Consider the following 144,179-nt stretch of genomic DNA (forward strand, 5'->3'; position numbering starts at 1 on the left):
ATGCAGCATTTATTATTTTTTTCATTACCCTTATTTATTGAATTTCATTCATCTAAACTACTCCACTAGCTACAATTAACAAGAGTATTTAAGTAATTGAAATTAATTTTACAATTAAAATCAACACAATTAATCACTTCCTTAACAATCGTGCACAAACCTTAAACGACTATTATTTCATGACGGAGGGAGTACAAAATTAGGAAGTTGTGTTAGATGTATGATAAGATTGGATAAGATATTATTCAAAATGATAATATTAGAGAGAGGGAGGGGGAGGGAGAGAGAGAGAGAGAGAGAGGGAGGGAGAGAGAGAGAGAGAGAGAGAGAGAGTTAGGGTAACACCTATTGTAGAAAAAATGGTGGAAAATAGACTTAGGGGGTTTAAGTATCTGGAGAGAAGACCTATAGATTGTGTGATAAGGAGAGTAGATCAAATAGAAGATAATCAGATCAATAGAGGCATATGATGACCTAGAAAAACTATAAAAGAAATTATTAAAAATTATTTCAAGATTTATGAGTTTGAGCAAAATATGTTTTATGTTACAACATTTGGTGTAATTTGATATGTGTCCTTTAAAACCTTTCTCGTTTCCACCGTCCATCTCCATCCTTTCATCTCCCATCACGATGTAGCGCATGACTGGAATGGCGTGCTTGCATCCCCGTTCGCAGTGTCACCATCTTCAACCTCTTTTGGGGTTGTTTTGGTGGACTCTGGTGTGCTGGTTTGATCCGCCGCGCGAACTACCTTGGTTTTCTTATAGCCTAGCAGTATAGATTCGTTTCGGTCATGCAAGTTGGTACTGGTTCTTTCGTTGCTGGATTCTCAACGACGGTGGCTGGTTGGCCGACGTCGTGTTTCTACACCCTCATTTAGTCATCGGATATGTTGGTGGTTGTTTTGGGTGTTGAACCCCTTCTGGGTACGGGTCATGATTTTTTCTCGAATTTGACAAGTGTGGTGTTTATCTTGCTTTGATTCTTGATTTTAACTTAGGTCTGTTGAGATCTACAGGATTTAAAGTCTACGGATTTGCATCCACTGCGTCGGGAGATGCGAAGATCTTTTTTGTGGTTGTTCAGAAGGTCCAAGTTCCGGCGTTTGTTGATTCATTTTGGGTTGCGACACCGTGTTATAATGGAACTAGTTTGACTCGAAAGGGTTGTTACGACTTGCTGTTTTTTTAGGGAGTTGATGTAACTTGAATCATTCTATGTTGACAGACGATTCATACGCCAGATTAGAAGCTCTGCACACTCACCTAATCTGTTTTGCAACTCTGATTTCACGCTACCCTGTGGGTTCATTGGATTGTATTGGATAGGTGTTTGTTTTGGGATTGTCGTATCCCAATTATCCTTTTGTTTGACATGGGACTGTGTAGATTCGAAAGAGTCGTTAATGCTTGTTGCGGTTTTTGCAGGGGGTTGATGGTACGTGATCCGATTTCGTGTTGACGATGACATCATTCGCCAAAGTATAGACCTGCTTGGTACTCACAAGTGTCTATCGTTATGGTGTTCGTTTGTTATAATTGATTAGGGTTGGATCCACTGTATTGTTCTTCTTTGATGTATTCCCCGTTAGAGTTGATTTGCATGGATCGACTGGGTTCTGGTTTATGTCCCCCCTGTTTTTATGTAATTTTTTTCCTTTTTTTTTTTAATAATATATGTGAGCAATTGGCAATTGATTAGAGTTGGGTACCAACTTAGTTGGAAGCCACTCTTTTTGATATCATTTTGCTCTTGACTTATAGAAAGAAAAAAAAAATGATCCGTGTAGCCAATCTCGTTTAATGAAATAACACCCGGTTGTTTTTGTAATTATAAAATTTGTTAAAAAAACAAAGATAATTATAACAAAATTGAGTTGCATATCATCAGAATAATTGATGTTAAGGAACCAGAGCAAGAACCACCTAAGCTTTGGTTGATAAAGTATAAGTCACTAAAGTTGACTCGTGATATTATCAAGAGCAACCTATCATTTGAGGAATCATCACCATCGTTTGAAATATGCGTAATTGGGGGAAATTGAGACACTCCTTCCTTGTCATCAATTAGTCTTTGTCCGACACCACTCAAGAGGAGTTGGTGCTCTATAGTCGATATATTTTGAAGAAGCACAAAAGAGTGGTGAGTTGCAAATGTCAGATATTAAGAAAATTAGCTCTGCATTATGCATGCATATATAGGCAGGGCCAGATCTTAGAAGGGTGCAAACTATTCAATGGAATTGGGTCTCCTCAAGGTACGTGCCTCAAAAAAAATTATAGCTCACTATTGCATAAGGAAATTTTATTTTAGTGGGGTAGTACTAATTTAGTGGGGTAGTACTTAGTACTACCCCACTAAAATAAAATTTCCTTATGCAATAGTGATTTTCACTTTTGGGTGTACCGCATATATGCGACACCTTGTATTTATCTTTTAAAAAATTTAAATAGAACATTGTTCTTTAAAAAAAATACATTTTTATTTTATTACGGGGCTCTTTTCACTTACAGAGTCGAGCCTCCGAATTCGTAAGAACGACCCTGTATATAGAATTTTGCTTGTGGAAAATTCTAAAACAACATTGAAGGCCAAACGAGTATGAATTCAATCATGAACGAAGTTATAAAGAAGGAAATTATTAAATGGTTAAATATTGTGATTATTTATCCTATTTCATGCAATATGTGAGTTAGTTATGTTCAAAGCCATCGAAAAGGGGAGCGGTTATAGTGCACCGTGCATAAGTTCCAGCACATTAACCATTTTGCAGTGGAAATGATTTCTGTGAGTTGGACTCCAAAACCATTTTGCAATGGAAATGGTTTCTGTGAGTTGGACTCCAAAATCATTTTGCTGTGGAAATGGTTTCTGTGAGTTGTACTCCGAAACCATTAGATGTACTTAATGGTTTCCTTGATCCTAATTCAAACGCCACAAACTCTTTCACTTTCTTCGCTCCCACTGATTCTTCACTCTTCGCTCTCGACATGACGCAAATTGTGTCGTCTTACACCGATACTCTCCGTTATCACATCATCCTTCGCCGTTTGATTTGGCTCCGTTATATCCGATTCGTTCACCAGATCACCGTCATTTCACTCCAAGAAGGATTCCACATTCGCCGGAAAAGCAAAATCAAACGGTTCTTGATCCGGTTCCAAGATCGGTTTCTTTCAATGTTACAGGAAGGCAAGGCGGCGGATCTAGTCATTCGGTTGAAGCTCCGGTAACACCAACAACACTGGCACCAGCTCAATCGTCGGAAATAGAAAGGATTCACGTTCATTCTCCGGTGAATTTCGGTACCGCTCCTTTTGCTGCACCGGTTTTGTCTCCACAAGATTCTGATTCAGGTATATCTTTTCCACCGGAGGGATATTCCGATGCGAAGACTCCTGTGCCGGTGGATTTGGAAGTGGTGGTGCAGAAGAAGAAGAGTAGTAGAGTTTCGTTGATGGAAATGTCGGAGAAATCTGAAGCGTTGGATGGAGTGAGAAAGTGTGAAACTGTAGCCGTTGGATTGAAAGAGCACATAAGTGAAATCTGATGGTTGTGAAGTCCTTATGCATGGTGCATAAGGAAATGGCTTATGCACCATAACTTTTGCCATCGAAAAGGATCATTTTGTATCACCCTTCCTTGACCAAATCCTATATATTATAGACTAGTTGGACAAGAGTGGTATTGCGTTTTAGATGACTATTCTGGATATACTTCAATTGCTATAATCCCTGAAGATCAAGAGATAACTATTTTTACATGTCTTTATGGTACCTTTATCTTTATGAGGAACAAAACATATAAGAGATGTTAATTTAAGGTCTAATTTGAATATCATTATGAGAGAGCAAAAGTGAGATTTTAGTCTTTTTATATATTTCTATTACATGACTAAGTCTTTTTTTTTTTTTTTTGTTGCACAAATTATATGACTAAACTATATATACTAAAGATCGCTACATTCTAACATGCAACTTAAACAAGATCAAACAACAATTTGATTGGATGATTAGATTGGAACTGTTTGAAAATAGAGATGAATTTTATTACAGAATAATATAATATAATAACAGAGCTTTTAACATGAGCATTTTCATCCATTAAAAAAATGAGCATTTCATGAAAAGCCAAGGAAATCGGATGAGAAGTAGCATCAAATTAAAATTTGCGTCACCCTTATAACTAATCCCACCCAGAAGCATCGCACCACCTGGTTTAGCTACAATATTTTTATTATCCTTCATCATTAGAGTTGATTATTCCCACATCTATCCTCCACTTATGCAATTTTCAAATTAACCTAATCATAGCCGGTCACTTTCTCCATAGCTATCAGCTAAACAATATTAACCCAATCATAGCCGGTCACTTTCTTTTGCTCCGCCACCCACGTACATACTTAGATGAGAATAAAACTTAACTTATTTGGATACAACATTAAATCAAATTTATTCAGATACATACTCGCATTTGAAATATTAAATTTTAAAAAATGATGTGACTAGATTTTTTTAATGTTTTTATTTATTTATGTGTCTATTGAAATATATTTTGTTTGGAGTTGTACCTAAATAAGACTTGCTCTTTAAATTGATTTTGAGGTAATTATTTGTTGTTGTATCAACCCTTTGATTTTTAGGAAAATGGGCAACAAATATTCGACGGAGTTTATTAACCACTTAAGTTTAATCTCTTGGTCGAGATGAGAAATGTTTATCCAAAAAGAAAAATCATGTTTGAACGACCATTTTAAAATTAACCAAAGATTGTACCAATTTGATCCTTTTTTTTTTGAAAATGGATTCGATCCAATTTAATACTCCATCCGTTCCAAATTATAAGTGAAAAAAAAATTCATTTCACACTTATTAAGAAAACTAAAACACAATAGTTTGTAGTATAGTTTCTTGTCTTATCCTTGAAATAGATTTCCTAGAAAGATGTAAAACAATTTCCATTGGTTATTAGTTATAGAGAAAATGAAAGGGAGAGCAAAAGGAATGCAATTTACATTTAATTTCTCTTTGAAAAAAATGAATTTTTGAAATAACATAATTAAATATAATAAAAGTTAATCTTTTTTTTCTTCTTATAATTTGGTACAAAGAAAATGAGTTTTTTTTCTTCTTATAATTTTGGACGGATGGAGTATAGTTTAATTTCGATGGATTTTGCATATTTAAATTACAATTCTAACAAAATTCGAATGATATTAGTATTATAAAGACACGGTAAGGTAATTTTTTTAAACTCTAGCTATGAAGGATAATCAAATTACCTTAAATAAAAAGTAGCATTAAATTACAAGTTGTATATCTTTTGAAACATATGAAATAGTAAAAAAAAATAGACTAAACTAATTTATTTGGTTGAGTATTATATTAAAAAAATTAAAAACAATGAATAATATATTAATGTAATATATATATATATATATATATATATATATATATTAATGCAATATATTTTACTAATAAAAAATTAGTATTAAAGTATATGTATACATTTTAATTTGGCTTGGTTCGATTTTGAAGATATTTTTTTTTCAAAATGTAATTGGATTCAATCAATATTCACAAAAGGACATTCAAACACATCTAATAATAATATTCAATTTTGTATTTTTTTTTATGGGAAATGTTAACTAGTGTCCCCGTGGCACTAGTTAAGGGCTTTAAATGATAATTTATCATGAAAATATGTGTAATCAATGCATCAGAAATCGAAATATTTGACTTTTTTATAAAATAATTTCTTCTTTTGAAATCCTTAAAGAGTGCTCGAGAGCACTCGTTAACAAGACCCTTTTTTTATTTTTTAATCTATTTGAGGTTTTAACTCGGTAACTACTGCTAAAAATTCTTTGAATGTGTCTTAGTTTATCAACCTAGCTATTTTTTTTTTTTGAGGGATCAACCTAGCTATTTATAATTTACATGGCCCTTAATGACATTCTTCAGAATTTTTGTTAATGTTTAATTGATATTGTAAAACGGCTTATATTGTGTGGCTATTTTTTTTCTTCAAAACAACTTATAATTTAGAATGGAGGGGGGTGTTGTCTTATTACTTTCCTTGTTTTCTGTTTATGGCTTTTAAATCTCATTCACAAAAAAAAAAAAATAATAATAATGAGAGAGCACCGTTGTACCGGTAAAAAACTATGAATACTTTGATTTAGACCGTAATCATCACATTTATTGACAATGCAAATGAAGTTTTAAGACATACTTGGATGAGGTATGTTATTTGAACAACATTTTTTGGATAATCAAAGATACACAATGGAATGTAGGTATTGATACGAAAACCAAACCAATAGAAAGAGAGTAGGAACACTAGAGATGCACTAGTATAATTTCTCTACTAGGATTGACAGAAAGATTCTTTAAATGTCTAGTTAGAAAAAGCTAGTTCACTGTATCATATCATATATTACCATTAAAATTGATTGTTAGAACTTAATTTTGAAGAGCTGCTAGAAGATTAATTTTAAAGACCCGCCTAGAAGAGTAAGATAATTTACAATACGAGAAAATTTAGGAACATCTATAGATTAACAGAACAAGATATATTTTACATAATATATCATGAACAAAAACATATATACTTTTCTTAAATGATTATCTACTCGTAGGAGAGCGGATATGTCAAAACTAGGAAGGCTTGTTCCTTGCTATACATCTTGATCTCACCCATAAGAATCACAATCTTTAGGAAAAAATCTAATCCGCTTCATGTCACGTTCATCGCAGAGTAAGCATAATGTTGACCATATCAATCAGATTAAGTTGTGTTCCATTACTTGATCTTTAGCGGTTAGATCTTTCAATATTTTTTTCAAGGCATTATGACATCTGAAAGTATTCAACTGACTTCTGTAAGAATATATCAATCATTTAGGTTTAAGAATGAAGAAACAACCTGGTTATAATTTTGCGTACCTCCAAGGGAGATGATCAAGGAACATGGATGGCGAGACAATAATATCTTTGAAGCTTTCTCTATTTGCTACGTAAGCTCTATAACATTTCCCCCTCTCCTGTGTTCTCCAAGATATCTTAAAATCAGTTTGAGGTCTTTTCTGGTCTGGGACGATATGAATTACAAATCCTGGCAGATACATCTCAGGGGGATCATCAGCAGACTGATTTTCAGACGTTGGAACAGAATCTATAAACTGAGACACCGGATCATCTATTGAATGTACATCTGTAGCAAAAGGATTTGTAAATTCGGCATTATTAATTTCAACAATATGGTCCCTTGCCCTGGTATCAGCCCAGAGTGAAAAGTCATCATGGTCATTGTTGCCTGCAATATAACCAAAAAACCAATATAAACTATCACCATGCGAACAATCAGATTAATAAAATGATTTGAAATCTTCATTCCCAAAAGGATGCAATATTCACCATGGTCAGCTGTAACAAGAAGATCCTTTTTAATAGCCTCAGTCAAGAGTGAAGCTTCTTGAACCACTTGTTTGTTGCTGCCTGCAGCATAGAGCGAAAATCTTTTCAGAAAGGAACCTCTCGCCAATCTAGTTTGATAAATGATGAAGTAAGATACCTCTCATCACTAATAATTGCAACAGTATCAATATGCACTGTTTAACATGCCTATTAACTTGTTAAAATGAACAACCTTTATTATCAATGTCACACTGTGCTTCATGCTCTGCCTCATGATTATTTCTTTCATATTGGCTTATATATAGAAACCGACGAGCAAGTCTGAAAATCATCGCACTGTCAGCTTTAGGATCTTGTGCCAGTAATGTGATTGCAGCTGCCCTTAGCCTCATAATGGATCCAAATGAAAGGCGGGATGAAAACTCATTTCCATATATAATGCTGTAATATAAACAATGAAAGGAAGCTGAAAGTGTTGCCAAAAGATAATCAACCACAATCAACTTTTCTGCTAGTAGAATTACCTTGTTATAAATGATGAGCATGCATTAGCCACAACTAAATCCACACATGGGAGTGGCCCATATGAGTAAACATGCAGATTAGGGTATCGGTTATAAAGCTGTAGAAAAACTCAGCAATTTATTTAAGAATAAAATCAAACATTTACAAAGATAATATGGCAAGTAAAAAAGATGACACATAAAATGCCAGCCTAAGGAAAAAAGTAGGAACAAAAAGAAATAAATTAACAAGAAACAAACATTAAAAAAATGTGGAAAATTACTTCACTAATCAAGTGTGCATGGTAAAACTGAAAAAGTATTACTTTTCAGTGATATATAAGAGTTATTGTTTTAAAATTTTAAGTGCTAAATGTATAATTTGAGTATTAAAGGAATGAGTTATGATTTAATGGGTATAAAAAATAATTGCAGCCAAGTTTATAAAATGACCTCCCATGTAGGGACGTTTTCAGCATTTCTTCACTTTCAGTATTGGCCAGTACTAAATTAAGAATACGGTTAACATTTCCCAATTAAGAATAATAAATCATTTAAAGTGATTATTTGAGTTTTCAATCTGGTCTAACTTGATTAATTCTTGCATATAGTAATACGAAAAAATATAGCACTTATTTAAGACAGTCTTGAGAAGTCAAGGGTACTACTTACCGATCCTTCCATCCAAGAGAAGAGCTAATTAAAATACATATCTAGATTCTAGACCAAGAACTTAATTAGGAAAAATCGTATACCTAATTTCCTTCAATATTTGTTACATGTCATTGGCATTAATTTACTTAGATTGTCTTTTTGGATTTTGGAATTGTTTCATATTTCCTAATAGATCATGACTGGTTATTTTGTCTCATTAGGATTAGGAGTTTAGTATTACAATACATAAGGATTAGTGTTTTGTCTTTTGTGGCAAGATCCAATGGCATCTTTCAAAAGCAATCAATATAATTTCCATATACAATTTTTTTTTCATATAACTAAGGAAAGTAGGAAACATGGAATATTTGTTTTACATATGCAGTTTTTTTCAGAATAGACTTTCAACGAATACCTGGTTCTGAATCCAATCAAAATGGAAGATTATGCTTACTGAAGAAACAAATAGAAGGTAAATTCAGCCTTTAAAAGTGAGAAAAGACATACTTGCAGTCCAAGCAATGCAGCTATAGCCCCCCCAAGTGAATGTCCAACGATGCGGACATTATATCCAAAGCATTCACATCCAAATCCCAGTAATTTAGAAAGAAGCCCATAGGATTCAGTGTCTGTATTTCCATTTTGAAAAGAAAATAATGTTAAAAAAGGAGTATGTGTTATGTAAGAAAGGCAAATGTTTTTAAATTATATAAATTTCAATTTTAGTTTGGAAATTCATAAATAAAAAGTATAATATTTTACTCGATCAGGTAACCATACAATGGTGACAATTTAACTCCCACAATAACTAAATTGTTTAGAAAGCAGGAAAGAATAAGAAAAATTCATTTGACAAGAACACCTCTTTATATACAAGTACGGAGTTCAAAGACCTGCAAGCATTTCGTACCATGCTCTCCAGGGTTTCCTTCAATCTGCATATAAAGCTCTCGTGCAGCCTCAACTATACCCGAATGTCCATAGTGGGGGAATGATGAAGCCACATTTTTGTGTATATCAGAATGAATGTGGTTGCAGCTGCAAGGAGAAACTTAAAATATTGACACAAGAGACCAAAGTATTGCATTGGAATATGTAAAATATCTTTAAAAGTTTTGGGCAAATAATTAATTACACATTGGAATCAAAATTGTAAGACACAGAAGAGAAGATATGACGGTTCCAAGATTCTCTCTCCATATGTAAGGAACTCAATAGGGATGTCCTTTGCGGTTGTCGAAGGCTGACAGACATAATTGATACTTGATTATCATAGCATAATACATGTTTTTTTTTTCTGGTATCTAATAGGACATGATTTGAGTTCCTAGTTATGAGACCAACTGCAGAGTCATTTGAAAACCATATTTGTGATTTGACTACAATGCCAGAGAATATGCAGGTGTCCTAAAATTTGCGATCCACTAATTTCAATGAAGATAGGATGACAATAACAGCAATGTTGAAAGCAATAGCTCCCTCTCGAGGAAAACTTTACGTGTGTCTCTGATATAATGTATTTCCGAATCCATATGGTGTAACCATATGGGCTCTTAAAATGTTTAAAACGTGTGTGAATTTATAAACGAATTAATTGTGGAATAAAAGAGGGAGAATGCAAAATACTTTATCAAACCAGCCAAGTCTTCTGCAGAAAGGGTGCATTCCTTGCATAATCCATCGGTTATTAGGTCCTCAGGGGTTTCAGTTCCACGTATAGCAATTACTACAGTTTGTAGATGATGTAGAACCACAATAAAATATGCAGCTTCACACTTGACCTGGCATGGGAATGAGCATAAAAAAATAAAAAAACCTTTATACTTTTTTTTTTTTGAAGTAAAAAAACCTTTATACTTGTAGACTCTTCCAGTAAAAAAAAATATAATATAATATTCACAATATCATACACAAATTGAGTATATAATATTCACAAATTGGATAGTTCTGAGTTTCCTCGCATTTACAACAACAACCAAAGCCTTTTCCCATTAGATCCACTTTTATAAAGTGAACAACTCACTTTAGAAAGTAAAGTGAGTAATATCAATTGTCGATGCATAAATTGATGGTTGATAATATATACACATATATAACAATTCTCAGGTGTTGCAATACCAACCCTTGATTTTCTCACTCTACAAACAACCCACTTTAGAGGAGCCAAAATCATTTCCCATTATATGTGGTCAGTTGCATGGATCGCCGTAATTTTTCCTTCGATGACTTCATTTAATTGTGCCTTGTTTCAAGTGACCATGATCACTCGTCCATCATGTCATTTTCACTGATGGTTGATAATATATACACATATATAACAATTCTCAGGTGTTGCAATGCCAAAACCCTTGATTTTCTCACTCTACAAACAACCCACTTTAGAGGAGCCAAAATTATTTCCCATTATATGTGGTCAGTTGCATGGATCGCCCTAACTTTTCCTTTGATGACTTCATTTAATTGTGCCTTGTTTCAAGTGACCATGATCACTCGTCCATCATGTCATTTTCACCTCTGCAACATTGATCATAATTCATTGTTGGCTCTTGATCGACTAAAATTAAGTCTTGCACAGCATCGTAGGTTTTATAACTGCGCGGTAAAATTTTCCTATAAGCTTGAGTTGTACTTTTTTATCAAGTATTACACCTAAGGAGTTCCTCCATTTCATGTTTCCTACTCAGATGGTTCACGTCTTTCTCTATTTCCTCATTATTCTATATATGATGGACCTGAGATACTTAATTGTAAGATCCATCGTAAAGTATGCTTTCTTCATTTCATCACCTTTAAGCTATAGTTTTGTTCCTCTTGCTAAAATGCATTCTATATATTCTGTTTTACTTGTACTTGCACAAAAGTGATATGCTTCGACGTTCGTCTCCATATCTCTATCTTTCCATTTGTCTCCTCACTTGATTACTGATCTAAGAGTATAGTCTGCAAAATGCATGCAGAATGGTGCTGTCTGTTGGATCTATTTAAGACATATATATTGATACTGTTGGCTAGTAAAATTTTCCTTGTTTCTTTCTTGTAGGTGTGTTTTATTATTGAAGAGGAGATTCATTCAACAAAATTCAAAAATAATAATGTGATTGGTGTCAATTGGTTTTCAGCATTACGTTATCTATTAACTAGAATTCATGTCCCTTTTAATCTTCATAAAATTTTGAGGCCTTTTCTACGGAATTTCACTCTTCTCATTTTGTACGATAAGCCTTTGTCTCCTATGACCCAAAGCACATCATGCACAGCACATTTGGACATTTAAATTCTCTAACCTGGTTTACTCTCCCATGTCTGAGCGCTTCCGGAGGCAAATTGGCATACTTTAGAAAGGCTGCAGCATGACCTCGCCACCAGTTATCACCATCCAAAACAGGTCGTCTAAGAAAATGAAATAGGTACATAAACATGAAGAAAGAAAGCGGGTAAGATGTAATGTAAAAAGTAAAAACAGAGATACAGAGGCAGAGAAACACGAAGATGTATGTGTGTGTGTGTGTGTGTCAGTATGCCTAAGTGTGAAGCTACATATGGCCTAAATATAGGCACAACTATTCAGTCGTCAAGCTACATAAACTTACAAGTTCGCTGACATTAATTTGATCATGTATACAAAAAGTAACCTTGTGTATTGATCTACCAACCTACTTTCATATGGTAGGGGATATAAGGTTGGCTTGGTGGTTGGGGTGGGGTAGTTAAGGAGTGGAGTGATATGGAGGTTTACGGCTCTATCCCCACCAACAACATAACACTAATATACTAACATTTGTCATTCCAAAACACAAAACTACTTAGATATGGTATTTCCTCTGATGAAAGACATATCAACAAAGAGAAGAAAAAAACTGCAGAGATAAGGAAAAGTATATTTCTACAGAAATTGAATAGAAAAGAATGAGCGGAGGAACAATCAAACTAGAGAAACACTTGCACACCAATACAGAAGATCCCTCCAACCTTGCCACAAATTCTGATAGTAATATATTTTTTGGATTTCAGAGACCATTTCTAGGTTACGAAGATTAAGTATGGATCCCCCAAAAACTTGAAATTTGAAAAGAATATTTCAAGCTACTACGGATTCAGTTATATACATCATAATTCATAATGTTGAATATCCAACAAATCAGCACCTATTGCGTGCCCAAGGAGACAGAACCCCTTGTCTATAGAGCCATGAACAAGGAAACATGAGAGGGTTTCGTCCAACATCAAGCAACGGACCCTGAATCATTGAATGCAAATAAATGTGAAAAGCAAATTGGTAAACATAAAAGATGAATTTGAAGTAAAGTTTTTGATAGAAATACAGTATATGCAGCTTCAGCAAATTTATGAAGAGCTGCAGCCTCCCTGATTCGCATCTCTGGTGCTTCGGTGGATACTTGACAAGATTCTGAAGATTTTTCATTGCTTTGGAGTAAAGCTAAAGCTGGAAGACAAAAAGTTCAATCAGCATTGTGATGGTATCCATATGTGGGATTGAGAGAGTGAAATTTGAAGAAACCTGCCAAGAGTTCCATATGACCAGTTCCAGAAGCACGATAAGCAACAAGATCGCCTAATAAGCGTGCAACGGAATAGACTTCATCTTCTTCTTGTTGGATTGCAGTCAAGTATTTGACGCGGCCGAGACAGCACAAGGTCTCGCGTAAGCCGTTATCAAAAACTTCCCTGTAATGGGATTTCCAAGCATTGTCATGGGATTCATAGAAAGATCTCCACCGAAGAACATCGGATCCAGTAAAGCATTGAGCTAGAGCAACAAAAGAGAGAAGGATGATGAAGAGAGAGAGTAGCTTGTGGTTCCACCAGTGAGGAGGGTTCCATCCTAATTCTGCAACATATATAGCATTGGTGAGTTGAGGTGATGATACAAATAGTAGAGAAAGAGAGAGGTGATGAAGTGGACTCACCAACCTAAAATACAAGCAGTTGGTTTGGTGTTATCTTTGGATAAATAGTAAACAGAGTTGAGGATAAGGTAAGCAGCACACACAAATTGAATAACAGTGAGGGCGACGGTGCATCGACTCCACCAAAGCCATATCTTATACCTCGCCTGAGTTGTTAATTAATTAATTAATTAATATATAGAATAAAATAGAATAGAATAATATTCATATGGTTCCTTACATACGTACATACCCGTCTTTGGAAGCGTAGAAGAAGGTGATCTTCGTGGTTGTGATCATCTAGAAGAATGAGAGTTGCAGCAGATTGTTGAGCAAAAGCGGTTTGAAGCATAACAAGAATCCTTACAACAGCAGAAAATGAAACGGCAACGAAAGGGAGGAGAGAACGGAGATCGCAGAGACGATAAGTGTGGGAAATGATAAGGGAGCCAAGGAGGAAAACCAATGCGTTACAAATCCCCAAAACAATCCCCATACGTCTAACGTTTCCAACGCCCATTTTCCTCTGCGGGACCGGGACCCTACCTTCCCCCTCCTCCCATTTCATTTCCGATTATTTGCTTCACAACCTTCCTTCCCAACAACACAACACAACACAACGGGGAAATTAATTAATAATTAAATATCAAACACTATTTTTTTTTTTAGGGAAAAATAATATCTTTTTTTTAAAGAGTTAGGGAAAAATAATATCAAAAACTATTGTTGTAAAGATCAAATAAATAATGTATACAATCAGACCAACAAATTAAAGTGACTGCAATAAATATCTTGTCAGATATGGAAGGTAAACGCTCAAATTATTGATTGAATAATCCATCTGTCAACCAGGAAACAGATGAGCAATGTAACAGGACGAGAAATCAAACGTCGCACACAAGAGGATGAACAACACCGCGCAACACTCGAATGACAAATTCATGGAAAAAAAAAACTTTAAAATTGACTTTTTTTACCTTATATTTATCATTTATTTCCATCTTTAACTTCTTAACCCTTAATTAAAATTCACCTTCTTCCCTCGTTTAAACCAAACATAATAAGTCAGTTGTGAGCTTAGTTCAGTTGGTATAGACAATGCATAAAATATGCAAGGTCTGGGATTCGAACCTCGACCACCACAAAAAAAAAAAAAAAAATTCTCTTTCTTTTCCCTCCACTTTGTTAGAATCCCTCATCCCGCATCCTCTCCCTTCCGTTGAACCAATTGGATCCTAAATAAATATGTACTTCATTGTACGCTTCTATGCTTTAAAAAATAAAAAATAAACGCATATGATCTGTCAAGAAAATTTTTGGCGAACAATAGCTTCTGTGATCTGTGGTATTATAGGTGTGTGAAGTTCCTATAAAATGGTAAACTTAAGTGTTCCCACAAAAAAAAAATGGTAAACTGCAGGATTGCTTGTTTTATTCCAGATTTCTAACTAGTCCCGTTCTCGCTTCTATTTTTCTGATTCCATAAGAATAAGTTATTCATTGCATCACACGTACCCAAACAAGAAACAATCCAAAAATTCAACAGAACTCAACCTCTACTTTCAAATACAACTATCAAATTTTGAAAAGGAATAGATATTTCTAGACTACGTCTACCACAGGTAGATTACAACATACATTGTATGTACAATTTCCTTCGTTATTCTTTTAAAGTTGGAAGGTACAAAAATCAGTTTCCATCAAAACCTTGACTTCTATGCACAGTGCCATAGAATCTCATAAAACATAATAAGTTTATGTACTTTGTTTGCATCCGCAGGTGCAATTCTCAAGGTCTTCGTGAAGCTTCTGCAAAGTAGTGAAAAGATATAGTCAAGATCAACAGAGTATTAAGAATTACAGAATGCAAACACTTTATTTTTAACAGTAGTATGTACTAGCCTATCAATGAAATATTAATTTTTAAGAATGCTGTATTCATGTGAAGCTCTTTTTAATTTGGGAATATACATATATATATATAAAGAATATTCTACTCAGTAGAAGCTATGGTAGCTTTACACACCTGAACTTGAGTTTGAAGACCTTTGATATGTTGAACCGCCAAGTCCAGCATGTCTGAATAACTTGTTTGCTACAGTCACATTTTGAAACAACATTAAGCAACCTATAATACACAGTTAAACACTAGTTTGACATGCATATTATGTGATGTTATCGAGTAATCCTATAAATTCAATTGAAGATGCTCCAATACTTATTGTAGAAAATATTTGAATTACTGGTAATACTCTCATGGCATAAAAGCCATCTACCTACTCTGTAGTTATGAACTAATTTAACTTGGAACTTGATCCTGACTCTTTGTATAGTCGAATTTTTCAATTCTTGCACATAAATCTTACTTTGAAAAATAAAAAAGAAAGCATAAGCAAAATTCTAGTTCCATATAATGTTTCAAGCTACTTTAAGTTTAAATGGTAGTTAAATACTATGAATGAATAACCATTCCACTGAAACTATTTCTACAACTTTTGTTAGTGTTATTGGCAATTGATTTTGAATAATTTTATCATTGACTTTGTATTTTAGAAAGAAAAGAAATGAAGCTGAAACACCCATTCTCTGTATTATCTGCTACTGCTACCATCCAAAGTTGACGGTAGAAGCTTAAATAAAATAGAAAGAAAAATGTCGTTTAGAAGCTCATTTACACTAACTGTAGTATCACTTACATTCATCTATGTTCAAAGCAAGCAGGCAAGTACAAAGTAACTCAAGTCACTCTCTTTGGCATCAAGATTCAAGATTAAAGACTCTAATTCACAGTAAAACATACTCTCCGGCTCCTCTAAAGGGAAACAATTCACCATTGATTAACAAATCAAAGTAGATATTGCAAGTACTCATGAAAATTCAAGAGTTTGTTACAATAATACTCTCAAGTCCAGGCCTAACCAATGTAGTCATGATCGCGAACCGCCGAGTAGTATCAGACGATTCTACGATCCACGGCCATGGTTCCTTGCCGTCATACAGCCAGGATTGCTGGAGGTGTGTCCACGGCGGGTTTGAACTCGCGAGTTTGAAGCAGGACTATAGGATCACAAATTTGAGCCATCTGTTTCGCAACAGACCTTTCTGAAACTGGTCTGGTACTGTGAAAACACTTGTGCTTCTTGAACACTTCCTTTGCTGAAACACGGACACTAAAAGTAAGAAAAGTTTGCCCCTTACTCTCTCACGGTCTAGTCTCCTCTCTTCTCTGTGATGTCGTTCCTCCTTGCGCCACCGCCAACTGAACTACGGTTCTCAAATGTGTGCCGCCGCGTGCGACACGTTCTCAACTTTTGCTGCCTACCCAGGTTTTCTTTCAGTTACACATGGACCTTACTTCCGCTGTTTCTGGTTTTTTAAAGGACTGTTTTTTTTTCCTTCATTTCTACCTTCCTCTGTCTGAACTGTGGGTGAATTTATTTATGAACTTAGATTTGAATTATTTATGTATTTAAGGACTGACGGTTATGAATGTCTAATTAACTTAGTTTGATGTTGTGATTTAGATGTTTTATTTATGTATGATAGTTTTTAGGGGAAATTGCACTAACCTCCCCTGAGGTTTCACTAAATAACATAGAGAGCCCCTCTAGTTTTAAACAAAGCAATCACCTCCCTTGGGTTAACACCGTTAGTTATCATTAACAAAGAAGCACAAATGACATTTCCAGCTTGTTATGGTATTCTCCTTATGCCAATTCCATCCATGTCTAGCATTCTTCTTTCTCATGAAATCAACATCGATTCCTTGTTCTTTTAGATATATACTTTTATGGCTTTTCTACTATAGCCTGCAACTTTCCTGGCTCATTTACTATTATCATGACCTTTATATTATACGTAATAGCTTTACTTCATGTTGTTGGCTATAGTTTCATAAACTAGATTATCGCTGATAAGTATCTTGAACTTGACTGATTGCCGAGACAAACTACAGTGGTCAAATAATTTAAATTTTAGTAGCAATCTACAACAGTGAGACAATGATTTTGGGTATGAATCTCCACTTGAAACAACCATAGTTTTATAAAAAAACGAAACCATATCTTCCCAAACACAATACTGACAATAAATTCCCAACTCAATAAGGGATTTGAAATATAGAACCCCAAAATAAGATAAAGGAAAAGGGGATGAAATTAAATACCGGTTATAGACGAAAAAAAGGAGAAATTACTGCGAGATTCATAAATGAATATTATTTCTGCCTTCTTGTCCTTCTTCTCTATGGAGAACAACCTTTACTGAGTGGTTCAACAACCTTCATTGAGGGGTTCATTTGTGAGTAGAGTAGCTTTTTTTTCTTTCATTGGTATGAGTAGCCTCTTAACTTAACGTGGGCAAACAGTGTTAAACAAAAAGGGGGGGTTTGTGTCTATTAGAAACTTAATTAAGGGAGATGAGTGTCAAGTTTAAAACTAGAGAGGGTGTTTGTGACATTCAATGAAAACTTAAGGGAGCTCAATGTAATTTTCCCTAGTTTTTATCCTTAGTAGTATTTTTGACTACATTGCACCTAACTACTTCATTACTACAAGTACAACTACATTGAAACATTCCAATTAATGTGTGCATTACCTTAAACAGTGCCTATATAATGATGATAAATTAGGAAACATAAATACTAGCAAATGAATTAATAATAGGTAAGGAAAGTTAGGAAGCAAAAGTTGGTAGCATGGGTAATTATACCTTATCCATGTTAGGTACAAGGTCCTGCAACTTCTTCAACTTGCCACTTATTCTAGTTCTTCTCTCCTGCATACATGTATTGCAATAGAGTTGTTATATACAGTAGAGAGTAGTATTTTGAAACAGAAGCAGAAAGAAAAAAGGAAAGAGTAGCGTAATGAATGAATTAATTACCCGTTCAGCAATGCTACGAGGATGAGTGGCGCATCCACGCTTGGCACGGATTTTACAAGGGACGGAATCTTGGGGAATATTATGCATAAGCTGGTCCATCTCCAGAGAAGTTTGTGGGAGACTATACTGAATTAGGAGTAGAAATATTGAATTAGTAACTAAAAATGAAATAATGTGGTTGTGGATGAAAGAATTAATATTGTGAAAAGAGATAGTACCTGAGTTTCGAGGGCATTGAGGCAATGTAGAAGAAGGTCGGGATCATCATTGGTGTCAGTTCTACTAGAACGCTTCTTACTATTATTATTATTATTAGTTTGGGTCTGAGAAGAAGAAAATACTATGGAATTTGAGTTGTTGTTGTTATTATTATCGGGGCCTCCACCCCAGGTATTGGTACTAGTATGCAATGATCCATTTCCAGCTGCTGCTGATGCATAATCAACAACATTTTCGGATATTCGAGAAAGACATTCTTGTCCTCCCCCAGTGAAGCTCAATTCAGACTTCAATCTTGAATTGCCCCTCGTGATTGTGAACCCCCCAGCTGCAATTCAATAAAAAATACTAGTACTATTACTTACTCTTTATGAGATCTAATATAATCCATTGACTTTGACTTTGTCTTAATAAAAACAAACATATACCGTTATTGTTATTGTTATTATGATTGAGAGTGGCTAGATGGTTGAGAAAGCCGGCTGGAGAGCTTTTCTGACGGAGCAAAGCGGATCCATCAAAGCCACCAGCTTGACCTTCGTAAGAAGATCTCTGCTGTTGTTGGTGGTGGTGGTGGTGCTGCTGCTGCTGCTGCTGCTGCTGCTGCTGGGTAGAGTCATCAGAGAAATAATGTTGTCCCGTTCCAGGAAGAAGGCGTGATCCTCCTACTCCTATGATGGCATCCACAGTGGTGTTGAGGAGAGAGCTAGGTGCAGAACCATACCTTGTGAGACCCGTTTGACTGATGGAGCTCTGTTGTTGCTGAGACGAAGAGGAAGAAGAAGAACCCGATGAGGAAGGTGGACGATACATGATGATGATGATTTTAATTCTCAATCGATCAATCTGTGTGCGAGCGGAGACTAAGACAATTGAAGAAGGTATTTGATGATTTTAATTAATTAAATAAATTAAATAGAAGAATAAGAATCAAGTTGATGGTTTGGGTGGGGTTGAGGGACTGTTATTCATAAAACAAACAAGATATAATGGATATTTAGATTAGATGCGCTGCCTCCCACCCCACTTGTACAATACTTTTAACTCAACTTGTTCTTACAATCACGTGCCTCTTTTTATTCAAAACATGCCCACCTTCAACGTATCTCCATTTTCGTATGCTAAGTGCTGTCAAAACGGGCCGGGCCTATCGGGCCGGCCCGCAAAAGCCCGAAAAAATGTAGGGTTTGGACATAAAAATTTGGGCCCGTTTAAAACTGGACCTTTTTAGCCCGAGCCCGTTGAGGCCCGAGCCCATTGCAGGCTAGCCCGACTGGGCCGAGTGTAGCCCGTTTATTTTATAACTATTTTTTAACATGATAATTTACTACGGCCCAGCCCACCTGTATCATGTAAATTTTTTGTTCATATTTATTTTGTGCTTTTCTTTGTAAATTTTAAATGAACTATATGTCATTTTCTTTGAATGTATAGAAATCTCAGAAAAATCAGTAAATTCACAACCCAGGCAATTAACTACTAGTTTACACCATAAGCTATTAACCAATCTAAAACTATAAAACCAATCATTTAACTCCTAATAAGCCTTTTCATTTAATTTTTATTTTTATTTGATTAACAAACTGAGGTGTTAATATCCTCTTATATAAGTTATAGGTCCTGGGTCATTTTAAATCTATGCGATTAAGTTCCGAAACTATTACAGGAATACTTTTATTCCCTCATAAGGCAATTGATGGGGAGAACCACACATAACAACACACCCATTTATTGTGGATTTGTATGTAATTGGCTAGCAATGTCCATTTTAATATGTAATATTAGACACATGACAAATTATCATTGGTAATTTGGGAAGTTTAGCATTGATTGGTATTTTTTATTGTAATTTTTTAATAAAAACTTTAAATAACCGGGCTGGCCCGAAAGCCTGTAGCCGGCAAAGGGCCGGGCTTGGACAAATATTTTTGAGCCCGTTTACCATCCGGGCCTTTTAGGCCCGGCCCGCCAAAGTCCGAGCCCGTCATGGGCCGGCCCGGCGCGGGCCGGGTAGCCCGTTTTGACAGCTCTTGCTAACCACTACACTCTTTTTTTTAATTACTCCCATACCATTGCCACCTTCTTTCCATTCGTTAAATTAAATCCTTACACGCTAAACTTATTTCGCACTAGTTTCTTTTTGGGTTAATTAAGTAACTAGTTTCTTTTTGGGTTAATTAAGTAATTGGTCCCTATAAATATTTAGAATTTTGTTTTTAGTCCCTACAAAATAAAATCACACTTTTTAGTCCCTATAAAATTTTCCATCAACATTTTTAGTCCCTATAAAATTTTCCAACAGCTTTTTTAGTCCCTATAATATTTTTCCATCAGCATTTTTAGTCCCTAAAATGCTTAAGGAAAATGTCACATGGACTAAAAAGTGTGATTTTATTTTGTAGGGACTAAAAACAAAATTCTGAATATTTATAGGGACTAAAAACTTAATTAACCCTTTCTTTTTAAGTGTTTAACGCAATCTAATAATCTAAATAGATTTTACTCCGTTAATTACATTCAATACGTGAAGTGAGTATGATACAAAGTCATTAGGAGAACAAAGTCTTAGAATATCTATTTTTTTAACATGTGATATGAACTCTTACCATTTCAAATGAAAATTTACGATTAAACTTAAATTTTGAGCTTTTTTTTCCTTTTCTAAAAGAGCATTTTATAATGTTCTAAACAAGTTTGCAAAAATACATATTGACTTAATAATAAGGACTAAAATTATGTATAGTCAAATTTTGTAGAGACGGAAGCATATCCATTTTTTCAACGGGGTGAAAAACAAAATTTGATATTTTGTTAAGACAAAACTTTTTAACTCTTTCCTTTCCTTTTCTATGTATAAGCAAATGTGAGTAAAATATATATGTATATTTAGTCCAAAATTTGAATCAAATATATCAACTTTTTTTTGATTAACTTTTACTTATAAATAGGAATGGAGAAAGTACCTTAGATTATAAATAGGAATGGAGAAAGTACCTTAGAATGAGTCAAATACACTCAATTCATTCATTATTGGATAAGTAGAAAAAAGACATTCTTTTAGGTAATGATTTTTATGTGCAGGAACCAAAAAAAATAAAAATGAATTGTGTTGTTAAAGCAAATTTTATCCCATCGTTGTCCCGTTTGTGTTTTCAAACTAATTAAATAGTTTCAATTTTTCTATTTTCAGTTCAAAACCAAACCAATGAAACTTGATCTCTCACATCATTTGAAAGTGACCACCCTATACCGAAACCAAACCATTCTATTTTATTATTATTAACAAATATTTTACTAATGTATTGTTTAGTCATTATATATTATTGTTTTCATCATAGATAATTGGGAAAAAAAATTATTTATTTGGTAGAAAGTATCAAAATAAGTTATATTTGGCCCATAAAAAAATAAGTGAATTGTGGGGGTGGGAAAAAGAAGGTAGTATTGATTAGGAGGATTGAGGGCACATTGTAACGGGTTGATTGAAGGCCCAACCCAACTCAAATCAACTTGTGTTATTAGGGCAACGCAACGCAACGCAACGCAACTGGAACGGTACGGTGAGAGAGTGTGAGTGAAGAAGGAAGAATGGCAAAGCGAAAAGGAAGTGAAAATAATGATGATAGAAGAAAGAAGAAGAAGAAGACGGAAACAACAGGCTCCGAGCAATTGCGTTTCTTTGTGAATGAATTTCAATCCGCGAAAGATGTTCAACTCTCTTCTATCGAGCTGGAATCCCTGAAAGCAGATAGTTCGATTTTGGAGCTATCAAATTCTCAAAATTCAAAAGATACAGATTTGGATGTGAAATTGTTAGGTGGAGATATTAAAGGTGCATTTGGGAATTGTTGGAGACAGGTGCTCTGTGAAAGTGAAGTGGTTGAAGGCAAAATCCCTCCCGGCAGCCCTTCCGTTCTGATTGTGTCTACCTCTGCTTTAAGATCCATACACCTCTTAAAGGGTTTTCGCTTTATGACTAAACAATGCAGCGCTGTCAAGTTATTCTCTAAGCACATCAAACTTCAAGAACAGGTAGGCCTTTTCATAACTAATTAATCCATTCATAACAATAACATGATGGACTCTCAAGTTATAATAATCCTATCTCTGTGCATGACCTGGCATTTACATTTCTATCCATAGGTTTAGGTTTCTCCTTTTATTATCTAATTCATCTCATTTGCATCATGTTCATGTATTCATTCATCATGCAGATTTCTTTGTTGAAAAACCGTGTTAACATTGCCAGCGGCACACCAAGCAGGTTGGGTCATCTTACATCCTTTCATTGCTTAGTTAGTACGTTTGTTTGTTTGTTTATTTATACTCAATCAATCAATCAATCAAATGCAATGCAGGATAAAGAAGCTCATTGACATTGAGGCTTTAGGCCTTTCAAGGTTACAACTACTTGTGCTTGACATGCATCCTGATGTAAAGGGCTATTCCTTGTTTACCCTCCCACAAGTCAGGTGTGTGCTTCTCTTTCTTCCCCTTATCTATCTATCTATCTATTATATATAGGGCCTGTTTGGATTGTCTTACTTGACCATATCTACTGGTTATGCATAAGCGCTTATCATGATAAAAGCTCTTGTGCTATAAGCTGCAAATAAGCTGTTTATCCAAACAGGGCAATATCCTGGTTTCAATTTTTTAAAACTTAGAAGTTGATGAATTACATTCAAATTACCACCGTTTTTGTGAAGCTAAACTTATTCATGTTACACAAAATAACTGGCTGGCAGGGATGAATTCTGGGACCTGTTCAAGAATTATTTTTATCAACCCATGATCAAGGGTGATCTGCGCATCTGTCTCTACGGTCCATATCACCTGGCTGCTCGTTCAAAAGGCAAAAAAGGACTACCTGCCTCTAACAAATAATATATGATGCTAATCATACTTGCCTTGTTTTAGGGTTGTATATTGGAAATATCTTATATTAAACTTTTCATTATCTTTAAATGACATCCATTTTCTATGAAAAGGAATGTTTTTACTATTAGTGCTGTATTGCCGTTAAAAAGTTGAAGTGTATCAGGATTATTTTTACCATTCTAACAGACCTTGTTTGCTTCAAGAGACAATATTACTTCAATAAAACATTTACCGTGCATTATACCTCTTTTCCCTCTTAACCCATTGATTTTTAGGGGAAAAAGACCGATGATTGTTTCAACCATGATTCAAACTCGGGTTCTCTCAAACGATTTTTGTTTGGTTCTTTTTTTTTTTTTTTTTTTCCTTTTGGAATTGTGCTTACCTGAGTGTTTGTGCTTCATTAGTATCAAAGCACAAACTCCATGGATTGTTGTATGCTTGAGCAATGGAGCTTTCATATTGTGAGTTCACAAAGAAGGACATGGTAAAATGGGACTGCCTCCAATTTAGTATTCTATTATAAGGATGTGTCAGTTGACAAGTGAGTTAGGTTGTATCATGCACCACTATTATCTATCGTTAGATTGAACTTCTTCTATTGTATATTTCTTCTTCCATCCTAATTTCCAATTGCTCGATAACTTTACAATTCTATAGCATACTAGTTGCCACACATGAATATTTTTCTCGAACGGTTTTTGTATTGGACGTGGAACTTGAATTTGATGGGACTAGGATTGCCTGTTGCAATAAGGCACGTATCGAACGGTTCATATTAATGCATTTATAAAATATTTTAAACAATTTTGACACATTAGATCACACGGTTTTGATATGTTATACATTATTATTCTGTTGTAAGTTGTAACGGTAGAAAATCCAAATCCAATTTGATGCGTGTTTTTGTTCCATTTAGATTAAAAAAAAAAAAAATCAAATGGCTTTGCAATTGGGTCTAGAATTTGATGGGATTTTTCATATAGATTTTGAACCACAGAAACCCTCAAACACGTTTTATTATAAAATATCAAATAGGGAAGATTCAATTTAAATATTTTCAGGATTTCTGAACTAAAAAAATAGCACATTTTATTTTGGATAAATAAAATCCTTAAGAAGCTAGAAAGAGAGAAATCGACTTTAGTGGTGATTTTTCGGAGATGATGAAATGGGGTAGGAAATGTAGATGTTGGGTTGTTGACTCATACATTGATGGTGGAAGGGATGGCTGAGGTGTTTGTCAATTGATATGTAGGAGTAGGAGGAGGTGGGACACACTCGTCCTAGAATAGGACATGTAATACAGCTCAATCTAAAAAGAGTAATGTTATTTGAACATCAATTTGATTGACAACCACATATACAACCATATTTTTACAAAGAAATGTATGTATTGTCACGAAAACCAAAGCAATAGAGAGAAAAGGTAAAAATATAATGTGAGTAAGAGAGAGAAATTTGTTGTTAAAAAATGGTTGTACAAATATCATTTCTCAAAATAAAGTTGTGTTATTTTGACACAAGTTTGACATTGAATTTTGACATGAAATTTTAATTAAATATACGGCTAATCACATTAAGTGGATGCTTAATAAATATACAAAAGTGTCACAACTTTAAATATTAACCAAAATTTTGAATATCATTAACCACAATTTTTATATTTAAACATGTAAACATTTATATTATTTATATTTCTAAACATTTAAAAATCATGTATATTTTTGACTAAAAAAAATTCATGAATATTTGAACACATTTTAAATGACTAATTAATTGATATATGTATATTTAAACATCTAAACATTGTGGTTAATTGTGTCACTTTTGTATATCTATTGATCATTGAAAGAACGTAATTAACCTCATATTCCTCTCAAAAACATATTTAACCTCATATTTGAACTATGTTAATCATCCAAATTGATGTCAAATTTTTTAGTCAAAATATCATTTCTCAAAAAAACATAACATGGAAGATTTCATTCATTTACAAATATTTCAACTTATGACCTTTTTTGGATAGAATCTAATGCCATAAATATTTGTGAGACACTTAAGAAGAGCTTATGAAAATAGCTTACGACGTTTACATAATTTGTTTTCAACTTATTTCCACAACTTCTCTAGGATAGCTTGCGGAAAAAGTTTGACTTTATTTCCTCGTTTTAAATAGAAATAACATATACATACACTTGTATGATACGCTCTTATGCTGCAAGCCTTAATTTAGCTGCTTATCCAAACAAAGCCTTGATCAGAAATGGAGCTGAAATCTCAACGGTGGCTTCTTCCAATTAAGTACTAAGACCAACTATGACAAGGTCACATGATTGAAAAAAAATACTGAGACCAATCGCAAGGATATATATTTAACATAGACACCCAATGATATAGATCAAACCATCCATTGTGTATTAATATCATACATTATCCTGTATTTTATTGATCGAAACTCGCCGCTATTTAATATTTATACTATCAACAATAACTAAGCATAATCACTACTTTGAAGTGAAAATATGAAGGGGAAAACCCCTTGGTGATTTTTTTTACCCTACCCACCGAAAGCTAGCTAAATCATACGTGAACTGATTGCCTCATCCACTTTGTAGCCGACCACTTCTCCCCAGCAAGTACCGGGCATCCTCCATGCACACTATCCGGATCTGACTGTCCATCCAGTCCCTGATAATACCAAGCAGATAAGAATTACTATCTTAAAACCATATAACAAGGTTTCTAGAATATTAAAGAAAACTGCTATTTTGTAATCCCGATGAATGATTTCCTTCAAAGGCAAAGTTATACTAACCATACTCCAGAAAAGCACAGCATTTCCTTTAACTGGTTTCACACATAACCCTTTGGTTAATTTCCCACCACAGCTACATTCATCTGAACCAGCCTGAAACGCATTGCATACTATCAATAGCAGCCTTCAGTAGAGTCAAAATGTCCAACTAGAGTGTTTGATAATAGTATCACATCACATAGTAGATAGCTAACACTTGCATTTTACACATTGGGCATGTTTCTCAGGTTATAGGCAAATCCAAGAAGGAATCTTGCGATTAGGAATGTCTTACCCCCGGAGATTGATTTAAATTGCATTTGGTGTACGATGGGGGTTGAAACATCAACACACTTATTCCTGCATTGCGAGTTGGCGTGGAATGTTTGGTTGTTATTAATGAAGTGGTTTGGTATGAATTTCATCATTCCACCAAACTTGTTTATCAGTTGGAAGTGTTGGAGTGGGGGGGTAACTAATAAGAAAATCCGGAAAGGGAGGTGGATAGAGTGGCATGCGGCTATTTGGATTATTTGGAAAGCGAGAAATGACCGGATTTTTAACAACATAACAAAAAGGGTGGAAGATTTGGTGGAGGAGATTAAGGTTTTATTGCGAAGAATAAAAATTCCGGCTTGTATGTTTTATGAATGGTAGTGGAACCCGAGCGATTGTCTTTTGAGGTAATGAGGTATTTTTTCTGGGATGCTGGCAGGTGCTGTGGGTTGGATTTGTGAAGCTGCTGTTATGATGAGTTTTCCTTGTCATTTTGAGGTTGTTCTGTGCTGCTGTTATATTGCTTTTGAGCTGTTGCGCTTGGGTTGCTGGGTGTTTTTGTGTTTCTGTCAGGTTTTGACAGGTGCAGATAGCAGTAGGCTGTGTGTTGTAGTATCTGTTTTGAGTTGTGTACTTTAGTGTGTTGTTGTTGAGTTCTTGATTAGGGGGCTGTTTTGAGGTTCTATGGGGTGTTTGAGGTTCTATGGGGTGTTTTTTTACGAATATATACGGAAACCTCTCTTTTTCGTCGCGTATGTATTTCGTTGTTTCATGCGGGTTATGCTCGAATAATATTTGCTCTGATTAAAAATAAAAAAAAAATAAAAAAAAAAAGGAAGACACAAGGTCTAAGAATAGCATATGTGCATAAGTAGAGTGAGCATTAAAACATAATTAGCATCATAATCATTCAGCATTCCACTTGTTATCTACTTTGAAAACCCACAATAATCCAAATTGAACTCATTATGAATGAAAGGAATGTGGAATAAGGTTTGGATTCCGGGACAAAACACAAAAGATACATGCATCTAGGCATTTAATATCTTCTGCTATAGATTAAGGGTACTCAAATGATAGTTTTCGAAAAGGAGAAGCTTACCGATGGGAAATGCGTTTCCCCTCCCTCAACATTGTCACCTAAATACATAAGCATTGTAGCTATTCGCTGGCCACCACGCTTCAAATTGAACTGTTAAGCAAGCAGAAAGGGTTGCATTGCAATTGAGGTGATTGTAGAATCTTGTATAATAATGAATGAAAATAGAGAGAGAGAGAGAGAGAGAGAGAGAGAGAGAGAGAGAGAAGTGAAGTGACTCACAGTATCAGAAAAATAGTCATGATGGGGTCTGTAATACTGATTCTTCTCATACCTAAGGACTTGCATAAGCTCTCCATTTTCAATTGGAATTTGAAAGTAGACAGAAATTCTTTTTTCAATTGCATGTATCATAGGATATTTTCTCTCTTCATGATTCAGAAACATACCAGAACTTGTTCTGACATCACTCTTGATTCCCTTTCCTGTGTTTGCATCGACGACAGTTGAAATTTTGAGACGAGGGAGGGCAACTCCCCTAAGATAATCACATTCCTCGTAGCTGAGGAAGTTATGAAGTAAAATAATTCGTGGAGACCAACTAAGGACTTCAGGTTTAACATATCCAAGGCGTAAGATTTGTGCTTCTTTGTCGTCGTTATTATAACCTCTGGGGAGTAGTGATCTTGAAGTTGTTGTTGTAAATGGTTCTTCTAGTTCTAATCTGCGTATGAATGCCAATTGAGAGAGAGCACCTGCAATTGTAATCCCAAATTGAATCGATTCGATCCGATCATCATGCGAAGAAGAAGAAGAAGAAGAAGGATAAATAAAGATTACATACCAATAATCATTCCGATTGTGACGAAAGTGAGAAGTCCGAACACAATCTTCATCGCCGGAGGACTCATCGATTCGATTCATTCACTCAAATCCAGTCAGTCAATCTCTTTCTTTTTGACTAGTACTTCATTTCTTATTTCTTTCCTTTCATTCATTTTCCCAAGGATCCATGTTAATAAATGTCTTCTCTCTCTCTCTCTCTCTCTGCTCCTTTTTCTCTTCCTCTTTCTTTTCTTTTCTTTTCTTTTTCTATTTTCTACAAATAAATAGATAAATAATAATAACAGCAATGCTATTTGGTACGGATTTATGATGTACGGAGTTTGACGAAACGTGTAAAATTTAAATTCTAGGGGCATAGCCACAATACAAAGGTGGTTGGAGTTAAAATTGTTTTTCAATAAAATATAATAAAAATATAATTCTCCCATTCCACAATTCACGGGTAGTTGTGTATAACTTTTTTTCGTCAAAATTCGTTTGCAATCATCCGCACTATTAAGCATTATTCTAATAATAAATATAACAAGTGGATGTCCATAAACTTTTGTACTTATCTTCTTAAGTGACATTATATTACTTTAAGTCACACACATATATGTACTTAAGTAGTATGGTTGTTCTAAGTAGTCAGGGCCGGCCCATAGTCCGTCGAGGCTGGGCTATGACACCTTTTTTATTTATAATAAATTTAGTCTTTTTTTTTATATATTTATATATTTTTCCCATATAGGTTTGTCGTTTGTGCTAAAAAAATTATTTATTTTCAACATTAAACCCATTCCAAACCCTCTGTTTTTGTACCCCAATTTTTTTTAGACCATAATTTTTTTGTGCTTTCTTTTTTTGGGGCCAATATCTTAAATTAAAACGGGGTCTCTAAATCTGTAAGTAGTAATAAAAGTTGTTACAAGAAAAGTTGTTAATAGTATGGAATAAAAGTTGTTACAAGAAAAAGTTGTTAATAATATGGAATAAAAGTTGTTACAAACAAGAAGCCAAATTATCATTATACAATAGAGGTTATGTCATAGAACTTGCAATGTGGGAAGGTTGAGCTCAAATGCAAAGATTTATAATGACATCATAACATAATCACCGAGCACATTTTATCACTGAACAATATCATTATCTACTCCATGAAGACTTAAAAGGGGAAACCACCAACTGGGAATAACTTTCCAACCAAATATTTTACCAACCTCTCGAATAAGCAATTTCAGTGGATATTACAACCCTAATAAACTCAACATGAGAAGCAACATAGGAACCAACATGACTTAAAAAATAATTTCCAGACAAAAATATATTTAGACAAAGGATCGTACGTAGCATGCCAAATCAAGTTAGACAAAGCAAGATTATTTCCACGAGGCATGGATGATAAGCAATCTTTGCTAAAAGTAATGATACCTTATTTTGAACAACCACGTATATTAAGAACTAAGATTCATGTATTGAGGAGGAGAATATGAACATGATGTAGTTCATAAAAAATTGTAGGAATTACTTGAATTAAATCAGAAAGGATGTGATAAAAAATTGTAGGAATTACTTGAATTAAATCAGAAAGGATGTGCCAACAACTAAAAGTGCAATTGATTTCCATAGCCAACCTGCCATTTAGAATTATATACAATAACTAGTATGCAACCTTTTATTCCATGTCAAATTCTATATTTGATATGATAAGTCACATAAGTTAACTGAACATCGGAGTGACTACAGTCGCTCAGATGTTTCAAAGATGTTGTTTGAGGCGATGGGGGTAAAGAACTAAAGATTCTCATAAAACTTGCTCAGTTGCCACTTCATGTGGTTTGAATTTATTGCGAAGAAACCTGGAAAAGGATAGATGATTAACAATTGAAAGGGACATACAGGACAACTCATACTCTGGACGATCTTTCTACTATATATTCAATCCAAAATGGTTGAAAGGGGGTGGTAAAGCAAAAAAAAGAAAGAGAGAACTTGAAGACATTATGTTACTCTATGTTGCACCTCATGGACCATAACTACAAACCCAGGACAAACAAAGATCTTGTTGAACCAATATAGCAAGAAGGAATTGTACCATGCATCTGAAACTATGTCAATGGTTTTGGCATTGTTGGTCTTGAATTTGGAATAAGCAGAATCGTTTTTTCAGACGAAGAAACCCAATTCCTCATGCTTGAAAGCACGAGTTGTTGGAATTTCAAGACCTAAAATTGGCAAGCCAGGAATGGTTGCGACGTTAAGAAGAGTGGGAGTCATTATTACCTAAGGGGAAACAAGTGCATTGGTACCCAACACTGATAGTCGAGGAAATATTCCATGTCAAGCTTCATTTGGTAGGAAACAATGCTCAAGATTCCATTTGTCATATTGAACACCAACCGAGTACATATTTTGTTCGTCGAAGAACAACCCTGACGAATTCAATCCATAACACCTTTTTTAAGGATCGATGCATAAAATTTATATGTTATACTAAGAGCGTCATATCAATTTCATTTCTTTGCAATTATTGTTATCTTCAATCGATTTTAATTTTGGTTGTATGATACAAGTTTGGTTTTTTTACCTAGGTTTCCTTATTGTGCTTTTTATACTGTGCTTCTTTGTGTTAGGAATGGTCTGTCTAATTCATACATGGTTGAAGTCTTATTACTATTAATTATTACTATAGTTTTTGTGTTCGTATGTCCGAACTTTTTATTGTGTTAATGGGTATAAATTACAAACAATAGTTTTTATAAAGTTTTGATTAAAATTGTTTTGATTTGGAATGAAACTATAGGTATAAATATTTTAAACTTGGCTTAATAGCAGTTTTAGCCTCCTAACTTTCCTAAAGTTGCGATTTTGGCTCCCTAAGAAAAAAAACTGAAAAACCGCCCCCTAAGTTTTGCACCTGTGGTAGTTTTGGCCCCCAAGACCAATTTTGACTCGGTCTACACTGACGTGGCACCCTAAGTGAGGTGCCACGTGTTATTATTTTATTTTTTTTGGCATTGGGGGGCCAAAACTGCTATAGTTGCAAAACTTAGGGGGCGGTTTTGTAGTTTTTTTCCTTAGGGGGTCAAAATCGCAACTTCGTAAAAGTTGGGGGGCAAAAACTGCTATTAAGCCTTTAAACTTTCATATCGTACCAAATCACATTTATCTTTTTTAATAATCCCAACAATATAGAAAATATCCCCAGAAAAATATAGAAAATATATACTATATATATATATATATATATATATATATATATATATAAATTTTTATATTTTTTAACGTCGCCAACAACATAGCTTTTTTACGGATAAATTTTGCTTAATGGTATAATCGAAAGTGATAAAGTCAGCTCAAAACACGTGTTCCTTTTATATGTAGTATATACTATTATTGTTGTTAATTTTGGTTAAAGGTTGTTATTATGTTTATTATTACTTTAATTATTTTATTCCTGGAAGATGATACTTTTAGATTATTATTTTGTCTCAAAAAAATTGTAACATGAAAAAAGTTATTGTACTGTATTCTTTCAATAACATTTTAATTACCTATAAAATAGCACAAATTATTGGAAATTTATGTTACTCTATTTTTTTAATTAGTAAAATTTAAATGACCCGTGCATCGCAGTAGGGTCCATGGTCTAGTAGAAATAGAATAGAATCCAATAATGAATGTGAGGTTGTATGTTGGAGCCACAAATTTGGCGTTGATACGATGAGAGGGAGCAAAGCAAACAAATGGCATGGTTGGTTGTATCTCCAAACCCATTGGAGAGTCAGAGGAGGGAGAGAGGGAAAAGGAATCCAAACGCAACACAGTTTAATTTAATATATCATTTTCTCTCTCTCTCTAGCAAATTGAATTGAATTAATAATTAATAATAATAATAATGCGGTGGTTTTCGCACTTGGTGGCAAACATTCTTATTCTCTCCTTCATGTTCGCAACAACAAATGCCGATGACAACAACGCCGCATGCAATCACGAAACGCAATTGGTAATTATTATTATTATTTGTATTTTAGTATTTTATTTCTAAGGAAGGATATGTATGTAACCATTTGTTACAGGTTAAAGTGAAGAATTGGGTTGATGGCAAAGAAGGTGACATGCTTAATGCTATGACCGCTAAATTTGGCTCTATTTTGCCTAAACTTGCCGATCAATCTCTCAAATATCCTCTCATTTCTTCCATTCCCGCTGACTGTTGTTCTCCTTCAACTTCCAAGGTGCCTTTCTCATCCTCTTTTTCGAAATCTATTGTGTATTATTGCATCTTTTATCATCATTATTTTATTTAAATTTAAATAATTCCTATAAATATTCAAACCTTTTTTTCACCTTTAGTCCCTCAAAAAATTTATCACCACTTTTGATCCTTGATTTTAAGTTATCCTTGTAAATTTTGATTTTCTTTTCTTCACATTATGTTTATAAGTACATTATAAAATTATCTCTTGCAAACATTTATTTATTTTTTAACTAGGGATGAATTAAATATGAATTTTTGGGTGAGATTCTTATATATTCTAACCTTTCCTCCAAAATCTCATTTGAAATTTCAAATGTTACACGTGAGTTGACTTAAAAGTAGATACCAAAATTGGTGCTGGAAAACTTATGAGGGACTAAAAGCCAAAGAAATTTTTTAGTGGGACTGAAACAAAATGTTAAAATAGTTTTAGGGTTTTTATTTTTATTTTTCGAATCAACGTGGTTGTTGTGTTTTGCATTGCAGTTATCTGGATCAGTTGCTGTTTGTGTTCGTGGTAACTGTGACTACACAACTAAAGCTACATTATCACAGTCAGTGGGTGCTACTGCTGTGTTGATGATAAATGAGAGTAACTTCCCCACCCATACATCCCATTCATTTCACTCAAATGTGTTTCATCTCGCATATTATATTGTCCATCCCATTCCCAGCACCAAATCATATTTATCCTCATTTTCATGCCCACGTTTTCTTCCAAACTACTAATTCTCATGGTAGCCATGTTAAGTTCTAGTTAAAAAATACATTAATCAATGAAAAACTGAATCTGTTAGCATTTCTATTTGCTATTTGACTTGTTATGTTCTTTTTAAATGTTTACTTCATTTTTGTTAACTAGGTTTTCCATGATTGTACTTTGTCCATAAATCTATCTATATTTTATTTTCTCTCAGAGCTTGTTGAGATGGACTGCCCCAAGGATACCACAGAAAAAATAAACATTTCAATTCCAGTTGTCGAAGTAACAGAGGAAGTGATAGATAATCTCAACAAAATTTTGAAGTCTGGAAAAAGAGGTTGGGATTTCAATTTCTAAAACTTCTATTCGAATTTATATACCATTTGAAAAATACATATGCACTTATTTATCAATTATGTTGTCTCAATGTATAATTCTTTTAACCATGATAAGAAATATATGAGAGAGAGAGAGCCCGTGGTTAATTGAACTAGTTGTGTCGAGACATGTATCTTGTAGCGAGTATATTATGTTCTTGTCTCTGATTCGTATGTGCTGAAGAATGAGGAGGAATCACACACACACATTATATTGCATGTGTCCTTTGTATGGTTGATGAATAAATAATAATAACTATAGTACGTGATAGGTAAAAACTTAGTATACATCTTCAATCTCCATTTTCTATGTTTGTGTTGATTTAAGTAACTTTAGTTGTAGTGATTAGCCTCCCCATTGAATACATTGTACCTAAGTGTTAATTTATTATACTTGATCATAGACTTCTGAGATTATCTTGTTTCATAGTACTTCTTGTAAATTAGACATAAAGTAAATACCAAAAGCAATAAACAAGTGCCACTACATGGTGTTATTTTGATGGGAACACGTTTTTCACTGGGTTTTCTCTTCCACATAAACACATGCATGCATTTTTTCATAGCTTATTTAAACAATAAGTTAATTAAAAGGAAAACATTACAGGTTTTACAAAAAAAAAAAAAAACATATATTTCTATTAGATTCCTTTTTGCACGAGATTTACAATTGGTTGATTTTGAATTGCCCATTTCAGTGGAAGTTCTACTATATGCTCCAACTCGTCCAACCATAGATTTCTCAGTTGGATGTTTGTGGTTGATGTCTGTCGGAACAGTTATATGTGCTTCGTTATGGTCAGACTTAACTGCTCGTGATCAGCTTGATGAACGCTATAATGAATTATCTCCCAAGGTTTTTTCATGTAACCTTATATTTGTATTAGTTATGATAGTTTCTTAAATATGTTATGGATTGACTTTTAAATCATTTGATATATCATGATGTAAAGTTACACTTTCATTTAACTAATGTTTTAACGATGCTTAAATGGGGAATTTACAATCAATGAATTGCCTTATCATGAATGCTATTATGCCTTTCCTTTCATCTTTGACTACCTTATACTATATGATTAGACATCAATCATTGCAATCAGTTAACTATTAGGTCTAGACTAGAGTTATTATTCACTAAGCAAGTCTTATTATCATCCTGTGTTCATCTAGTTTAATGATTGCAAGTTTATTTAGTTATTTTACTACTGAATCTTAAAGGATATTAGTTTATACATGTGTGTTTCTTTTTTATTTTAGGGATCTTCCACGGCTGAAAGAGTGACAAATGATTCTGAAAACGAAATTGTTAACATAGATACAAAGGGGGCTATCATCTTTGTCATTACGGCTTCTACATTTCTCGTGCTATTATTTTTCTTCATGTCATCTTGGTTTATCTGGATATTGATTGTACTTTTCTGCATTGGTGGTGTTGAGGTATGGTAGCTTTATTTCATTGATTTTATTACCCCCCCCCCCCCCCCCCCCCCCACACACACACACACATATATTTATTTGTGTGAGTGTGTGCATGTTTATATGTATACGTGTATATATGTATGTATTTCATGATTTGCTCAAGGTATTGATTCCTTATCATCGTCTATGATCTGTAACAATAAAAACTATAAGTGTATAATTCTAATTCAATAAACAGAGACATACACCATTCAAATTATATTACATTGATTTTGTTGGATTTCAAAACTATTGGTGTATGTTTGAGAATGTGTTCTTTTAAGAGCACAAATAAATATTTATACCGTCACCTTGCGGATGAAAATAGGATATCATAAACTAACTACTCTCTCACCAATTAAACTACAAACATGAGGAAAGTTATTCATATAATTGTTCAATCATGCAAATTAAATAGCTAAGCTCTCCTAAACGATACAACTAGACAATGTCTCCAAATACAACAACAAATCATTGTACACAAATATTTGTCAAATCATTGTACACAAATATTTGTCATCTCTGATTGATGAGAAGAACAATGGCGAGAGACATTCAAGATTAATAGAAAGCGAAAAAAGTTTTGGATTATTCTCTTCTTCAAGTTTGAACATGGCCCTTAGTCCTTAGAGATCAACCAAACTTTCAGGCAGACAATCAACCCTTCCGAGTTTACTTATATTATACAAATCTGATTATTTTTTTCATTCTAGTTGCATGGGAATTATTGTTTTCCATACATAGGGAATGAGAAACTTCACTATGTTCTTGAGTCTGTTTATGCTTGTATACATTTTTTTCTTTTGAGAATATTTTGTTTGCCTCTGACTCTATTTCTCCTTTTTTTTTGTTGGATAGATTTTTCTTTACTATAAAAAAATGTATCATATGAAATTAGTCACTTCAATTAATTTGAGTTTTAGTTTTTTCACAATTGCTTAACTCCTTTTTCATTAACTAAAGCATTTTTTTTTTCATTTTAAGGGGATGCATAATTGTATTGTAACCCTCACTTTAAGGTATAACATGTCTTATTTCTTCTCATAAAAAGTAAAATTGTTGTTCTTTTTTCATATTATGTGCTTGTTAACTTTACATTTGTTTTTCAAATTTATGAGTAGCAAACGCCCCAATTTTGGTCAGAAGATTGTGAATTTACCTATGGTTGGAGAGATTTCTATTTTCTCACTGGTGGTGTTGCTATTCTCTGTGGCATTTGCGATAATATGGGCTGCTACTCGACGAGCATCATTTTCATGGTTTGGCCAAGATGTTCTTGTAAGTGGAAGTTTCTAGTACCCATACAATTTCTATTATCATTGCAATTTATGTACTAAAACTTAAAACAAACTTTGGAATATATTATTCATATTGATAATTGTATGAGATTTAATTTGTTTTCTTTAAACATGTCATTAAATGACTCTAATTGATGAAACAAGACAAATCCATGATTTTTTTTTTTCAAAAACAAAGGCAAAAGTTGCACTGATTTTTATTCGTAGGTTTAACTTTGTTGATGACTTCATACTTTCATCGATTTTCTTTTTTATACATTTCACCCTCTTGGCTACATACTTAAAAATGAACATGTTGATGTATGCACAAACACATACAATGCATTTTTTCCAGCAAAGTTTTTTGTGACTGTGTATTGTCATTAACAAATTTTATACGTTCCTTGATTCCATAACAAACTTTCTACAACAACGCATTGAAAAATGGTTTGTTGTCGTCTCAATAATGATTTTTACAACTCACTCATGATGAGATATTTATAGAATCTATTTGATTTTAGTGTTAATAGTGTTTTTCACCCCTGTAATATAGGTTATTTCCGGTTTTCGCTCCAATAAAATTTTCGTTTTGATTTGCATCCTTGCAAAACTTTTTTTTTCCGGAAAACACCCCTCCCCCATATGACTGTGCATATTTGTTGACGTGCTACACTATGTGGCATGTTGACTGTGCATATATGGTTATGTGGCGTGTTGACTGTATAATTAATTTTATTTTTTATTTTTTTAAGGGTACACGTGGCATTTGTGCCTATTTTTAAAAAAAATTATCATATAAATTCATTTATTTTAATTTAAAAATAATTTAAAAAATTTGAAAATAAAAAATTCAGGAAATTTTTTATTTACTGAATTTTTTTATTACGAAAAATATTTTCCAAATTTTATATTTTTTCTAAAATTTTAATTTCAAAATTGATTTTTTAAAAATCTGGAATAAAATTTTCGAAAAAAAAAATATGACATCCAGATTTTTAAAAATAAAATGTTTTCCAGATTTTTTTTGTAGAAAAAAATTTGACTTTTTTTTAATTTGGAATTTGTTTTTTCTAATTTTAACTTTTTTTTTATTTTGAAAATTAAACTCCATAATCTTTAAAAAAGAATTAATTTAAAAAAAAACCGAATATTTTTTCTAATTTTTTTAATATTTGAATTTAAATAAAAAACCTAAAATTTCAAATAAATGTTATCGTTTTTTATGATTTTTTAATATTTGAAAAAAAAATATTATTTTTTTGAATATGTTTTGGATTTTTTATAAAATTAATTTTCAGATATTTTAAAAAATAAAATCTGATGAGGACAATTAAAAATAAATAGAAATTAAAAAAAAAACAAGTCAGCGCCACATATGCGCATTTGATGAGTTGGATGGAGGAGGGGTGTTTTTCGGAAAAAAAAAGTTTTACAAGGACGCAAATCAAACCGAAAATTTTATCGGGGCGAAAAACGGAAATGGCCTATGTTACAAGGGTGAAAAACACTATTAACCCTTGATTTTATTTGACATAACTCACTTGAAATACGACTTTATTCTTTACAGGGTATATGTTTAATGATAACAGTGTTGCAATTAGCTCGCTTGCCTAATATTAAGGTAGATTATTGACATTTTTTTTGTTAATAATTTTGATTTCGTATTTGTTTTTTTCTAACATTTAATTAATAGGCACTAAGAGTCGTCCGCAAAAACGGCTATTTTCCCCTAAAGGGCGAAAGGAAGAATAGGCACTAAGGGTGTGTTTGTTTCAAGTTATATTTATTGATTCCCGGGAATAAAATGATAGGAATATATATGCCTATGTTTGTTACAAGTTTACTAAATTTTATTCCCGGGTATAAAATGTTCCTGGGAATAGAAAAATTTTCCCAAGGAAAAGGGTGGGAATAAAGTTCCCATGGAGATGGGAATAAATTCATAAATAGTTACCTATTATAATCCCTATTTTTATGGTTCCTAGGAATATTATAAAGTTAACCAAACATATTTTTCCTAAATACCTTGGAATAAAATTCCCATCTTTATATTCCAAGGAATGTTATTCCTAGGAATAAATTTGATAAACTTGAAACAAACACATTTTCCCCAAACATTAATAGGCTATTTTTTCTAACATTTAATTATGATCCTAAGTTATAATTTTTTTTTTTCATCATTTTCATATGCATTTGATGTCTTAGGTTGCAACTGTACTCCTTTGTTGCGCATTTGTATATGACATCTTTTGGGTATTCATATCCCCGGTGATATTCCAGAAGAGTGTTATGATTACGGTAAGTCATATTTTTTTATTTGTATAGTTCTTTTACCAGGATTGTTTATTTACATTTTGGACCTCTGATACAAGTTCTCAAACTATATACCCAAACCAATTTTTTATTTTTTTTTTGCTTTCTTTTATTACATTTTTTTTAATTTGATATTTGTTTTTCATCTTGCTATAAATATCTACATTTTGTTTTTAAGCTTTTATTTTTCATTCTCATCCGAGAATTGAACTTTTCATGTTTCTTTCTAGATTTTCTTTGTGTCTCCTCTCTATAATATAAGTTATTTGTTACACCAAAGAAAAATGGTATATGTAGTTTAACGTTTTGCTATCTAGGTTGCTCGTGGTGACAAAGCAGGTGGTGAAGCAATTCCCATGCTTTTGAGATTTCCACGTCCTTCTGATCCTTGGGGTGGCTATGACATGATTGGATTTGGAGATATTCTATTTCCTGGTTTGCTTGTTTCCTTTACTCGTAGGTATTGCATTCCTTATTTAGTCAACATCTTATGCAGAAAATATGTAAACTTGAAAAGTTTTTTTTTGTTGACATTAAATGAAATTTCATTAGCAAAAGTCTGGCAATAAATCAAAAGCCAAGACTACGGAAATACAAGGTGGGGTCTCTTCAATCCATATACAATCGGGATTATGAAGAGAGTATTGAGCTAGATAATGAGCAGCTTAACATGCAAGAATCTTAAACTACGAAAAAAGACATTAAAATTAATGCAATCTCCAATAATAGATTCAACATAGTTGGGATGTTGTTGATGAGTGTTCAGCGCCTGAACCACATTAGAAGCATCTGATTCCGCTATAAGATTCAGAAAAAACATGTCTTTTGCAAATTCCAACCCCTTCCGCATAGCTAAAGCTTATGCTACCTCTGAATCTGGTAATGAAAAGACTTGACAACAACTAGCAGCAACCATAATACCTTCATAATCTCTCACAACAACACCAATACCCCACTTACCCCCTCTATTGGACCTGCTGCATCAACATTTAGCTTATAACAACCATTATCAAGGGGTGTCCAGTGAACATCAGATATAGGTAAGTTTGGACCTCCACTTAACGTCTCCAACAACACCGTATTAGCACTATTAAAATTAGCAATAGATCTTTGTGCCTTTTGTACAGTGGTAGCCACATCAATTTCAATCCCCTCAAAACATTTTTTATTTCTAGTGCACCAAATTTCATAACACAAGGCCAAAACATTAACTATAATATCCTCATTTTCATCAATAATAATTCTTTTCAACCACTCTTGAAAGGGCACGTACCTAGAATCATGTGAATTGAACACCACACCCAAGAAGGAAGCAAACCATATATGTTTTGACCAATGACAATCCATAAAGAGATGTGAAATTGTTTCATTATGCTGCCCACAAAAAACACACAATGGATCACAACTGATTTCTTTTTTAAAAAGATCATTTTTGAGTGGTAGTTTTTCATGTAAAATCCTCCAAGTAAAATGGATGTGTCTTGGAGTACTTTTTATTTTCCACAATTTTTTCCACACTTGTTGGTCAATGTCCTGCATTGAGCTATGGGAGACAAGTGCCTCACGCCTTGCCTTTAAGAAACGATTTGAACTCTTCACAGAAAAAATAGCAGATCGTGAAGCACCTCACACAAACTCATCTTGTGATTGAGAGAAAGAAATTGGCAACTGAAGAATTTCATTAATTAAAGAAGCATTCCAACATCGAATATCGTCATGAATGAGATCTGAAACAAACATAATATCATAATTAGAAGGTTTTGGTGACCAAATCTTGTGACCATTTTGATAAGGAAGCCAATTGTCCTCCCATATATGAATTAGGTGACCATTCCCTACTCTCCAAAGTCCTGCTTTCTCAATAACATCCACACGAGCTTGCAAAATACTTCTCCAAGTATAGCTTGGACAATAACCGACTGAAGCTCTCAAGAAAGTGCTTCTAGGAAAATATCTTGCTTTCAAACATTGAGAGATCAGTAAGTCGTCATTATGCATAATTCGTCAACCTTGTTTAGACAACATTGCAAGGTTAAAATCATGGAATGTTCTAAACCCCATTCCACCTTTCTTTTTTTCTTTACATAATGTCTCCCATTTAATCCAATGAATTTTACGCTCACCTTGTTTGCTTCCCCACCAAAATTTGCTAATCATGCTTTCAATATGCTCGCATAAACCTATTGGAAGTAGAAAACAACTCATCACATACGTAGGAATTGCTTGAACCACTGATTTGATTAAAATTTCTCTCCCGGCAGTTGATAGAAATTTTTCTTTCCAACCTTTCAGCTTCTTCCACACCCTATCTTGGACAAAATTGAAAACTTGTTTCTTAGACCTACCAACAAAAGCTGGTAGCCCCAAATACTTCGAGTGACACTCAACAGCCTTAATTTACATCCAACCTTGGAACAAAATTTTACGCTCATCAGGTACATTTCAGCTGAAAGAGATTTTTGATTTATCCAAATTAATAAGTTGACCAAAAGCAGATTGATAAGAATTAAGCACTTCCTGAATGGTTTGAGCATCTTGAAAAGAATCCCTACAAAAAATGAGGCTATCATCTGCAAAAAATAAATGATTAATTTTTGGAGCCCCTCTAGCAATTTTAATTCCATGAAGACTTTTTTCTTCTTGTGCCTTATTAAGAAGCCCAGAAAATACTTCGGCACATGAGATAAATAGGTAAGGAGACAAAGGATCCCCTTGACGGAGACCACGTTGAGGACAAAACTTATGACAAGGACTTCCATTAAGCAACACAGAGAAAGATACCATGGAAATGCAATTAAAAATTAAGCTCTGCCATTTTTGTGAAAACCATAGACTGAAGCACCTTTATCAAAAAATTCCACTCAATACGATCATATGCCTTTGACATATTCAACTTTAGTGCCACATACCCCTTCTTACCTTTGGTTTTTTTCCTCATGTAATGAAAAGATTCAAAAGCTAGTAAAGCATTATCAGTGATTAATCGTCCCGTTACAAAAGCACTTTGAAATTTTCCAATGATATCAGGAAGAATCAATTTCAAACTATTTGCAATTGTTTTTGTTATTATTTTAAAAACTACATTGCAGAGAGAAATAGGTCGAAAATCACCTGGCACCTTGGGCTTTTTCTTTTTCGGAAGGAGGCAAATATAAGTATAATTAATGTCACCAGGATTTCCACCACGGTTGAGAATCTCCAAAGCAAAAGAAGTCACGTCCTTACCAACTATACTCCAAACTGTTGATAAAATAAAGCAGGCATTCCGTCAGGACCTGGAGCAGCATGAGGCTTTAAGTTTTTAGTGGCTAAGAAAACCTCATTTTCTGTGAACTCTGCTTCCAATATGCTACGCATAGAATCTGACATTCTATCTTTGACCACTTCCACAGTTTCAGAAATTCTTTCAGGATGACTGGTGGAGAAAAGATCCTGAAAAAAAATATTAAAAACTCTAGCAATGTCTTCCTCATCATCAAATTTTTTCCCATGGTCATCCCAAATAGTATCCACCCAATTTCGAGATTTTCTCTGAGAAGCTTTTTGATGAAATTTTTTTGTAATTTTATCTCCATGTTTTAACCACAAAGCACGAGACCTCTGTGCCCACCAAATTTCCTCACTTTCCAGCAAATCATTCAATCTAGCCTTCACTCTTCTAATTTCAGAGATTACTCCCTCTTCGTGAGAATGTTTATTAAGATTATCCAACTTCTCTTGAGTAATTTTTATCTGATTGGGAACATCACCAAAACGATCTTTACTCCATTTAGAAAGGTCATTCTCACAATGATTGATTTTATCAGACATAGAATCCCCTGCCATCTCCCACGCACCCTTAACTGCTTCCAAAATTCCACTACCACTCAACCAGCATTCTTCAAATCGTTGTAGTTTAAGAAAATTTTGTTTTTTCTTTGGCTTCCTAGAAACAAGTCGCAACCACAAAGGCAAATGATATGAAGCATACCTGGTTAAATGCACCACTGAAGCCGAAGGATAAAACGAGGACCAGGCTGGTGTAGCTACCATCCTATCAAGGCGAGCCTTAATATTAGAAGCACCATCTTGTCTATTATGCCAAGTAAATTTGTCACCCTCAAAACCCAAGTCAGATAGATTATGATTTTGAAGGGTGTCTCGAAACATTGAAATCACTTGGGAGCTACCAAAATTTCCACGTTCCTTCTCGTCATGTGAAAGAATCATATTGAAATCACCCATTACAAGCCACTTATCGGTGCTTTCCACCAATGCTAAACTATTAATTAACTCACATGTTTTATACTTCAATTGAGATTCCGGAAAACCATATACCCCTGTAAGCCTCCATTTCTCATCTCCATCCTCAATAGCAATTAGGACATCAATATGATTAGAGGAAAGGGATAATACCTCCATTTCAACCTCTTCCTTCCAAAACATTGCAAGACCACCGACACGCCTTTTACCTTCTCCAACACAATTAACAGCAACAACCCCAGATAAACCTTGTAAACTTGAAAACTTACACTAATAGATTTGAATAAAATAAAATTCAATTCAAATTCTTAATGATATGCATCCATCATTTTCATTTTTGCTAAATATGTTTCCTTTTGATATTAAAGTTATTGTATTAGTGACTTATCTTTGTCTTGTCTCTAACGGGTTGGGAAATCAACATGGTTGTGTTAGGTGTGATTATATTAAATAGATACACTGGGTTTAACTTTGGAAAATAAATTTTATGAAATTAATACTTAGTAATGTTCTGAATCATTTTATCACGAGTCCATGATAATGATAACAAAAATGGCAATGAGAATTTTTCTTTCATGTTGTTGTACATGAAAACTTAAGTGCAATATAATTGGTGATGATGGTTGGGAAATGAGCTACTGTTTAGAAGGGATGATGAAATATGAAAACCACTTAATATCTTTGCATGTCTAAATACATCTTGCGGGTCTCTTGGATCACCTATAAGAGGCCAAAAAGACTAAGACCGCCCCTAGAATTCATCACAACACTCACCGTGAACAACATGAATTTATCCTTTAAATACCGTAAATTCCATCGCACCAGATAGTAAAACATACGATGTTGCCTAAGAAGTCTTGCTCTCTTTACTTCATACAAGATTTTTAGTAACAAACAAGAAACGTTTTGGACTTATCAACCTTAGACCAAAAAATAAGTATCTTGCTGCTACATTTTTACCTTATCTTTTCATTCATGGTTGATATGAGTATCACTCTTATATTAAGTTTTTTATGCTAAGGATCGTCCTTTCACTATACTTTCAAATTTATTCTATTACCACATTTTGCATAACAATTCCATTTACAACTTTTATTTTCTCCAGATTTTTTTCTTTACATATATTACTTGAGAAAATTGTAAGGTTGGATAACCTGCACCAAGTAACGTAAAAGTCCAAGTTAATACATATGTTAAAAAAAGACTTGCATATTTAGGAGGTTTTGGACTTCCAAATAGAGTTACCTATAGAAGTTATATCTTACAACAACAACCAAACCTTATCTTACTAGGTGGGGTCGGCTACATGAATCAAATTACACTATAATGTTCTATCATAAACCGTAGTTGGATTCAACTCATTAACCTCTAAATCTTTTTTGATAGTTTCTCTTATAATTTTCCTAGGTCTTCATATGTCTCTTATGACCTGACTCTCATCCATCAGATTTCATCTACCTCTTCCTATAGTTACCTATAGAAGTATCTTACGAGGTTTAATTAAAATGGAACAAGACTACTATTTTATTTGACTTCTAATGTATCTAGTAGGAATAATATTAACCATTAAAATGGAGAACTATGGAATAAGAACGATTGTGAAAGTAAAAAGGGAGTTCATAAATGATGGAGAAGAAATACACAATAATTTTTCCACACACATGCCAACAATATGTTCTCACATATATATCACATCCATTGCTTCCATTTTTTAGTTATTTGGTCTCCTTCTATTTGCTTGTATTCTCGGATCTCTAACACAGTTTTCTTCCTCGTTACAAACTAACTCACCACCTACCCGAGAAAGTGTCCCAATTAGTGGTGCCTTAAATTATCCTTATTAGGAGAATTATTGAGTATTTTGAATAAGAATTTTAGAAATACACTGCATATTAAATCTTATGTTTGTGTTCTACTGTTCCATTGTCACTGACTACCATAATTCTGTTTTTTATCAACATTGATAAATTAAATTCATGTATTGAACAAATCTGATCACTTTTAGAATTACATGAATTTGATACATGAATTTGTTCAATACATGAATTACATGAATCTGATCACTTCAATTTAACACTTCATATTAAATTCATGTAATTATTGTGTTCTACTGATCCATGTTCCATACATGAATTTGTTTCCCATACTTCAATTGTTTTTTATCAACATGGATCACATATATTTATCAACAAGTTGGAAAGATATTTAATTATTTTTGAACTTGCTAGCTTTTTGTCGTTTGGATTGATATTCTTGCATAAGCATGATGATTACATGTGATAAAATAACTTTTTAATATTTTTTTGATCATTACACGTGTCTAATTTGAATGTGGTTTGGTTGTGTATTGATTTGTGTTCTTAAGTGTGGAGGTCCATGGTCCAAAGCATCAGACCAATGGACTTAAAACTCCACCTTTAATAATCACCTTAGTTTATATTGATCCAGCATATGTAGGATTTCTTAATTTTCAAGACTCCCGCTCAAGTCAAAACAAGAATCTTCTTAATTTTACTTGTTTGTAGCTTGGTGGTGTGGTAGCCTTTTTTTTTTCTTCCTTTTTAGGGGTTCTTTTTAACGGGGTCAGTCTGCTTGGCTGTATATACCATCCCTTCCTTTTTCTAATTGTTGTTGAGTCTCAAGTCTTAGTTGAAATTATAGTTTGTTTTAGATCGTGGACCTGTCTAAGATACCAACTGAGTTATTGCATATGTTCAAATACAATGTGATGTGACAATGTATTAGTTTCCATTCTTAAGTATGGAGGACCATGATAAAAAAAAAAAAAAAAAAAAAAAAAAAAACTATAACCAATGGATTCAAACTCTACACCACTTATAAACGCCTTAGTTATTCTTAATCCCTTTTATGTAGACTTTTTAATGCCCAACAATATCTATGTTTTTTTTCTCTCTCAATGTGCCTTATAGAAGATGTTCTGGTTTTAATGTATTTGTTATGGCTTTTGATGATCTCAGATTCGACAAAGATAACAAGAAGGGGGTATTTGAAGGATATTTTCTTTGGCTGGTAATTGGCTATGGATTTGGTAAGTGCTTCTGTAGTTGTAACACACTATTTTTTTCTTCTTTTTTGTGTATTTGTATTAAAGGAAAACAATAAAAACTCATGGAATAAGCAAGGGAGTAATATAGTTAGATGGACACGACTACTCTTTCTCAGTGTAATTAATATGTCTGTTTTGTGTATTAATATTACCAAATTAACCTTTGTTTGTATGTGTATTAAATTTGACTATTCATCTTTCAAGACAAATTAGTAGTATTAATTAGGGGTATCTTTAGGTAAAAAGTAATAAATGCATCTAGTAATTTTGAAAAGGAGTTTACATTTAGGGACAAAGATAAAATCAAATGGGTGCTTAGATATAGGGACGGAGGGAGTAGTTAATAAGGTAATATTAATATTAATAATGTTTTCAACTAATTAAAAAGGTAAATTTCAAATGATTATGTGCTTCATATATCATATAGTCCCTCCGGTCCTATTTACAAGAGAAAATTGACTTTTTAAATACATTGAATAATGTATGTATCTAGTCAAGAACCTAAACCAAATACATAAATTATTTAATGTATCTAAAAAGTAAATTGTTTCTTGTAAATAGGACCGGAGAGATTACAAACTTTTATTCTCACTAAATACGTGTATGCATTTGTTTTAAAGATATTAAATAGTAATGATTATCTTAAGGACACTAATTAAGAAATAACTATTAATATTGATAATGTTGTCAACTAATTAGAAATATCATATACAAACTTTTATTCTCACTAAATACGTGTATGCATGTATTTTAAAGATATTAAACAGTAACGATTATCTTAAGGATATTAGTTAAGAAATAATTATTAATATTGATAATGTTGTCAACTAATTAGAAAAATAAATATCAAATGATTTTGTAGGTTCTATGTCAAATGCGCACTTTTATCTTTACCTCTTGTACATTCGATGATGGGATTTAATGACATTTATTAAACATTTGTTGGTTAGAGTTGCTAACAACTTTATGCTAATGAAATAACCCCATGCTTAAGTATGAAACAAATTTGCTTGATGTTTATCATGTATTCATTATTCATGTCTTGCTTAAGCATTAAAACTAATGATTATATTCAGGACATTCTAGATCGTGAATTTAATTGGTCAAAAATTTATACTTGTACTCTAGTAGTATTTACAAAAGTTGCTGCATTTTAAGGTTATGAAAGAATGTATGTTTTTTGTATCAGGCCTCTTTTTAACATATTTGGGGCTATATATGATGAATGGTCATGGACAACCTGCCCTACTCTACCTTGTTCCATGTACGCTAGGTAACTAATTTTGCATTTTAGATTAGATAGATACGGTGTGGTTCTCATTAGTTTGCTTGTCTAATATTGAATGAATTACTATCAAATTAAATTGACAGGAGTCACTGTGATATTGGGATGCATTAGAGGTGAGATGAAGTCTCTTTGGAATTGTAATGCAGACTCAAGTTCATCTAGCGAGCCTACAAAAGTTTGAATCATCATGCTAGCTGTTCAATGAAATTGACATGTGAATTATTCAATGGGTATAGGAAAATTACCAGGTGTACATACATGTTACTCATTCTTGGGCTTCCATGAATATCTCTTGTAATTAATAATTAATTAATCAATGAAAATTAACGTTCTTTCTTTGTCTCTTCGTACTCTCCTCCATTCATACCATTGTTTCTCTCGGAGTATTATAACCATTGTACTGATTGTTTTTGGCTAAAGTTTTCTTCTTACATATCCATAACGAGATTTATATAATTGGCATTGTAGTTTACATGTAATTACGATTGTTTTTAGGAAAATGTTGTGTACATATTTTGGGGTATATACACCATGAGAGATAAGGAGATACGAGGGAGTGATACGATATGATATGTGATGAGTTGATGAAAGGATATGAAGAGAGAAATAGAAGAAAAACAAGATGTCGAATGAATGTACGAGATTAATGGATGCATACAGTATACATATCATTGTTGTTTTTTTTCTTCATAACACGCATTATTAATAGGTGTATTAGGATTAATTGTTTAAATATTTTTCTTTTGAAGAAGCTAAATTAACCCGCCCAAATTGACAGCAGGAAAATCGAACATGAGATCGTGATGTAAAACACACTCCCATATCCCAAACCAATACCACCAGGTCAAAACCTTGAAAGTATAAAAGCCTCGGATCTGTTATACACACAAACATCAACCAACAAAAATAGAAATTCAAACCTTAAACCATTTCACTCACATTGTGTGTGTAAGACAACACTCGAGTTCTCTCTCTTCTCCTTCCACATCTCACACCCTCTCTATCACCGTCATCTTTAGGTTTTTGTTTTGTTTTACCGATTTATGCTTGATTTTGTTTTCGGTTATGTTTGATTACTTTTGTATGTATAAATCATTTTTTAAGTTCACGGGACGTATAAATCAAATATAATGCTAGGCTATGTGTGATGTTTCTAAGCAAAAATTCAATACTTTTAGTCGGTAATGGAATTCTATGTGGAAATACTTTTAATCGATAATTCTTGCTTCCATTGTTGAAAATACTTTTTGTTGGGGCGAGGATGGATATGGTGCCTAAATACTACACATTCTCATCCATTGAATTGTCTATCGTTGTGAGCACTAGTATTTCACTTCACACATTTTTTCATAGGTAAAGCGCTATTGACACGCTCTCGCACACAATTTTAAATTACAACGGCACAATCATAGACTGTTATTATCCTCTACATATTCTTGATACTCGTGGTGGGGGGGGGGGGGGGGGGGTGGGTTGTTTCAAGTATCGCTGGGTTGAAAATAGCCACCGGTTTACCCATTTAAACCCTTATTAACCGGTGTTTTTGGCTCGTATGACCCGCACATTTGTTTAAAGCCGCCCACATAACAAAAAACCTACGCGGGTGGACTGGTTTATTTCGGTCAAGCGGGTCTTGTCCACTTGCAGTCAAAATTATGGGTATTAGGGACTAAAAATGAAGCTACAAATTTTGGAAGGACGAAAACATCATATTTTATTTTTAGAGACTAAAACCAAAGTTTTATTTAATGGTTTATGACAGTTATTTTGAACAGAATAAATAACTTTATTTGACGATTTCGTTTCCCATTTTATATTATTTAGTAACAACTTTACAAGTTCGATTGAGCACACATCACGACAATTTTTTTATGAAAAAATAATAATATATAATTAAATTTAAACTATTTTTAAAGATTAACCAATCACAGGCTTATCATTTATTAGCTTTTTTTTTGTTTTGTTCTAGAGAGCCTAAGAGACAAGTCACACACATAAAATAATGAGAAATTATGAGTTCAAACTAGCGTTTTAAATTATCAAATGTCACCGTAAACTTATCATTTGAGTTGTATTTATGGAGCTCTGCCATTTAATAATTTGTTAAGATAATCAATAAACTAGCGAAATGCTATACATCTCGAAAAAATTGACCGCCATCGTATAATTTAGGTAACAATAAGTGTAACACTTTCAATTTAGTCATGCATGCATTGTATTAAACAAGAGATGTAACTATAAACACAATTTGTGATACATGTGCGATAATAGTTTCGCCGCAACACACCCACTAATTTTTATGACTTTTTATCTGGACCAAAAGATCCAAGTTTTTGCTTTTTGAAGAAGTTAAAACAAAAGGATAAAGTTGAAATTTTTGAGCATCATTAATTTTTTTTTGTTGGCAAAAAAATCATTAATGTTATTGTTTATCAATTCTCTCTCATTTATAATAGTCTTCGTCTCTCTCTCTCTCTCTCATGCTGCAATTTTCCCTCACTACTCCTCTCTCCCTTCTATCTCACGGTATTTTTCTCACTTACCCTAACCTCTGATGATGTACCTATGAATATGAAGATGTTTATACTTTTAGATATCTTTTTCAAGAGCATCTAAGGGTAAAATTCCCCATAAGTTTCTTCACCAAACAATCAAAGTGCAAGGATAACAGATTACAATTGCTCATCATTGATTTAGCAGAGGGTGGAAATGAAATTCAATTATACTTTGAGAATTATTTCCATCAAAACAATTTTAATACAATATAAAACATCGAATTCAACATGTTTTAATTTGAATAAGAATAAGAATGAAAGTTTAAATAATGTTACTAGCAACCGTGTAGATTTTTTGATGTACTGGGTGGGAACGAAACATGAAGTTCTAAGGCAAGAGAGTGAAAGAGTTGTCCAAAAAATTAATAAGGAGTGAGAATTACCTTCCTATCAATAGATTTAACCGGCTTTTAATGTTAAATAATGGTTTTTTTTATAAAGCTAGAAATGAATAAAAAAGAAATTAGAAGCAGCCTGAACCACATACAAAAATTTAGGTCATAGAGACCCTGGAGTTTGGTAATCCTAAAGCATCTCTATACAGTAAATGTAAAGTAAAAGCAGGTGGCGTCGCCCACCACTGAGAAGAATGAGGGGCAAGACTTTGACCATTTTTGGCCAATGCATCAACCACCAAATTTCCCTCTTTATGTACATGAGTGCAACGACAACGAATCTGTGAACAAAAATGAAGGCAGTTATGCAATCTAGTTTGCATCCTCCAAGGCACACTCCCTTGTTTATGGAAAGCATTGACCACACTAATAGAATCAGTTTCTATCCAAATATCACAAAGATGAAGATCCGCAGCCTTTTCAATAGCAAAAAGACAAGCTCCAAATTCAGCTTCAATGGGGGATGCAATACCAAGATTTTGCGAGAAGGCACCAAGAAAAATGCAGGGGTAATCATGAAAAATCACACCAATGGCACCAGATGAGGGACTCCCGAAAGCTGAGCCATCACAGTTGATTTTAGGGCAGCTGGGTGAAGGAGCAACCCAAACAACATTTTGAATATGAGAAACTCTTTTAGCTTGTAAAGGAATACCAAAGAGACGGGCCACTTTGAAATTAACCATACCAGAAGAGCCCTTAATTATATTAAGCACAAAACTAAGTCTAACTTCCGCAATCACATTATTAAAAAGAGTACTCATTGGGGTGACTTTGTTGGAGAAACGCCTGCCATTTCTCTCGAGCCAGATGCACCAAATGATGTGCACAGCCGCAGAGCTCATAACAGATCGCACCAACTTACTAGGCAAAGCAAGGATGCTCAAGAATAGAGAGGTAATGGTAGACAGATCCAAAAACAATTCAGTCCCTTTCAGAAGCCAGTCCCACAACTGAAAAGACACATGACACCGGAGAAAAAGGTGCAGAGAGGACTCATTAGACCTGTTACAAAGGCAACAAATGGAGACCATGGTGCAACCCCTTTTCCTGAGGTTCTCATCCGTGGGTAATTTAGCATGCAGGAAACGCCAAGAGATGAAGGTCCTAGAGGAGGGATGAAAGAATTCCAAATAAGCTTATGCCAGAAAACCTGTGGACCATGAGAAGTCAAGAAGTCAAATGCTATCTTGCTAGTTAGCTCACCATCAACATAATCATCCTAGTTGAGCTTATCTGATACATTTCCAACCGACAGAGTTATACTAAGAATCTTCTCAGCAAGTAATATGTCCTTATTAATAAAATAGCCAGGGAGGCTCCAAAGACCCTCCACTATATAATCAGAAACCTGCATGTTTAGGCCTGTATGCATACTGCAAGGTATAAGCCATTGATCCTCTATGGGACCATCAATCCACCTATCAAGCCAAAAGAACATAGTGTTTCCATTCCCCACTATCCAAGCAGCATGTTCCTGAATCAAAGAAACAAATCGTTTCATGCCAGGCCAGATGGAAGAAGTGAAATGATATTCTCTAGGCCTTCCGAAACAAAGAAATTTGGCTCTACAGAGTTGCGCCCATTGTTCATCCGATGTTAAAAATTTCCAACATAGATGCAATAAAGCTGCTTTGTTAACGGTGGAGGGGTCCTTAACAGCTAGGCCTCCCTCAGCATGAGGTTTGCAAACATCCTTCCAAGCCACATTACATATTTTCACTTAATTGGTATCGCCACTCCAAATGAAATTCCTAATAGCTTTAGCGAGCAAAGTTAACAAGCTATTGGGCCATTTATATATGTGAAAGGAGTATACAAGCATACTGTTAATAATAGAATTGACCAGTTGAACCCTTCCCATTATAGTTAAAAGTCTACCTTTCCAAGTTCCCATTTTAGTTAAAAGTCTACCTTTCCAAGTTCCTCAAAAAAAAAAGTTCCCATTTTAGAAATAATAGCATCAAAAATAGGACGGAGATGAGACATTGTAACACCCCGTTTTCCCAACGTAAAAATTTCATAACAATTATCAGAGTTTTTCATCACAAAACGGAATGTCACATTTCTTAAAAATCATAAATGGAATAAATTAATATTTATCCTTCAAAATTATTCAACTTAATCTTTAAAACTTCGCAGCGGAATCAATTCAACAACATAAAAGTCTTTGGCACGCAGGCCTCACCATAAAAGTCTCATAAATCTTAGTTCAAAAATAATTCTTAAACTTCAAAAGCAATACGTAAAGGAACAGAAAATAGTATTAAAATCCTCATCCCGTTACGTATCAGAGCACCTAAGGACACAGTGAGAGATAGTCACCCACGACCGCAACTAATCTTGATTACCTGCAAGTTACCCATACGAAGAGCAACATTTTCAAGCAGAAGGGGTGAGATTTCTCAAACAATAATATTAAGCTTATAAATCATAAATTACATTTAACAATATAAACATCTTATAATTTAACAATTACAATCAAATACATAGACATCATCATTTCATCTTAGCAATATATCATCATATAGCAGTCACAATCATCGTCACATATCATCTTACTAAAAGGCATCACAAAGTAATTCGTTAAAACATCACAACTTAACAACTTGACTTGACAATGCATCTAGACTCGACTATGCAACTCTTAACGTCTTAAACCATCTTGAATCATCATGAAAATGCAAATGCATGTGGTACCAATCTAGGGCATAAGCCCTCGTCGCTATTGAGCAAAAGCTCATAGGGCATGAGCCCTCGTCTCTGGTTGAGCAAAAGCTCCATCGTCGTGGTTGAGCAAAAGCTCCATCGTCGTGGTTGAGCAAAAGCTCCAGGGCATCAAGCCCCCATCTTTAATGAGTATGCAAATGGACTCAACATCTTACGTCTTAGAAAACTTCATGAACATCTTACAACTCTTTGACTTAGACCAACATTATTATCTTAAATAAGATCAACGGCAACATATGCAGTACTTATAAGGTCACATCATAACAGCATCGTAACATAAAAGCATCAATGATAATCATAACATCTCAAACATCGCATCAATCATAAGCATCATAAATAACACATATAGTGCATAAATAACAAATCTCACATCATTAATAATCTTAGTCATCTTAACTTAGGCTTCCTGGACAGCTTCTAATTATCTAGACATCCTTCCTTTCCTACTCCAAGTTCATCTTAAAACTACACGATCTTTAACTAGTAACACATCTTTATATAACACATCTTTAAATCACACATTATCAAATAGCACATCTTTATGACACATTTAAATCACACATCATCAAATAGCACATCTTTATAAGAAACATATTTAAATAACACATCAATTTCACATCATCAAATAATTCATCATTACACATCATTAATTACTAAAATTTCGTTTTTGAATAATTCAAATAATTCTTACTAGTTATGGCCACTACAATAATAATTAAAAAGAAGATAAATTAACTGTATTTTATTTTCCATAAAGAAATTAGTTCTACATTATTTGGAGAGCTTTGCAGAAAAGAGGTTATGTCTAACTTCCTAATTAAATCACTACTAGAAAAGAGGTTATGCAGAAAAGAGCCTTGACTCTCTCAATTATCGTTGGCAATTCTTAGTAGAAGTTCTCAAACACTGCCCTAAGCTTCAAGAGCTATACCTTGATCAGGTTTGTTAAGGATCATATTTAATTCATCTTTTCATAGCACACCTTTATGTATTTTATTTTCCATGCATTATTAACAGGCCGGCTTGAACTCGGATGATCAAACATGGACTATAAAAGATGATAAAGAAAATTGGGTGGACCCAGATTTTGTACTGCAATGCCTTTCATTACACCTTAGAATTTTCCATCTTTCCAGCTTCTTAGGCCTACAAGGTGAGCTTCAGCTAGCAAGGTATATTTTGAAGAATGCAAGAGTTTTTTACAAACCATGAGAATCTATTACATTGGGCAACCCGATTTTGAAAGACTATTATCCTCATGTCCAAGGGCCTCCTCAACATGTAAACTTACATTTGAATATGTTCCATGTAAGTAGTTACTCTATCCTTCGTGTCATTTTATTAGCTTCTACCTTGCAGTTACTAGATTTGGTGGTTTGAATTAGAACTTTGATTGTCATGTAATTACCTTTACTTCATATCCACATTGATCCATTTTATGAGTAGTTGTCTGTTAAATTTTGATTTGATGCATAGCCATAGCTAGGAAGGTGCAAATGTAAATTAGTCTCTCATTTTAACCATGTACCTTCTTTATCCTTTTATATACAGATTCATTGACAAAGATTAAACCAGTTAGTTAGTAAGATGATAGTTTAGGTTGTTAGACGGAGTATCATGCATGAATACCTTTGTGCAGTGTAAACCTTTGGGAAATTCTGTTGTCCGTATTCTGTTAAAGTTGTCAATAATACATTTCAATTTTTTTTTCTTCATCTATCATTCTTTCGGACATAAATTTAGGTATCTAGAGATCTCATGCATTGTGTTATTAACAATGCAATGCTTTTAATTTTCAACCATTAATATTCAGTTTTACAATATTAGAGCTATGAGATTGACTTCCTATAATAGTAATTGTTTGTAATTGTTAATCTTTGTTTGACTGCAACATAGTTTTGATTTAGAATTTGATTCTAGTGATATATATACATAGATCAAAATCTAATCAATGAATTTCATTTAAATTAGTGGCTAGAGCAAACTGCAGAAATTGACAAACTCTGATTAAGCAATTTAAATTGCGAAATGATTGATAGGATTTTTGACCAATTACAATTTTTTCCTTCATTAAACTATGTACTTTCCTTTAAATTTTTTCAATAAACTATGTACTTTCAATCTGTGTTTTTCTGTCTTAATGCGTGGTGGTTTTGGTGTGTCAAGTGAATGGGAGTGGAATCCCCGGGATTGTTTATTGAGATAACAACTGTGTTGTGCCCATAGTCACACAATTCGCGGTTCTTTTGGTACGTGGTACGAATTCGGGTACGCGGTACGCCAACTATCAAAGAATTCGGTGCGCGGGGGGTATACAGAGCCGGTTCGCTATTTGGTACGTTAGCATACAACATTGAATATGGTAAATTAATAAAACTAATTAGTTTTAAAAATATATTAGAAAATATTAATTTCATTAATAAAAATTAAAGAACCATACAAAATGTTTTTTTTTTTTTTACCAATCCACATGTAGTTAAATTAATTTTTTTTTTAAGAAATGTAGTTAAATTAAATAATAAATAGTTCTTGACTTCTTGTGAATAGTGAAAGGCTTCCTTGTAAACTGAAAAGGTGTAAACGTGGTCTTTGTTAGGTGAATAGTAATGATACTTAATTGAACCCAATTTTTTATTTATTTTTAAATAAAAAAGAAGATAAATCTTTCTCTTTCTTAACCCGTTTATCTTCTTCTCTGTAAAAAAAGAATTGCCCTGTTCATCTTCTTGTTTCATCTCTTTTCAGTTTTTCTTTCTCCACTAATTTTCACTACCAACTTGCAATTAATCACATAATGGTAGAAACTGAGCATCAAATTCACCCTTTCCTTCACCCTAATTTGGGGTTCAAATCTGCAAAATGAAAAAACTGAGATTTTTTACGGGATCTCTCTTCAATCTTGCTGGTACGCTGTTTTCCGCGAATTCCACACGAATTTGGACGAACCAGTTCGCAAAAGTACCGCGAACCGGTACGTACGAACCAATTCGCGGTTCCTTGTTAGGGTAACGAATTCTGTGACTATGGTTGTGCCTTTGGCAGCTGTGTTGCTGCGTGCTTTGGTCTGGTGTGCTGCTGTCTGTGGGCAGTTGCTACTGGTTTTTTGTTCAGATTGGAGCGTTTTTGGTTGCTGATTGCACAGCTGCTGCATTTGGGTTTTAATAGCAGTGTTGTGTTGTTTTAGTGCAGCTGCTGCAGGTAGCCTTTTTAGGACCAGTCATGTGTTCTTTAGTTTTGGGGTGGTTTTTAAGGGGTTTTTGTTCGAGCCGGTAATGATGGCAACCGATTTCCCCTTGTATTTATGTTTTTTTTTTTCCCACCCGAGCTTATTAGTGCTTCTCGCACGGGCTTGTTGGTAATAATATTTTGCTGATTCAAAAAAAAAAAGTGTGTTTCTGCTGTTGAGATAACTTTTTCAATTGATTTTGTTTTTTGTAGCTGAAAATTGATTATGATGTGGCTGAGATGAGACATTGCCGATGCTTACGACTGAGATGAGATGAGATGCTTTTTGCAGCTGAAGTTTAGCGTAGTTACAATGATGATTCTGCTGTGGATTTTTTTTTTGTTTGAAATTTCTGCCTAAAGTTGTTTTATTGGATTATTTCTAGCTATATTGTATTCATATGCCTCTTATATTAATTGGAATATTGATGTGGAAAATTGAGGATTGTTATGTAATATCCAATTAGATAATATAACTTTTTTTTTTGCATTAAAATTATCCATAATTTGTTTTCATTTTATTACTATAAAAAAAAAAAAACAGGGGTCAAGCTTATTTGATAAGCCATTTAAAAAAAAATTTAGAAAAAAAATAAAAAAATTATTTCACTTCAGTGATTTTGAAAACTGATGTGAAATATACATATTTAACTTCAGTCCCCATCGTATAACTGATGTGAAAACTGTAGGGTTAAATTTCAAAGTGCGTCTTTAACAACAGTGCAAGCGGACCTGATGTAGAAATTCAAGATTTCACATCAGTCGCAACCTGATGTGAAAGGATGTAGACTTACCACATCATATCACTTTACATCGGTTACAAACTGATGTAAAAAGTCATTTTCAACTGATGTAAAAAATCATTTCTGTAGTAGTGAATTAGACCTTCTTATTAATAGTAGTAAAGTTACCTTTAAAATGGTCTCTCTAGAAAGCTATTACGTAGAAAAACTTACCCCATGCCTCTCTTACCAGTATCAGCTATACGAAATTCAAAAGAATAAATCCAATGATAATTTTCAATGTTATATAATTTCTTCAAAATACCTTTTGAATTATCCTTAGTCCTGTGACGACACTGAGTACAGTTTTCAACTATCCATTATCTTTCCAAATTTATTTATAGCTACCATCTAATAAGTCTAATTATATTGATTAACATGTATAATTAATAAGTGTATACAATTAGGAACGACACTGGAAGAGACATACAATGTAAATTCAATTTAAGCAGTATCAATAGTAAAGCATAAACAACACGTCGAATCAGTATAAGAATCAACAACACATAGATAAAAGAAATGTAGCAAAGAATCATCAAAATCATGAATTCAAAGATAATAACATACCCAAAATCACGGCAACAGATTAGAGCACGAATTTAACATAAAATCATGAAAACAAAGCAAAAATAAAAATATCCTTCACTACTCATATGTTTATACAACCCTTGTGGTGAATAGAGACTCCCCTTACAAACTCATCCTAAAGCATGTTAGATGCAATCTAATGATCTACAAACTTAATATTAGTGAAAGATAGTCTCACCCTTACCTTAGATTGTTTTTCTGAAATCAAAAGCAGCGTTCTTCGTTCCTAGGGTTCTCTCTCTCTGAGTTCTCCTCTTTCTCCTCTTTCTATTCTAACCTCCAATTCTACTTACACTAATAATTCTCATATCCTAATAAATAATAGAATAATGCCACATAATAAAATACTAACACCTCATATATATAAAATCACATAAATAGATTCTAACTTAATAAAAATAATTAAATAAAAGGAGGGCGTTACAGACATCCTGGGCTTACCCTTGAAGAGGGGGAGACCAAGGTAGGTGAAAGGAAAGTTACCCTGAGTGAATCGAGTCAGAGAAGCGATGGCTCTTCTTCTGGTGAGAGGCATATACACAGTGTAGAACTTACTTTTACTAGAGTTAATAATTTGGCCAGAAAAACACCCATAATCCGAAAAAAGGTGCATGATTTCCTGAATGTTGGACAAGGTCCCCTGGCAAAAAATTAAAACATCATCTGCATATAGACAGTGACTGGGAACAAGTAAATTCCTGCAAGCTTTCATCTGAGTAATTTTACCATTAGACACCAAAGCTGCCAAACCTCTACTTAACATTTCTTCAGCAAGGCAGAACAACAGAGGGGATAAGGAATCACCCTGCCTCACTCCTTTTGTGCAACCAAAAAATCCCACTGTTTTTCCATTGACACTGACCGATAACCTAACAGAAAGGAGGATAGTGTGAATCCATTGACAGAAGCAGGGGCTAAAGTCGAAGCATTGCAAGACCTTCAACAGGAACTCCCAATTAACAGTGTCAAAAGCCTTGCGAATGTCTATTTTGAGAGCAATGCCAGGGATATCAGATTTCTTGTGCAGAATATTGACTGCCTCAAAAGCAGTCATGTTGCAGTCTTGAATGTGTCTTCTAGGAATAAAGCCTCTATGATGCTCGGAAACAATAGTAGCAACAATATGGCCAAGTCTATCAGCTAAAATCTTAGTAATCACTTTGAATTGGAAATTTGCAAGTGCAATAGGTCTAAAATTGTCAAGCCTGTCAGCACCAGGCACCTTAGGAAGCAATATCAGGAGGTTTGAGTTCAAACTAGGCATGATATAGTTGTTAGTGAAGAAATATTAAGTGGACTTTATGACATCATCGCCAATAATGTGCCAATATGTCTGGTAGAAATGACTAGCAAAACCATCAGGGCTCGGGGCTGAGTCGCCATTCAAAGAAAAGACTGCGTCCTTAATGTCACTAGATGAAGGCAGAGATGTGAGCTTAAGATTGTCCTCATCTTTGAGAAGACAAGGAATAATGGAAGCAGGGAGATCATTTGTAGTCACAACCGAAGGTGTAGCAAAGATGTTGGTAAAATAAGATACAATGGTAATTAACATGAAAAATTGATATATTTATAGAAATAAAAAACATATTTAATCCTCCTCAATGTTTTATAGAGAAATAAACTATAGTAGTATATGATTTGAAAATGACATTATGGTCCTAATGACATTATTGGTAGGATTTGATTTGATTGGGTGGTGTTAAGGTGTAAAGCGAGTGTGAAGCAAAGAAGAGGAAGTGGAGTGGGGTTTGTTTGTTTGTTTGTACAGCTGAGCTGAGGAAGAGGGGTGAGTGTGTGTGTCTATCTATAAAGTAAAACCCTCTCCGTCTGTCAGTAAACTAACTAGGGTTTAGTTTAGAAGAGAGATGGATGAAGTCGTTGTTATACTTGAAGGAACTCTGAGTCCGAATCCGAATGAAAGAAAGGCTGCTGAACAAAGGTTGGATGAGATCCAATATGCACCCAATCATCTTCCAACTCTTTTACAAATCATTGTTCAATCCGACGATTCTGTCTCTGATATTTCCCTCAGACAAGTTGCCGCCATTCATTTCAAAAACTTCATTGCTAAGAATTGGTCTTCCACTGCTCACTCAATCTCTTTCGCCGATAAAGACTTTGTTAGGAATCACATTCTCCTCTTTTTACCTCAACTTCCTTCTCTTTTGAGGTATGCTATACTATACTCCATTCTCAATTGCACTCGCACTCTACCTGTTTGTAATAATTCCCATTCCATTTTCAGGGTTCAACTTGGTGAGTGCCTCAAAACTATTCTTCATTCCGATTATCCCGACCACTGTCCCCATCTTCTTGATTGGATCAAACATAATTTACACGATCAACAACATCTCTATTCTGCCTTATTCGTCCTCCGCATTCTTTCTATTAAATATGAATTCAAATCAGACGAAGATAGGACTCCTGCCTATCACATTATTCACGAGACATTTCCCCACCTTCTCAATATATTTAACACACTTCTCCAGATTCCTAATCCATCCATTCAAGTTGCTGATCTCATCAAGCTTATCTGTAAAATATTCTGGTCCTCTATATATGTACGTATAACCTACCTTCTCTTATTATTTTCATCATATTCTCCGTCTTCATGTTCATTTTTTTTAAATTTACGCAGTTGGAGATTCCAAAGCTTTTGTTTGATCAAAATGTATTCAGTGCTTGGATGGTGCTGTTTTTAAATGTATTGGAGAGGCCTGTTCCCTTGGAAGGTCAGCCTGTTGATCCTGATCTTCGCAAATCATGGGGTTGGTGGAAACTCAAAAAATGGACAATTCACATTCTAAACAGACTCTACACTCGGTCAGTTTCAATTCTCCATTTCATTTTATTCATTCAAAACAATTCTATTTTCACTCACAATTTCTATGCTTGTTTACAGTTTTGGTGACTTGAAGCTGCGAAACCCTGAAAACAAGGCATTTGCTCAAATGTTTCACAAGCATTATGCGGGGAAGATTTTGGACTGCCACTTAAATCTGTTGAATGTCATTCGAGCAGGTGGTTACTTACCTGACAGAGTTATCAACCTACTTCTTCAATATCTAACCAACAGGTACTTCTATATCATATAAACCTCTTTAGTGGTGTCGTTTCATACTTCATAGCATTTAATCCTGTGACACCTATTAGCTGCTCTGTTAAATGGTTCTATTTTCTACCATCAAATTTCAGGACATATTGATTCTTGACTTAATGCTTTCTTTCTGAAATTTTTGAACATGCAGTATTTCAAAGAATAGCATGTATACTGTGCTGCAGCCTCGGCTTGACGTTCTTCTTTTTGAAATAGTTTTCCCTCTCATGTGCTTCAATGATAATGATCAAAAGCTTTGGGACGAAGATCCACATGAGTATGTTAGGAAAGGCTATGGTAAGTCTTATTGGTGTGTAAACATGTAAACTAGATTTCAAATAGTTTGCGTCGTCATGTGCTTATAACTTCGAATTATTTGTTACAGACATTATTGAAGACTTGTATAGTCCTAGGACTGCCTCCGTGGATTTTATGAGTGAGTTGGTTCGAAAGCGCAGGGAAGATAATTTTCACAAGTTTATTCAATTCATTGTTGAAATTTTGAAAAGGTAAATATTTTACTTTATGTTAAGAATAATAAGATTTATGGATTGGATGCTGTATTTATGTTTTTTCCATTCTAGGTATGATGAAGCACCAGTAGAATACAGGTCTTATAGGCAGAAAGATGGAGCTCTTCTTGCTATTGGGACACTTTGTGACAAATTGAAACAAACTGAGCCCTATAAATCTGAACTTGAGCGTATGTTAGTGCAACACGTCTTTCCCGAGTTTGGCAGTCCTGTTGGCCATCTTAGGGCCAAGGTACGGTTTCCTATACAATTTATATGTGCACATTTTCTGATGCTTGCCAGATTCACTCTCTTTTGTTTTCTCCTTCTATTGGGTGTCTGAAGAATGTATTTTAAATTGGTAACCATTTCACAATATCCACACACAGGGCCGTCTTAACAAATTTGTAGGCCCAGATATAGTCTTTAAAGGGATGTTTTAAATTTTAGGCCCCAAAAAAAATTAAATAAGGCACTATAAAGGAATTTTATGAAAAAACACACTGGTGAGGCTCGAACTCATGACCATACACCCAAACACAAGCTTCTGCGCCTCTGAAGTATTGCAATCGGATTGAAATTTGTTTGCTTTAGCTGTATATAAGTATTATATTAGTGCCTTAAATACAAAAAAATATTTTTTGGGCCCCAAAAATTTTGAGGCCCGGTGACATAGCCCAGCCTCGACGGGCTATGGGCCTGCCCTGTCCACACAAAAGAACATGCTAATTTGATGTCCGTATCCGATAAATGATTTGGGTGCTACAATAGTTGGGGCATCCAAGTTTTAATAGGTTGGAATCTCTTATGCGCTTATGCGTGTTTCTATGATATTTTATTCGAAACAAAAATCCTCCATGAGTATATAATGATTTTTTTCATCGCACGGGTGTGGTGATGTGAATCACTCTCCTCCTGACTTTCCTTGAAAGAAGGGAAGAGAGGAGACTTTAATTCAAGAATTGAACAAAAAGGGAACTAACGTGATTGTCTTTGCTGTTTTATTTTGTATGGTACAAAGATATTGCAAAACACATTTTTCCTGCTGAAATGTAAATGTACACCAAAAATGTTTTTTCATGTCGCAACCAACCTTATATTCTTCCACATGTTGGGTTATAGCCAAGGGCGAGCCTCATTGAAGTAGAGCTAGTGCTCTTCTCATTCTTTCCTTAATATTGCTTTCACTATAACCAAAGAAAGTATTAGTGTTTTGCTTATACAGTATTGTGATATGACACGACGTAAGTTAATTAGTATTTGAGTAATACATTACGGAACCTTCATTATCTGAAGAATTTTGGCTATCTATTTGTTTTCCTGTGAAAAACAGGCAGCGTGGGTTGCAGGACAATATGCCCACATTAGCTTCTCAGATCAGAACAATTTCCGGAAGGCATTGCAATGTGTTGTATGTGGAATGCGAGATCCTGAACTACCTGTCCGCATTGATTCTGTTTTTGCTTTGCGTTCTTTTATTGAAGCTTGCAAAGGTGGTCATACTCTCTGTTTATTTTGTGATTTGGATGAATCCTAGTAAAGATTAATCTTGATGAAGCTTATATTTTCATTTTATTGATGCAGATTTAGATGAAATTCGTTCTCTTCTCCCTTCGCTCCTTGATGGTACGTGCATGAAAAAATTGGTGTACATTGTACTTATTTGACTTGGTGAACGAGTTTAACCAACACAAATATTTTCAGAGTTCTTCAAACTTATGAATGAGGTTGAGAATGAAGACCTTGTGTTTACTTTGGAGACTATTGTGGACAAGTTTGGTGAAGAAATGGCACCTTATGCACTTGGGCTATGCCAAAATTTGGTAATTTATATATTTTTAAATTTTTGTATCTGCCAAGAATGATGTCCTTGTTTTGGATGGCTAGTATTTTTCTGTATTGTAAATAGCTCTTTCCTTTCTCAACAAAGGCTGCTGCATTTTGGAGGTGTATGAACACTGCTGATGCTGATGATGACGCTGATGATTCAAGTTCAATGGCTGCAGTTGGTTGCTTGCGTGCTATTAGCACAATACTTGAATCAGTGAGCAGTCTTCCTCAACTTTTTGTTCAAATCGAGCCTACCTTGCTTCCCATAATGCGTAGCATGTTAACAACCGATGGTCAAGGTATTCCCTTATGAATCATGTTTATCTGAATGACTCTGAGGCTTTCTTTTGCTTCTATCAGCTTGTCTTTTCAATGTCATTTTGTGTTTGCTTGCATATACACATTTATCAAGCAAAGGAGATTCTACTTGATTGTATGGATTGGGGTATCACTCATTTAGCATTATTGGTATACTTAAACTTCTACGCATGCTTACAGAGGTTTTTGAAGAAATTTTGGAGATCGTATCATATATGACTTTTTTCTCTCCAACAATATCACTGGACATGTGGAACCTTTGGCCATTGATGATGGAAGCACTATCAGATTGGGCTATTGATTTCTTTTCAAGTATGGCTCTCAACTACATTTGACTGCAATTATCTCAACTTATCTTTGCCTTCCAAAAGTTCTGTACTTTGGACTTCTTTTTTACATGTTAATAACTTAGACAGCTAGAGATGAATCAGTGTCTCCCAGACCTGAAGATAATCTCAGCTATGGACATAATAGAGCATCTTCTGCTTTTTTTCGTTACACAATCCATGTTTGTTACTTAATAAAAGGGTGCTATTTTTCTGGATCTGATCCATACTATTCAAAAACATGGAATATCTTTCAAATATTTTCCTGGTTGCTCTGACATTTAAGTTAATATAAGTCTTTATATATTTTTACATTTTCTACATGCTTACTCGATTAGTTTATTCTGCAGATATTATGGTTCCTTTGGACAATTATATTTCAAGGGGAACTTCCCATTTCATTACATGCAAAGAACCTGACTATCAACAGAGTTTGTGGAATATGATTTCCTCTGTAAGTGATCTTTGAATTTTAACATTAATTTGGCCACCACCTGTCAGGACTGGAGTGGGATCTGGTGATTGTAAATGATTGTTAACTTATTATTTTTTCTAGCTTCTTCTTGTTGTCTCTGATTTGTATTTCACATTGCAGATTATGGCAGATAAAAATATGGAGGACAGTGATATTGAGTCAGCTCCAAAGCTGATTGAAATTGTCTTCCTAAACTGCAGAGGACTGGTGGACCACTGGGTTGAGCCGTATCTCAGAATTACAATTGAACGTTTGCATAGAACTGGAAAATCATATTTGAAATGTCTTCTCATTCAAGTGGTAAGGTTTTAATTGAATCTTTATTGACATGCACAAATAAGATAGTTGGCTCCTGTTGCTTTCTTTCTTAAAAGCTGGATTTTCGATGGTCCATTATACCATGTTTTCTTTTCAACCCATGTTTCTATTTTGAACATTGGCTTACTAGCTACAACAAGTGCGTGGGTTATAAGAAGTTGGATGCATCTAATTTTGTATGGCAGTTTTTTATGCAATTGCTTTGTTCGTGATTCTTTTACTGAGTTCAAATTTATAGAGTTAGAATCAACTGCTACGAACCACTTGTTGGATGAAATTTATTCATTCATTTTTCAATGAGTGCAGTTTATCTATCTTGTAAGTTAGCCAAATTTCTTAAAGATAATAGGGAAAGACACCAAATGCAACTTCATAAGAGGATTTTTTTTTTTGCAGATTTCAGATGGTCTGTACTACAATGCCACATTGACTCTTAGCATATTGCAAAAGTTAGGTGTTGCATCAGAAATTTTCAATCTTTGGTTCCAAATGCTGCAAGAAGTCAAGAAGAGTGGTGTGCGTGCTAATTTTAAAAGGTCTGTGTCATGGCTTTTCACTGTCCCTCCTCCTTGCCTCAATTACTTACTCCATACTTTGTTTTCACATTGCAATATAAGTTATTGTGTGTAGCAATGTGAAGGTCTATTCACTGCAGACTTGTGACTATTTTTATGCAGGGAACATGGCAAGAAAGTTTGCTGCCTTGGTTTAACATCCTTGCTGGCACTTCCAGCTGATCAATTGCCAGGAGAGGCTTTAGGCCGGGTATTCCGTGCCACTCTTGATCTCCTGGTTGCATACAAGGATCAAGTTGCAGGTCTTTATGTCACACATTCTCCGTAACTCTGACATGTTGAGGACTTGTAAATTACAATATGATTGTCAGGAATAAACTGACGTCCATTTCTGTTTCTCTACTATTGTACTTTGCAGAAGCTGCAGAAGAGGAGGAAGAAGAAGAAGAAAATGACGACGATGATATGGACGGCTTTCAAACTGATGATGAAGATGAGGATGACAGTGGTTCTGACAGGGAAATGGGAACTGATGCTGAAGATGGGGATGAAGCTGACAGTAGTAAACTTAGAAAATTGACTGATCAGGTCCGTGGATATAATTCCGAAGACTCAAAGAACATTTGCATCCATATATTAACTAAATATAGGATATTGAGTTTACCAATCTGCATGCAAAAAAGAAAGGTTGCAATCTGTACACAGGAAATCTAGTAATTCACGATTTGCCAAGTTCGTTATTGCTAGAAATGTTTGATATCATTCACGTGTTTAGAATATTTGTAAAATATTTTAATCTGTATAGGTTTTATAATTATTGAACTGTAGAATATTTGAATTTTTAGTGTCATGATTTTTATTTTTTTGCTTTTTGTTTTTTTTTAACATGTTTTATTGTTTACTACTAGGAAAAAGTACCAAATTTGACATGTATAAAGTCTAGACAATGTGTGTGCCTTATAAGTCAATTTTGTGAGGCTGAGTTAGTCCCTGAAACTTCGTAATTAGTTTCAAAGTAGTAAGTTTCTGCAATTCAGTATAAATAAGAAACAAAGTATGATTCCATTAGGTATGATTCCCTGCCCAGAACTTTTGCTTAAAGTGATGTTATTGTTCACCCAGTAGAAGTATTCGCCATTTTGTTAACTTAATGATTTTTGACAAGAAACCATAGTTTATTTGAATTATAGACTAGTTCAGTGAACCTACATAAGGTGCTTAACCGATCCAGTAAACCATCCAGCTACACAATTTTGTGGTTGAACCAGCTGGTTTGTGTCGAACTATTGTCTTCTTGATTCATATTTGTATCTTTTAGGAATGAAACTTGTTTTCCTTTCTCTTGGAAGATAAAATATAAACCGTGCACTTACAGTTTAGATTTGTGATTTAACATTTGTTTTCATTTTATCATTTTATATCTTAAATTCTTATTGTCATTTGCAATGCCATCCAATAGGAAAAGTCATTCAGGCCCGATGATGAGGACTCAGATGACGACTTCAGTGATGACGAAGAGTTACAGTCCCCAATTGATGAAGTGGATCCTTTTATTTTTTTTGTGGATACAATGAAAGGTATGCCGATACTGCACCTTAAAGCATGTTAAAGGTTTCATTTACCAATACCTATCATTATTGCTATAATTGTCTGACATATCATCTGTATTCGAAATAAATTTGTCTGTAGTGATGCAATCATCAGATCCAATGAGGTTTCAAAACCTGACCCAAACACTTGAGTTCTCTTATCAAGCTCTTGCAAATGGTGTTGCCCAGCATGCTGAGACGAGAAGAGGTGAGATTGAGAAGGAAAAGTCGGAGAAGTCAGCAGCTACCACAGATTCTTAAGCTTTTGGATGTACATTGTTGGTTCTTGTTTTGCTGTTATGTTCTCGAGCTTTTGTCCTTGCACCCATTCTTTGTAAGAGATGAAGAGGGTTGCATATTTATTTCAGGCATTTATTTGGCTCAGTGGTCAAAGTTGGTCTATGGGTCTAAGAGTTTGCAGTTTTGAAATGCCTGCGAGTTTAGTATGCTGAGGTTCCCATTGATTTCAGAGGATGTTGGATTCAGGAAACTGTGGAGTTTAGCGCTTCTGGCCTTCCTTTTTAGATGAACGTATCAATTCTTGCCGTCGTTGTTCTACTCCTTTTCACTTTTTTCGTGGATCCTTCCTTTCAGGTTTCCATGCCAAGTTTCACGGTTTCCAGCATATGGAATCCTGTCCGATTAGTGCAGCAATGGCTTCATGTGCGTGTTCTGTGATGTCTTCTACCTGTCACATAGATGGGTAAATTGGGGCTGCCAATGGTTGGTATAGGCAATTTTTGTTGAGAGATAGTATTGAAAAATTCTTTGTATTTTAACCATTTTTTTGGTTTTAATAATATTCCGTTGAGAGTATAAATCCAGTGCCCATCAGCAATGCGTTTAACAGGTTAAGTGTCTCAACTTTTCTTTTGTTCCAGCCAGTCACTCCATAACTTTTCTATTGATTAATGACAATTTAGATTACCAACATAGTAAACCCAAACTATATCCAATCATAATTTTACACAAAATTTTAGATGGACTAAATTGAAAAGTTTGTATATTTATAAGGACAAAGAAATATTTAACCTTTATAGTTGTCATAAAAATCTACACGTACTCCAATTAGAAAAATAATAGTACATGATTTTTTTTGGCTTAAATATGTAAATCGTTTCTGTAATTTGACGTGTTTTTTGTTTTCGTCCACACACACACATATATATATAGAGAGAAGGGATCCATTGACTCCAAGAGTAAGTCTAAAGACTTGCTCCATAAGGTTGCTTTGTTCCTATATGTAAATCGTTTCTGTAATTTGACGTGTTTTTTGTTTTCGTCCACACACACATATATATATATAGAGAAGGGATCCATTGACTCCAAGAGTAAGTCTAAAGACTTGCTCCATAAGGTTGCTTTGTTCCTTCTTCCTAAACAACCAACTAATCACATCTGTAAAACACAATCAAACAATCACATCGGTAAAACACATTCAAACAAATTCGTATGCCTGCACAGTCAACAAGAAGGATATAATTATTTGTTGAATCCAATAAAAAAAATCGATAGAACATCGATATAATTTTAATTGAATCAGACGTATTACCTATTCATGGAGATTATCTAGAATTTTAATATCCAATATAGTTATTGACAAAATCATAAAGGTGTCACCTAATTATATATGTATGGATTGGTTATTCTTGGAAATTGATAGGCGTGGAATATTCAGATTATCTAAGCCAAATCTAGGAGGTTGAAGGCATACGACAATATGATTTATTCATCGATTATTTGAGGATTGAGATTTGATTTAAAGGCATACGACATATTCTTGAGATTTCATCGATTATTTGAGGATTTTGTTTAGTGCTGGGTTGTTTAGGAAGAAGGTGTTGGGCTGTTTAGGAAGAAGGAATAGAAAGATTATGGATTAGTAGTAATTAATCACAACCATTAATTAATATTAGATCCAAGGGTTATGATTCGGAGTAAGTCTTTAAACTTACTCTTGGAGTCAATGCATCCCTCCTTATATATATATATATATATATGGTTTTGCTAGAATACACCTTTTATGAAGGTGTCTTTTAGCAAAGTTATAACTAAAAAGTGTAAATCACACCATGAGGTGTGGATCGCTAAAAGACACCTTCATGGATGGCTTCTAGCAAAACCCATATATATATATATATATATATATATGTATATATATATATATATATATATATATATATGAGTTAGGATCCGTTGACACCAGGTGTCAACGAAATCGTTGACACCAAATCTCATCCATTAAATTGGTTTAATCTAAAGGCTATTAATTATTCACTTAAAAGTGCACCGTGATTTCAAATTTATTTTCCACACATTAGTACCTTTTTTCTTTTCTTCTTCTTCTCATTCTTTCTCTCGCCATATACAATTAAAATGGTTTCTTCTCCTGGATCTCAAATTCTACACAGCCATCTCCTTAATTGACTATTTCCTCAATTTAAATCAAAGGGTTTTCTATATCCATGACTTTGATTCAGTCTTTCATATATCCGCTTGTTTTGAATGATACACACCTATAATAATCTCATTTTTATTTGCGATCAATATCATAAATTTTACAGAAATTGGATTTTAACAAAAGGGGATATGTCTGCATAAAGTTTGTGATTCATAGGGGAGAATTAACCAATGAGGAATCAAGGTGAAGAAAGAATACCGATGATTGAATTTGGAGGAGAAAACCAAATTTTGATTCTCTTTCAAACTTTTTCAAATTGGGATTCGATTGAAAATTTTTTAGAAACATGAAAGAATTGGTATACTATATCTTTGTTGTCTGGAATCCATACGAGGAATTAACTAAGAGATCTTAATAAAAGAAAAATATTAACATGGGTGGGTGTGGCATCATCGGACAAAAAAAATCCAGAAGAAAAAAACCATGTTTTTTGATGAATGAAAAAATAATAGCATGTGATTAGAGGAAGGATACTCACAAAATAGAAACATGAATTAATTATGAATCGTTGGATTAAATGAGATTGATGGTTGAGATTTGGTGTCAACGAATCTGTTGACACCTGGTGTCAACGGATCCTGACTCTATATATATATATATATATATATATATATATATATATATATATATATATATATATATATATATATATATATATATATATATATAGGGTTATGATAGAAGACACCTTTTGTGAAGGTGTCTTTTATCAAGTTACTCTATGAGCATTTGTTAAAAGACACCAACTACTTTTTATGAAGGTGTCTTTTATCAAAGTTATAACTAAAAAAGTGAAAATCACACCTTGAGGTGTGACTTGATAAAAGACACCACACTACTTTTTATGAAGGTGGCTTGTAACATAACCCATATATATATATATATATATATATATATATATATATATATATATATATATATATATATATTCTCTAAAGCAAACCTTGTAACTTGTTAACCCTTTGCTTTTAGTCCCTCTCGTTAACTTCTGTTATAAAAAAGCATTGCTGGCAAACGACGTCTAACGTGGTGAAGGTTGACATGGCTAAAACATGCTTATGTGTATCGATAGATGATAAGTGACTAGACTTAAGGGACCAAAACCAAAAACGAAAGGTATAAGGATGGAATTAAAAAAAACCATAAACATTAAAAACTAGAGATTCATGGGTCTTGTTTTGTTTGTAGGTATCAGATACATGTTGATGAGAAAGATGATGGGATGAAGATGGACAGAGAGGAAGGTGGAGAGAGGAGAAGGGTTGGTGGTGGTGAATTTTGGGTTAATTTTCTATTAATAGTAGTAGGGGGAAATCAAAGTCAAGCTACTTCTGACGGTGATTCTAATGATTCTTCATCAAGCCTTAGATATAATGACGAGGTTGAAAATTAAGATCAAAATCAAGTTACTTCTTATGACGGTTCAAATGATTCTTTATCAAGTTCTAGAGATGATGATGAAATTGAGAATTAATTTTGATTTTAGTTTTGTAAGAATTTTGGTTTTCAATTTGTTGAATGATATGTATAGATGAAAATGCATAAAATTATTGTTACATGTGGGAGTAAATAATGATTTTTTTTTAATATTCTTTTAATTATTTTGATGTGGTTTTATTATTTACTAGCATGGACACCCGTGCCAAGCACGGGCTAGAAATCTGTCAAACTTAAAGGAGACAATATTGCGATGTAGTAAAAGTTAGTTAAAGTCCAACATTAGATGAAAGAGTGCAGGATGAACATGAAAAGAGTGAAAAACTCAAATATTTAAGCCTTAATTTTGGATGAAAATGTAGTCTCATTTTCACTTGTGTGGTTGCCTTAATTTTCTCCGATGTGTCGATCCACATTATTGTTGACTCCTCCAGAAAGTCCAACGGTGGTATGATATACTGGTTCAACATTGTGGGGGGGAGCAGGAACGTTCTAGGTGGTGGATAACGAACACAGAGAGTTCGACACTTAATGGAGATATGTTAATGTGTTAAGTGTAAGTTAAAATTTCACATTGTATGCAAGAGTAGATGTGAGCAACACATAAATAATATGATCCATGTTGTAATGCGTTGGGACTTTGGATGAAGATGTGATGTTAATTTCACTCGTGTGATTGCTCTTAGCCTAACGTGATCATACAACTCAATTTAAACTCTCACAGAAGTCCCAACGTTATGATAATTTGATTTGTTAGTTTTTGAATGTCGTTTTGTTTAATTTTTTTATCTTAAAATTTAGTTTTCAAATGTCAAAAAATTATTCAACCTTTGTTATATCTGATTCAATCACTTTTGTTCTTTGGTGAGATCTGACAATAGAAAAATGTAGAAGTGTTATGCTGAAATAAAAAATACATACATGTTTATTAGATATTTTAAATTGTCGTGACATTTTTTTTAATGAGTCTAATATTTTGGTAAATTAATTATGCATTAATTCTTAACTCCTTCAACAAATGTATAAAATTACAGAGATTTGTTAATGTGTCATGTGTGAGTTAAAATTCTACATTGGAAGCAAAAGTATATATTGAGAAACATGAAAGTGAGATGATCAATATACATAATGTCTTAAGGTTTTGTGTGAAGATGTGGTGTCAATCTCACTTTTGGGGTTTCTCTTGGTCAAATTATCAATCCATTAAAGGCTAGCTCAAAACTCCAAACACTATGATGAACTATTTTTTTATTTTTTGGATGTCATCAGTTTAATTTTATTATATTAAATATAAGTTTTTAGATGTTCACTTTCATGAAAGAAAAAAATTATCCAACCTCTACTATTTCAAATACCTTCACTTTTGGTTTTGGTGGGATCTAGTAATAGAAAAATGTAGACATGTTATGCTGAGTTAACAAATTACATGCTTATCAGACATTTTAAAATGATGTGATATTTTTTTAATCAATTTTTTTGTTGGGTGAAATAATTACTGATAAATCTTCAACTTCTTCAACTATCCCATAAAATTATTATTCCCCTTCAATGAACAAAACACACACTAATTTTTCCCCTTATCATTTCTATTATCTTTAAATATCCTTTTTATATTCTTTCTTTTTCTAATTTTCTTTCTCTTTTTTATGAAAGATAGGAGCATAAACCTTCATCCATCAAACCACTATCAACCCACATTTTTTACCATGTTGTGCCTCTGGTTGACTTTATTTGGCTATGTCACCAAACCTCATAGCAAGAGTCTCACACTTGTGAGAGATATGTTAAAGTGCCAATTGTGACTTAAAGTTACACATTAGATGCAAGTAGATCTTGAAAAACATATAAGTGAGATGACCAATATACATAATGTTTTAAGGTTTTGGGTGATGATATGGTGTCAATCTTAGTTGTGTGCTTTGTAATGATATTTAACTCATTGTAGGCTCCCTTGAAATTCTAAACAATTTGATGAATTATTTTGTTAGTTTTTTCAACGTTGTTTGTATAATTTTTATATTAAATTGGAGTTTTTTGATGTTGCTCGCTTTAATGCAATATTTTATAATCGGTCTCTATTATTTCAACTTCCATCAATTTTGGCCTTCGTTGGGATTTCACGATACAAAAACGTTGATGTGTTATGTTGAGTTGACAAAATACATGTTTATTGGACATTTTTAAATGTTGTGGCGTTTTTTAATTGAGTCTAATTTTTTGGTAAATTAATTGCTCAAATATCTCAAACTCCTTCAACAAACTGATAAAATTATCAGAAACTCACTCTATTTCTTATAACCCTGTGGACAAAACACACAATTCTTATTTTTTACCACTATCATATCTCTTAATCTCAAATTTATTTTTCATGGTCTTATTTCTTTTTTACCAGGCTGTGTCTTCAACCTTATTTGGCTATTTCGTCAAATTCCAAGATTCTCACACTTAGAGAGAAGATGTTAACGTGACATCTGTGAGTTAACCTTTTTACAGTTGGCGCAAGAGAAAATATTGAGCAACATATAAGTGAGATGTCTAATATACCTAATGTCTTAAGGTTTTGAACGAAGATGTGGTGTCAATCTCATTTGTGGGGCTTCCTTATAATCCGAACTCTATGATGTATTGTTTTGTTAGTTTTGGGAAGTCATTTGCTTATTTTTTTTATATAACATATGCTAATGTGGTATGCTGAGTTGACAAAATGCATGTTCATTATTCTGTCAAAAAAAAAATGCATGTTTATTAGACATTTTAATGATTGCTAAATTAAGGTAATGATATAATGTTTGATAAATGAGTTACATAGGTATATGTAAAAAAAACAAATGGTTAAAGTTTCAAATTTAAAAGGCAACAAATTCTCATCCTTAATAAATCACTAAAAAGAGGAAGTATAAATTGAAAGAATTAATCTTCAATTATTTTTTTTGTATTTTTAAAATAAGTTCATCTTCAATTCTTGAAATTTATTTTATAATAAGGACTGAATGAGGTAGTATAACATTCAAAGACTTGAGAGTTCATATTCGATTTTTTATATTTTTTTTTTTGTTTAGGGTTATCTCCTGCGATTAATCATCAATTTTATTTAACTTATAGGCAGTACGTAAAATTTTTTTACATGTGACAGATCAATTTCAACGAAGTTAATTAACCTCATATTTAATTTAAAATTTTCAACACTGTCAATTTCAGCAATGTCAAAACTTTCTTTTAAAAAATCCAATTTGATTTAAAATTATATTGAAAAACTATTCAAATCATATAATACCTGTATTGAAGGCAATATTCCTTGTTATCAAGTCAAATTAATAAAATTTTAGCTATTTTCAATAAAAAACTCTAAATCTTATTAAATATTTTGATTGTGGAGATATTCATTATCATTTCTCTCGTGTTTAAATTTTTTTTTTATCTTCTTTTATTTCCTAATTTACTTTCTCCTTTCTCATGAAAGAAATGAACATAAATTTTCATCCATTAAATCACACTAAAGAGAGTGATGTTAATGTGTGTCATATGTGAGTTAAATTTCCTTATTGAATGCATGGGTAGATGAAGAGAAACATATAAGTGAGATGAAGATGATCCATATATCTAATGTTTTAAGGATTTGGACGAAGATGTAGTCTCAATCAGAATAATGTGGTTGTTCTTATCCTAAGGTGATTATACAACGTAGTTCATGCTAGCTCTTTTCTTGGATTCAATTTATGCCCCGATTTTTTTTATCAAATTAGGTTTACGTCTCCTAGTTTTTTTTCTCCATAAACTTTTATCTTAAGAAAACTTGTTAGAAAAGATCCTTATATATCAATTATTTTCTATTTTTAATTTAAAAAATGTATAGAATACTATTTAAAATGAAAGACATAAGATTTTATTGATCATCATAGATTAAAAGTAATATATTTAATGTATTTAATTAAGAAAAAAGATATCCTATTAAAAAAAGGCTTTTTAATAGAAAATTTTAGTAATTAGTCGTTAGATTATTTTTTTTTTCTTTGTCAAAACAAAATTAATTTTTTTCTTCTTTGTCCGAGTTTGTACCAAGAACGTCTAACATCATGGAAAAAACACAATCAAAGGAAAACAATAAATACATTGAATTAGACAATTGATATTACATTAAATGCTAGCATGATTTTGCATCTTTTGTAGAAAAATAAAAGGAGACTGATCATAGCATTATAATTAAATCAACTATATAATCTGACATATTTTTAGGATCCGATTTTTTTATCAAAACAAATTGAGCAGAAATAATTTGAATTAATTCAATTTTAGAAGCAAAATTAATATTTTTCTTCTTCGTCCGAGTTTGTACCAAGAACCTCTAACATCATGGAAAAAAACACAATCAAAGGAAAACAATAAATACATTGAATTAGACAATTTGTATTACATTAAATGCTAGCATGACTTTTGCATCTTTTGTAGAAAAATAAAATGAGACTGATCATAGCATTATAATTAAATCAACTATATAATCTGACATATTTTTAGGATCCGGTTTTTTTATCAAAACAAATTGACCAGAAATAATTTGAATTAATTCAATTTTAGAAGCAATTCAAAGGTCATTTCAATGACATATACTCATACTCATTATGTTATATCATATACTCATACTCAATGGTCGTTGCATATTAGAAGCAATTCTACGGTCCTTGCAATGACATCAACGGTACGTTTCAGATTTGAGAAGCGGAAAAAAATGAAAATTAAAGCTCAAGGAAAAATGTCACGTCAACATGCTAGTTGAAAGTTGAGCGGAATTTTTTTAGGATTTTGCTTGTTAGGAAGTTATATTTATTGTGCCAAAAATATATATATTTGGTTTACTTGTTAACAAATACGTGTATGATTGAAAACTATGATGATTTAGTTACTTTAATTGGTAGAAAATTAAGGCAAAGAGTACATGACTCCATTTGATTGGTTGAGAAATCCAACAATGATGATAATTTGATGGTTAACTTAGATATTAATTGTTTTGATATGAAAAATAGAAGAAAAAAAATGCAGCGGAAATTTTATATGAATTCTCATGATGCAAAAGAAAAAAATTGTAAACTATAATTTGTTATGATGGTGCTACGTATAAAAAACTTCTATAATGAGCTGAAAAAAATCAATAAAGTTTAAGGCACTACAGCATACATAAAAAAAAAAAAATCAACGCAAATTAATTTCATTTCATGTCCATTCTCCCTTTTTTTTTTTTGACAGAATTCATGTCGATTCTCCTATGTTGTTATGGGTAAAGTTAATTTGATTAAATGTTATTATATTTTTAAATGAAATTTAAGATTACATTAAAAATATTTGGGACAAAGACAATCACTCAAATTAATGGAAAAGATTATGTTGCCTCTTTTTTTGAATTCGGTTTATGTCCATATTTGTTAATTGGGTTATGTTTATGTCCTTTAGTTTTTTTTTTTATTTTTCTCTTTTTTCTTAAAAAAAATTGTTAGAAAAAATGCTTAAAATATCAATAATTTTCTATTTTTTATTTGAAAACAGTCCTGAATACTATTTACAAATGAAAGATACTCCCTCCGTTTCAAAATGAGTGTCGCTTTAGCCAAAAAAATTTGTTTCAAAATGAGTGTCGCTTTCAGTTTCCAATGCAATAATAACTTTTTCTTTTCAATTGTACCCTCCAATTAATACTATGCACACTACTTCCAATGCATTACTTTTAAAACTAACCAATAGTTAATAAGGATAATTTGGTAAAATAATCATTCTCTTTATCTTAATCATTGCATTTCTTAATATGTGTGTAAACACCTAAAACGACACTCATTTTGAAACGGAGGGAGTATAAGATTTTATTCATTATCATTTTATTTGAAAACAGTCCTAAATACTATTTACAAATGAAAGGTATAAGATTTTATTCATTATCACAGTTGAAAAGTGATATCTTTAATATACTAAATGAAGAAAAAAGATATCATATAAAACAAAGGATTTTTTTAATGACAAATGTTGGTAATTAGTTGTAAGATTAACTTTTTTTCTCCAATGTACATAGTCAAATCATGGAAAAATCAAAATCAAAGAAAACCATTAATTACATTAATTGGGACAATTGATATGAGATTAAATGTTAACATAATTTTGCATAATTTTTTTACTGTACATAATTTTGCATCAAAAAATAAAATGTGACTACTTATGACATCATAATTAAATAATTTAGAATCTGGAATAATTTTAGGATCCAAGTTCTTTTTATCAAAACAAATTGATAAAAAAATAATTTGAATTAGTTAGATTTTAGGAGGAATGAAATGGTCCTTGCAAAAAATTATGGCATCAGTTTTTTTAAAATAAATAAATAAATATACTACAAATAAAGTGAAGTAACCAAGCACAAAAAGATATTAAATGAAATGAAAAGAATCTTTCTAAACAAATATTTATACTATAGATTAAACTAATATAATGAAGTTAAAATAAATTGAATTAACTGATTTCTTTTTTGTATATTGAAGTTGATGTCTCACAGTAAAAAATATAAACATGGGTATGAGTATAGTACGTTTTGATTTGATTAAGGTGTTATTGAAGATAATGTAATAATGTTTCCTTAAAACCATGACTTTATGACACATTCCTTTAGAGTTAAAAACCGTGAAATCATGATTATTGTTCAATGATTGATTGAAGCTTTTGATACATGCTATTGAAGAAACTATGATAAGTGAAAAGCCGTCATATTAAACCATGATGAAGTTGTGATGTGTTCTTATTATAAAAGGTTTGCCCAAATTATATGATGTGCACCAATTGTATGCAACCTTTAGGACGATGTGTAACATGTCGGGAGATGTGTTTAAAAACATCAAATTAAGATTCATCAAATAAAAGTTCATGTGTAATATAACATTTGTGCAAGACAAATGTTTATAATAGAGATATAGATAAAGGCTAAATCCCTCTCAAAAAAAAAAAAAAAGATAAAGGCTAAATGAATTTACTGAGATTAGTTCTTCGACATATCAATTCATTAAGTAATATTCAATCAACATAAAGTATCTAAACTCTAACATCTCGATTCTATATTAAATCAAATACAAAACATTAAACATCGTCTTGCCTAAAAATTATATTGCTCCTGTTGAACGCCTTGAATTCGTAGAATGTAGACACATGCTCTCCAATGGGACATTGAGAGAGTGACATTAGCAATTAGATACAAATAAAAAAGAAATCAACCCCATAATCTACAACCAAGTGATTAAAATTCCATGCTTTTAAAACACAAAAAATACTTTTTTATGAATTTTTTTATGGGAGGAAGAAACACATGAAAATAATGAAAAACAAATTGTCTATATATAGCAAAAAAATCATGGCATGATCAATTTTGATTGGATGATGAAAACTACATGAGTCGTGATTCATCTTGATTGGCTAAGAAAACATAAATGAGTCATGATTCAATTTTATTGGTTGATAAGAAAACATTAAATGAAATGAGAAATGAGAAAATGCCAAGTGTACTTTTTATTTGATGCAAGGCAAATGTTTATAATAGAGATTGGTCCAATAGTTTGAAGTATGGTTTAATGTTGTTATTACTGTTGCGATCATGCTCTGAATCTTTATATTTTGGTCGCGATTATGTTTAAAATAGTTGTTGTTGTTGCTGTTCCAATTATGCTATGAATTTTCACATTATGGTCTATTGCGATTAGAGAAATGATATTTGTACAACTATTTTATTACAATTTTTTGACAACTTTCTCTCTAATACTCACATTATATTCTTATTTTCTCTCTTCTTTTCTCTCTCTTTCTCTCTCTCTCTCTCTATTGTTTTAGATCAATGAGAAGAGAACAAATTAAAGTTGTGAACAAAGTTGTACCAAATGAATGTACATATATCACTACTCTTGCGATTGTGGTCTAGAAATTATTTTAGTGTAAAAATAACTAATCATTTCTCTACTTGTCATATGCTTTACTAATTAACTAATTATTTTAGTGTAAAAAAAACTTTACTAAACAAACCAACCCGGCTAATTGAACCGTGTCGGAGTCCGGTTGAGGGAGTGAAAAAGAAGGTCATAAAAAACCAAATAAAAACATCGATCAGTTGTAACCCTAATTTTGATTTCTTCTTCACTTCGTTTGTGTATAGAGGATAGCGAAACCTCGGCAAGTGTTCACGTTTACAGTGAAGCTACAACTACTAGTTTGTCAATTTCACAGAACAATGGGTAAAGCTAAGAAAGGACCCAAATTCGTTGTTATGAAGAAGATGCTTCGTATTTTCACTCTTTTTTCACTTTTAATTTTTGTTTCGATTTTCAGCTATAAAGAAGCGGTTTTGAACCCAGAAAAGAAGAACACTCTTAAAGAAAAGTTGCCCAGAAACGTGTAAGCCTTTCTTCTTACTTTTCATTCCTATTCAATTTATCAATTTTTTTAAGGTTTTAATAATCACTTTTCTGAATTTGCATTATCCAGTACTACTCATTCTTCGGCACTTTTTAAAGATCTTTGTTCAATCTTATAGTGTATGATGCCAATTATGTTTGTGATTGTATTTTGGTGACATACTTATGATACTTATGAGCTTTTCCACAAAGGATTGGAATGATAAATCAAAATATTTGTTTATATACTGCACAAATATTTGTTTTTGACATTATTTTGATTATATTATATTCAATTTATACAAAGTGATGCAAATCCTTCTTACTATAAGAATAGAAGATGTTGTGGTAAAACCTAAATTACCCTTTTGGACACGTGTCACCTGTTGAGCTACTTCAACTTAATATGTTATTTAAATATTCCTTAAAAATATACATTTAAAGTGCAGTTGTGAGTGAGGCGTGCGAAGTACGACAGTACTGGTAGCTACAAAAAGAAAAGAAAAGAATAAGGGTTTGAGAAAGAATGGATGGTGAAGAGGAAGGTGATTACGATATTTTCAGAGACGATGAAGACGATCCTGATGGTCAAAATTCTTTCCAAAATAATAACGATTCCAACAAAGAATTTGTGGTTTACCTTGTCGATGCATCTCCTAACATGTTCGTTACCACTTCTTCTTCTGAATCTGAAGAAGAAGAATCTCACTTCCAGATTGCCCTTGGCTGTATCTCTGACTCGCTCAAAGCAATGATCATTAACAAATCCTTAGATCAAATTGCCATATGCTTTTTTAACACTGTATGTAATGTTATGCTTACTCATTTATTTAATAAACCCCCCATCCCCTTATTCCCCTTTCTTACTATTCCTATATTACATTACTTGCATTGCAGAAAGAAAAGAAGAATTTACAAGACCTAAATGGTGTTTACGTATTTCATGTTGCTGAAGAAGGAGCCGACTATCTTGACAGACCAACAGCTAAACTTATCAAACAATTTGATAATCTCCATCAATCTTTTTCCAAAAACATTGGAAGCCAGCATGGTGTCATGTCCGGAAGTAGAGAAAATCCTCTCTACAATGCTATCTGGGTAGCTCAAGCACTTCTTCGTAAAGGCTCTGCAAAGACAATCGATAAACGCATACTTTTGTTCACAAATCAAGATGATCCTTTTGGCTCTCTCAAAGGACCTTTCAAATCCGACATGACAAGAACAACACTGCAGAGAGCTAAAGACACACAGGATCTTGGCATTACAATTGAACTTCTTCCCCTCAGTTTCCCTGATCAAACGTTTGACGTATCTAAATTCTATGTTGTATGTGCCCATATATTCTCTTAATTCATACTCTTTAGATCAAATTTTCATCCTCATTTTTTAATTGCATGTCTTTCAGGATTTGATTGGCTTGGAAGGCGATGATCTTGTTAACTTTGTAGCCTCAGCAGGAAACAAGTATGTAACCTATCTATGTACATTGTCTTTTAATAGGGATAGTAGCAAGCTTCAACTTGCTTCCATTGTCTGACTCTGTATGCTTTAGGATGTTAGTTAGATTCATACTAAAAACTGTCTATGCAAGTTCAAATACGAAAAGTTATAATTGGTATTAATTTATAATGCAGAGAGGTTGGTAAATGGTGGTTCTGATCTGTTATGAATTGAGAACATCTATGTTGGATAGTCATAGCATAGAAAGTTATACTGATTAAGAAAGAAAAAGAAAGAAAATTTAGTCAAGTTGGAAACGTTATTTTCAAGTTGTCTTTTCGGTTAGGGCTTGGAATTTAGTCACAATAGGGGTTTAGGTTTAAGATAAAACCCATGGATATTGGGTCTGAACCTACAATCATCAACATACCGTCCGTTGGTGCATATGTGCTTGAAGTTTGTGATCTTATATCCCGCGCATTTGCCAAGATTGTTGCACTTGATCCAAAAGTTATGGAAAGCTTTTTTCTTTTCAAATTAGGAGAACTAATAATATATTCAGCTCATTTTTTAATAGTTGGATTAACAACATTGATATACTTAAGATAATGAAAGGTGTCATTTTCTACTGCATGAGGATTACTATGTTGCACAAGAGCAACTATGATTAAGAGGTCTAAACCAGGACTAGGATTTGATATTTTAAAACAATAAATTCTTTTTTTTTCTGTTGTTGCTAATTTTGCATTTCAATTTCAGATTGGAGGATATGAAAGCTCAGTTAAGAAAGCGCATGTTTTCGAAACGCAGAGTCAACAAATTTAAATTCACAATAGTTGATGGGCTATCAGTTGAACTTAATTCATATGCTTTAGTTCGTCCAACTGCTCCTGGTAAGCATTTCTTGTAATTTTACCCCGCAAAGATTCTCATGGCCCTGTTAGAAATGGAAACCGTCATTGTTAAACCTTGATAGAGGTTGTAACTGTATTCAGTTAGAAGAGAGAGAAAGGGAGAGAGAGAAAGAAGAGAGGGAAATTAGAGATTCTCATTATGATTGAATAACAGAGGATAAGTATTTATAGGCACATGATAAGTGCAATGAGTAAGTGACACCTGTCACTGACTTATAGGCTAATACTGAACTAAGTGTAAACAGAGATAAAATACAATAGCAGAATATTACAACCCTAATCAGTACTCTTAACAGGCCCATTTTAAGTTTTTCACAACAACAACAATCAAGCCTTATCCTAATACATGGATCAAATTACGCCATAGTGTTCTATCATAAACCATATTTCAGTCCAACTCATTAATCTCTAAATCTGTCCTAATAGCTTGCAAATTTCAGCTTATGTTGTAATGACAGTTTATACTTTTGATGTGTAGGAGCAATCACATGGCTTGATTCTATTACTAATCTTCCTTTGAAGGTGATGAATGTTATAACCTTAACTTCTAAACAATCTATTTTCTATGTTACAGCATAAATTCTTAATTCACTCATCAAACAATGACAACAATCAAAGCCTTTTTCCACTCAGCAGTGTCAGTTATGTTAATTAAATGATGCCATACATTTAAAATTTCGATGGCAAGGTTATAATATCCCTTGGTTGAAACTTGAAAGGGTCCTTGTACCCGTCCCATACCTATTCTATATAAATACACAAAAAACAGAATTTTAAAGTGATTCTAGATTCTAGAATTTTGTTGGAGGATATGAATGTAACTGTATAGAAAGAATACTTATGATTTATTATGACTGAGTGGTCCCGAAATTCCGAAATTTCAGCCGCCTTAAGGCGCTGTTATGGTAGGGTATGGTGGAATATGGTCGGAGTTTGGCCACCATTCACCATATTGGCAACCTCAAAATCAGTCACCGGTAGGCGCCATGGCGCCGCCATGACCGCAATTCAATAACACCAGTATGACTTTGATAGCTTTGAGAAAGCCAAACCACTATACACATACTGTTGCATTGTATATTTCCCGTTGGTCTCTCTGCAATCATGCCTTTTTGTTGGATCATAAGCCTCCTGAATTTTCTTTGTTTATATTCTTTTAGCCGGTATAAATCGCCTAAATTTCCTGTGATTATATTCTTTTAGTCAGACCATAATGCTGAATGTTATAAAAAAATGCTTAAGAAAATGATTGTGACTAGTTTGGTGGTCCAGAGTGAAAGAACTTTCATTTGTGCTGATACCGGTGCATTGATAGAAGAATCTACCAGACGGTTTCATCCTTATAAAAAGTATGCATTTTATTCTTTTTTATCTTATTTGAATACTATAATTTTGATTCTTTGGTCAATTTTTAATCACTGTTGCCCTATTTAGATTGGATTTAGAAAAAATAGCAACCCTACAGTCTCTACAATATACTCAAGTCCCTAAGAGCCGACGCTCAGGTGAATGCACTCTACTACCCTTTACTCAGTTTTTACAGCCAGCCCCTCTAATCAAAGATTCTTTTGATCGGTATGCACCATAAAATGTCTAATACCTCGCTTTAGCACAGTTAGCACTATGTCCTCTAAACCCTTCACATCCTGAGCCCACTCCACCATATCTCTGATTTTGTTGGGATCAGCTGAGATACTACATAAAATTTGTGTAGAATTATGGAAGAATAGCATATCACCTCACCCAACAGCTTAAGAAAGACAACTTCTGTTGGGTGGAAGATGCTCAAATAGGAACCATTTGAGCAACTTAAGAAAGCTAATCATAGTGATAGCATTCCAAAATTTTAAAACACCTTTGTGATAGAATTTGATGCACCAGGGAAAAGAATCGAGGCATTTCTAATGCAAGATGGGAAACCAGTGGCTTACATGAGTGTTTCAAACACTCAAAAGAAAGATTGAAAAATAAATTTGTTTATAAGTGGGAATTAAGGGCCCATGGTCATAGCCATGCAAAAGTGGATGTGTTAGACATTTTGCAGCGCATACCGATCACAAGTGTCTTTGATTACCGAGGGGATGACTGAAAAGTCCGAGTAAAAGATCGTAGAGTGCATTCGCCGGAACGCCGGCTCTCAGGGGTGTTGCTATGATAGGGACTTGGGTAATATGGAGGACCCAAGTCCCACATCAAGTAGTATGAGATGCTTGATGAAATACTGAAATGTCTCGGTTCTTTTTCCTTGATAGCTAACTTTTAAGGGAGAGTTCACTAAGGGCTTAAATGCTTATCACAATGTCTTATAAAGCTTTGCCTATGTTGTGTTACATAGCTGGTCCAACGCCTAGGTAGAGACGTTAGCCGATGTAAAATTTGTTGAATCTCATAAAGATTTGGTTTATTTCTATTTTCATGTTTTGCCGACATGTTTTCCTTTGACGGTTAATAAACAGGTTGATTTACATTACATTCACCACACTTCTGTAGTAAAACAAAATACACGACACTTATCTTATTCATCGTCTAATTTTTATTTATTTTTAAAATCCCAAATTACCCCTTATAATAGATATAGACACTGTTATTTACACTACCCAATTTAATCATTTCCCTTACATATTTCCAAAAAGAGGAGTGCTAGGAACACTCTCTTTTCAACACTCTCTCTAACACTGGCTCATTTAATGGTGAAATTTTGATAGGTCCCACCACTTTATGTGAGACCCATTTCTAAAGTATACGACCCACAATGATTTCACTCAATAATAGTGAGTGTTGGAGAGAGTGTTCCTAGTACTCTTCTTCCAAAAATATCCCTATGCCCTTTGTCCTCTCCGACCTCCGTGCAAGCCATTACTGTACCCTCATTTTTTATTTTTATTTTTTATAGAAAACTAGATACATGGAGTTTTCAAAACTTCCATCCATGGGTTTATGGATACAATAGTTTGTGAAGCTTACAGAAAATTGCAATTCAATGGTTACCTATGAAGCACATATACAGACATGGACACGGGACACGACACGGACACTAACACGCCGACACCGTTAATAATTTAAGAAAATCATATAATTCAGTTTAATTATATGTGTCAGTGTCCTGTCGGTGTCGGACACGCCGGGAAACGGCTTATTCGACGAGTCTCCGTGCTTCATAGATTTATACTAACAATTTAAGACATCTTTATTAAATGTTGCACCACTTCTGCTCTAAAACACATATTTTATTTTCCCTTTACCTATGCATCAAAATAGAACCGATCAACGCCTTTCCATCTATCAAGTTCATAAGTAGTGTAATCCTTACAACGACACGCCTTTTCACCAAAGGGCAGCGTTTAGTTTCCAGATACAATAGTTTATCAAGCTTGCATAAAATTTGCAATGCAATGGATACTAATATAATTTTGGAAACTTCATCTATCCGAGTTTGAGATGCAATATAGAATGTTTTTCAGAAACTAATTTTTTTGAAAACTCCATGTATCTGGACTGCAAAAGTAAACCCAGTTTCCGGAACGAAAAAATTAAAATGAGGGTGCTGATGTGTGCTGTAATGAATTTTACTGAGAGGAGAAAGGTTGTTGGTATTTTTTTCTTTGAAATAGATTGTAGAATGTTAAAATTGTCCAAATAAATTACTGAGGGAAAATTTAGGAATTTTTTGAAATTGACAATTAGTCGGTGGATGAATTAGATGAAAGTGGTGTATGTAACGTCAATTTGTTGAGTGTGGTTGGTTTATTATACGCTGCAATAAATATGCTAATGGCATGCTTGATGAAATACCTCAAATGTTTGTTTTGATATTGTGTTGTCTCCTTTTGTTTGTAATTATAATTATATTTATAATAAATATAATATGTTTTTTATATTTTTCCAGCCAGAATATTATATTTTCTATGAAGGAGCTATCTGAAATTAAGAGAGTTGCTACCGGACATCTACATCTTTTAGGGTTCAAGCCACTAAGCTGCTTGAGAGATTATTACAACTTGAAGCCATCAACTTTCCTTTATCCCAGTGACGAGGTTACTGTTCTTCTAGTCATCAATAAACTGTTGATTACATCTTTAGTCATCAGTAATTTTTGTTTTTAATCGCAACTTCTCTGCTTGGTGTGGATGTCTTATCCTTTACTTTTGATATTGTTTAATATCAATCAAACTTGAACCCACTTGGGTTGGCCTAGTGGTAATTGGCTTGGGACCTGGGAGTGTGCTCCTCCTCGAGGTCTCAGGTAGGTTCGATTCTCTCTGGTGCCAATTTAGGTGGGCTGATTTAGCCTCTTCAAAAAAAAAATATCAATCAATCTTGAGCATCAACATTGTGATGCCCTCTGATGAGATTTCACCACATGAAATTTTGTTTAAACTGCTCTGACAAATTTGCTAACTGTGACTTTCCCTCAATTTAAAGTTCCATTCCATGTTATAGAAATACATATATGCTTATATGCCTTCAGCTTAACGAATGGGTTATATGCTGTTAAGTACTATTCTCAACAAGTGATCTATCTATTGGTATTTTGGAAATGCTTTGACATGTAATTGCACAAAATGTATAGTATATGATTCTATATTTAGTTTCATTTTCTCTTTCTTTAATGTTTTCCTTGTCATGCCTCTTTTTGTTTTGCAGGGTACAGATGCTAGCATGTGCACCTTCATTGCCCTTCATAGGTCCATGGTACAGCTCAACCGGTATAGTATTATTGATTCCTTACAACAATGGTTCTCTTCAGCTGCACTATCACATCCTTTTAGTCATGTCTATGTTTAGTGTAGTGTTAGCAAAGTGTTTTGAGTTTCCCTAACATGCAGAAAAGCAGACTAGGTGGGTTGGCTAATTTGATAAAAATATGCAGGCAAAGGCAACCCACATCATTTTATAGTAGGTTAGGTTGGGAGCATGTAAGGGTTTGAGAGGGACTACTCTGAATATTCGTGATTTCTTTTACCTGTAAGATCGGTTGTTTATGTGAAGTAGAATTTGAGATTTTAGTGTTGAATACACTCAAGATCAACTAATCTTGCCTATTAATGGCTGGTTACACAGTAGAAAAAGGGAAAGAAAGATACTATGCATACTCACATGTATAAGTGTGACAAAGATATTATGGTTAACTAAACATCTTGCTAAAACCGCTCACACATGTTTAGTAGTATTATGGTTAACTAAACATCTTACTAAAACCGCTAGCACATGTTTAGTATTGTAGTTTCGTGATTAGGACGTAGCTGATATCAAATGATTTGTTAACTAGCGAGTTAATAATTACTAATCAAAGTAATACCCTTGTGTTCCTTTTAGTTTTGCAGTTGCATTTAGTGGTAGTTCATCTCAACCTCAATTGGTCGCCCTTATTGCGCAGGTACAATATGTTGAACATTACAATGTTTTCTCATTATACAATGTCTAGAATCATTGAGTTCAAGAGCTTGCATGTGGTGTTTTAGTTTAAATAAAATCCTTGAACAACATGACTGCCTTGCATTTTCTCGTATACTCATTTGTCCATGATTGTAGGATGAGGTTATCCAATCTGGTGGTCAGATTGAGCCGCCTGGAATGCACATGATTTATCTTCCGTATTCTGATGACATTAGACTTGTTGAAGAGGTAGAGAACTGCAATAGTTGAAGTTGTCTTTAAACTTCAATCATCATACTAGAGAAAACCAAGTTTGATGTTTTAAAAATGAATTTATTATTAAGACATGACATATTTCTGCAGCGTTATTCAGATACTAGTGGGGTGGTGACTAAAGCAAGTGATGATCAAATAAAAAGGGCAGCTGATTTAATCAAGCGTTTGGACTTGAAAGATTTTTCTGTATTCCAAATCACCAACCCTGGTAAGCTTCTTCCTCTTGCTCAGCCGCTCTGCTAAGTTGACGATGTTGTGTTTATACTTTTAGTAACCTTTATTGTAATCCTTTGTTAGTTTAATTATTGAAATGCTATAATTTGATTTATATAGTCAATTACTCTCACATCCACTGCATTATGTCATCTTTATACAAACCTCCTTAAAGTCCTGCACTTACCTCACCTGAATTATAGACTATTGATTTGAAACCTCTTACAAGCCAATTTTGTAAGGGTCACTCAAATTTTAAGATGGTGTTAGAGAATCCAAGATCCGTTGGGCCACCAGCTATCGAGCCACTTGGGTCACACACCAGTTGCCTAGTTTTGGGTGTGAGGAGTGTATACCTCATCAAATGAGATATGGCCTGAAAATATGTTTGTAATTGGGACGCATCCCTCACCTTACAAGCCAGTTTTGTAAAGGTTGAGTAAATTTTAAGAATTTCTGTATATAGTGGCTTAATAATTTTTGCTTCTACCTAGTAGCAGTTTTGCACTTCTATTCAATATTTCACCAAATCTTGTTCATCTTATTTATTTGATTGAAGAAAAAACTCCAATGGTATAAGCTAAGATTTTTTTAGAAGAAATTAAATGTTACTTGTATTGATGTTCATAGGTTTTCCTCTACCCCAGTTTATTAGAGTATTCTTTATATGCTCAACTTCTCTTACTTGGGCTTAATGTAACGGTGAGAAGGGAGGTTAAGTATATTAGTATTGAGTAAGATTAGACGTTTAGAGTTTTGATGACTCGAGGGTAAGTGTTTTTTGGATTAAGGTTTTATGGGTCATGGTTTATAGGGAGAAATAATCTGTGTTAGAGCACACTATTGTATTATTTGTGTCACGTGCTTTTTTCTTTCTGATTTGTTGTTTGCTGATTAGTGTTCCAATGCAACAGCTTCTTGCAGTTTCTGCATTTCTTTGATAGTTTCTTTTGTTTCTAGAAGATTATTTTAGGTGCAGTCAGTTAAGTAACTAAAAGCTAGTTAGGTTAGACTCGTATTTGACATATTCTTATCATAATAAAATTCTGAAGCATTTCTCATGTCTCAAACACACTGAGGTTCTCCATGTTTTCTTTTGTTGCTATTTTCCCCCTCACATTTTCTCATGTTCGAATTACAATAAGCTGGGCTCTGGCCTTCTTTTTCCCAGTTCAGTGCCGCTATTTCTCATGAATGACACTTTCATGAAAAGCAAGAATGTGTGTTGCCCGCATGCCTACTACCCCATGACTTATGGGTTTTTATAAATAAAAAAGTATAGATTTCAATCGTGCATCAACACTGCTCCAAAATAGTAACATCTGCGACCCCTATAACAATCTCTCCCGTCTGCAGAGCGTTTTGATCTGTTGCCGCTACCAACTTGGCACGAGTTTTACAGTCCTCTACATCCTACTTACCATTTTTCCATCATTGCCATCGTTCTGTAATTGCCATCATCTTGGGTCTCAAGAATTTGTGTTGTGTTCATTTGAGTTGCAGCATAATATACAACCGAATACAACTTTATAAGTATCTCCATAAAAACCACGGAGCCTGAAGCTCCGCGCAGAAATCCATGAGCCAGTTTACCTTGGGAAGAATCTCCTTTTCACCTTTAAAACAATTGAATTTATTTCATCAATAATACATAGAGAAAGAGGAAATGAGTACCCCAATCCCTAGATGATGATGGTCTGTATACAGACTATAAAGTTGATTCCAACTTCTAAATTTCAAACCACACTTGGTTTCTCTTCAATAAGCAGAGCGCAATATGTAACGAATATCGAGGCCTAACTCATCCTTACAAAACAGGCTTGTACGGTGAGGATTGCCTCCTCTTTATAAACTATTCTCAAGAATCCTATCTATTCGATGTGGGACTAAATCCCACCCGAGTGTTGGCCGCTAACACAATAGTCCCGACGAGACAATAAAACTTTTTTGACTGATCAATGAGCACAAGTTCCTCGGTTGTCAAAATCGGGACTTCAGGTCGAAAGGGAATAGCAAAACCGGGACTCGTAAAATCGCAATCAAAATCAAAGGATTTTACTCAAGGACTTTTGTAGAATCGATATAGAAAATTGTAAAATCGCAATCAAAATTGATGGATTTTATCCAAAAAAATTAATACTAAATATATGTTATATGTTATAAATGGTATATAGTCATAAATGACTTCGTTTATAAGAAATTGTAAAATCGCAATCAAAATCGGTGGATTTTGTCTATTTTGGGATTCTACCATGGATTTGAGTCGTTGAAGGTAAAAAAGTCGCAAAATCCTGGATTTTAGGATTTAAGTCGGGATTTTGACAACAATCTCCACCTAAAGAATCAAATGACAATCCTTTGCCTCCAGCAAACCCATTCACCCAGAATCTGGTCACCATTGGCTTTTTCATCAAAAAGGTCAATGATGATGATCTGGTTGGATATGGTATCACAAGATTAAGCATTTTCCTTTATGGTTTATTCTTCTGCCATTTCCGCCAGGAATACCATGTTACCATATGAAAAGTGGCTGTCACGGATAACCTTGCAAAATCTGCCATGCCATGGCCTTCTATTATAATATTCTACCATGCCATAATGCCATGGCTGCCATTTGGCAACATTGCTGGAGCCTTTGTTGGTTTTCTGCTTGCCTATCCAAACCATTTAAGCTAGATTTTTTCATATTTCCCCTTAATATGTCTTACTTCATGTGTGGGTGTCTTAATGGGCGTGCAGGTGTGTGCGATGCATGTGTTTGATGTATCAAGTGAGATAGCTTTCTTTTTCGAGTTGTGTTATTTTGACACGAAATTGACATTAAATTCCAATGGTTAACATAATTTAAATACTTCATTATGTTCAATGGATGGTTAATGAATATAATAAGGCGCCACAACACATTAATCATTGTACTTGCAGTGAGTACAATATCTAAAACTAGGGTTTAGTCTGTTTAGGTCATGCCTTGAGAATGCTCTCAAGAGGGGTATTTATAGCCTTTGTGGGCTTGTTTTCTCGTGACTTAAGCCCCAAGCAACCTGGGCCTTAAGTCTTTTTACAGTGCTCTAGAAGCTTCTAGAAGTCTGTTGAGGCGGCGCCCGGGAACGTGCCTAGGCTTCAGGAGCCCTTCCAGACGGCGCCCAAGCCTTTCTGGGGGGCATTTGTGCCTTTAGGAATTGATTGACGGTCCACAGCCCCCCTAGCACGAGTCTGTGGACAAGGCGAAGTGATGAATCTATAAGGTTAATTGTTTGTAAGAGTTATTGTACAGTGCTTCATATGCTTGTTGAGGCAGCGTCCCTGGGGGAACGCTCCTAGGCTTCAGGAGCCCTTCCAGAGGGTGCCTAAGCCTTTATGGAGGGCATTTGTGCCCTTAGGAATAGATTGACGGTCTAATCATCAACTGAACACAATCAACCACAATTTTGAATGTCACTAACCAAAATTTCATAAATCCTGGTTAACGAGTATCATGCATACTTACACACTTGAAAATCATGTATATTTGAATGGTCAATGGATATGTGTATATTTGAACACTAGAAAATTGTGGGTAGTGACTTTAGAAGTTGTGGTTAACTATATTTTGTGGATGGATAAGGAGTTGTGACATCTTGTAATATTCATTAACCATCCACTGGACATAATTAACCGTATATTTGACCTGCATTAACCAGGGGGGGCCTTGGTGCAACGGTAAAGTTGTTGTCACGTGACTGAAAGGTCACAGGTTGAACTCTTGGAAACAACCTCTTAGGTAAAAAAACAGGGTAGGACTGCGTACAATACACCTAATGGTTATGGTGGGACCCCTTCCTGGACCCTCCGTATGTGGGAGCTTTAGTGCACCAGGCTGCCCATTTGAACCATCCAAATTGATGTCGGAATTTGATGTTAAAATATCTTTTTTTTTTTTCATTTAATGTGAGGAGTAACTCTTTGCCGTTGAACCAAATCATGAATAGTCAATATTAAAACATAAAATCATGTGAATTTCCTATGCGGTCACTTTGACTTTACAAAATGGTCATGTGACTATTAGATAACTTTTCATCTTGATCATACATATACGGTTGCATGGTCAAGATTTACTCAAAAAGTGTTCCTCATGTGCTTTCTTATACGTGCATGGTCCCCCTGATATATCATCAGTAACTAGTATGCTTCATATTTGTAGATGTTATAATTTTCCTAGTGTTTACTATTCTTGTTTTTTCAGCCTTGCAGAGACACTATGCAGTATTGCAGGCATTAGCTCTGGAAGAGGATGATATTCCTGAAATCAAAGATGAAACATTACCTGATGAAGAAGGCTTGTCCAGGTAAGCACAAGGTTTTGTTGATGTAATTAATATTTTATTGTTTGATTTTCAGACTGTGACCAGAGATGGAAGAAATTCTACCTTTTTTATTAGTATTATATGCAACAGACTTCTTAATATATTTGGGGGGGGTAATGGTTTGAGCTTGCGTTCAAACTCGGACGAAGGAGGAAAAAACTAGTCTAACAACTAATTACGAACATTTGCCATTGACAGACTTCTTAATATACTTTCTCCTGTTGGTTGAAACTCAAATAGGTCTCACTAAATTTTGTGTTCCACTTAAATTTGATGGTACCCATATAAGTTTCAACCATTTGGTACAAGTGTTAGAAAGATTGTTTTTTGCAGCGTTCTTTTTTTATTTCCTGTTTGGCCCTTTCTCTCTTCACTGGAAAAGATAAAAGATTTGTTCACAAGACTATCAGTATGAAATTATTAATCTTTCTTACAATCGCCTGCAGACCAGGAGTGGTCAGGGCATTAGAAGAATTCAAGTCCTCTGTATACGGGGAGAATTATGATGAGGAAAGTGAGCTTGGCACTGGAAAGCCAACTGAAGCCTCCAAGAAACGAAAAGCGCATGCTGAGTTTGCTATGAAAGAGTGTGAGAACTATGATTGGGGTGAGCTCGCTGATACTGGAAAGGTAAACCTTGAAATTTATTTTGCATAGTGCTTTTGGTTTGATAAATTTGGGACTAGCAGGTTTGCTTAAACTTTAAGCCAATGGGTACGGGGCCATGCAACATTTTCAAATTCAGTTGCATAGTTAGCACCACTTTTGTTCTAACTTTTTTAATTGTTGACACTGAATCATTTGATCTTGTTTTGCAGTTGAAGGATTTGACAGTGGTGGAGTTAAAATATTATCTTACAGGACACAATCTTCCTGTTTCTGGGAAGAAGGAAGCTTTAGTTAGCCGAATATTAACTCATATGGGAAAATGAGCAAGAAAAGGACCAGCATTTGACTACTGTTAAACTGCCGTTTTCTTGTGTGTTGTTCCTGACCCGATTTTGGATTATAGACTGGATTGTACTTATACTAGATTAATCTACAAGACAAACAGCAGGGAAGATGTTATTGACATGACATTTTTTTTTTTTGAAGTATTAACATGGCATGTTAAAATCTATCATGACATCACATGTCATCATATTTTCTAAAATCATCAGCAAAGACAAAGTCTCTAAACAAAACATTAATGTCCTTATCATTCATATCTAAAATATCTGTTCAATCACTTCCAATCTTACTCCATGACACTGAATATTCTTAATATGGAATAGAAAGAAAAAAAATGAAAAGAAAAACAATAAGTAAATCACAATCTTCATTTGAATCATTACGGAAATGAGATTCATAAAGATCGTGTAATTGGAAGCAAAATAACCAGAATAGGAATCAACAATCAACAATTATACAAACAAGTCAATATCTGAATATTGAAAAGGGTTAATTATGTTTCTAGTCCCTATAAAATAGCGACCTTGTAAGTTTAGTCCCTATAAAAAAAAATTTACTTATAATTTTAGTCCCTGCTAAAACAAAGTTTGATTAATTATCCTTAAACTCTTAAATTTTTGAACGATTTTTTTGAGACAAGATTAGAACACTATGAAAGGTTCGTTTACTAAAATTTAGAATTTTCTGACATGAAATGAATTAAATATGAATTTTTTAAAACGACAAAAGTTAAAGATAAAAAGTAATAAAATTTGGATGTAAAAATCAAATTTTGCAATAATTTTTTGCGGACGAACTTTTAGTAATGTTCTAAACATGTCTGCAAAAAATTGTTCAAAAATTTAAGAGTTTAAGCATAAATTAAACAAATTTGAATTGAGTAGAGACTAATACTCAGTGCAGAAAAACAAAATTAGGGACTAAAAATGCTATTAAAATTAAGTAGGGACTAAACTTACAAGGTCGCTATTTTATAGGGACTAGAAACATAATTAACCCTATTGAAAATGATCAAATTTGATGATAAATATCAAATTTGACATGCAAACGATCAGACAATTTGAAAGAAAAATATATCAGAATGTTTCATCTTTGATATCAGGAATATATAAAATAACCAGAAATAGATGTCTGAACAAACTTTGACAAAAACAAAAAAGATGTCTGAACAAACATGCAATTTTTCAGTCAGTTAGGATTTGATTGGCCGCAGTGACGATGCTAACAAATTTTTTTATGCGGAGTCAAATACAAAGAAGAAAAAAAATATTTTTAAAATCATCATATTTGTGATGGATGTCCACTACCCAAGAGCGCTTAAATGAGATGGAACGGGTCTCTTTCTTAACCAAGGTCCTAGGTTCGAATCCAGTCTTGGTCGTGCAACAACGTTAAAACTCTTAGGAAGAGCTCAGTCACATTTACACATGCATGCTTTTCTCATACCCACCCGTACACTAGAATATTGATTGACCAAAGTTTCAATCTTCCTTCTAGTGGTCCGATCAAGAAGTTCACAAATGCTTCTTTTTTCACAAATATTTATGACCGTCTAAATATATTAAAAATCTAAATATATTAAAAAGGACATCCATAACAAAGTCACACCTTACAATGAAATGTGTGCTCTCCAAAGGTATTAAGGTATGCCTTACGACAAACAGGGAAACTTCATCAATAGAAAATAGGTTTAATTACACTAAGGGTCCTTTAAGTTTGAGGTTTGTAACAGATTGATTCTTTAAGTTATTTTGGTCATACATAAGTCCTTTAAGTTTGAGGTTTATAACATTGATCCTTTAAGTTATTCTGGTCACACATAAGTCCTTTAAGTTTGTAAACGTTTTCGATTTAGTCCTTCTGCCACGTCATCGTTTTTGTAATGTTTGGTTAACAAAAGGACTGAATTGAACACGTTTACAAACCTAAAGGACTTATGTGTGACCAAAATAACTCAAATGATCAATTTGTTACAAACCTCAAACTTAAAGAACCCTTGGTGTAACTTACCCCAGAAAATAATTGAATCATGAACAGAAAATAATTAAATCATGAGATGATACATAAGAATGGTGCTCTATTAGTGATATATGTTGACCCACCGATCAATAGGGATAGCTAAAAAAATATCCTAAGCATACTTGCAAACACCTAAAAAATGGTTTATATCCTCTGGTCATGTGTTGAGGATACCACTGGTGTTTGAAACTCGATGATATAACTCCTAAAAATCTTGACGGGAGGATAATAATTTATTAAAAATAAAAAGACAAACGTACTTGCACAAGAAAAAAAGAAGACAAAGGAACATACAGAAGTTGAAAAATAAATGTTCTCAATATTATAGATTTATAGTGGAAGATGAGCAGTATTTGTGTTAAATGTTTAATGAGCAGTATTTGTGTTAAATGTTTAAAGTCTTTTCAAACACCAACAATAACTGCCTTCTCTTTGTTGCACTGCATGAGCAACTAACATTTGTTATATCTCTAACACTTGTATTACATTTTTGTGTTTGTTCCTTAAGGATTTATTTTTAAGAGAAATGATATTCTAACAACCATTTTGTGACAACTTATGTGACAACTTTATCTCTCATACTCACATTATCTTTTTACTTTCTCTCTCTATTGCTTTGGTTTCCGTGTCACTATCTACTTTTCCTTTGAAAATTGGTGGTTGTCACAAAAGTTGTTGATTTTTGGTTGTTAAAATATCATTGCTCTATTTTTAAACAGCAAGGTACAATAGTTTACATGCCGTCACTGACAGCTTATCTCAACTGTAAGAAGTCACAACAAAAGGCATATTCAAAATTGTGTTCATCTTGCTTTTTTGATATGATTTCGTTCCATTTCCATTTTCCACCACATACATTCTTAGAAATTTCCTGCAACTAAGTTCATCCGTCATCAATATCCATTCATATTTCTACTGGGGTTGGGGCCTTGTCTGAACAATATAAATGTCTTTTCCAACAAGACATCCTTCCACATCCTGTGGGCATCCGAACTTTCTCTCGAGGAAAAACCCAACTGCACAAAGGCGTTGACCAAGTTGTCGACGGAAAACTGGGTCAACTGACAGTGGTTTCTTGCTGTAATCCACCGTCAAATGGATGACCTCCCCATCCGCAGGCCCTGCACCGCGTACAAGCAACTCCTCGCTGAAGTTTGCAAAAGCCAGTGTTTGCACAAGCCCATCAAATTTCCCACATGATATACGCCATGGTGTACCCCGGGTTCCTGAAGCTAGAGTTTCACCAAGGCCAGAAGCAATCTCAGCCTCCACAGAATTGTTATCCTGGTCAGTTGGGCTCATAGTATGCAGTACAAATGATAGATCTGGTGAAAGCATTTCTTGGATCAGAATTGCCATTGAAGCTTCCTTCTGAGGCACACCAGCAGCTCGGCGGCTCAACACTGCCCTTCGCGTGTACAGTGAAGCCCATACTTGGCCAATGGCATCTGCAAAGACTGTTGGATTGGAAGGACTCACATTGGGTATTGATTCGTAAAGTCCAGCTGCTGACATTCCAGCCAAGTCCTCCACATTGGCGCTGGATCGAACAATCAATCGTGCATTGCTTGGAAACATTCTTCCAATTTTTTCAATGATGTCTTTTGATAGCTTCAGGGAAGAAATCAATTCCTGGAGTTGGTGGCATAGACCATCAAGTTCACCACCCTCCAGTTTTGCTGTTTCTATCTTGTCCAGTAAAGACTTGAATATTTCAGTGGAGTTGCTCTTCTCTAGCTCCAATTCCATGGATCCAAATGGTAAAACTGCCCCAGAAGGAACCTGAAAGGAAGCAGGCACCCCCTGATCGCTGTAAACTGTCATTCAAAAATTAGATTTTAGAAATGTAGCTTGCGAGAATAAATCATTGTCATTCAATATTAAAATTTACATTTATGACTGGTCGATCACCAACAATCAACATTGCATGAGCGTCTTCCAGCTTAATTAAAAATAATTCTTCAGCTGAGGATAAAGTCTTGATATGAATAAAAAAATATCAGACATTATTTCAGTAAATGTAAATAATGTAAATAATGTTGTATGGTACGGAGTGTTGGGCGGTTAAGAGCCAACACGAGAGTAAAGTAAGCGTAACGGAGATGAGGATGTTGCGTTGGATGAGTGGTAAGACTAGACATGATAGGATTAGGAATGACACCATTAGAGAGAGAGTGGGGGTAGCACCTATAGTAGAAAAGTTGGTAGAAAATAGGCTTAGATGGTTTGGACATGTAGAGAGAAGACCCGTAGATGCCGTTGTAAGAAGAGTAGATCAAATGGAGGAGAGCCGGGTTAAAAGAGGTAGAGGAAGACCTAAGAAAACCATTAGAGAAACCATTAGAAAAGATTTAGAGGTCAATGAGCTGGATCCAAATATGGTTTTTGATAGAACACTATGGCGTCATTTGATCCATGTAGCCGACCCCACTTAGTGGGATAAGGCTTGGTTGTTGTTGTTGTTGTTGTTGTATTATTTCAGTAAAACTCTGAGGATAAAGTCTTGATATCAATAATTTTAAAAAAGAATTCTTCAGCTGGAATTGCTATTCTTATGAGTGTTGCTAAACCAAAATAAAAAGAATACTTGAAATAATGCGTAGTGTATCATTAGAACGATTGAGTTGAGGATATTCGCTCCAAGTCTGTGAGATTGATACCATGACATAGGTATTCGGCACGTATTGCTTTTATTACCTTTACTAGAAACTGAAGACAATGATGACAAGTGACCACATGCAGCCGCCTTTGCACCGGAAGTCTGTGTCTCAGCATCAGGAAGCAAGATAACTTCAGTAGAAGAAGCACCCTTGACACAAATAGAGTTATGTTCAGTTGAGGCCCATAGTACAGATGATGATGATGATGATGATGATGATGATGATGATGATGATGATGATGATGATGATGATGATGATGATGATGATGATGATGATGATGATGATGATGATGATGATGATGATGATGATGATGATGATGATGATGATGATGATGATGATGATGATGATGATGATGATGATGATGATGATGATGATGATGATGATGATGATGATGATGATGATGATGATGATGATGATGATGATGATGATGATGATGATGATGATGATGATGATGATGATGATGATGATGATGATGATGATGATGATGATGATGATGATGATGATGATGATGATGATGATGATGATGATGATGATGATGATGATGATGATGATGATGATGATGATGATGATGATGATGATGATGATGATGATGATGATGATGATGATGATGATGATGATGATGATGATGATGATGATGATGATGATGATGATGATGATGATGATGATGATGATGATGATGATGATGATGATGATGATGATGATGATGATGATGATGATGATGATGATGATGATGATGATGATGATGATGATGATGATGATGATGATGATGATGATGATGATGATGATGATGATGATGATGATGATGATGATGATGATGATGATGATGATGATGATGATGATGATGATGATGATGATGATGATGATGATGATGATGATGATGATGATGATGATGATGATGATGATGATGATGATGATGATGATGATGATGATGATGATGATGATGATGATGATGATGATGATGATGATGATGATGATGATGATGATGATGATGATGATGATGATGATGATGATGATGATGATGATGATGATGATGATGATGATGATGATGATGATGATGATGATGATGATGATGATGATGATGATGATGATGATGATGATGATGATGATGATGATGATGATGATGATGATGATGATGATGATGATGATGATGATGATGATGATGATGATGATGATGATGATGATGATGATGATGATGATGATGATGATGATGATGATGATGATGATGATGATGATGATGATGATGATGATGATGATGATGATGATGATGATGATGATGATGATGATGATGATGATGATGATGATGATGATGATGATGATGATGATGATGATGATGATGATGATGATGATGATGATGATGATGATGATGATGATGATGATGATGATGATGATGATGATGATGATGATGATGATGATGATGATGATGATGATGATGATGATGATGATGATGATGATGATGATGATGATGATGATGATGATGATGATGATGATGATGATGATGATGATGATGATGATGATGATGATGATGATGATGATGATGATGATGATGATGATGATGATGATGATGATGATGATGATGATGATGATGATGATGATGATGATGATGATGATGATGATGATGATGATGATGATGATGATGATGATGATGATGATGATGATGATGATGATGATGATGATGATGATGATGATGATGATGATGATGATGATGATGATGATGATGATGATTGAATAAATAATCTGCATACAAAAATCATTACTCTGAATATTATGAGATAAGATTGAATGACATGTAATAATTAGGTCAAGTACAAGTGCAGGACTATTTGTGCAAGCCCCACTCAATAACAACACTAACCTAACAACACTCCTAATGTTGACACCTAGGAACTAAAGAGAACAGGGAATGGTGACTGGGGCATAAGATGAGGCATGGATAAGGCTAAGTATGAGATTGTTCAGTTGAGGGATTTTGAGATTGTGCAGTATTAGATTTCAGTTCAAGAAGGCTTAAAGGAATTAATTAGTACTACCTATACTTACAAGGTGAATTTTCTTCTCAGTAACACACAACTTTAGAACTCTAAAGTTAAGCATGCTTGACTTAGAGCAATTTGTTGAATGAGAGAAAACGAGAGGCATACGGTGAAATTGTGTGTCTAAACTACACCAGAGATTCTATTATATAGGCTCAGAAACAAACCAATATACAATAAAAAAACTAGAAGTTTATTTCTAGATACAAAAAAAAATGTCAAAACACAGCCAGAAATATTGAAATGAATAATTTAGTCATTACCTACCTGACTATATTTGGAGATTCTACCAGCAGAGAAAGCAGGAACATCAACCCCAGAGATATTATCATCAAAAGCACTTTCAACAGAAGAATTGCCATCAAGGTCAACTGAAGAGGACAACGTCAGATTAACACCAGCGGCAGATGCTTCCAACCTGAAAAGTTGGAAAGCAGGAAAGGTGAACATGGAAAACATTATAGAATAAGATCTATTCACAATATAATCAAAATAGTTTGAAGAAAGGAATATAGATTTCATATTTAAAGACAGACAATCATGGATGGGAAAATTGTCTTGAAAATAACCTTACACATGACCCAATAAGCCTTTGAATATCAGCAATTTTTTCATCATCTTCACAAGTGACAAAGACGACCTTTTCCTGCAATAAGCAATTGTTGTATGAATGTCAATGACAATTTATAAGCTCACAGTTCAAAATCATTAATTGGAATTGCATATTTAGAAATAAGACTTGCCTGTCGGGCCCTAACACCTAGATGAGATAAGTGAGGCAACTCTTGCTTAAGTATAGCTCCCACTATGTTCCTCCCAGCAGCTGTTACCTGCCGGCGCAATCAAACTTATTAATATTAATATATTTAAGACTTCTGTATACTCTCAAGGAAGTATAAATATACCTCTTCATCACCGTCAGCTTTGTTAACAATGAGGATAATAGGACCTTCCACTGGAGATGGTAACAACCCAGGAACAATTCTTTCAACCTAGGTCAATAAATTCAAATTCATGTTAGCCATAATGACGTGAAGAATTTTTTATTAGTTTTTGTATTTGGATGGGGATAATCCCTAGCTAGTATCTTATCTATTTGGTTATTACTTTAAGGGTCTTGTTAACGAGTGCCCCCGGGACACTCTTTAAGGAACCCAAATTTAGCAATTATTCTTTCAAAAAGTCACCTATTACAATTTCCAATACATTGAACACACAACTTTTCATAAAATAGTGATAATATGTTGAGTACTGAAGCATTACAATCTAAAATATATTTAAGAACATCAAGTCGCGGCATTCTATATAATGATAATAATCATTTTAAAATAGGTTTTTCTGATGCAGACAAGGATCTCTGCTTGATTGATGATCCAAAAATAACAGTTTTCTGAAGGAAATTTGGTATTTTGGAAGGTAAAAATAACAACTTTGCAGTATATTTTGATATTTGTAACAAGTTAGGCATGAATATCATTTATGCTCCATCTTGCAGCAGTCGTAGTAATATTAGTATGAGGATGAATTCTAAGACACCTGAGCAAGGGTTATTCACTTCATTAAATTCAATAATGAAGGATTTTTGTTTATAAAGCTTTCTCACACACACCATGCTCGCAGGGTAACTATCGTAATAACATTACACATGATTTCTCTAAACACACTCAATACCTGAACCAATGTTCCTAAAACAGCTCCTGGAACTATGACATCCCAACCTTGAGAACCAAGCGTACTTCTCACAGCTTTTAGAAGAAGAGTACATAGTTTTGAAACCTGAAAAATTACACTAAAAATTTACAGTAGCGAAGTTAGAAAACATACAAGTTATGTTTATCATATGAAATCCACAGTGTAGGAATAAAGAAGACAAGAAATCGGAGATACTGTTGAAAACACTACATATTAAAATTCCTTTAAATCTCCTATTATTAAAATTTAAGGATAATGCATTATCATACCCAGCACGAATCTCCGCTTCTGTATATGTTTTGACACTGTTTTCAGGGATTCCTAGAGCTTTTCCTAGTATCTGCAACATTTAAAGTGACAACTTTGATTTTTTTAAAGATCAATACATATACATAACATGAAGGAACAGAAATGTGGTTAAAAAGACCAAACAGTATTGGTATCACAAGACCAACATTGTTCAGGTTTGAAATGAAAGATGCACCACAATTACGATTCCCAAATTTGAAATGAAATTATCTTGTCTCTATTCTGGCTTATTTTGATTAAAAGGTCAATTGTAAAATTAAAAGACCGTAGTAGGCTGCAAATCACAATTATTCCCTAGTTTTGGTTGTACTTGGGCTTCACTTTGTGAGTTTATATTATATTGGTTTAGTAAAATTTTGCACTGCACAATAAATACCAGGCTTTATCTGAACAATAGATTACTATTTAACCTCCACTTTTTGAGGAAATATCTTAAGAAGTTCTTCAGTATATTCCTCAGTAAGCCTCTTTGATCTATCAAGAGTAGCTTTCAGCCTCAATGTCCAAATCTTCTTGCCATCTTCATTTCCTGGGAGAAAAAAGGAGTACATTTAAAAATGAAAAGAAATTAGTTAAGATGTCTACAACGATTCAACAGATAGAACAATTCAAGCAAAGGTGTACAAAAGTTACCTTCGCTTTCTGAAATGCCTCTTGCACTCCATGCAATAAGCTCATTTTCAATAGCACCACATTCTTCTGGTTTCCAGTTAGATAATTTCATCTGGTGGACTCCAATAATAAGGGCTCCAAGTGGATCATTCCAAGAGTTTACATTCTTTGACTCCAAATTTGCAGCTAGCCAGCTAGCACCTCCCATAACTTCAAGCACGTTGAGAAATCTATTCATATGAGTTCAGAAGTTAATGCTCTACCATGAGAAAAATCTTGATATTACAAGTGGCGTGAAGCTGGAGAAGTTTTATATCTCCATAAATCAAGTTCCACATGATTCAATCCAACTACATTTTTCTACGTAACATCTAGGCAGCCTGTCTTCAATCCATCCCTATAATTAACAATTCTTAAAATTTGACAAATTTTATCATATAGTATGCCCTTCTAATGAATTAGATAATTGATATAATTCTTTAAACAAGTCCAACATTGAATAAACATCTATTTTCGTACAATTAGAGCAAATATGCATTATATTCTAGTTGTACCTTATCATCTAAGTGGCTAGCAAGAACTCTACCTATTGCAAAATTGTGCCATTCATATATTCTACAAAAGTTGTTCAAAATCCAAATATCTGATGATTGTTCAAAGTGTAAATTAGGAAAAGGTATGCCAAGAACCTGCTCAAAAGAACAAATGAGTAGTCCTCAAGCCCAATCTCACAGAGGCGCCACTGTTCCTCCAAAGAAACAAAAATGAAAAGATGTTCCAACATTCTTTAAATTACTATCCATACTCAAGCTTTAATAAAAGGGGAATTAGTCACTTTAGTCCCTGAATGGGGAACGATTCGTCAATTTAGTCCCTGAATGCAGATAATATGCAAAACAGTCCCTGCATGGTCAATTTCAGGGACTAAAGTGACTAACGAAGTCTACATTCAGGGACTAAATTGATTAACGGAGTCTGCATTCAGGGACTAAATTGACTAACAAAGTCTACATTCAGAGACTATTTTGCAATTTATCTGCATTCAGGGACTAAATTGACGAATCGTTCCCCATTCAGGGACTAAAGTGACTAATTCCCCTTTAATAAAATTAATCTCACCTTTTGGCGCATAGCTATTGCAGAATCTGGAGCATCATTCCTGAGGCCACTTTCAAGACCCTTTACAATAATATCTCTCAAAGCATTCAAAGACTCCATGGTTTTAAATAAAAGTTTAATTCCATGTTCTTTTGAAGCTGTTGATTCTACTGCACCATCCATATTCTGGAGAAGTGCAAAAAAAAAAAAAAAAAAAAATTCACTTATCAGTAGATGCCATTATAAGAACAGCTTTTAGTACCAACATCAAATAAAAAGGATCAGCATTACTTAACCAACAGGGGAATTAGTTATCATGCAATAGCTTAACAACCATAATAATTCAATTTCATGCTGAATAAGATGAGCATAAACTATTCAGAAGTTATTTTCCCGCAATGGAAGAAGTATTTAGTGTTTAGACGAAGAAAAGGAAGAGAAAACAATTTGGTTGAGAGAATAATGCACGATAGAAGATAGTAAGCTAGGATCCTAAATCAATCAATTAAGTACAAGAGAATCAGAAAAGGCAAATGCACCTTTTTGCACTCGAAAAACGAATTAAGTGCTGACATGCCATATTCATCCATAGATTCATATATTGATTCTAGCTGTTCAGCAAGACTGCAATGCAACAAATTGATAAGTGAAATCATTAAAATTATTGTTTTCAAGCAGCTAATTAGTTCCATGTCAAAATAATTCAAAATATCTCTGATATTTAGTATACTTTATTCACTCGAAGGTGCACTCCAATAGTGATAACAGATTAAGGTCGGCTACTTTATTTCCCTAACTATTATTACAGGCTTCACAAACTATGTCAAGCCTCAGTGCAACAGTAAGGTTGTTGTGACATTGGAGGTTAGATCTTACACATTCTAGACCTGGAAATGGCCTCCCTAGACACAATAAGGTTGCATTCATGACACTCCCTATACTTTGAAATGGAGCAGATGCATGTACTGGGTCATCCTTTTTGTTGAAGAAGTTAGAGCATGGCACCCCTATTGGAATATAAGAAAATATATATTATGCTAAAGTAACTTAGATTATCTCGTAAAATTAGTTTCAAATATTAGAATATGTTAGACTATCTCCTAAGATTAATTTCCATGGTGAACTGCAGAAAGTTCAGCCAACAAAATATCTTTGGGGTTGTAGATGAAACCCGAGAAGCCTGACAAATAGTTGCCTGAATTGTTGTGGATAATACCACCAAAGCCCGCACGGGTGGGGTTCCCGATACAGTTACCATCAACATTTAGAACAGCGCAGATAGTACCGTTGTTGTTCCATCTCACTGACCGGTCAGGAGGAGTCGAAGAAGCAGAATTTTGCAAGCAGGAACTGATGAGATCAGCTGAGTTATCCATGTCGAAAATCACCCAACCATTGATGAGTCAGACATCAACTCGCTTACCAAACCTATCACTAAAAATGAAGTCTTTGCTGCCCTAAACTCCATGAAACCCTACAAAGCTCCAGGACCAGATGGTTTCCATTGCATATTCTTCAAGCAATATTGGCATATTATTGGAGATGATATTTTCTATCTAGTTAAAACAGCCTTCCAAACCGGTGATTTTGACTCAGGGATCTCAGATACTCTCATTGCCCTTATCCCTAAAATCGACCCCCCTAGTACTTACGAAGACTTCAGACCAATCAGCCTGTGCAACATAGTTTACAAGCTCATTACTAAAGTCTTGGTTCAACATAGTTTACAAGCTCATTACTAAAGTCTTGTCAACAAATATAGGAAATTTCATTATCAGTCAATTGGTTTACAACCTATATAAGAGTATAGATAGCACATATACTAGCATAGACTATCATTGTAATAGAACACTGGCAAAACTAACTCTCGGAGTTAGATATGACAGCCTAACTAATCACAGGCTCTGATACTTAATTATGTTTTTATATTCGGCCTAACTAATCATTACAAAACCAACTTGTAAGGTGAGGGGTGTCACTTTTATAAACTCATTTCATACGTTATCTTCATCCTATGTGGGGCTTGGGTTTTTCCAATAACTTCCAAGAGAGAGTGATTGGAAGACAAAACAAAAACAAATATGCATTGACATATGATTACAAACTATAATGAGCCAGCTCTGTGATATTCACGTCAAACCTGCCAGCATTAAAGAAGTCTTTGAGTTCTCGATGAAATATCTTGAACTGCTCCACAAATGTTTCACTATATTCTCCAGGGTTCTTTGTGATTTTAGCAAGCATGGCTTCTGTAGCAACCAAGTCTTCAGGACCAGCGTTACGGTGAAGCTTGTTTTGTATTGTATGTTTAATTTGTGTCTGAAAATATATAAATATAAACATCTATATATACATATATGTGTGTGTGGAAAACAGTTGACCTATCATTAACAATAAAGTGCAATAAGATTCCAAAGTTCATGTACTTTAGGGAAAATAACCTTGAGGTCATGTGGGATGTCATTTCGGTGAGCAATATCTCTGATTCGAGTTAGAGGAACAGATGCAGTGAATTCTGCCTTGAATGAAGGCAAACATGGATGAATCTTTCGAATAACTAGAACTTCCTGTATACAAATAAATTTATGGTGAATGAAGTAAGTGTAGAAAAATAATAACTGATATATTACAAAGTTATGAATTATGTACAAACACTGATTAGTTTAAATAGGCAATTCAAAATCTGATGGGCTTGACTAATGGAGTAATAGAGAACCAAAAAGGCTGCACTTCAACATCAGTGTTGGAAATAAAAATAAATCACCTGTGGAGATATATCCTTTCGACTTGTATGTTGCTCTAACTCGCGAAATATAAGCCTTGAAATTTCAGCATGCCTATTGGGACGGTGGTGACCTCCATCTTCAAAACATGGTATTTGCCCTGTGTTTATCCACTGCATAAGATAATCTAAGAAGGGCTTAGATAATGATATAAGAAGAGCATAGATGAATAGATATAAATAATGAGGAAAAGTCAGAACAAGACCTTCAGATAGATAGAAGAGTAAATGAGAGCCTCCAATTGATCTTCCCCATGAACACTTCCGACTATATCACGTACAAGATCAAGCTTCAAATTGAAAAATCAAGATAAAGTTAACTTTTTTTATTTAAAAAGAAAGCCACCGGAAAAAATAAAGGCATTTTAAAGCAGTGGTGCAGCTGACATTCAAATTTAAAACTGCAGGAAAGAACCTTAGAAATCTATGTTCAAACAAAAATTAGTATTCGACAGTTTTACAGATTAAATATAAAAGAATGAATTATAAATTTTATATCGGCAAAACTATTTATAAGAATTTTAATATCTGTTGAATAAACAGAACATTATCCGGGTTGCTTAATTTTCTGATATGCCAGTACTAGTGACTACAATGTCATAAACATACACGAGAAATAAATCATCTTATGGTAAAATGGCTGCAAAAGATAGAATGATCAACTTTACTTAGTGTCAAACCAAATCATCGAGCTACACTGTTGAATTGACTAAACCAAACCCTAGAGATTGATTATATGCAAGGATTTGTTAAGACGGAAAACCATGCTTGTGAACATTTGTAGAATCACCATGGAAGAAGGCGTTTTCTATATCCAACCGATGAAGGGGTCAATGGCAAACAACAATTGTAGACAAAAACAGGTGAACAAAAACCATATTACTTTTTTTTGAAGAAGCCAAATTAGCCCACAACAAAAACCATATTTAATGAGAAGGTGTCCAGGCCAAAATACAACTTTTAACCACTAGACGAGCCTTGAGGCAGTCAATCTTTCCATGAAGGCCAACTTTAACTGTAAAAACCAGTTGTCAGCTAACTACAATCCTCCACGAAGAAAAAGAACTAGGTCTTGCATGCCGCTGCTCAAAAGGCATGACTGCAACTAATCGTGGCTAGTCTCCACCCATGATGGGATAATGTGCCGCTTGTAGCCAGAGGACTAGACATTTTTACAAATTACAGTGATGGACAACCATAATGCAAAGAAGAAAGACGATGATGATTCAAAGTGACATAATCTGGAGAAAAGCCAGAAGTTGAGTGTATATGAATGTATACCTTTTATGAGAGCAATAGCAAGACTAGACTCAACTAGCAATGTTGGAGCTGGTGATGGAATTGGATTTCATAGGGAGTTCATAGTGTTCTCATTAGCAATAGGAGAGGAGGTGGCTCCAAAGGTAATGGTGGAGGCTACTGATGATGATATTTATAAAAGAAAAACAATAGTTGGACATTTGTTGAAGGAACAATAATAATGTTTGTGCAACCTGGGGACTGAGATGCAAAAGCAATGTGTAGGAAGTGCATGATAGCACCGCTAAACATGGGTTGATCTAGTCAAGAAAAGCTAATTAGTGGTTTGTTATAAGGTACACGGTGGGGCTGCCGGGTATGAACAAATGAGGGTCATCAGTCATGAAGCTAAAAATATCATATAAAAATTTAGATGAAAGAGAAGCATGTGATGAAATTTATTTGTTTTAATGACACAAAGATGTGGTTATGCCATGAATTAAGTGTAATGTAATCATTAGATAACATTAAATTAAACTATTTACATACTGACATACATTTTCCAACATTATAGGTAATATATATATATATATAAGAGTACCTTTCTCCACCAATTCCTTGCGCTTTGATCCCCTTGAACAAACTTGAGAGGCAAACCTTGAAGACCTGAGGTATCCCAAGTCCTTTGTGTTTCATGGGTCTGATGGTCGTTGGATCGCATGAAAGAAACAGATTTGCCTTGCCACTCTCCTACAAAAGGAGTCGGCCCTGCTGCATCTGAAAGAGGAGCACTAGCAGCAGCAGCAGCAGCCTCCCCCTGATCATTATTATTCTGGTCATTGAAATTCAAAGGAAGTAACTCCATAGTCTGGTGTGTTTTGTTCCATTTGGCAATGGTCTGAAAATGACCAGCATTGGGCAAGTTTAATACTCTGTTGTCACCAGATTCCCAGTGTAAAGTGCCATCCTGGTGGACAATGATGAATTTGAATTCAAGGTGATCGCCGGCGTTGAAATGGAAGTCGCATACCCAACCATTTGGTGTCCAATTCAAGGGAACATGGGTGGTCCAGGAGCCCAACTGTTTGGTTGATCCAAGAAGCACAACATGGTCACCGAATTGAACTTGGTGATCTAATCGAAGATGTAGATGAACATTAATGTCTTCTTTGTTGTTGGTATTGTTCCTTTTTTTTCCACATGAATCGATCGAGTATAGTGAGTAAGTAAGTAATAATAATTAAGGGAAAAAATAAAAAGAATAATAAATTAAATAATAAAAGAGATACCTAGGTTGGGTTTGGGTGGAAGAGGAGGCAGAAACAGACACGAGACGGTGATGGATGGAGGATGATGATGAAGATAATGATGGAAGAATAATGAATCCTCTTGGCTGATTATGGTTCCGATGATTCCGATTAGGATTCGAATTCCTTCTGGGACTGGGAGGATGAATGATGGTGTAAGTACAGTGACAGTGCAGAGAATAATAATAATTCATCGCCTCGCCACTCAAGTTCAACTGAACGGTGGTGTGGTGTGTGGATTGAGTTCAGTTAAGAGTAAATAAATATACTTCGCACCTTTGTCTTCTTTCCATACACACACGTGCATTACATTTCAACGCCTCTACACATGCTTTCTTTTCTTTTGCTTTCAATCAACACAACATTTCTTTTTATTATTTTTCTAGTTATATTGATTCTAATTTTTGTTTCACACATGTATGTCGGTAGACAACTACATGTTAGGATAGGAGGGACATGCATCGGGACAAGGATCTCTTACTTATCGAGTGTCTCCTTTGATGATTTTAAAAAGAGAAATTATTTTATAAAAAAGTTAAATATTTCAATTTTCAATGCATTGATTATACATATTTTTATGATAAGTTACCATTTAAAGCCCTTAACTAGCGCCATGGAGGCACTGGTTAACATTTCTCATAGAGGAAAAGTAAATTAATAGAGTAGTGATATTTGAACAATCATTTGAGACAACTTTTGATGAAAACTTATTTTTTTTCTCTTTTTTTATTAGTTAAAAACAATGGAGAGAGAATAAGAGGATAATGTGAGTATGAGAGATAAAGTTGTCAAAAAATTGTTACAAAGTGGTTGTACAAACATCATTTCTCAAATTAATAACAAGAGTTTAAGAGAAAGAGGGTAATTTTTGTGTGAACACCTGACCAAAAATTCATAATTTGTCACATCCAACAAAATCTTGACAATACATAACTATTTAAAGTAAAGTAGAAATATATATAGGATCATTTTCTTTCAAAAATATAGGGTCATTTATGTTTTTGGTCATCTAACATAGGCAAAATTGAGTTTTAGTCCTTAAGAAGATTCTTTCAATCCTCCACCGTAATATAATAAGATTTCATTCATTTTAGTCCCTAATTTTGATGTGTCACAAAAAAAAACTGACGTGACAAGAATTTGTTTACTCGACGCACAGACATGCATATAAGTGATGTTAACTGTACAATTCTTTTATCCATAAATAAAAAAATGGTCAAAATGTTGTTTTGGTCACTTAACTTTATTTAAAGTATCAGTTTAGTCTCATAAGTAATAAAAGGTCTGTTTAGGTCCCTTAACTCTTGCTCTGTTACATGTTTTGGCCTCTTCTGTTAGTTTAATTCAAAAAAATGTTAAGGAACCAAACTTATTTAATTAGTATTAGTTTGGTCCCTTAACTTATTTAATTAGTATTAGTTTGGTCCTTTAACTTAACTTTTTTTTTAATTAAACTAACAGAAGGAACCTTAACTTAGAATAGTCCTTATTATTTTAGGGATTTTAAAAACATTTATTGAAATGCAAGGACTATTTTTCAGAGTCACGAAAAATGTAGGAACCAAAAACATATTTAACCTTAAGATAATTAGGCCTCACCAACTACCACATCAGCATTCCGTTAGAGAATTAACAGCATTGACTAATTTTGATAAAGGAGATAAAATGGGAGGATTTTAAAAACATTTAATGAAATGTATGAACTATTCTTCAAAAGGGCGCAAGATGTAAGGAATAAAAACATATTTAACCCTTTAATTTTCTTCATTGTTGTGTATATCCAAATAATTTTATTTATGTTTGTATCTATGTAAGACTTTCTTTGTTAAATATAGGGTTAATTAAGTAAATGGTTCATATAAATATTCATAATTTTGTTTTTAGTCCCTATAAAATAAAATCACACGTTTTAGTCCCGATAAAATTCTCCATCAACATTTTTAGTCCCTATAAAAAATTTCATCAGCATTTTTAGTCCCTAAAATGCTTAAGAAAAATGTCACAGGGACTAAAAAGTGTGATTTTATTTTGTATGGACTAAAAACAAAACTGTAAATATTTATAGAGACTAAAAACATTATTAACCCTTAAATATATTGATGTTGAAAAGAATATTAGAAAGTTACATACGCCCTTTTTCCTCATCAACCTCTCACTCCTCAACTTCCCTCCCCCTGTCTCACTCACACCAAACATAGGGTAAAAGTTACAAACGCCCTTTTTTTTTTCCTTCTCTTTTTCTAATATAGTATATTTTAATAGAAGTTCAAGGCATTTTATTCAATAATTCATCAACAATAAAAACAGAAATCAGATAAAAAAATTGGCGACTAGCTATTGACAAAGCTTCCTTAGCAATCTTATGAACACCACTATTTGCTTGTCTTCCAGTAAAACTTACTCTAAAGTTTAGACAAAAGGAAATAAGATTAATACACCCCTTAATAATAAGACCAAAGGATGATATATGATATATCACGCTTAGGGTGGTTGATGTCAGCTGCTAACTTGTAATCCACCTCAAAGAGGACATCATGGAAATCCCATTCAGGAACCCATTGGAGAGCTTTCAAAAGACCGTAGGTTTCCCATTCTGATATAACAAGACAAAAAGGAACCCTCTCAATCTTTGCACCGACAAAAGCCTTGTTCCAGTCACAACAATACATCACAGACTTTCCAAGTCTTAGCATAATTTATCACATACATGAATAAAATTATAGACGCATAACTCGAGGATGCATGGTCACTTTGTGTTCTGGATCGGCCAAAAGGATTCTTGGCCCATTAACTCAGGCCCAATATCTTTCAAAGCCCAAACTCCACGTTTGGCATTATTGTTCGCGACATACCCCCTCTCCGCGAGGGGGGTGCACGAAGCAAACGAGACCAGTTCAAACGAACCCCAACGTCTCTTTGCACATTCTGCATGTTCCCGCAATAAACTCTCTGGCGGTTACACTTCCCACGATTTCGTAACCGCCAGAGCCAGGTGTGCCTCCTCAATGGCTCTGCAGCCCTCCACCTCTATAAATTGGGGACTCAATGCAGTCCCCAAGGTAGAACTCTTTCTTCCTCTAAAACCCTCACTCTCTGATCTCTACTGACTTGAGCGTCGGAGTGTCTGCAGGTACACACCCCCCATCCGCTCCAAGAAGCATTCTGACGTATTCCACCACCGTCACAACCACCGCATTCAAAGCACCGGCAGTCACCTTCTGATCAGGTACGATCACTTTGTAAGGACTTACGATAGTTCATAAAAAGCAAATTAACTCGTATTTTTTTTTGTAGTGGTCAGGGTTTGAACCCCGAACCTTGCATATTTTATGTGTTGTCCCAACCAACTGAGCTAAGCTCACGAGGACTAACTCGTATATTTCAATATAAAAATATTGTATAATTAGAGTAAGAGTAAACCACACATCCCCTTAACATCTTTTATATTCGTCTTTCAAGGTCACTTAATCATATAATCATTTAGTCAGTTAAGTACCTCAAAAAATTAATTACCTCAAAAAAAGGACTCGACGGTTGGTTTCTCCCCCGAACAATATAGGGAATCCAAGCATTCCTGTTTGTCGTTTGTCCTACGTATGCACTATCTATGATAACGAACAAACCACCACACCCCACCAGCTTGAGCAATAGACTATCTCTGAAAAGAGTGATGCTTTCTTACCCTCAGATTGGAAGCCTCCATGCATCAACACCACCAAAATCCCCAGCATTGCTGCAATTTTCAGCTTTTTTTTTCCTTCTTTTATTTTGATTTTTGTTGCTCCTGCTAGTTTATCAACAATTAGCTGGTTTATCAACAATTCCAAGCCTATAGTGTAAAGGCGTGACATATATTTGCTGGTTTGAAACTAGAACGTATAAGCAGACTATGCTTCTGACTGTATTACTTTGCCTGCTTGAAGTGCATCTTGCAAGAAGCTCACAGCATTATCATAGTTCAAGAAGCCCATAAACCAAAATTCATGATTGTCGACAGAGATCACTTGGATCGATGTACTTTTCAGCAGGATTGACTGTATTAGATGAAGGATTCACTGCTTTTAGCTCATGCAGTGGAATGACTAGCATCAGAATTAAGTTTAGCTGTAAAATTTAAGCATGGAGGAATGTATTTAACCTTTGCAAGAACATATATCTACAATTGTGAACAAGTAGATTAAAAGACCAGAGAGCAGTAATTGAGTCAGCATTACACTAGAAGACAGCAAAGTAAATTTTTTGAATGATGTTACAATTGTAATTGACACGGAACAACCAACAGTTACAGAAGCTGGTCGAGGTAACCTATGAAGACTAGGGAAACCAAACCCATTAAATAAGACATCCTTAGATTAGAAATGTAGACCCTGCCAGCCATATGGGACAAGCATTTAAACATTATGGGTGATGAGTCAATATTTAGTCTATTTTTATGCATTATTTAGTTTAGTTTTATTTAAGATTTGATTTTATTTTATTGCAATTTTATTTCATTTTTTAATCTTTTTACTACAATTGCATATTTTATATTTCAGGAACGAATATATGGTGGAAGGTGTCTTGGAGCAAAAGAAAGGAGTCTGGAGCAAATTCGGAACAAAAATACGAAGATACGGAGACAAAAATATGTCTCCCACAAGTCAGAAGCTTGGCACGGCCCGTGCCAACATGTGGCACGGCCGTGCCACCCTCCAGATGCCCTTTTGTTGCTTTTCTTCAAGCCCAAGTTACTCTGTTTTAGTTTTACCGAATAGCCCTTGTAGTTGCTTAGATTTTAAGTCAATTGTAAAGCTATAAATAGAGTAGCTCTCCATCATAAACATTCATCTTTTGTTCTTGGAAATAATATGTGACAATTGTTTCTTTGAATAAAAGTTCACTTTTATTTTATTGTTCTTTTATTTTACGTTATTCTTCTCTTCTTTGTCTACAATGAACGTTAGTGAGTAGACTTCTTTGTCTTGGGATTGTTGGATAAGTCTAATGACGTAATCCGGATCAAACCAAGCCTTAAACCTTAATCTATGTAACCCTAATTTCTAATCTAGATTCACCGATTTAACATGAATTAACCATTATCAAAATGTGAAAACGAAAGTGGAGGGTTTGATAATTGTTAATTCATTATTCCAAATATCAATTCATAAAACGAAAGTGGAGTTTTGATATTCGAACAAGTGAATCTAGACAAGGATTGCGAAACATGAAAATAGTCTAGCAAACCTTGAGACATATAAAGTTTCGAGCTTCAAGGATTCCAAAGGCAATCACCCATGAAAATAGGTGTGGTTGTTGGAGGAACACATTCACTGAGACCGAAAGGAGATGTGATAGGCTAAAGAGAAACTTGTCTTTAGAAATTAGGACCAACGTAAGGTTATAAGTTTAAGGGTTTGTTTGTAAAGGACTTGTCATTAGGATGAACCAATAATCCCAAGGCTCCTTTTATTTTATTATTGTTATTTTCTCTTATTTAAAAACCCCCTATCTTATAATCTTTCTTCTCTTCTAATCATTCTCTAAAAGTTAATTGAATTCATAACTCCCTAGCGGAACGATACTCTTTTTACTATTACTTCGATAGACCGTGCACTTACGGTTTGGCCTATCAATGGGCTCAAGAGTAACCAAAGGATAGTGTGAAAAATAATAACCTTTAGAAAGCTATATATAGTAAGGGGACTTGTGAAATAAATTAACAAAGGGAACATCATCGTTTACAGATGTAGCAGGGAAGGAATGGTTATGGATGCATGCACTAGGGAATGACATTAGATCCTCTCGTGTTCAAATCTCACCACTAAATCTCAATGGGTCTCACTTATATATCTGGCATGTTGTAGAACCAATTAAGTTTTAATGGTGAGATCACCAAAATAACTACGAGCGACACATTTGACTCACAAATAAAGAAAAATGTATAAATGAAGGAGATATTATTATTTTAATAATTGTACCTATCAAGTATTAGTGTAATCACTATTATCATAAATGTGTAACAACCCGATTTTCGCTATTTTTATTTATTATTTATTTATGTGTGTTATATGTGCTCTTATGTGATTATTTGCCTCTGTGTGTATTTTTGGTTGGGAATTGTAGAATTCGGTGTAGAAGGGTATTTTAGTCATTTTGGACTTAGGGGCATTTTGGTCATTTTGAGAGCAGGGGTAATTTTGTAATTTTGGTTGAGGATTATTATTTTGAGTGTTAGTAAGAATGTTATTTTATCAAGTTACTAGAGAGGGTATAGTAATTATTTTATTTACCGGTAAGTGACCGTTAGTGTTGTAAACTACCGTTAAGTGAGTAGTGACACTTTGGAGGTTAGAATAGAAATGGGTTAGGCCCATTAAGGTTGTGAGATAAGCCCAATTGAATAGAGCACATATATAAACTCTAGTTGTTGGTGAAATTAGGTTTTTACAACATTTCACATTTCATTCATTGAGAAGAGAAGTGATAGAAGCTAGAGAGAAGAACAAGAACAAGGGCTAGAGCTAGAAGAGGGGATTCATTATCTAGGAGCTAAATTGAAGCTTGAATTAGAGATTCTTGGTGTTAGAGGTAAGAGGGTTAGGATTCAACCATAATTCATATTTTTTTTTCTTTACCCATTTTTGTGAAATTGATGAATTGAACATAATTGTTGTAGAATTCGTGCATACTTGTTGCTGTTATGTTAGAGAACATGATTTATATGATAATTGCATGTTAGTATGTGAATTAACATGTTTAAATGCATAGTTGTTGGTGCCTTGTGTTCTTGAGCAAAATTGATGAAAAATGAAGTTGTGATGTTGAATTGTGCATGAATTTGTGTTCATTAGTTGTTGTTGATGATTGTTGAACTGTTGGAATTGAATTGGTGTGACTGGAATCGTTGTTTATGGATTCATGAGGAGATTTGTGGCTATGTTGGAGTTTTGAGAAAATTTTATGATTTTGGTGAAATGAGCTATGTTGTTGTTTTTAATGTTTGAATCATGTTTGTTTAAGTGTATTGAACCTATTTTGACCCATAAACACTTTCTGGAACTTGGTTTGGGAGTTGAGGATTTGAAAAATGGGATTTTGGGTGAAAATGATGAGGAACCCGTAACTACTGCAGAATTTATCAAGAACTGCGCTAATAGCCCAAATTGAGCCAATAGCGAAATTTCCCAGAAGCAGTTTTTTTCAGTTTCGCTAATAGCCCAAATTGAGCTAATAGCGAAATTTCCCAGAAGCAGTTTTCTTCTGTTTCGCTAATAGACCAGATTGAGCTAATAGCCAAATTGCCCATAAATAGTTTTTTTGTTTTGTTTGTTTTGAGCTTTGGGGGACCAATCCAATACTTCTAAAATGTTTCTTTGGACATAATTAACCTCTGTTTACACCTTTAATCCTACTGGAACATGATTTGAGTTGGTTTGGACTTGAATTTACGAAAATCGTCTAACTTTTACCGAAACGGTCCAAACGTCAATTTTTCCAAAAACTCGTTTTCTCCGGAAATTGAAGTGGGATTAGAGTTGTATATTGTTTATATGATTTCTAAAAATGGATGTGATTGGTTCTATCAAGTTTGAACTTGTTTTGCTTTGAAAATGGAACATTTTGTGAAAAGTGAAAAAGTGAGACGAACTTTGGGTTTTTCTTGAATTCGTCGTTTTTGGCCGATGAAATGTTTATGTAACCTCTACTGCACCTATAAGTGACTTGTGAGAATACATGACATAGGCAATTGAGCTTGTGGAATTGGTTTTGGTTCATAACCTCTAGTATTTTTTTAAATGATGACTTTTGGAGACGAACTTAGTAGAAATGACTCTTGATGAACTAAAGTCTTATGAATCTTTTTTTTTTGAATGGTCACGTATGACTAAATGATTGTATTTGAATGATTGCGGAAGGATGAGAATGATGTTTATCATAAATTGTTGTATTATTCCATTTTACTTGGTTTATGTGATGTAAATGGAAATGAATTGTAAATCGATGTTGATGTATGTTGATGAATCTTATGTGAGATGTGATTGTTGAATGTGTGGGCATGATTACTTGATAATGCAATGTTGTTGAGTTGTTGAAATGTAAAAGGAGGTGTACTTCTACATTGTCTTTGGTAGTTGTTATGTCGGAGTTGTGCATTATCGAGTCATTGCTATATGTCCATGCATCATACCATGTTGAGTTGTTGAAATGTAAAAGGAGGTGTACTCTTACTTAGATGTGCGGTTGGCATCTATTGTTGTTGATTTGGTACCACATGCATCTAGAGAAGAGTCTAGAACATTGCATGCATTTGAATAATTGATGAGTTGTGTCATAATTGAATATATGACTTGGTGAATTTGTGTATTGGTGAAATTTGGTGAATGTTGTGATTATGTGGATTGGTGTATATGTACATTGGTGGATTTTGTGGATGGTTGTGAATAATTGTATTATGCTCTAATTGCATGTCTTAATTGTTTGTGCTTATACACTTGGTGGATCAATTGATGATGGTTATTTTAATAATAATGATGAGGTGAGATTTGTATCTGTATATACATACAGATGATATGGTGATTTCCTTGATAATGATGATTGCTTGCTTATAATTTGGAAATGATGAATTGTACTTGTTGAATTAAGCATGCTAAATGAGTAATGAGGTAAGTGACGTTATCATTGATTGATGTTGATAAATGATGAGCGTTTGTTGATGACTTGATTAGAGGTTGAATATGCATGCTATACTATGATAATAATGTGATAGCTTGAAATGTAAGTGATGGGGGATAATAATGATCATGTGATGCTAGTGTTCTAGGAGGGAGGGTTATGTATATCTGATACATGTATGATACACTTGTTGATATGAACTTGGAATGATGATATGGAATGGTTTGAATGGTATGAGAATCATGAATACTTTGAATACATGTATGATTTGTTATTTTGTATTCTTGAATATATCTTTCATTTCCAATGTTCTTGTTTAAATCTTTTATGGATTATGATGATGTAATGCTAATCCTCAGTGGTCTGTGGTGGATCGCCTACCTCTCTGTATGGATGGGTAGACGGCGTGCAGGATGCTTAGTTGCTGCTTGTTGATGCCGAGGAGTGGAGTTCCTCTTTTTCATGCAAGTGTCTAGATTAGGGCTCTGATCTAGGATAGTCCTTGCATGTTGTTTCATTTTGACTATGTATCTTGGAGTTGTTGATATATTCTGTTATTTGGGATTTGGAGAATACAATTGTATTTTGTTGAGATCTGGAGATGTTTTATGATTTTTAAGTATGTCCTCTGCTATGTTGAGTAACATGATCTTCATGCATGTATGTATTGTGGTTTATTCGGAGACGTAACATCTATTTCTAGAATATGTCTGATATATTCGTGCGTTTTACCGCTTATTAGAAATAGGGTGTTACAAAATGCATAGTGTAATATATTGACTTGGGAGTGAGGAAAGTAGTATTAAAGTAATAAGATGATACAATTAGAAAACAAGCAATTCATAGGACCAGAGGGAGTAGAAAACAAGCAATTCATATTGCATTGAAAATTAAAAGGGTCATTCTTTATTGGGACAATTTTATTATGTTTACAATTTGAATCATATGTTGTGGGACGGAAGGAGTACCTCATGTTGGATTCCAACAGGAGAGGATTCAAATCCCTAGTGAAATTATTGATAAGGAAAACTATAGTCAGGAATGCACGGTCTCAAAATTTGAAGGGCAAGGAAGCTTCAACTCTGTAAGTGCATGCATTCGATGATACCATTTTGGTGGTGGTGGGAGTATGCCTGTAGGGACAGATTAGCATATAATTTTTTTTTGAACAAACAAAAATGATATATATTAATAACACCAGTGAAGCACCCTGCACAAGGCGTGCAAAAAGTGATTCACCTAACAAGATTTACAGAGTCATAGTGCCAAGTAAAGAGAGGCACAAAACAGACATAAATAATTATTAGTGAACACCCATACAGCAACGGATGTTTCCACCAATCATAATAACAATAACTAAAATATGGATGCTTTGCCTTCACCCACAAAAAAGAATGTAACTTTACTTTCTCAAAAAGAGCATAAGGATGTGAAGCCGCATTTTTAAAGATACGATCATTCCGCTCCTTCCATATGATCCACATACACGCGAACCAGATACCTGTCAAAAATAATTGTGTGCACCGCGGTAGTCCAGCCAAGTGAGTAAACTAATAAAGATGATCACGTAATGTTATAGGAAACACCGCATAGATGCCTAACCAACTCATAACCTGATGCCAAAGAGAATTAGATACGGCAGACTCCATGAAAAGATGTCTTGCGGATTCTTGGACATCGCACCCAACAGGACATATTGAAGCTGGTGATTGTATTATGTTCCTCCTAACCAAGTTGTCGCGGGTCGGAAGTCTATTACGTAGTAAGCGCCAAACAAAAATAGAAACCTTCGTCGAAATAAACCTATGACAAACATCGACAACGAGATTCCTATCAGCCTGGTCCCCAGCGTTGGTGATGAAGTGATAAGAGTCCCGCACCGTGTAACCATGAATGGGGTCCAACAACCACCTCCATTTGTCAGTAACATTAGCCTGCAAAACAGTGTTATGTAATAGTAATGAACACTCCCTCACACTATCTGAAGTAAAATATTTTCACAAGAAAAGGGGGTTTGAATTGTGACCTGTTTAAAATTTGTCTAATAAAATTTTTCTTTTAATTTAACAATCACGATTTGTTTGTTAGTAAATTAATAATAACAATAATAATTGTGAGGTGTGTGATTTTGAACAATAAATTAAAAATAAGTAAGGAGAGAGAAATGACACACGAAAGTTATCGTGGTTCGCCAAACGCCGGCTACTTCCACTCCCCACACAAGTGTGAGATTATCCACTAGGTAGTTGCGTTAAATAACGTTAACCACAACTCCTCTTTTCCTTGTTCACAAATGAGTAACTTTTACTCTTACTAGATCCGACTGATCTCTTCTGCAACGAGCAAGTCTACCTTTGCTTTTACAACCAAAAGATCAACCGAGTACCAATCACTTTTGTTAGATCCTCCCGATCTTTTCCTACAACAAATGATTCTACCCTTTGTCTTTTTTACCTACAAGCTTTACAATCCAATAAGAAATAATTTCTTACTTGGACCAAAATAAAATATATGTAGTAAAAACTAAAAGGGTCATGTTAACCAGTGCCCCGGGGCACTGGTTAAGGAAGCCAAAAGAAGAAATTGAAAATAAAAAAAGATTTTTTTTATGTTTTTAATGCATTGATTACACAACTTCCAATGCAAATATTACTATATTTGCTTCCTTAACCGACCGGTTAACATTTCCCAAACTAAAAAGAGCTCAACACAAAAGAGCAATTTTTAGAACACTGAAACAAACTAATGAGAGAGCTTTTGTGAATGAAAATTGTTGTTGACACATTAGAGAAGGCTGGGACACACATGTAAAATACACTTTTGCCCCCTCGGCAGTTAACTGCCGAGGAATTTTAAACCCGGCTGCAGTTAACTTGGCAGAAGCTCTCTCATCTCCATTATTCATCACATCTTCAAATTTTTTTTCTCAAATCTCTCTCACAAATCTCTCTAAAAAACCCAACCAAATTTATTCAACAAAATCACAAGTAAGTAATTATAATGCTATTAACTTAAATTTTAGTTGTTATAAATGTTTTTATTTTTTAGTTTTTGAGTATATTTATTTTATTTTAGTTTTTGAGTAGATTTACATAGTATAAATTATTTTTAGAGTAAAATGTTTGTATGATGTTTATGTTATAGTTTAAAGTTTATTGGTTATATTTTAATTTGGTGTTTTAAATTAATTTTTTATTTTAATTTTAATTAGATTTACATGTTATAAATCATCTTTAGATTAGATGTTAGTTGATTAATTTTGTTAAAATGTTTGCATGATGATTATGTTATAATTTAAAAAATTTAGGGTTATTTTTTTATTTGGTGTTTTATAATTTTTATTTTATTTTAGTAAGACTATATGATTTATTTTAAGAGTAAATATAATTTGAATAATTTTGCTATATTTTACGTTAATTTTTTTTTTTTAGACAATTACATTTTAGGGTTATTTTTATGATTTTTAGAGTCTATGTATAATTTGCACATTAAGTGTTTGATGAAATGTTTGAATGAGTTTTTCATTGATTCTTTTAAATTTCTATGTGTGTAGATTTGAAACAATGGCCGGATGGATCGACGTTCATGCAACATTCAACGGCGGAGAACCTCAGAGGTTGAAGGTTCGGTGCCTTGATGTAACGTTAAGAGATCTCAAGGATCAACTGAATGAATTCAACCAAGGAGTCAACCCAAGAGACACAAGAAGGGTGCAAAATGTTCGGTATAAACGTCCAAAGCTCGACGAGGGGAGCGTATCATTCACTTGGATGGAGTTAAAGAACGACGAAAACGTGACGAGTATGTTTTGGGAGCACACCAAGTTCCAGTGGATCGATATGCGGGTGACGTTGCTGAGATCAACTGAAGATATCATCAACAGTTTGATTCCGCCAGAAGATCGTCATTAGTTAGGGTAAGGTGCATTCTAACTACAACAATTGTCTTACCTCTGAAATGGGGTGATTCAAACTTGCCAAACGGCCAGGACTCAAGCATTTCGCTGGGCATTAATGTTTTTCCTTTGAAAAGATTAAATTTTTGTTAGGCTTGCTTAGATGCTGGTATTAAGTGTCAAGGGATGGACCTCATTTCGTTGGCACTTGAATACCATCATCTAAATCAAGCCTGACAAAAATTTATTCTTTTCAAAGGAAATCATGAATGCCCAGCAAAATGCTTGAGTCCTGTTGTTTGGCAAGTTTGAATTTACCCCATTTCAGAGGTAAGACAGTTGTTGTAGTTGGAATGCACATTCCAACTGCAACAATTGTCTTACACTGGATGGGGCAATTCAAACTTGTTAATCGGCAGGACTCCAACATTCGATGAGCATCTTGAACAATGGTATTCAAGTGTCAAGGAATGGACCTCATTTCGTTGGCAATTGAATACCATCGTTCAAGATGTTCATCGAACGTTGGAGTCCTGCTGCTTAGCAAGTTTGAATTTGCCCCATTCAGTGGTAAGATAATTGTTGCAGTTGGAAGGTACATTCCGGAATGTGATGTAATTGTTTTTTTTTAAATACGTCGTTTATGTAATGTAACGAAACCTGTATCGCAATATTTATTCGAACGAATTCATGCTATTGTAATATTTATTCGAATTCACGCTATCGCAATATTTATTGGAATTCACTCTATCACAATATTTTAAATAACATAAAATAATTTTTAAAGAATTTCTAATAATTTTCTAACACAATTCTATTCTAAACAAAATAAAACAAAAAAAAAAACAAACTCGGCAGTTAAGTGCCGAGGAAAACCTCGGCAGTTTAGTATCGAGGAAAACCTCGGCAGTTTACTACCGCCGGTTTCATCATTTCCTCGGCAGTTAACTGCCGAGTCGTCCTGAATCCAGAATTTGCAGAACCTGTTGTAGGCAGAACCTGTTACATGTGTTTTTACACATTATTTCGATGCCAAACCATAAAGCTAGTCAAATAAAATTACAAACATAATTGAAATTGAAAATATAATACGGAAACGAGCAATTGTCATAAAAAAATGTCATCTAAACAAAGTAACAACAAATGTACTGGAAGTACTAACAAAACGGCCAAATGTCATGAAAATACACCAAGTCCTAAAAATAAATCCTAAAAATACTAGCAGTCCTAATCCTACTGCTGGTCCTGGTCATGCTGGTGCTGCTGGTGCCTCCTCCTCGGTCTCTGGGCTCTCCTCCTGGTAATGATCGGCGCGATCTGCTGCCTAACATCCTGCAAGGCCGCATACAACTGCTGAGGGGTCATGCTCATCACCTCTTGACCCAAAAACTCATCAGCATGGGCAACAGCGCCACTAACCATGTCATAGGTGTCAGGGGAGCTTCTCGCCTCGTACCGCTCCCACTGCTCTGCAATGGTCTGCTCCTCATTTGGAGGCCTCAGAACATCTCCCGGAAGAAGTGGTAAAATCTGAGGGTGAGACACAACCGTGTACCATCGTACATAGCCCTCTGCCATACGCCATGGTTGCTCTCCTGCCTGCTCACCCCCAATCAGCCTCCTTAAGCGTGCGAGGGCGGAAGTCCACGAAGGCCTGCACAATCTCAGCCGGTGTCAGCTCTGGAACATCCGTCGGAGGTCTAGGTACGGACTGGACATATCCGTACTGCCTCAATACCCTCTCCGGCAGGTGACGGTACACCCTACGATCGCCGCACATGATCCAGCCAGAATACCAGAATACCTCCTCGAAAGGCTGGAACTCCCTGTGCCCTTCGTATGGCCTCCAGCATACGTCATCAAACGTAATCCAATCAAGTGCCATCCGATACGTGGCCCCCTCTCCATGACCCTTCTGAAGAGTCCACCTCGCCGCAACCGGTAAATTTTCAATGTAGTCCGGGTTTGGATCAACAGTGTAAAACTTAGGGAAGTGCGACAAAAACCATGCCTGCACAAACCATACAAATCACATTTATAAATAAATTAAAGTTAACTAAAAAAATAAAATTTCAATTTAACAAAATAATAATAGTTAAGAAACAAAATAAATATAACAAAATATAACAAAATAATAATAGTTAACAAACAAAATAAAATTTAAATTTAATTTTTCTTACAGTGAGCAGTGTCACGCTTCCCCCAAGCTGTCTGTCTCCGGGCAAGCAGGCATGAGCTAACTCATCATAAAGGTATGCAAGTGCCATCCCTCCCCACGAATAAGTACGCATCCTCGCGTAGTCGTCCTCCATAGTCGTCAAATAGATCAACTGGATGCGTTTGTTGCTTCTATCCCCAAACAACAAGCATCCAACCAAGTAGAGAAGGTAGCACTTCACACAATAAGTCCTAACCCTCCCCAGCTCCTCCAGCTCCTCTGGATCCTCTGTATCCGCCAACAAGTTAGCTCTACCAAGGTGCGTCGTATAGAAATCCCTCAGCTTTGGATAACTAATGTACCCACCATACTCTATTGCAGATTTTCTCTGCCTCCTTCTTCGACGCACCCAAATGCCTCATCAGCAGTGACTCTCCCTCTTCTCTCAACATCTTCTTTCGGTGGCCCAACATCCGCCCTTCAATCGGGACATGCATAAGACATGCGACATCGTCCAAAGTCACAGTCATCTCCCCCATGGGCATGTGAAAACTGTTGGTCTCGGGATGCCACCTCTCGCATAGAGTCATCAGCAAAGCGTGAGGCACAGTGGCGTAGCCCAAGTAGACCAAGTCATGTAAGCCACTCGCCCTAAGCGGATCCCAAAACCATCTCTGATTGGGGTTTGGACGTCCGAGACTCAAAATCTTAGGGCCATGATTAATTGGCTTTACAACACGCTTCTTGCGGCACTGAAAAAATAGAAAATTAAACATAGTTTAAACAATGTAAACATTTAACTAATAAATATAAAACTTAATAAATGCTAAAATAAAAATAAAGAAAACATATAAAGAAAATCACATATTAATAAAAGTTGATATAATAATTAAAAAAAACATATTAAGAAAACATATAAAAAAACATATTAATAAAACATATAAATAAAACATATTAATAATAAATAAACAAACACACACATAATTAAACATATTAAACATATAAAATGGAGAAAACATATTAAGAAAACATATTAAATCAAGAAAGAAAAAATAAAGAAAATAAATAAACAAACACACACATAATTAAACATATTAAACATATAAAATGGAGAAAACATATTAAGAAAACATATAAATTAAACATATTAAGAAAACATATTAAATCAAGAAAGAAAAAATAAAGAAAATAATTAAACAAACACACACATAATTAAACATAAAGAAAGAACATTTAAAAAAAAAAAATACTTACGTCATCCTTATTATACCAAAGTGGCAATGCCACATGATTGGCATAAGAGTGAAGCAGATCAATGATCTGCGGTCCTCCAGGAAAGGGAGCGTCCGTAGGCAACACCTCCGGGGCAGCCGCCATAGCAATGTCATCATCGTCTGGCTCCCCTGGCATATGCGGCTGCTCTGGCTCGTCGTACCCACCATCAGTCACATCATGGTGATCCTGATAGTTCAGGTACTCCACCTCCTGGGTCGGGTCAACCACCTGCGACTGTTCAGGATGCGCCTGAGAAGCCTCAGATGCCTGAGAAGTCCCTGAATCATCCGCCCTCCGACCTCTTCCCCTCTTTGGGATGTGCCCCCTTTGCCTCTCCCTCCGGTGGCTTTGAGTCATCGCACGCCTACCACCAATCATCTTAGATGGATCAATGGGCTCCTGATCGGCCATATCTACACATCATAAAATCAGTCATACAATCATCATTATGTCCATCATTCATAACCTAAACTAAAATCATCATTACAATCATCATTATGTCAATCATCCATAACCTAAAATCATTCATACAATCATCATTACAATAAAATCAATAACCTAAACTAATCATTTCTATACACTTTCAATAAAATCATTCATACAATCATCATTATGTCCATCATTTCCATCATAACTTAATCATTTCTATACACTTAATCATTTACATCATAACCTAAATACACTAAAAAATCAATATACACTTAATCAAAATATAATTAACATCACTTCTATCATTCCATAACCTAAACTAACCAAAAAATCAATATAATTTTCGTTGAGGCATTTGATCAAATACTTTGTGTGCAAAGTTTCAAACATATTCAAATTGTGTTAATTTGACATCATTCAAAACCACATTGTACTTAAAACTCATTCAAACAACATTCACAACACCTACATTCAATTATAAAGTACATGCAATCATCTAAATATCAATTCCAACATCAATCCTAACCACATGCAAACTACCAATTTTTTTTTAAAAAAAAACCTACACAAACTAACATTATGATCAATAATGAGTCAATATACTTACTTGTGATTAAATGGAGATGATGCACTTGATTTTGCTCAAAAATCGGAATTGTAGGGCACTTGGGGTGGTTTTGGATGTGTTTGAAGTGAAAACAGAAACTGGAAACTGCTTCTGTTCGTTCTGTGTATGTTCAGAAATCTTCGGCAGTTAACTACCGAGGAATTCCTCGGCAGTTAACTGCAGCCGGATTTTGAATTCCTCGACAGTTAACTGCCGAGGGGGCAAAAACGTATTTTACATGTGTGTCCCAACCTTCTCTAATGTGTCAACAACAATTTTCTTTGTGAATTTGCTTTGTATGGTGAAAATCTTTCTCAAAATTCGGTAGTTTTTCCTTGCTATGAGTGTGTCTATTTATAGCTAGGATCCTCTTCTTGGTGAGCATGTGAGCACATGTGTGAGCTGCCAAATTTTATACTCCCACGTGAGGAGCCTTTGTTCCTTCGTGTGAATTCACAATGCAGCTAGCAATTTGTGGTAATAACCTTTACAGCCAATGCAAAACCATGTGCTATTTCAATACCATGTGATGTGTAGCTTCCTTATTGGTCCACGTGTATAATTGGATGCAAGCTAGCAATCTTTTTTCCCTTTCCATTTACGGTTAAAAGCATGGTTTGTATGTAATCCCTCCGTCCCAGAATATCTGACACATTTACTAAAAAAAAGTGTCTCAAAATAATTGAGTCATTTCAATTTTCAATACAACCTTCATCATTCCCAATACAATATAACTCTAATTAATACTACTTTCATCATTCTCAATTCAATATATTCCACTTTCCTCTTTATTTATACATTTTTCTTAATCTGTGTGAAAAACCAAACTGGTTCAGATGTTCCGGAACGGAGGGAGTACGTTCTTTTCTTAATAGATTAGACATGAGGTGGTTTTGTAGACAAACCAAAACTATGTTTCTTGTATTCCATGCAAGGCAAGTGTGTTGTTTCAATATCATTGGTCCGTTCATATTGCCAAAAACATATACTCCCTCCGTCCCGGAATATCTGATCCATTTTCTAAAAAAAAAATGTCCTAAAATAACTGAGTCATTTCAATTTTCAATACAACTTTCATCATTCCCAATACAATATAACTCTAATTAATACTACTTTCATCATTCCCAATACAATATATTCCACTTTCCCCTTTATTTATACATTTTTCTTAACCTGTATGAAAAACCAAACTGACTCAGATATACCAGGACGGAGGGAGTATTGCATATTTATCCAAAAATGATGTGTTACTTGATTTGTTCTTGTCCTTTAATATGTCAAGCAACCTTCTTCTTTTCTTCCCTTCTTTTTGTACACGTGTGAGATAAAGTTTTGGCTTTCACATGTTGTGGTGTTATGGGAACACAAATAAACGATTATTGCGCGTCTTTGATATTTAACCTGTGACTAAATAGAACACTCAAATACACAAGTTAAATACAAAGATAATCAGAATCTAATAAAAATGTAATTTAAATAAATTTATCATCTTTAAAACTTTAATAGGGAATTTGAATTTTATCTCAACATTCTCTCCTTTTTGATGATGACAAATATATTTGAATTAGATTTTTATTTAAAGTATTCTGATATTAATTATCAAGCTCCCCCTCAATTTGATATTTTTTGAGGGTATATGATATGGATAAATACTCAGTGTTTTATCAAAAAGCTCCCCCTTAATTTTAGCATTCAATATTTAAAGCAGAGAAACACATTTTTTGTTTTAACCATAGAATTTTTTTGTTAAAAAATGTTGTTCAAAATAGAATAAAATTAAGCAGCATTACTAAAACTAATCATACCAGCATGCATTAGCTAAAGTAAATACATAAATACTTAATAAAAGATTAGCTAGATAGAAGTTCCAAATCATTAGATAGAAGTTCCAAATCATTCTCCTCCTTTGTCATCATAAAAAGTGGGGAAGTGGCATTTATGCATTGTAAAGCTTCTTAAGTCTCATGAGAGGGTGAAGAACCAACCTTTGGTGCAGAAGGTGGTGGAAAAACATAAGGAATGGTGAGAGCATGTGGCTTCAAGCCATAAGAACACGTAGCACAAAGCTCGGTTGAGATTCATTTCCTTTGATTTGCCTTATTCATAAGGACATGAGTAAGTATGTTTTGAAACATTTGGAGTGCATTATCAAGGTCTTGTTTGTGTGGTTCAGTGGATTAAGATTTTAGACCGGGTAGGCTGGTGGCTTCATATTTTTTTTTTTTTTAGACACACCATTTGAACCAAAAGAGTCAAAAGAACCAAATTTGTTTGGTATGGATGGGAGAGAAGTATCAAAGCTAACTTTTGGTGTTTTGAAGATGCCATTGAGAAAATCAGAGTTGAAAATGGATAACTCAAAGTCTTGTTGGGAGGTTAAGCAGAGGGAATCTAATGGTGGTGTTTAAGCAAGAAGATAGGAAGATGGGTTATGAGGATCTTTGGGTGTGGTTTTAGATCTTGTTGTGTTTGAAAAAAATTGGTTTTGAGGCATGAGTGCTAAGAGAAATATAATTAAAGCATTTCCTTCTTTAATTCACGTGAAAGTAGGAAAGACAATTAAAAGTCACTTAACACTTCAAAATATACATTTAATAAAATAAATTGAAAGAAGAAAAAAATGAAGGTTTTGTAAAAAACAAAAGTTCACGTAAAGCATACCCCCTTTTTGAAAGAAAAAAAATAAATTGACTAATTTATTAAACAAGGATTCTTGATTATTTTTAATTTTTCTTTTAGAAATAAAAACCGATCTTCCACTAAAGGTTTTGTAAAAATATCAGCTAATTGATTTTCTGTGTTAATGAATAAAAGTTCAACTTCCTTTTTATTCACATGATCACGAATAAAGTGATGTTTTATTTCGAGATCTGGAATGTTGAATGGGGTTCTTTGATAAATTTATAGCACTGGTATTATCACATAAAATTTGAATATTTGCGTACCTGAGGGAGAAATCCTCTAATTGATTCCTAATTCATAATACCTGAGAGCAGCAGTTTGCAGCGGAAATATATTCAGCTTCTGTTGTGGATAATGCTATAGTGCTTTGCTTTCTGCAACACCAGCTGACTAAAGCTTCTCCAAGCAATTGACATGCGCCACTTGTACTTTTTCTTTCCATTTTATCTCTGGCGTAGTCAGCATCACAATATGCCACAAGGTCGAAGTGAGTTCCCTTTTTATACCATAGACCGACACTTGGAGTGCCTACAAGGTATCTGAAAATTCTTTTAACTGCAATGTAGTGTGACTCTTTTGGTGCAGTTTGAAATCTAGCACATAAGCCTACTGCAAAAACAATGTCAGGTCTACTAGCAGTTAAATATAAAAGAGATCCAATCATTCCTCTATATTCTTTTTCAGGAAAATCTTTTCCATTTTCATCTTTGTCAAGGCTTGATGAAGGATGCATGGGAGTGGTCATGATTTTGGCTTCATTCATCTTATATTTTTTAAGATCTTTGATGTATTTTTCTTGACAAATGAAAATACCATCTTTATGTTGTTTGATTTGTAATCCATAAAAGAATTTTAGTTCTCCCATCATACTCATCCAAATTCACTTTCCATGAGTTTTGAAAAATCATCACACATTTTTTCATTTGTGGCTCCCAAAATAGATTCGATAGAAGAAATTATACCTGCAGGAGCCTTGAAAAAGGAAAGAAAGTAAACCGGAAGCGAAGATAGGACAGATTTCAACAATATCAGACGCCCACCAAAAGACAAGAACCTGTTATTCCACGATGATAAGCGAGCAACAATTCGGTCAACAACGGGCTTCCAAAAACTCAATTTCTTGGCATCCCCACCAATGGGAAGTCCCAAGTAGACAAAAGGAATAGAACCCCTTCTACAATTCATAACCATCGACGCCTCCGCCAACCAAGTTTCATTTACATTGACACCAGTAAGCATACTCTTATGAAAGTTCACCTTCAACCCCGAAATCTCCTCAAACAAAAGCAACACTGCACGCATAGATCGCACATCCCTCCAACTCTTTTCACCTATGATGAGTGTGTCGTCCGCAAACTGAAGATGAGTGAGCCGCACCTCCTCATCTCGGCCTACACCATAACCCCGGAAAAGTTGCGCCTCTACCAAGGCATTCATCAGGATATTAAAACCTTCAACAGCCAGTAAAAATAAGAACGGCGATAAAGGGTCCCCTTGACGAAGGCCCCTCTCAATCATAAACTCATCAGTTGGGCAACCATTGACAAGAATCGAAGCCTTTGCTGTTCCTACACATTCTGAAATCCACTTACGCCACAGTGTTGGAAAATTCATATTTTTCATCACAGAATCAAGATACCGCAAGTCAACCGAGTCGTAGGCCTTTTCAAAATCAACCTTCAACATGAGGAGTTCCGTATACATAGTAGATAAATGATCCCAAACAAACTCATAGAAATGTAAAAAAGGGTCAGAACTCACCCACTGATCTGTTTGGACAAATTTGGCTTGATTGTAATTCAATCATATTAATTCCCTCAACTAACATATACTTATCAAATTATTACAGCAACTAACACTTTCTAACTCTGAACTGGAGGCTGGCCTGCTAAACAATGCAACTATATTTATAACATGTTCTTTTAATCCAGGTTTCCCCCTTAAGGTGGCCACGCTTTTGGAAAATACTGTGACCACCGGAAGAGTTTAACAGGAATAAATGATTGGAATCAGTAATTAACACCTGATAAAATATGAGTAGTAGATAGCTATTCAGGAAAATCAGTCATCTTTAGGAATTTGACCATTCACCATATATGAGAAACTGATGAATAGTAGTACTCCTATAATATATGCTTTTAGTTAGTTGTTATAGTGTTTGTTTGTTAGTGAAAGTCTCAAGAGATGAGAGGTCTATAGATAGAAACTAATGCAGCAGAATTAGTAAGCAGTAACTGAGTAACGCATAATTTGTACGAGAATTCATGCACTTCCAAATCTGCTAGAGTTGTACAAAAAGGAGTTCTTCAATAAAATTCTGTTCCGTCAATCTTGACCCTAGATCAAATATTTCATGTCTCCGCATTAAGCTGATGAACTAGATTATCAGTTCAGGTTTATAGACATCTGCAAAATCAATGAAGATGATGTACATTCTCCAACAGATTCCTGGCAGCACATGACTCTAGCTCGAGCTTGAGTCAGAAAGAAACTTGAATATGGCTTGACTAAAATTTGAGTCAATTATTTTCTAGTTAAGCTGAGATAGCATGTTTTAATATCAGAATTAAGATTGCATCTACATTGGTGAATACAGTCCAGCTTAACTGGCATTCTTTTAACTAGCTTTGCATTATAATGAATGAAAGGAAAGAGAATCTGAAAAATAAGTTTCTGCAAGTTCTGGAAAACAGCAAAATTAAGGTAACTAGGGCTATTATTTTATAGAGAAGGATAAAAATAGATATTCTCAGTATTATTCAAGAGTAATGAACAAATCAAATGAATTAAAAACCACACTAACTGTCTAATGCTACCCAAAACAACCCCCTGCATCCATTTCACACTTTAAAAACCCTACATGCCCTTTCTCCTTAAAAAGACCTTCAACAATCTTCATCATACATCGCAACAATTTTTGGTCCCTAGTCCAGTACCCTCCCCCCTACCCATGCCTCTTTGAATCCCAACCCTAGTCCTCTTCCCATCCCCCTCTCCTCCAATAAGTTGTACTCAGGACCAACTGTGCACACCTCAACCCCTTATATATAGTCCTTCACCATTAACTCCCTTTCTCCACACCCACTAGAACAATTGCTCACCCCTTTAACAGTCTTTCAACACAATGTATACTTTTAACAGTTTTCAACATTGAAAGTCAAACATATCTCAATTCTCAATATTGTTCAACCCCACTCAACTGCTGATTAAGCAAATGAGTTTAAGTTATTCTAGGTTTCTAATATCAATGTCTCTTGGTAAAATTAAATAAATAAAACTGAAATTCAAACCCCAAACTGATTTAGATTTATGAAAGAGATTCAACATACATCTATAATGAAACCAGAACCCATGCATACAATAGATGCATAATAAAAGTAAAGTAATGGACAGCATCAAGGTTGCACAGCCTCCAAAAGTTTCTCATAAACTTGTCTAGCAGTGAGATCCTCCACCTGAAATGATGGTGAAAATTGGCATTAGTATATATGTTTGTTGAGAAATACTTACTACTTGGTTAAGTTGAAGAAGACATGACTCACCACAAGAAGCTTTGACTTGTTATTCCATCCTCTCTGAAGAGTCATTTGACTCAATCTTAAACCTAAAACCTTTCCCATAAACTCCAAAAGTTCATTGTTAGCTTCTCCACGAGCAGCAGGAGCAGCTACAGTGACACGAACATCATCAGCATTTACTCTGGTGATTGCGGAGCGGTGAGCACGATCCTCAACTTCAATAGCAAGTTGAACAAGACCACCTTCAAGAGTGGAAATGCAGGGTGGAACGGGAGCATCCTGTGGGTTGGTTTCAGCAGCAACAGTACTGAGTGCTTGGTCAAGAACATAAATGAAAGAGGAAGAATCGAAGTCTTGTTCAGAGCGATAGCATACAAAGAGACCGCAACCGATGCAATTCATGCGGAATTGTTTCTCGAGTTTGCCTTGGCCACGCTTTAAGAGAACGTTGCCAGCTTCGTGAATATTGAATCTTGCAAGATGTTTGGTCTTATCCAAAACGTAAGCTCTGTCGGTGTTTCTTCGAGGCATTTTCTGCAACTGGGTATCTGCGATTGCAATTAGGTTACAAGTTTCAATTCAGAACGAAGAGAAGAGAATAAATTAACACACTAACCAGTGATGAGAACATGGGACCCACAGTGTTTGCAGTAATAAACGAAGAGATCGGAGTGTGGGCCCTCAGGAGCTGCATCTTCGCTTGAGTATGTATGGGTCGTCCTCTTCGGCATTCTCTTCTCTTTCCCTTCCTTCCTTGCTGCAACTAACTCCCTCTCTATTTTATTTATTCATTCATTCATTCTCTATTACACTAAAATAATTAGTTATTTTTACACTAAAATAATTAGTTAATTAGTAAAGCTTATTACAAGTAGAGAAATGATTAGTTATTTTTACGCTAAAATAATTTCATTAATTTTTACAAAACCTGACTATATTAAGAAGGATTTACATCACTGTGTATAATAATAATTTTTAAATAACACCTATAAAACTCTCAAAGCATAAGAAACAACATGACATAAACACAAACACATAGTGCGCAATCCCCAAAAGATTTTTCATGAAAACCCATTCCCTATTGCTAAAATTGAATTATCAAACCCCATTATTATAGACCTTATAACACTACTCAATCCACTAATCAAAATAAAACAAAAACAAAACCATTTCATAGAGACATAAACACAAACACCTAGAGAGCAATCACCAAAAGAAAGAGAAAAGAGAGAATGGAATAGATGAAACAGCAGAATAAGAGAGAGATAGAAGAGAAGAGACTAAGAGAGAAAAATAAAACCATAGAAAGAACCAAAAACTCACCTGTTGAGATAGAAGAAAACGGCCGGCGCGAGCAGTTAGACGGTGGCCAACAAAGTGGACGGCTGCGACTTCGGTAGAAAAAGTGGAAACCCTAATTTTTTAGGAAGGAGACGATGAAACTAATTTGTGTGGTGTGGGGGTACTGGTATTGGCAACAACAATAAAGGAGATCTATACAATATTATATATATATAAAGAAAACTACCCCTTTCAGCACACTTTTGGGTTGGACTTTTCTTTACAAAAATACCCTTAATTTTTACTTTTAATCTTAAATACAAATAACGCATGTAACAAATAGATAATAATAAATTTAATTTAAGGAGGTAACTTACAAACAATTCCTTATGAACTGTTCTAACTGTTAGCCAATTATAAAATAACACGTGGATTACTAATTCATGTCACTAATCGTCTCCGTTAACCCTCTTTTACCCCCGTTAACCACATATCAAAATCACAAAAAACTAGCACAAAACAAAAACTCATGTTACTTTTTTATCAACTAATTTTATGTTGTACATCTGTGTTGTTCCCCTCAATACATCCGACAAAGATTGCCAAGTATTTTCATATCCCATCCACACAAAAATAGTATTTCAATATTATTTTATTACTTCCACAAAAAACAGTATTTCCATATTATTTTATTGTTTTATTAATATAAGTTACTCTTCCTTAACCTTTGATAAATTGTAACAAACGTGAGAAAAAATAATGGTAAAAATTGGACTTTAAATCCTCTAAATAAAGATTAGTAACAAACGGGAGCAAAAAATAATGTTAAAGATTGAACTTTAAATCCTCTAAAAATAAGATTGGTAACAAACATGAGCAAAAAATATAGTTAAAGATTAAACTTTAAATCCTCTAAAAAAAATTTAGCAACAAACGTGAGTAAAAAATAATGTTAAAGATTGGACTTTAAATCGTCAAAAAAAAAAATTAGTAACAAACGTGAGCAAAAAAATAATAATGTTAAAGATTGGACTTTAAATACTCTAAAACAATATTAGTAACAAACGTGAGCAAAAAATAATGTTAAAGATTGGACTTTAAATATTCTGAAGAAAAAAAAAGATTAGTAACAAACATGAGCAAAATATAATATTAAAGATTGGACTTTAAATCCTCTAAAAAAAAATTAGAAACAAACGTGAGGAAAAAATAATGTTAAAGATTGAACTTTAAATCCTCTAAAAAAAGATTGGTAACAAATGTGAGCAAAAAATATTGTTAAAGAATGGACTTTAAATCCTCTAAAGAAAAGCTTAGTAACAAAAATGAGCAAAAAATATTGTTAAAGATTGGACTTTAAATCCTCTAAAAAAAATAATAGTAACAAACGTGAGCAAAAAATAATGTTAAAAATTGGACTTTAAATCCTCTAAAAAAATATTAGTAACAAACGTGAGCAAAAAATAATAATGTTAAGGATTGAACTTTAAATACTCTAAAAAAAGATTAGTAACAAACGTGAGCAAAAAATAATGTTAAAGATTGGGCTTTAAATCTTCTTAAAAAATATTAGTAGCAAAAGTGAACAAAATATAATGTTAAAGATTGGACTTTAAATCTTCTAAAAAAAGATTAGTAACAAACGTGAGCAAAAAATAATGTTAAAGATTGAACTTTAAATCCTCTAAAATATTAATTATGAATCAGTTTCCAGGAGAAGAACATAATTTGTTGTTCTTTGACGAGGTTGAAGGGGATACTCATAACTTATATCAATATGAATTCCTAAACTCAATTGCTCAAGGAATTATTTCAGCACATATTTTAAAGGTAAAAAAAGGTGCACCTTTGATGTTGTTGCGAAACATAGACCCTAGATATGGCTTGTGTAATGAGACATGATTGTTATGTCGTGGTTTATTTAAGAATATGTTGGATGTGGAAATCCTAACAGGAAGCAATGTTGTAAAAGAGTATTCTTTCCCAAAATTAAATTAAAATAAATGTGAATTCATGACTTCCCTTTGTGCTTAGTAGAAAACAGTTTTCTGTTAGACTAAGTTTTGCTATTATCATAAATAAGTAACAAAGGCAGACCGTTCACAATGTCGGAATCTATCTTCAACGACATGTTTTCAACCATGGTCAATTATATGTAGTTTTATCAAGAGGAGTTTCTCAAATTTCAAAAAAAAGTTCTCATTAAAGAAGGAAAAATAGAAGGAGAAGATGGAGACTTTACAAAAAATGTAGTTTTTAAAGATATTCTTTTATCGTAGTTATAACAATGTTTCTTTTACATAACATGTCATTTATACATGTATGTTATGATGTTACTAATTACTATTAGAATAAACAATAAATGATCATTATTTTATCTTAATTTTATATGCAGGCAAACTAAAATATATCGAGTTCAAAAATAATTTTGTTATATGTCTTGACAATATTTTGTTTATAAATCAATATATCAATAATTTTCATTAATATTTTTAAATTTAAAAATTTTAACAAAAATTATTCAAACAAACATAATAAAATAATCACATGCGTTAGCGCAATAGAAAGAGCGGACAGACGGGCACGATAGTGCCCGTCTTTCCGCTAGTAGAAATAAAGAAAACTAACGTAGTACTATTCATATAAAATAATGTTTTTTTCTTGTTTTAAACGTAGTACTATTCATATAAAATAATGTTTTTTTCTTGTTTTTTTTTAGGGTTAAATATGTTTTTGGTCCCTACATTTTACGCGATTTTGATAATAGTCCCTACCTTTCAATAAATGTTTTTAAAATCCCTATATTTTTTCTTTGTTAGTGCAATTGGTCCCTGTCATCAGTGCCATGTTGATGAAACGCAAGCCATCATAATAAGTTGATAGACGTTTGGCAAGTGCACCAAATACTATCGAAGTAGTAAAAATATCGATCCCACGAGGACTGTTTTTAACTTCAATAATTCAATTGCGTTATAGAAATAGGATGTGTAAAGTTTATTTAGGTTTTGCCACTAGGCAGTAGATTTGGTTTGATTTTAATTAAATCAAGAAACAGAAAATAAAGATTTGTTAAGAAAATATGGAGAGAGATGAGATCAGATCCGTCGAATCCTCTAAGTTCCCCTAATTGGTCTACTGCACCTATTTGTTATGAATCATCTTCTAATTTACGATGATTAACAAAATAGCCCTAATCAATCCCTTGAGTTAGGACCCTCTTCTTAAACTACAACCCCTAATTCCTTAGGTGGTCTAATAATTCTTGAAGGTTTTACTGAACGTTAACCTATTATCACTAACAAACGATTATCTATTCCTAGACTAACCCTGTTTATTAGAACAATTCAATTAGGTATAAGTCGAAAGCCATGGTCAGTGGTCATTCGTTCTCACAAAATCAAGTTATATGTGAGCAAGATATAAAAAGCATTCAGAACAATTGAATTGAATAAACTAGAATTGAATTCATAAACAAAATAGAGTTTCACAGCAACATGTGTCAATTAGGGTTACAAAGATTCATCTCGGATCTAATCTCTAAGAGATTTAGCTACTCATAATCGAGTTTACAAATAGCATAATCAATGAAATAATTAAAACATACATGAATTGGTAAAAGGTTGAAGAAATCGCCCTTCTAGCCGTCTCTGATGTCTCAAAATCGCACTTTGCTCTCCAAAATTGTAACCCTTGTTCTTCAGATTGAGTGCAGTATTTATAGAAGTCATGGGCCTGACCCGTCAAAATCGCGCCGCGCCATGTATATAGGCGTGCCGCGATTTCCCTCAAACAAGAAGGTTGTTATTTCGCTTCAAAAATTGCAGCACGGCTTGAAATTGGCGTGGCGCGATTTGCTTCAAACAGACTTCAATATTTCAGCTTTTTGCACTCCAGAACAGTATAAATTGCATGAGAACTCTATCAAAATGTCACAATAAGTCCTAAAAATTACGTAATGACAGCATGTCATCACAACCCCAAACTTAAACCATTCCTTGTCCTCAAGGAATTTGCTTGCAACAGTGACAAATAACAGTAAAATAATAGTTACCTGACAAAACGATAGTACCAAAAAGTTCATTCTCCTTCTAGCTAAAGATGAGCTAGTTTGACTTGTTCGCATCCACCAACTCACAACTCCTCGCATCAAATTGAAATAGGGTTCTACCAGTCGACTTGCAGGTCTACATATTACCATACGCTTGAAAAGTTTCTAAACATCAATCAAAGTCAATATCATTACACACTTTTGAGGTCTTTAGGGTTATAACGGGGCTTAGGTTAAAGGTGGGATATATTTGGATAAGTAGGCTACACAAAATTTGAGTTAGGCATTCCTACGGAAGTTAAGCACAAAATTCAATCCAACACATTCATTCACCTCATAGAACAACAATTGCAAAGGTACTAGAGAATATTTATAACAGTTGGGACAATCGAGTTTGAAGTTACTCAGATTTTCAATGTTTTGTCCCTTTTTTCATCATTCAATTTCATTCATTTTTTTTTGATACACCATTTTTTGTGTGTGTATTTTTCATGATAAAGTTCATTCTTTGTTCTCTTATTCTCTAGTACCCCCACCCCAAACTTAGTTGGTTGCAAATTCCAATAGCAACCCCAAACTTAATCTTTAGCAACATTCTACAATGCCTTAACTCATAAAATACATTAAGGGACAAGTCCTAAAAGTCTCTAGGCTTGTAATGTAGTTTGTCACCAAACAAAAAGTTCTAATCCTACCGGCTCACAATTGGTTAAGAAAGGATAAATTCAACAAATTAAAACAGGGTAGGCTTAAAAAAGGCTCACAGGACCAAGCACTTTTGCCTCAGTGTGTAATTAACAAAGACCAATCAATAATAGAGAAACAATGCAAGTTCTAGAAATGTAGTTGCATGGAAAACTAATCTAAATATAAGTAAATTGAAAAACAAAATTTGGCAATGAACCTTATGGCTGAGATTTCTGGGAGTATGTGACTACCTAGCAACGCCGTACACTTCGCCTTTGAATCAAGTCACCCCTCCTTTAGAACTTTTGGAATACCGTTTCATCAAACAACTGTTACTAAACTGGAATAGGTCACATGAATCAAAACAAATTCATTAATTTAACAAGTGCAGGAGCAATTACAATAGGGAAATAAGTTCAATGGACTTTTGACATTAAAGGGAAAATAAAAACAATATGAATCGAAAACAAAGTAAATCTAGTGGGTTGCCTCCCACTCAGCGCTTCTTTATCGTCACTAGCTTGACTGCTAAGGATCCTCAGAGGTCCTTCAGAATGAGTCCCACCCTTTCTTTTGGTAGGTCGCCACCTAGGTATGGTTTAAATCTTTATCCATTCACTTTGAAACTTCGATCTCCTTCAGGTGTCACTAGTTCAACAGCTTCATATGGTGACACACTTTTGACCAAGAATGGTCCAGACCATTTTGACTTGAGCTTCCCAGGAAACAGCTTCAACCTGGAATTATACAACAAAACTAGTTGTCCACAGTTAATATCCCTAGGCACTAAGTTTTTTTCATGATACCTTTTTGTCCTGGCTTTATAGATGAGCGCATTTTCATACGCTCTAAGCCTCATCTCCTCAAGTTCATTAAGTTTCAAAATTCTTTTCTTACCAGCGGCTACTTGATCAAAATTTAAGGCCTTAATGGCCCAATAAGCTTTATGTTCTAGCTCGACTGGAAGATGACATGCCTTCCCATAGACTAGCTGATAGGGTGAAAACCCAAGATGGGTCTTAAAGGCTGTCCTATATGCCCACAGTGCGTCATCTAATTTCCTAGACCAATCTTTCCTATTTGACGCCACTGTCTTCTCCAGAATCTGTTTCAGCTGTCGGTTTGAAACCTCTACTTGACCACTAGTTTGTGGGTGATAGGGAGTTGCAACTTTGTGCTTAATGTTATACTTTTTGAGCACATTTTCAAGAAAATTATTGCAAAAATGCTTCCCCCCATCACTAATCAATACTCTAGGGGTTCCAAACCTAGTGAAAATATTCTTTTGAAGGAAGTTGACAACAGTTTTGGCATCATTAGCAACACATGGTATCGCTTCAACCCACTTTGTGACATAATCAACACAGACTAGAATATGGAGATAAGAGTAAGAGGAAGGGAATGGTCCCATAAAATCAATACCCCAACAGTCAAATGGTTCAACTTCAATGATTCCTTTTAGGGGCATTTCATTCCTCTTTGATATGTTACATGTCCTTTGGCATCTGTCACATCTTGTGACAAAGTCGTGGCAATCTTTGAAAAGGGTGGGCCACCAGAATCCACTTTGCAAAACTTTTGCAACTGTTCTTTCTCCACTGTGGTGGCCTCCATAAGCTGAGCTATGGCAATGCCACATGATACTATGTGCTTCCTCACCTGCAACACAACGTCTAATCAAACCGTCAGTACCTACCTTAAACAGATAAGGGTCATCCCACAAGTAGTGGTTTGCATCTTTGAAGAACTTTTTCCTCTGAGGGTAGGTCAGATCATCAGGAACTATGTTGTCAGCCTTAAAGTTCGCCATGTCAGCAAACCAAGGCCTTTCTCCAATAGCAAACAGCTGTTCATTGGGGAACTCGGCCTTGATGGCCTTCTCCTTCTTTGTCACCTCATCATTCTCCAGCCTTGAGAGGTGGTCAGCTACCACGTTCTCGACTCCCTTCTTGTCACGAATCTCAAGATCAAATTCTTGCAATAATAGGATCCACCTCAACAATCGAAGCTTTGAATCCCCTAGTCAAGAGATATTTAAGAGCTGCATGATCTGTAAAAACAATGACTTTGGAGCCTATTAGATAAGAACGAAATTTTTCCAATGCAAAGATTACGGCAAGCAATTCCTTTTCAGTGGTGGAATAGTTAACTTGATTTTCATTTAAAACCTTGCTTGCATAGTAAATTGCATGGAAAAATTTGTTCTTGCGTTGGCCTAGGACTGCACCAACAGCATAATCACTTGCATCACACATAAGTTCAAAAGGTAAATCCCAATATGGTGTAATGATTATTGGTGCAGTCACCAACTTGTTTTTAATCAAAGAAAAAGCATTTAGACATTCAGAATCAAAATTAAACTCGTTTTCTTTGACTAAGAGGTTACAGAGGGGTTTGGAAATTTTAGAAAAGTCTTTTATGAACCGCCGATAGAAACCGGCATGCCCCAAGAAACTCCTCACTCCTTTAACATTAACGGGTGAAGGAAGTTTCTCTATAACCTCTATCTTAGCTTGGTCCACCTCAATGCCTTTAGCACTTATTTTATGCCCCAAAACTATACCTTCAGTTACCATAAAATGACATTTTTCCCAATTCAAAACAAGGTTAGTTTCGGTGCATCTTTTAAGTACAACATTCAAATGGAACAAGCATTGATCAAAAGACTTACCAAAAACAGAAAAGTCGTCCATAAACACCTCAATGTTCTTCTCTATCATATCAGGGAAGATGGAGAGCATACACCTTTGAAAGGTCGCCGGCGCATTACACAGCCCAAAGGGCATTCTTCGATAAGCAAACACGCCAAATGGACAAGTGAAGGCAGTCTTTTCTTGATCTTCCGGAGCCACTGCAATTTGATTATACCCCGAATACCCATCCAAGAAGCAATAAAAGGCTTGGCCAGCCAATCTCTCAATCATTTGATCCATGAATGGTAATGGAAAGTGGTCCTTTCTTGTTGCGGTATTCAACCTCCAGTAGTCTATACACATTCTCCAACCAGTTACGGTGCGGGTGGGTATCAATTCATTTTTTTCATTAGCCACCACCGTCATTCCTCCTTTCTTAGGCACCACGTGAACTGGACTTACCCATGAACTATCTGAGATAGGGTAGATCATGCCTGCATCTAGTAACTTCAGCACCTCTTTCTTCACCACTTCCTTCATTGTTGGGTTAAGTCTCCTTTGAGGTTGAACCACCGGTTTGTATTCAGCCTCCATGTGTATTTTGTGCATGCAATAAGCTGGACTAATACCCTTCAAATCAGAAATGTTCCACCCCAAAGCTCCTTGATTGTCTCTTAACACCCTCATTAATTTTTCTTCTTCCAAAGGTGTCAAGGTATTGCTGATGATTACTGGTTTAGAGGCGTCTTTAGTGAGAAAAACATACTTCAAGTGAGAAGGGAGTTCTTTTAATTCTGGATTTTTCTCTCTTTCTCCACTCAAAATAGGAGCATCCATAGAGTACTTACCCATTAATTCTTCTATTTTTACCGGTCCCAACTCCTGCTTGCTTGCTTCTAGTTGCTTGACACAATCACTTACTTCAAGATCTTCATCATCACCACAACTTGCTATAGAATTCACAATTGCACGTTCAAGAGGTTGTGTTGGTTGATGTTCACAAGAGTCATCTTCAATTATTTCTTCAACAATGTCAATCCGGTAACACTTGGGATTTTCATCTTTGTGCTTCATGGCCTCAAATATATTAAACACGACTTGCTCCTTATGGAATCTCAACATTAGCTCTCCTTTCTCAATGTCTATCAAAGCACGACCAGTTGCAAGGAAAGGTCTTCCTAGAATGAGTGGCATTTCTTCATCTTCAGCCATATCTAAGATCACAAAATCTGCCGGAAACACCAAATCATTAACTTTGACGAGCACATCTTCAAGCACACCGAAAGGATAAGAAATTGACCGATCAGCTAAAGTAATGGTCATTCTTATTGGTTTTGGTTCCCCACACTTAAGCTTCTTCATCATTGAAAGAGGCATCAGGTTGATACTTGCTCCCAAGTCACATAAAGCTCTTCCAACTTCTACCAGTCCAATTAAACAAGGGATAGTGAAAGCTTCAGGATCCTTCAGTTTAGGTGGCAGCTTCTTTTGAAGAATAACACTACAATTCTCAGAAAGTGCTATGTTCTCATCATCCTTAGGCTTCCTTCTTTTAGTCAACAAGTCTTTCATGAATTTAGCATACAACGACATTTGATCGAGAGCTTCACCGAAAGGAATGTTCACCTGAAGTTGTGAGAAAAGTTGCATGAACTTCTTGAATTGACCTTCATCCTTTTCTTTCTTCTTTGAAAGGTGAGGGTATGGAAGCTTCACATATGATGGAACAACTTGTGGTTTATCTCCATCTTTCAAGATTTGACTTGTAACGCCCCATTTTTATTCTAATATTTTAGTAGATGTGTGAATATTTTATATATGACTTTAATTGCTATATAAATGATTTTATGTGAAATATATGTTTTATATGATTTTTATATGAAATATGTTATGATGCAATTTTATTATATGAATATTGGGGTTGTGTATTATTTAAATGAATGTTGTTATTATTTGATAGAAATAATATGAGAAATAGAAATATTATAGAAATAGTATTTATTTTTGGTTAATGGGAATTAAGTGGAAATTAATAGAAATTAAGGGAGTTGGGTGAGAAAAGAAAAGAGAGATATTTTTGAAGTAAAAAGAAAGGAAAAGGGAGAGAAACATTTTCACGTGAAAACATTAGAAGAAAACTGCTTTTGGAGAGAAAACCTAGAAGAGGCAAAGAGAGAGCTAGGAAGGAATCGATTGCGGTAGCTTGTCGTTTGGTGTTGCTGAATTAAGGTAAGGGTGGGATTCCTTTCAATAATCTTGATGTATAATTTGAAAATTGATGAAATTGTTGTTCTTGAGTTTAGGGTTTGAGAGGTTATGTTAGATGATAATTTATAATAAAACATGTTGTTTAATTGTATGAATATAGGTTGTTTTACCCCTATGATGTATACTAAACCTGTAAACATGTTTGTAAACCAATTTGGGTGATTAAGGGATCAAAGCTAGGATTTTTGGGGTGAAACTATGTTGAAATCGCAGCATTTTTCTGAAATCTGAAGCAGGACGCGAAAGCGTCGCATTAGCGTCCAGAAAGCGTCTACACCTTGTAGCTGCCCAGAAATTTTTGTGGAGGACGCGAAAGCGTCCTTTTCACGCGAAAGCGTCCTACCAAATTGTTGAGGACGCGAAAGCGTCCCATTAGCGTGCAGAAAGCGTCCTCATCCTGAGTTACGACATTTTGGACGCGAAAGCGTCCTTCTGTCGCGAAAGCGTCCTGTCCCTTTTTGTAGAGGACGCGAAAGCGTCCTTCTGTCGCGAAAGCTTCCTGTCCCTTTTTGTAGAGGACGCGAAAGCGTCCTTCTGTCGCGAAAGCGTCCCTGGTCCTGTACGACCATTTTCTGAATTTTGTTTAGAGCACTAGGGGTCTATTCTAAATATTTTAATAGGTTCCCTTGATTTATTAAGCCATGTTTATGAAGTGGATATATTATTATCGAATGTTGTACTATATGAAATGTATGTGTAAGCACTTTTGTATAATAAAAGTTGTTGTTCCATTGTCGAAGTTGTTGTATCGTCTAATGTCGAAGTTGGGGAGTGTGTCATAATTGTTTTAGGCACATACGTTGTTGTCGTTGTTGTTGTTGTCGTTGTTGAAGTTGTATGTTGATATACACAAGTTGAGTCCATTTGCATACTCAAATCTGTTGGGGGCTTATGCCCTGGAATGTTCATCATTCACCCGTTGGGGGCTCATGCCCTGGAATGTTTATCATTCACTTGTTGGGGGCTTATGCCTTGGGATGCTTTAACCATCCAATTTGTTGGGGGCTTATGCCCTGGAATGCTTAGCATTCAACGCGCGTAGATTGGTACCACCTGCATGATGCATTAGTTGTTGTTGTCGTTGTAGCATTGTCGAGTTGTTGTCGTTGTCGAATTGTCGAGTTGTTGTCGTTGTCGAATTGTCGAGTTGTTGTCGTTGTCGAATTGTCGAGTTATCGGTGTCGTTGTGGATAATGTTGTTGTTGTTGTTGTTGTTGTACCTTGTTGCTGAAAATGATTATGTTGTTGTTATATGTATTCTTTATATACATTATTAATAATGCATGTTGTGATATATTGTTATTTTCATTAATTTGATGAATTATATATTATCATTATTGGATAAGTTTCTCACCCCTTCTGCGTATATGTTGCCTCGACCGTGGGTAATGTGCAGGTAATGATGGCTTGTAGGTTGATTGGCTCAAGTGTCTAGGGCTCTGATACATATTAGGATGGGGATCGTCGCGAGTGTCTTCTCATTTCTTTTATGTATCACATATTTTGGAAAAGACTTGCTATTAGTATAAAGTTGAATTATGTTGTGGCCTTGTGCCAAGACTTTTATTGATGTTGAATTTGGTTGAATTTATATTTTAAAGAATTATTCCACTGCAGTTTGTAAGATAATTTAAATGTCGGTTTTAAATAAATAGACAATTTTCTATTATGAAATTTTGAAAAGTAGTGTGACACTCCGTTGTGTGATTACTCTGATTTTATTTATTAATATTAATTTGTTGGGAGAACGGGGTGTTACAATTGGTATCAGAGCAGGTCGGTCCGTCCGACCAATTAGTAGAGTCGTGTCGAGCCATGTAGAGTTGTTTGAC

At 34.3% G+C, this 144,179-nt stretch overlaps 10 protein-coding genes, 2 long non-coding RNA genes, 1 other non-coding gene and 1 pseudogene across 23 annotated transcripts; 6 read left to right on the top strand and 8 right to left on the bottom strand.

The window, feature by feature from the left end:
* Positions 1-2,971: 2,971 nt before the first annotated feature.
* Positions 2,972-3,629, top strand: LOC146959487 (uncharacterized; the record flags this gene model as incomplete). The annotated part of the gene is made up of 1 exon (XM_085741403.1): positions 2,972-3,629. A coding segment is annotated over one exon (582 nt), but the record flags the coding sequence as incomplete, so codon positions are not given.
* Positions 3,630-6,420: 2,791 nt separating this feature from the next.
* Positions 6,421-14,098, bottom strand: LOC146959488 (lipase class 3 family protein). Its single transcript, XM_085741404.1, has 14 exons — positions 13,739-14,098; positions 13,511-13,652; positions 13,098-13,427; positions 12,901-13,022; positions 12,724-12,815; positions 11,863-11,968; positions 10,205-10,359; positions 9,489-9,616; positions 9,086-9,207; positions 7,946-8,043; positions 7,654-7,862; positions 7,422-7,502; positions 6,951-7,320; positions 6,421-6,863 (listed from the first exon to the last, which is right to left on the bottom strand). The coding sequence occupies exons 1-14, from the start codon at positions 14,051-14,053 to the stop codon at positions 6,788-6,790; spliced, it is 2,346 nt and encodes a 781-aa protein (XP_085597530.1). The 5' UTR covers positions 14,054-14,098; the 3' UTR covers positions 6,421-6,787.
* An 816-nt stretch (positions 14,099-14,914) lies between these two features.
* On the bottom strand, positions 14,915-19,560 carry LOC146959489 (transcription factor bHLH128-like). The gene is made up of 6 exons (XM_085741405.1): positions 19,017-19,560; positions 18,588-18,916; positions 18,370-18,495; positions 18,196-18,261; positions 15,512-15,580; positions 14,915-15,294 (listed from the first exon to the last, which is right to left on the bottom strand). Exons 1-6 carry the CDS (start codon positions 19,399-19,401, stop codon positions 15,241-15,243), a joined length of 1,029 nt encoding a protein of 342 aa, XP_085597531.1. The 5' UTR covers positions 19,402-19,560; the 3' UTR covers positions 14,915-15,240.
* Positions 19,561-22,145: 2,585 nt separating this feature from the next.
* Positions 22,146-23,719, top strand: LOC146959490 (U3 containing 90S pre-ribosomal complex subunit). Its single transcript, XM_085741409.1, has 4 exons — positions 22,146-22,620; positions 22,803-22,852; positions 22,947-23,060; positions 23,337-23,719. Exons 1-4 carry the CDS (start codon positions 22,177-22,179, stop codon positions 23,473-23,475), a joined length of 747 nt encoding a protein of 248 aa, XP_085597535.1. The 5' UTR covers positions 22,146-22,176; the 3' UTR covers positions 23,476-23,719.
* A 2,120-nt stretch (positions 23,720-25,839) lies between these two features.
* Positions 25,840-28,573, bottom strand: LOC146959491 (prolyl 4-hydroxylase 1). The gene is made up of 5 exons (XM_085741407.1): positions 28,426-28,573; positions 27,864-28,336; positions 27,645-27,734; positions 26,288-26,380; positions 25,840-26,160 (listed from the first exon to the last, which is right to left on the bottom strand). Exons 1-5 carry the CDS (start codon positions 28,490-28,492, stop codon positions 26,053-26,055), a joined length of 831 nt encoding a protein of 276 aa, XP_085597533.1. The 5' UTR covers positions 28,493-28,573; the 3' UTR covers positions 25,840-26,052.
* A 3,518-nt stretch (positions 28,574-32,091) lies between these two features.
* LOC146959492 (signal peptide peptidase-like 3) lies at positions 32,092-47,734 on the top strand. 2 transcript variants are annotated; one of them, XR_015025019.1, is made up of 14 exons: positions 32,092-32,412; positions 32,486-32,644; positions 33,154-33,259; positions 33,585-33,707; positions 34,446-34,603; positions 35,005-35,184; positions 36,190-36,224; positions 36,327-36,483; positions 38,050-38,103; positions 38,688-38,780; positions 39,113-39,251; positions 46,016-46,086; positions 47,294-47,377; positions 47,476-47,619. XR_015025019.1 is itself a non-coding variant. In XM_085741406.1 (14 exons), the coding sequence occupies exons 1-14, from the start codon at positions 32,305-32,307 to the stop codon at positions 47,571-47,573; spliced, it is 1,569 nt and encodes a 522-aa protein (XP_085597532.1). In that variant the 5' UTR covers positions 32,092-32,304; the 3' UTR covers positions 47,574-47,734. The 2 variants fall into 2 exon arrangements, 1 of the variants encoding a protein (XP_085597532.1); XM_085741406.1 differs by having other exon boundaries at positions 39,113-39,255; positions 47,476-47,734.
* A 2,264-nt stretch (positions 47,735-49,998) lies between these two features.
* On the bottom strand, positions 49,999-50,088 carry LOC146959493 (small nucleolar RNA snoR26). The gene has a single exon (XR_015025330.1). It is a non-coding gene; the product is annotated as a small nucleolar RNA snoR26 (small nucleolar RNA).
* A 3,839-nt stretch (positions 50,089-53,927) lies between these two features.
* Positions 53,928-56,813, top strand: LOC146959494 (uncharacterized). Its single transcript, XR_015024961.1, has 4 exons — positions 53,928-54,012; positions 54,090-54,380; positions 56,115-56,270; positions 56,511-56,813. It is a non-coding gene; the product is annotated as an uncharacterized LOC146959494 (long non-coding RNA).
* A 2,697-nt stretch (positions 56,814-59,510) lies between these two features.
* On the top strand, positions 59,511-70,706 carry LOC146959495 (importin beta-like SAD2). Of its 3 annotated transcripts, none has more exons than XM_085741034.1 (20): positions 59,511-59,840; positions 59,916-60,231; positions 60,309-60,493; positions 60,573-60,746; positions 60,919-61,064; positions 61,153-61,276; positions 61,352-61,532; positions 62,613-62,772; positions 62,864-62,905; positions 62,984-63,102; positions 63,210-63,408; positions 63,608-63,739; positions 64,104-64,207; positions 64,349-64,528; positions 64,943-65,082; positions 65,224-65,363; positions 65,480-65,649; positions 66,521-66,638; positions 66,751-66,921; positions 70,300-70,706. In XM_085741034.1, exons 1-19 carry the CDS (start codon positions 59,536-59,538, stop codon positions 66,909-66,911), a joined length of 3,096 nt encoding a protein of 1,031 aa, XP_085597160.1. In that variant the 5' UTR covers positions 59,511-59,535; the 3' UTR covers positions 66,912-66,921; positions 70,300-70,706. The 3 variants fall into 3 exon arrangements, with proteins under 3 accessions (XP_085597160.1, XP_085597159.1, XP_085597158.1); XM_085741033.1 differs by lacking the exon at positions 70,300-70,706 and adding an exon at positions 67,019-67,470; XM_085741032.1 differs by lacking the exon at positions 70,300-70,706 and having other exon boundaries at positions 66,751-67,470.
* Positions 70,707-78,672: 7,966 nt separating this feature from the next.
* Positions 78,673-92,729, top strand: KU70 (ATP-dependent DNA helicase 2 subunit Ku70-like protein). 3 transcript variants are annotated; one of them, XM_085741036.1, is made up of 16 exons: positions 78,673-78,794; positions 78,889-78,954; positions 79,398-79,755; positions 79,851-80,279; positions 80,359-80,417; positions 81,153-81,286; positions 81,786-81,829; positions 82,580-82,656; positions 85,194-85,341; positions 85,952-86,013; positions 86,624-86,684; positions 86,840-86,932; positions 87,047-87,167; positions 91,395-91,497; positions 91,962-92,145; positions 92,334-92,729. In XM_085741036.1, the coding sequence occupies exons 3-16, from the start codon at positions 79,480-79,482 to the stop codon at positions 92,445-92,447; spliced, it is 1,905 nt and encodes a 634-aa protein (XP_085597162.1). In that variant the 5' UTR covers positions 78,673-78,794; positions 78,889-78,954; positions 79,398-79,479; the 3' UTR covers positions 92,448-92,729. The 3 variants fall into 3 exon arrangements, with proteins under 3 accessions (XP_085597162.1, XP_085597161.1, XP_085597163.1); XM_085741035.1 differs by having other exon boundaries at positions 79,403-79,755; XM_085741037.1 differs by having other exon boundaries at positions 79,652-79,755.
* A 2,544-nt stretch (positions 92,730-95,273) lies between these two features.
* Positions 95,274-108,449, bottom strand: PWD (chloroplastidic phosphoglucan, water dikinase (ATGWD3)). Its single transcript, XM_085741038.1, has 19 exons — positions 108,197-108,449; positions 107,509-108,094; positions 105,875-105,958; positions 105,651-105,782; positions 105,328-105,453; positions 105,027-105,205; positions 103,426-103,510; positions 102,908-103,072; positions 102,478-102,530; positions 101,810-102,018; positions 101,587-101,705; positions 101,137-101,207; positions 100,847-100,964; positions 100,081-100,167; positions 99,919-100,005; positions 99,745-99,821; positions 99,443-99,593; positions 97,183-97,294; positions 95,274-96,302 (listed from the first exon to the last, which is right to left on the bottom strand). The coding sequence occupies exons 1-19, from the start codon at positions 108,406-108,408 to the stop codon at positions 95,398-95,400; spliced, it is 3,558 nt and encodes a 1,185-aa protein (XP_085597164.1). The 5' UTR covers positions 108,409-108,449; the 3' UTR covers positions 95,274-95,397.
* A 9,275-nt stretch (positions 108,450-117,724) lies between these two features.
* LOC146959498 (uncharacterized) lies at positions 117,725-119,625 on the bottom strand. Its single transcript, XR_015024964.1, has 2 exons — positions 119,040-119,625; positions 117,725-118,800 (listed from the first exon to the last, which is right to left on the bottom strand). It is a non-coding gene; the product is annotated as an uncharacterized LOC146959498 (long non-coding RNA).
* Positions 119,626-128,207: 8,582 nt separating this feature from the next.
* LOC146959499 (secreted RxLR effector protein 161 pseudogene) lies at positions 128,208-128,675 on the bottom strand (annotated as a pseudogene).
* Positions 128,676-131,041: 2,366 nt separating this feature from the next.
* On the bottom strand, positions 131,042-132,906 carry LOC146959500 (UPF0235 protein At5g63440). Of its 6 annotated transcripts, none has more exons than XM_085741044.1 (4): positions 132,754-132,906; positions 132,071-132,205; positions 131,455-131,978; positions 131,042-131,367 (listed from the first exon to the last, which is right to left on the bottom strand). In XM_085741044.1, the coding sequence occupies exons 2-4, from the start codon at positions 132,159-132,161 to the stop codon at positions 131,308-131,310; spliced, it is 675 nt and encodes a 224-aa protein (XP_085597170.1). In that variant the 5' UTR covers positions 132,162-132,205; positions 132,754-132,906; the 3' UTR covers positions 131,042-131,307. The 6 variants fall into 6 exon arrangements, with proteins under 6 accessions (XP_085597170.1, XP_085597167.1, XP_085597169.1 ...); XM_085741041.1 differs by having other exon boundaries at positions 132,047-132,205; XM_085741043.1 differs by having other exon boundaries at positions 132,071-132,233.
* Positions 132,907-144,179: the final 11,273 nt, after the last annotated feature.

Source organism: Medicago sativa, chromosome 1, assembly GCF_051527215.1.
Source record: "Medicago sativa cultivar Bolivia chromosome 1, Bolivia_mono, whole genome shotgun sequence".
NCBI classification, from domain to species: Eukaryota; Viridiplantae; Streptophyta; class Magnoliopsida; order Fabales; family Fabaceae; genus Medicago; species Medicago sativa.

Coding starts and splice junctions, on each gene's coding strand:
- LOC146959488 (XM_085741404.1), bottom strand. CDS start 14,053: ATGAAATGGGAGGAGGGGGAAGGTAGGGTCCCGGTCCCGCAGAGGAAA. Junction 11,969..12,723: donor TCTCCTTGGGCACGCAATAG/GTGCTGATTTGT, acceptor TCATTTTCTTAG/ACGACCTGTTTTGGATGGTG. Junction 9,208..9,488: donor AGGAAACCCTGGAGAGCATG/GTACGAAATGCT, acceptor ATGGAAATACAG/ACACTGAATCCTATGGGCTT.
- LOC146959489 (XM_085741405.1), bottom strand. CDS start 19,401: ATGTATCGTCCACCTTCCTCATCGGGTTCTTCTTCTTCCTCTTCGTCT. Junction 18,917..19,016: donor TAATAACAATAACAATAACG/GTATATGTTTGT, acceptor ATTGAATTGCAG/CTGGGGGGTTCACAATCACG. Junction 18,262..18,369: donor CTCGTAGCATTGCTGAACGG/GTAATTAATTCA, acceptor ACATGTATGCAG/GAGAGAAGAACTAGAATAAG.
- LOC146959490 (XM_085741409.1), top strand. CDS start 22,177: ATGGCAAAGCGAAAAGGAAGTGAAAATAATGATGATAGAAGAAAGAAG. Junction 22,621..22,802: donor ACATCAAACTTCAAGAACAG/GTAGGCCTTTTC, acceptor TTCATCATGCAG/ATTTCTTTGTTGAAAAACCG. Junction 23,061..23,336: donor TTTACCCTCCCACAAGTCAG/GTGTGTGCTTCT, acceptor ACTGGCTGGCAG/GGATGAATTCTGGGACCTGT.
- LOC146959491 (XM_085741407.1), bottom strand. CDS start 28,492: ATGAGTCCTCCGGCGATGAAGATTGTGTTCGGACTTCTCACTTTCGTC. Junction 28,337..28,425: donor CACAATCGGAATGATTATTG/GTATGTAATCTT, acceptor TTACAATTGCAG/GTGCTCTCTCTCAATTGGCA. Junction 27,735..27,863: donor ATGACTATTTTTCTGATACT/GTGAGTCACTTC, acceptor CTTGCTTAACAG/TTCAATTTGAAGCGTGGTGG.
- LOC146959492 (XM_085741406.1), top strand. CDS start 32,305: ATGCGGTGGTTTTCGCACTTGGTGGCAAACATTCTTATTCTCTCCTTC. Junction 35,185..36,189: donor TCTGCATTGGTGGTGTTGAG/GTATGGTAGCTT, acceptor TTTCATTTTAAG/GGGATGCATAATTGTATTGT. Junction 36,225..36,326: donor ATTGTAACCCTCACTTTAAG/GTATAACATGTC, acceptor ATTTATGAGTAG/CAAACGCCCCAATTTTGGTC.
- LOC146959495 (XM_085741034.1), top strand. CDS start 59,536: ATGGATGAAGTCGTTGTTATACTTGAAGGAACTCTGAGTCCGAATCCG. Junction 61,533..62,612: donor TTGGCCATCTTAGGGCCAAG/GTACGGTTTCCT, acceptor TGTGAAAAACAG/GCAGCGTGGGTTGCAGGACA. Junction 62,773..62,863: donor TTTTATTGAAGCTTGCAAAG/GTGGTCATACTC, acceptor TTATTGATGCAG/ATTTAGATGAAATTCGTTCT.
- KU70 (XM_085741036.1), top strand. CDS start 79,480: ATGGATGGTGAAGAGGAAGGTGATTACGATATTTTCAGAGACGATGAA. Junction 79,756..79,850: donor CCATATGCTTTTTTAACACT/GTATGTAATGTT, acceptor CTTGCATTGCAG/AAAGAAAAGAAGAATTTACA. Junction 86,685..86,839: donor TGGTCGCCCTTATTGCGCAG/GTACAATATGTT, acceptor CCATGATTGTAG/GATGAGGTTATCCAATCTGG.
- PWD (XM_085741038.1), bottom strand. CDS start 108,408: ATGAATTATTATTATTCTCTGCACTGTCACTGTACTTACACCATCATT. Junction 105,206..105,327: donor ACATCCCACATGACCTCAAG/GTTATTTTCCCT, acceptor ATATATTTTCAG/ACACAAATTAAACATACAAT. Junction 102,531..102,907: donor CAATAGCTATGCGCCAAAAG/GTGAGATTAATT, acceptor TTGGAGGAACAG/TGGCGCCTCTGTGAGATTGG.
- LOC146959500 (XM_085741041.1), bottom strand. CDS start 132,161: ATGCCGAAGAGGACGACCCATACATACTCAAGCGAAGATGCAGCTCCT. Junction 131,979..132,046: donor GTCCCATGTTCTCATCACTG/GTTAGTGTGTTA, acceptor TTGCAATCGCAG/ATACCCAGTTGCAGAAAATG. Junction 131,368..131,454: donor ACAAGTCAAAGCTTCTTGTG/GTGAGTCATGTC, acceptor CCATCATTTCAG/GTGGAGGATCTCACTGCTAG.